Source organism: Manihot esculenta, chromosome 13 (genome assembly GCF_001659605.2).
Source record: "Manihot esculenta cultivar AM560-2 chromosome 13, M.esculenta_v8, whole genome shotgun sequence".
NCBI lineage: Eukaryota > Viridiplantae > Streptophyta > Magnoliopsida > Malpighiales > Euphorbiaceae > Manihot > Manihot esculenta.
In genome coordinates, this window is record NC_035173.2 from 16,697,158 (window position 1) to 16,841,336 (window position 144,179).

Consider the following 144,179-nt stretch of genomic DNA (forward strand, 5'->3'; position numbering starts at 1 on the left):
ACTTTTAAAAATAGTATTTTAGAAAAAAATTATACTTTCGGAAAAAATTTGATTATTTACTAGTTTTGAACTAATGTTCATAATAAATGAAAAAATTTTAATTTTAGACGGATTAAATATGAAGAGATTTAAGAATTTATTTTTAAAAATATAAGAATTGATTTACTAATTAAGCTAAAATTTAGAAATTAAAGTATAATTTATATAATATAAAATCATCACTTACCTTGAAAAGAATATAAGTGCATTTTAAGTATTTAAAGTATTTATCCCTTAAGTATTTAAAGTATTTATTTTTCCGCCGTGATTGATTAATGAAATTTGAATGAGATAGAATGTTTATTCTTCCTTCATTGATTGGTTAACATAACTACAGATGGAAATCCTTTTAATTTGAACGAAATTATTATATATAAAATTACGTGTTTAATTTTAAAAATATAAAAACTAATCTATTAATTAAATTAAAAATCAAGAAAAAATCATTAAGGAGTCTAAATTTAGGTGAGTTTAATTAGTTAGTTTTTATAATTTTTAAAATCAATTAAAATGTTTTTGTTATTTTAAAATATTATCATGTGGTCCTTTGTTAACAATCATTAATAAATTCTATTAGTTTTAAATGTAAAGTCATAAATATTATTCTTAATTGAGAAAATTAATTAGAGTTGAAGGAACTTTCAAATTGAACCAAAAATTAAATCGATTGAATCAAATAAGATTAAATCAATCGGACACTATATATATAATCTTAAATAAACCTAGCTCTAATTGTCGCCCAATATTCTCAGCCTTTTCATTCTTTAATTTTTCATGAATCTTCATCCATTAATCGTCTCCTTTTTCTTTTTCTATTGTCCTTCCACTAATTGTATCTAATATGGCTCTAATATGTCATTGTCACTGTCATCCTCTTCCTCTTCTTCTTTTTCTTATTCATTCTCTAAATGGAGAGAGAAAGTTAAAAGGTAAAAAAGAAAAAGAAAAAGCAAACTCTACACTACGAAGGGGAGCCAAATGCAATGGGCATAAGAATAGGGGAAAATAAAAGCGAATGATCACCTAGATGTGAATAAACTTACTTATGCAGAACTCAAGATCAAAGTATAATAAAAAATCTCATCACACAACTTGATAAAGAATGAAACTAAAATATCTTTCAGATGTTATTTTATCATACCTCTAACCAACCAATTAAAAATGAAGATTATAAAGTGAAGGTTGTTTTACCATACCCTTAACCAATCAATGTGATTAAAAACAAAAATTATAGAGCGAAAATTGCTCTACTATACCCTTAATCAACCAATGTGATTAAAAATAAACATAATCAAGCGATTTCAGCTTCGAGAGCGCTATAAAATTTTTTTGATAAGTTAACTAAGTATAAAAGAGATTTATATTAAAACACCACAAGATTAAATCTTGATAAGTTGCTAATTAATGGAAAAAAATCAAATATTATTCACAACATCATATTTATTTCTTGGCACCTTGAAGGTATTTTTATAGTTTTGAAACCCTAAGTATTGTGTAGGAAGGTATAATTACAATATAGGAATGATATCTAGTCAAATAGTTAAATTTAGATTATATTAAAATCATTTTTTTAAATTGTTTTGCAGAAATCTTCTTCCTAAATGAGTCACACGAATTTGACTTATAATTTAACCCAAATTAATTAAAATAAATCCCATAAAATACTAAAATACCAAAATAACAAAATTGATCTAAGTGCACTTCGGCCGTATATGCATTATACGATCTGAAAATTATATTGCACATTCACATATGTTGAAAAATGTGCCACTTATTTCCTTATTCTCTCACACTTTCCAAATATAGTTTTATTGTAAATATTGAATTAAAAAATGATAACTTAATTTGTAATGGTTTGAAATTTTTCATATTAAATCCGTATCATTCTCTCATTTTTCGAAAAAATTCGTCGTCGAATCTTTAACCATATTGACAAGAAAATAATCGACATATATGAAATACTCTTTAAATTTAATATGAAATTTTGTAAATAATGCGCTAAATTTTAATATCTCTTTTTTTTTAAATCAAACAACTTGATTTTTTCTTCACTTTTCATTTTTTCTTTTACTTTTTTTAGGATTTTTTATTATTTCAAAGCATAAAAAAAAATTTAAAACCTTAATCCGAAAAAAGAATTTTCTTAGACAAGAGAAAAATTGGATTCTACCGTGCTTTGAACGTGCAATATAGCTTAACGTACTTGAAAAACGTGATAGATATTTGTTTAGATAAACAATAAATTTATTTTTAAATAAATAAAAAATTAAAATTAATAAATAAATAAATAAAATTCTATTACACTGTATGAGTGTGGTAGAATTTCGGTAGAATGTGTGATGTCCCGTCAGCAGACTTCTCTACCGTACTTTAAAAATACACTAAAAATTGCTGGCCTCATTGACAATTTTAATAGCCGTCCTCTACCGTTAAAGCGGGTTAGAGGTATTTAATTTAATTATTTAATTATTTAATAATTTTATTATTTAAAATTTAATTTTTAAATAGATAATAATTTTATTTTTTAAATTAATTTTAATTTGTTAAGGGAAGCATAAATTATATATGAGAATATAATAATATTAAATTTTTAAATATTACAATTATAAGGATATAATTTTCTTATAATTTTTAATTCAATTATAGTTATAGGTTTGAGTTTAAAAATATTAAAAATATTAAAATTAAAGTTATACTTAAATTCTTTTGTTAATTTTTTATATGATTCAAATTGTTAAAACAATTTAAAAATTGTCCAAAATGAAAATTTTTATTTTTTAAACTTCACATATTAAAATAGCTTGTTGTAAACTTAGCCCATTGTTGGAAAAAATTATCATTAAATTAAGTAATATTTATAATATTTAAATTTAAATTTTTATAATATATTAAATTTATAATTACTATTAAAGGATCAATTTAATAGCATACAATTGTTACTTATAAAATAATAATTGGTAAAATTTAATTAAGATACAGATTTATGATTTTGTAAATATAGATACTATATAAACATATGATATTAAAATCACATTATACTATATTATTTATATTATAAAATAAAAAAATTAATAACATAATATTTATTTAGGAGACATTATATATGTGCATGCAATTGCTCATCAAGTCCTTTCGTCTCTAATTCTATTAAATTAGCTCCATCAATTCCTCAAATTTTAAATGTACCTTCATCTCTCATATTTCAATTGCACTATCAGTGTCTCAAGTCCTATGGATATCATATGTGGAGCTCATTTTATCTATATTTTGTGGACATTCTCAATTAATTTAGGTTTATATTGAATTCGATTGAGCCGGCGGATAATTTGAGATGACTTTTTTTTTTCGGATATGAACAAGAAACTTGAGGTCTATTTTCAAAATAATTTTTTTTCGTATGCCTCGTTTTGACATCGAATTTCCACGGACCGAATAAAAAATTTGCAGACTTTTCATTTTAAAAATACGAAATAAAATATTATTTTATTCATTAATTTTTTTATAAATAAAAATTAAGATGTGAACGATAATACAAGAATAGATAGAGAAGATTTATTAATTTTTAAATAAAATTTAAATGTTGTTACTGGAATAAATAATATTGTTTGATATTTTTTCATTTTGTATAGTTTTCGGTAAATATATTTTGTTATTTAGATAATTTTAATAAATTTTAATTTAATTATATGTTAAGTTATTTTTTCTTTTTATTTGATGGTTTTAAATTATAAAAGTTAAAATTATGATTTTTTATTACTCTTTTATATTAATTCATGTTAATGTGTGATGCATTTAGTTGTATTGACAGAAATATGTAATATAATATTTAATTTGATTGAAAACAAGAGAGTTAAAATTTATTTATTGATTTTTTTTTTATTTATTGATTTTGATACAATACATGTAATTATAGGTTTAGAGAGTCTAATCAAATCTATGGGGTAAAATTACACAAAAAAAGTCTAAAATGAAGATCAATAAAGATTTTTGTGAAGATTCAGATTTATCACGATTACTTGTTATATTTTATTATTTAAACACTTAATTTATTTTGATTTTGTTTGAACTTATATTTTGACCATATTTTATTTTTAAATTTTAGAGTGTTGAATTATATTTTAGGCTTATATTTTAATACTTATGAGTTTGATGTATTATTTTAGTGTGTGATTGAACTTGACTCTTATATGTGGTTCTGTCAGGCTTAAAAAGAGTATTTTAGATTTTATTTATTTTCTTCTTATTATATAAGAATAAAAAACATTTGTACGAGACAATTTTAAATTTAAATTTTCAGAATGAGAGTGATAAAATGCTTTTATCAATCATATTAAAAATTTTGATTAATTTATTAATTATTGTGGCATTTATCGAACTTTCAACAAAATTTTTTTATTATTGGTATTATTGGTACGGACTTGAAATTTGTGTCTTAGGATTCTACATAGTATAATATGACTTTAATTAATAGCGTATTTAATTAATTTTTTTAATTTAATTTTTTTTACTAAAAATTGAGTTGTTCTAATCTGTTCACGGGTCCACTGCTCGTTGAAACGAGTTTAAATATTAAAATTCTATTTTTTAACATATTTTTCTGACTGGATTCATTTTAATATCAAGTTTGCTCGTATCGAATTAAACCGGGTGGAACAACTCATTTTCTCCTCCAACCTCTGGATCTTTTACAAGTTTACTAAATTCCTTTTGATATTATATAATTTTTGAAGCATATATACATGTGGTGAGTTGTTAGGTATTTGAGATATTTATTTAAATAAAATTTAAAAATGAAGTAATTTTTTATTTAATTTTATAATTTTTTTTTATTAAATTGATTTTATTTTTATTTATATCTAAATTTAATTTTTTAAATATTCTATACAATATTCATACAAACCGTTATTTGAAAAAAATTATGATATTTGAGTTCAAAACATATAAATTAACATTAGTTTTACTTAATTCGAATTCAAATTTTATATTTCAATTTAATCTCATTGAATTTTTATAAGATTAACATTAATGATTAATTTCTACTTTTTTTATATTCAAATATAATTAACATATGAAAATATGTACATTTTAGTTTACATTATTATTAATATAAAATTAAAAATACTATTTTCTAAATTTTAACATATATTTTAGATAATAAATACTATGTAAACTAATAATTATTTATCTTCAAGTATTAAATTTGATGATCGCTGGTTTCTCCATCCCAGTCAAGGGCCAAGCCCGCGGTAAGGGCTCCTCATCCGAAAGTCCACACATCCTCTGCACCGATAGGTCAGGTTCTTTCGATCCACGATACCAGGCCCCCTTTTAATTTCTCAAGCAGGTCGGCCCAGCCTTCATTGCTTCTCGGGCCGACCCCCTTTGGGCCCAGCTTTGTTCCTATCTTCCGGCCCAGCTCGGAACCAGGAGGAAGATTCATCCACCTGTCTTGTGGGCCCATCTACACACGCACAGGGAGAATCAAAGGCCGTTACGCATGGAACAGAGATCTGATTCCCTCGTACGTCCGCATCAACGTAGCAGGGACAGGTGGACCAACGATATACGTTCTGTTAGCACGTCACTAGCAGACAAAAGGAAACATATAAAAGGAGAAATACTCTCCTCTATGTCTAAGCTTTTTTCCAGTTTCATAAAACCACTGTAAAACCCTATTTTCTGGATCTCAGATCATCAATTGGAGCCGTCTGTGGGAATCGAAGGAGATCTTTTCATTACCGGAGTTCCACTCTTAACAACACCCACTGAGATCCACGATGGCTAATCACAATGAAAGCAACCTTAACATCCCAAATGACCTGAGCTCTGCCCAAGAGGGGCAGCAGTTCTCCTTTTCTAACCCTACAACACTAAACAACCAAACACCCATTCCTCTTAATCCCTCGCCAAGCTTGGCAGGGAATGCTCCCTCCACTACCTTATCCAACCAGGACCTTCAAACCATGGCCCTCCAACTACAGAACACCGCCCACTGGTTGGGGCAGATAATGCAACAAAGGGGCCTCAGCACCCCGATGAGTACACTCCCAGTGGTAGAAAAACCCCAAACCAACGAGCCCCAACCTGCCCCTGACCGCCTTCAAACCAGCAGCCGTGATACCGGGGAAAGGGGGAGAAGAGCCGGGGAAGAGGAAGAACCGGAGGCCTGAGTCCATGGAAGGAGGGTGAGGGAGATGATAGAGAATGATGAGGCTGACAACTATTCTGTCGGGACAACTAGGTGGACGAGAAGTGAAGCAGAGGAGGAGGAATACCGCCTGGAGAAGAAACCTAGGCCGGAAAATGAGAATGTGAACCAAAAACTGCAGAAGTTAAGAGAGCAGCTCTTAGCCGAGCTGGGAAAGAAGGATCAGAGCCAAACCTCCCTGCCCACTTCTTCACCTTTCTCGAAGTGGGTGCAGCAGGAGACTGTCCCTAAGAAGTTTATGATGCCATTAATGGCGGCTTATGACGGAGCTGGTAACCCGAGGGAACATGTCATGAACTACAAGACCTTCATGGAGTTGCAAACTTTATCGGATGCCTTGATGTGCAAGGTATTCCCAACGACGCTCTCGGGGCCAGCGCGGGCATGGTTCAATAGCCTTGAGACCGAAAGCATTGGAAGTTTTGGAGATCTAGCCACTCGCTTCATCAGACGGTTCATTACCGGAGTGCCGGCGGATAGGAAGACGAGCTATCTAGAAACGGTAAGGCAGAGAAAGGACGAATCGCTTAGGGAGTATGTCGCTCGTTTCAATATGGAGGCCCTGCAGATTCCCGAGCTCGATGAGGGAAGGGCGGTGGAGGCCATACAAAAGGAGACGACCTCTGCCGAGTTCTTTGGTTCATTAAGCAGGAAGCCTCCAACCTCACTGGCCGAGCTAATGAAGAGGGCTGAGAAGTATATAAGGCAGGATGACGCCTTGGTGACAAGCCGATTCGCCAAGGGAGTGGCAGGTAAGGAGAAAGCCCCAGAGGAAAGGAGGCCGGAGAAGCACGAAAAGAAACATGGCAAAAGGCCTGAGCCCTACCGACAGCCCTGGGAGCGAAGGGACCAAAGACCTTTTCCTCCCCGGGTCTCAGAACAGAAACCACTCCCTTCATGGGTTCCGGAGAAGCCGACGCCACTTAATGCCTCTAGAGCCGAAGTGCTCATAGCTGTCCAAGACAAAGAATTCTTACAATGGCCCAAACCTCTGAAAGCGGAAGCCGACCAGCGAAATCCTGACAAATATTGTCAGTTCCATCGTACTCATGGCCACGACACCAATAACTATTTTCAGTTGATCGCAGAAATTGAGAGGTTGATAAAAAGAGGACACCTGAAGAACTTCGTGAAGAAACCAGAAGGACAGAGACCTCAGCCCAGTCCGGCAGTCCAAACGCCGAGAAGAACGGGAGCTAACCCTGTAAATGACGGGTCCAGTGGGACCATTAATATGATCGTAGGAGGCACTGGGGGCCGGATGAGTCGAAGGGGGAAAAAGAGGAGTAGAGAGGGAGAAAACAGCAACGCTGAGGTCATGCAGATCGTCGAACACTCTTCAACGACCATCACTTTCTCCTCGGAGGACGCTCAGGGTGTTCAGATGCCTCACGACGACGCCCTTGTCATTGATGCTATCATTCACAACTACCGGGTAAAGAAGATCTTAGTGGATGACGGAAGCAAGGTGAACCTACTGCCTTACCGAGTCTTCCAGCAGATGGGGATTCCTGAAGAGCAAATGATTCGGGACCAGGCCCCGATTAAAGGGATTGGAGGAACACCAGTGACGGTGGAAGGGAAAGTAAAGCTAGCCCTCACTTTGGGAGAGGCACCAAGGACTCGCACCCATTATGCGGTGTTCTTGGTGGCTAAACTCCCTCTAAGTTACAACGCGATCCTGGGAAGACCTGTGCTGTTTGACTTTGAGGCCGTCACCAGTATCAGATATCTGGCGGTGAAGTTCCCAACAGAAGCAGGGGTGGGAATAGTTCGGGGAAGCCAGGAAGAAGCAAGGGCAGTGTACCTAGCTACGGTAGCAGAGCCGAGCTCAGCAGAGGAAGGGCTGGATTCAGAAGTCTTAGAGGTCAGGGATGAGAAAACAGAGGCCAGGACAGAGCCGGTGGGGGAACTGGAGATTTTTCCCTTATCAGAAGCAGAAACAGATAAAGTCTTCAGTCTCAATGCTGGCCTCACCAAAGAGCAGAAAACTGAGGTCATGGCCTTGATTCGCAGTCACGCGTCAAGCTTCGCCTGGAAGCCTTCTGACATGCCCAGAATTGATCCCGAGGTGATGACCCATAAGCTGAATGTCCTCCCCGAAGCCAGACCGGTGAAGCAGAAGAAGAGGGTGGTAGGAAGGGAGAAGCAACAGGCTACCAGGGAGGAAGTGCAGAAGTTAGAAAAGGCAGGCTTTATTAGGGAAGTTATGTATCCACAGTGGTTAGCTAATCCTGTACTAGTCAAAAAGGCCAATGGCAAATATAGGATGTGCATAGATTTCACTGACCTAAATCAGGCTTGCCCTAAAGATTGTTATCCCCTCCCTGATATTAATAAAATGGTCGATTCTACGGCCGGTTTTGATTATATGTCGTCTTTGGATGCAATGTCGGGTTATCATCAAATCCCAATGGACAGGTCGGATGAAGAAAAGACCTCGTTCATAATAGAAGATGGGACTTATTGCTATAGAGCCATGCCTTTCGGATTGAAAAACGTCGGGGCAACTTACCAAAGACTGATGAGTAAAATCTTCAAGGATCAGATCGGCAGAAACGTAGAAGTTTATGTGGACGATATGGTGGTCAAGAGCCTAACTTTCCAACAGCACGTGACAGATTTGAAGGAGGTATTCAGAATATTAGATCAGTACAGAATGAAGCTGAATCCCGCGAAATGCGCCTTCTTCATCAGAGGAGGAAAATTCCTGGGATACATGGTGAGTGGGAAAGGCATCGAGTCCAACCCGGAGAAGGTAGAAGCCATATTGAATATGCCAGAACCGACCTGTGTGAGGGACGTCCAGAGACTGACCAGGAGAGTAGTGGCACTTAATCGATTCATGTCAAGGTCGGCAGAAAAGTGTTTACCATTCTTCAAGAAGTTGAGGAAAGTGCCAAACTTCGAATGGACTACTGTCGAGAAGCATTCAAAGAACTCAAAAATTATCTCAGCTCGCCTCACGTGCTTAGTAGTCCCGTAGAAGGTGAGGAACTTCTGATATACCTGGCAGCCTCCGAACAAGCAGTCAGCGCCGTATTGGTAAGGGTGGAAGAAGGAGAGTAGAAGCCTATTTTCTATGTCAGCAAGGTGCTTAAGGATGCTGAGGTCAGATATTTGAATATTGAGAAGATAGCATATGTTCTACTACTGGCAGTCCGAAAGTTCAGGGTTTATCTGGAAGGCCACCAAGGAGTAGTAATGACAGATCAACCTTTGAAGAAGATTCTGCATAGACCGGAGACCTCAGGCCAGATGCTAGCGTGGTCCATTGAGATTAGCCCCTACTGCCTAGAGTATCGACCTCGAACAGCTATAAAATCTCAGGCCCTTACCGACTTCATAGCAGAGTGCACGTTCAGTGAGAAATAGGGGGAATCATCTTCGGAAGTATCGGGGAAGGAAAGAAAGGAAGAACTCTTCCAAAAGTTCAGCTGGAAATTATATGTAGACGGGGCTTCAGGTGCAGGGGGTAGCGGTGCTGGAATAATGCTTAAGGGACCTGGAGAATTTAAGGTTTGCTACGCCCTACGCTTAAAATTTAAAGCCTTCAATAATATGGCGGAGTATGAAGCCCTAATAAACGGGATGCTGGTGGCAATGGAGGTAGGGGCGACCGATCTCGAAGTAAATAGCGACTCACAGCTGGTGATCAATCAGATAACTGGGGCATATCAAGCCAGAGATCCCGCCATGCAGAGCTACCTGGCAAAAGTAAAAGCAATAGAGGCTAAGCTCATAGATCGGGGAGTTACCATCAAATTTCAAAGAATACCACGGGAAGAAAATGAGGAAGCAGACCTGCTTAGTCAGTTGTCCAAAGAAGAATTAGAACAGCTCCCCGATGAAGTGTACATACAACACGTCCACGCGTCTGCTTTTAGTAAAACAAACACGGTGTTGCAGATGGAACAAAGCCCGACTTGGATGACCCCATACCTAGAATACCTGGAGAAGGGAAAGCTCCCTGAGGATAAAAACGAAGCCAGAAAGATAGCAGCTCGTGCTGCCAATTACCAAGCAGTAAGAGGGACCTTATACAGAAAAGGGAAATCCAGCCTGTGGCTCCGGTGTGTGAGCCCGGAAGAGGCTACAAAGGTGATGGAAGAAATACACAGGGGAATGTGCGTAGCTCACGAAGGGGCAGGGACATTAGCCAATAAAATATTCAGGCAAGGATACTATTGGCGCACCGTTAAAAGCGAAGCAGAAGAGTTTGTCCGAAGGTGAGATGTATGCCAGAGGTTTGCTAACGCCATCAATGTCCCGGCTACTCCTCAGTCCAGCATATCCAGTCCATGGCCGTTCTCACAATGGGGAATAGATATCCTGGGACCTTTTCCCAAAACCAATGTGGAATACTTCTCAAAATGGCCAGAGGCGGTGGCAGTCCCCACAATCACAGCCCGGCAGATGATAGACTTTGTGTGGGGTCGTATCATCTGCAGATTTGGCATACCAAGAGTGCTTATCTCAGACAATGGCAGACAGTTCGACTGCAATACCTTAAGGGCATTTACGGCAAACATGGGCATATGGCATAAGTTTTCTTCGGTGGCCCATCCTCAAACCAATGGCCAGACAGTGGTCACCAACCGAGCAATCCTCCAGGGGCTGAAAAAACGACTGGATGGGGCAAAGGCGAACTGGGCAGACGAGCTCAACAGCATCCTGTGGGCGCTCCGAACCACCCCTAGAGCATCCACTAAAGAAACGCCCTTTGCACTTGCTTACAGCACAGAGGCCGTAGTCCCAATCGAGTTACAGGTCCCCACACATCGAATCCAGTTCAGCAGCGAAAGCTCCAACGAAGATAAATTAAGAAGCAACCTGGATGCCCTGGAGGAAATCAGGGAAGAAGCACAAGTTTGAACTGCCGCCTATCAACAAAGGGCAGCCCGTTATTACAATCAAAGGGTCAGGGAAAGAAGCTTGAAGGTGGGAGATTTGGCCCTGAGAAACCTGGAGGTTACGGGAAAAAGAGCAGCAATGGGCAAGTTGGCACCGACCTGGGAGGGCCCATTCAAGATAACAAAAGTGGTCAGGCCAGGAGTATACCGAATTGAAGATATGCAGGGAAACCCTGAGCCCCATGCTTGGAATATCCAGCACTTGAAGAGGTATTTCCCTTAAAATATTTGTACAGAAAAATATTATACTCTGAAAAGTACAAGTGAATAAAATAACGCCATTCTTTACTCAATGATGTTATCTCTATTATGAGTGTCACTTCTCTTTTAAAAGGAAAGAACATAATATGAAAGACCCTGAGACACAAAGACCTCAGAGGTAGAAGACCGGGATCCCCTAGAACTCCCGAGAAAACAAAACAAAAACGGCCGGTGAGAATCTTAAAAGACCTCCTGGAGCATGAAGACCGGGATCCCCTAGCACTCCCGGGAAAACAAAGAAGACCGGGATCCCCTAGAACTCCCGGGAAAACAAAACAAAAACGGCCGGTGAGGATCTTAAAAGACCTCCATGAGCATGAAGACCGGGATCCCCTAGAACTCCCGGGAAAATAAATCAAAAACGGCCGGCGAGGATCTTAAAAGACCTCCCGGAGCATGAAGACCGGGATCCCCTAGAACTCCCGGGAAAACAAAGAAGGCCGGGATCCCCTAGAAATCCTGGGAAAACAAAACGAAAAGGGTCGGCGAAGGTCTTAAGAGCCTCCCGACGCAAAAATTCCCAATATCATGTGCAGAGACAACTCACAAAAATACAGCTCCGATCTCACGCGAAAGAGGAGTCCTAAGCTACCAAGGAAAAACCTGATTCCAACCTTTCGAAAGAGCTCGGGGCACAACAGCCAAGAACGCCACAGCCCCATGCCAACCTCAGAAAATGAGCTCAATACTACATCAACCTCGCGAATTGACCGCTGGCACTGAATTAGCTCAACTAGCCCGGAGAGAGGTCTAAACAGCAAAGAGCCCGGCAAATACTCAGGGGTACAAGAAGCGTTACAACAAAGAACCGAGCTCCCAGCTCGGATAGACTCGCAACATGCAACACTCAGGTAGAATGAAGCCAAGTATAGAGGAAATAACATAGAACCGAGCTCCCTCTATGAAAAAGGCCCATAAGTGCAAGAACATATAGGAGGATAAACGAGGGCAAAGGACTGTGCTCACAGCTCGAGTCAGTTTGACATGAATAAACATTTAGCAAAAATAACCCAAGAAGAAAGAAAACGACAAAGGCCGACCTCCCCGCCCCAGTGGAACACGCAGATTAAGTTGCACTGCCTAACGAGAGGTCACCTCGAGGAGGACCAGACAGCCGAGCTCACAACCAGAAAAGCAAAGCAAAATCGCCTAAAAGGAAGCCGTGCAAGTACAAATAAAGTACTGGGATTTACTCCCTCACTATTTATGTAATAAATACTGAGGAAGTAAAGGGGCAATCCGGGGAAAATCTAATGACACGAAATAGATAAAACCTCAGCTCCAGTCCCTGTCAAGATAGAACTAAAGGCAGAAAGACGAGTCCTGCTTATCATCGAGACATGTATATGATTTGATTTACTACTACTCAGCAAAAGTTGTGCGCCCGAGCTTACATTAATAAAGTAACGAGACAGAACTCACGAGACAGAACTCACGAGTGCAGCTAACCCAGCTCGGAAAGAGCTTGCGGATGAAAATGCCTGATGGGATTAGAAAAGTTTATAAGTCAGAGACTAAGTCCCTGGTTAAAATTTTCAGCCTTGATTAGCTGAAAGACAAGGAATGAAAAATGATGAAGTCAATTCCTTACAAAGTTTATTAAACACAGCGTAAGTCTTTCTTGTCAAAACTTTAACATTTAAACAAGTTAGACTGTTTAACAGAAAAAGTAGTCCAAGAAATTAAAATTTCATTAGAGAAAAAAGATATTACAACCTATTTATCTGATGAGGTCGAAGGAAAAATAGTCCTTAAGGGACTTACATTTCTAAGACTGCCATCGCCTACATTATCTTTATTTACATTTGCATCTGAAGGAGATTTGGCACCCTCCAATTCAGATCTCCCAACGCTAACAACAGGCGCATTCTCTAGCTCTGGGCCGAGGTCACCACCTTCAGGCTCGGGGTCATCTCCTTCAGTTCCGAGGTCCTCCATATCTTCCCCGTCCAGCTCGGATTCTTCCTCAGAAGACCCAGCTGCAGTGCGAGAGGTTCCCCTAGGCAAGGGGAAATCATCTTCCCCATATAGCACATTCTCGCCATCAGAATCCACTTCGGCAACTCGAAGTTCTACCAGAGGAGTATTGGGAGCATGTCTGGCTTCTCGTAAACCACGATTGTAGCCAGTGCGGAACATGCAGAAGGCTTTCTGCCAAATAGCAACCTTCATCTCTGCAGAGGCCTTATACTCCGCAAGTTGTGACTCACAGGCCTCAGCTATAACTGCCTTCAGCTCAGGGGAATCCTTGTAGTCTTGGAGATGAGCTTCACAGGCCTGCTCGATCTTTCTTTTTAGCTCATCTGACTCCTGATACTCCACCAGTCGCTTCTCGCACTCCAGCTGGATCTTGCCCTCAGCATGTCTGGCTACCTCGAGCAGGGCCGAACATTTACGTTCTAAAGTCTTGACTTCATGGCTAAGCTGTTGATTACGAAGTTTGGACTCTTCCGCCGATGAAGACAGATCTCTTATACGTTCATAATTTGTGCTCAGCTCCTGCTCAAGGACCTCCACCCGAGCTAGGGCCATCTCTTTTTGGACGTCCACCTTATCTAGGTGAACTTGAAGTCTTTCTGACTCAACCTTCAGAGCCTCATACTGGCGCTGGACCTCATCCTTCTGGCTTACAGCCTCATCCCTCTCACGAAGGACCCCCACCATGGAGGACAGCTGTTTCAAAACTCCCTCGCAGCGGACCTCAACGGCAGCTGCCCTCTCGTCTGATTCCTTTAAAATTTCTCGGGTGCGAGACAACTCATCTTCCAGGAATTTAGCATGTTCATGCGCCTCGGCTGTTCTCACATCAGCCCTTTTGAGAGCCTCCAAAGCTATATGTAACTCGAGTTGGAGAGACTCAGAGTGCTCTCGGGCAGCTGTGAGATTGCCTCTAGCGTCGTCGGTAGTAGACAAGTTCTCTTCTAGGCGCGCCTCCTCAATTCGGCGATTCACAGACTCCCGGAGAGAATGGTCGCGAGCATCTACCTCCATGAAGAGGCCCGTCACCTAGTACAAAAGAACAACCATCAAAAGAAAAAAAATAAAGAGAACTAAAAGAGAAACAGAAAGACAATTTACCATCAGAAGCATCTCCCTAATTATATGTAACGACCCGAAAATCGGACCGCTACCGGCGTTAGGATTCAGGTCGGCTTAAGGCCGCCGGAACCCGTAGCAAGCCTAACATGCATCATGTGAACCTATTTAATCCCATACATGATCAACAACATACATAAAAATTAAAACTTTTCTTTCATACATTCTCACATATACCAACCTCAACCTGTGCATGCACTGAACATAAACATAACCATAACCTTGACCCCTCTGTGGGATCTCATCAAAGCCCCCAATGGGTGGCATAACATGTGTTGAGTTGGTTTACATCTACATCATAAAACATCTAAGATCATGTATAAAAAAAAAGGGATAACAACATCCATAGGGTCAAGCACAACTTCTAATCCTCAATATCATAATACATAACATGACTATTCAAACTTTACATCATCTTACAATTTATCATGTCCACTTTCTATCTGTTACAAACATATGACTTTACTCTTCTTGACTTCTCTGTCTAGCCCGTACCTGCAATCCTGGGGGATTAGGGGAAAAGGGGTGAGCTACTAGAGCTCAGTCAGCAGAATAATGAAAAACAATATTTAAATTCTCATGCCATCATGTAATGCAACACATCACAACAAATCACATGTCGGATGGTATTGTCACCAATAGTCCTCTACATTCCAAAGTGCCGGGACGTAGAATGGGTACAACCGGTCTTTCTCTTATCATAACATATCATAACATTCTAATGTGCCAGGGACGTAGAATGGGTACAACCTGGACTTTCTCTTTCATAGTGCCAGGGACGTAGAATGGGTACAACCTGGACTTCCATACCATATCATGCCGTAACATCATCATACCATATGAGGACTAAAGGATCATCCAATAACCAATCCACATCAACATCATAAATGCAATGCAACATATTCGTGAATTCTAATGCAAACAACCTAATTCATCACATGGCATTCATGATGCATGAACATGCTAAAAAAACTTTATAATTTATTCGCTTTAAAACGTAAAGGTTTATTCTACTCACCTCTTGGCTAGCTCTGACAATGACTGAAGTAGCTGACTCACTACTGGGGTCCTCGGTTCCTCGGGTCCGAACCTACACAGGTGGACTCAAATGAGGGACCAAACAACTAGAACATAACTCTAAAAACATCCCCCAAAAACCCCTTAAAACACCTCAAAACAATCATGCAAAAACATGCAAAGGAAGGCTGAACAGGGCACTTTCGGCGGCAGGTTCGGCGGCCGAAAGTCCCTCCAGAGCCGAAAGTCAGGCAGGTTCGGCTGCCGAAACTTCCAGACAGAGGCGAAAGTCTCCTTTCGGGGGCAGGCTTCGGCAGCCGAAAGGCTTGCCTCCCCAGCCATGTTCGGCGGCCGAAAGTCCTTCAGCTGCCGAACCTGGTTTCTGTCAAAGGGCAGAAACTTGGCTCCTCTTGCCTCCAATGCCTCTCAAACCTTCTAAACATGCATAATCCTATTCTACAACACACATACTCAAGCATACAAACTCCTAGGGGCTTCAAACTATCTTAAACCCCATCTACAACACATCAAACATGCATTGGCAAGCCATATTGTTCAAAAACACAACATAAACTCATAACCCTAACTATAAGCTAAACATGCATTCTACCCCATAGATCTTCATAAAACTTACTTAAAACATGAAATGAGTTCAAGATCGGCCCTTACCTCTTGAAGATCGAGAGAGGGACGACCAAAACTTGGAGATGGGAGATTTTCAACTTCCTTGGGTCTCCAAGCTCAAAACTTGCTCAAAACTTGAAAATCTTCAAAATAAGGTGAAAACTAGTGAAAATTGTGAAAGATTTGAAGGAAAGGACTCAAGATTGGTGAGGGATGGCGGAGAGCTCACCTTGGCCGACAATGGAGAGAAAAGCTCGCCCGTTTTCGGCTAAGGGACCCTTATATAGTGGCTGGCCAGGCCACGTTCGGGGGCCGAACGTGCCTCCGCATGCATGCCATGTTCGGCGGCCGAACTTGAGGTTCGGCGGCGGAACCTGAGTTTTCCTCCAAGGTTGTTTTCATGCAAAAACTCATTTCCATCTTGCTTTAAACCATAAAACACATTAAAACATTTTATGAAAACATGGTTTTACCCTTCTAGAGGTCTCCGACATCCGAGATTCCACCGGACGGTAGGAATTCCGATACCGGAGTCTAGCCGGGTATTACATTATATCCCCGAGCTCCTCTCGAGATCGAGATCGGAACGACGCTTGTTCCCTAGTAGAACTGGCTAGAAGACCAGTGAGAGCAAGCAGGCGTTGATCTGAGGCCTCTGTAATTCCACCAAATATCCGTTCTCTAAGGATTTCGGCGACTACACTAGCCGGAGATTGATGGGTGATGTCTTCCGCGTTCAGAATGTCGTTGTCAGGAGCAGACAACAGAAATACAACGGGAATGTCTTTTTCTTTCCCAATAGGAGGGAGGGCTGGAGATGATCCTTTCGAAGCCCTGCGCTTCTTCCGAGCAGGAGCTGGGGCAAACGTTTCTGGAGAGGAGGGACGCTTATCCCCGGTCCTCGCTATGAAGCCCTCAGACCCAGATCCAATCCCCACTGGAGCAGGGGCATCTCTGGTAGGAGCCTCTGGGACACTGTCCTAAACAAGAATGACCTCCATTCCCATCCCAGGAGCCTCCTCTTCAATAATGGGGGACTCAAGTCTTCCCTTTGGCGCCCCCTCAAAAGGAAGAGCAGGATCCAACCTCGTCTGTTCAATATCCCCTGCCTGCTTCACAACAACTAGAGAAGTTTCCTGCGCATCCTCCGTAGAACCCTGATCAGACTTAGGCTCCTGAACAGGTTTCAGAGCAGAGGCCGACCTGCCACGGCCAGACGGCCGAGAGGACCTGGTACCACGGGAACTCGGCTTAGGAGCTTGAGAGGAAGCTCTGGCAAGAGGTCGGCTAGTCTTCCTAGAAGACACAATCTGAGCCACCTCTTCAGTGACCTCAGACACGCGACGCCTAGCCCGAAGGGCATCTAGGGCGGCGTTCATGCTTTCCTGAGACAGAACTAAGTTTTTTGGGGGCTTGACCTGGTCCATCTTAACGTCGAAAGCTGCCAAAAAACACAAAACCAGAAAAAATTAGTGTACTTTCTAATATTACTTACAAGGAAAAAGCAGAATTGTTAAACAAGGCACTATACCCGTGTCTCGGATATCCCTAAGGTTAGACACGAACATACACTTCTCGACGTCATACTTCTTGTCAACAGAAGTCAGTCGAAGATACCCCACCTGCTAAGTAAGGTTTAGTTGGGGCAGGTCGTTGCAACCCAGGGGGACATCCTCCCAGCCTAGCCTCACTCCCCACGATAAGTCGGTCTCTTTTCTCAGCTCTGCCACAAGGAAATTCTCTACCCATCCCTTTATTGAATCCTTGTAGCCCGTGAAAAGAGACAATCCACTACGGGGAGAAAAATAGTAAAAATTCTAAATCGATCTAACGAGGCGGAAGAAAGTGGCGAATAGACACGCCGTGGGTGTAAAACCCCAACTCAAGCAGATATATTCAAAACAACACATGAACAAAATGGAATTTGGGGACAACATCCGGAGGGTTATCCCAAAGTATTGGAAAACCTCGATGAAGAAAGGGGTAAAAGGGAAAGTCAAACCGAAATCCCTCTGCTTAAGGAAGAAGACTATGCAACGACCCTTTGGGGATCTATCAAACCAGGAGGGGAAGGGTTTGGAAGAACTATCCTTTCATTTTGGAGAGGAGCTCGAATAAGATAAAGCGGAGTGTCTAAATACACCCGAGAAATATACTTAGTTATGGAAGAAGGAGTAATGTGCGACTCGAGGTTAGCAACATCGGGAAGTTTAGAACCCTCCATGGAGGAATAAGAGAGCGTACCTGAAATGCAACGAGGTTGAAAAAGCAGAAGAAATCGAAGGAAAACAGAGAGCAGAAGAGAACAAGTTTCCTCAGAAAGCAGAGAGAATTCGCAATGAAAGGCAATAATGAAACGAAGAGTTACTCTGGACAGTTTTGTCTTGGAGCGGCGCGGTCATTATTACTCTCGAAGTTTACCCTCTCATCAGTCGGGCAATAACTGCCGAGAAGGTAAAGGGGCAATAATTGAGGACCGCTAGACTCCCCCACCCCTGTCAAGGGTCAGGCCCACGGCAATAGCCTATCACCCAAAAGCCCACACGCTATCTGCATAAAACAAACCCAACTCGTCCAGACCTTAAGACCGGGCTCCACCTGAATCTCTCACCCAGGACGGCTCGATAGATAAGATCTACCTCATCACCACTCATACGATAAATACTGAGGAGGCAAAAGGGCACGTCGTGGAAAGATCCAAGGACGCAAGCAGATGGAAGCATGATAAAGACCAGACCTGCTCATCACCTAAAAAGGTACATGATCTGACTTATCATTGTTAAGCAAAGGCTACGAGTCCGAAGGTTTAATGACGAAGTGATGATGACGTCGTGGAATCATACAAATCTGTGGGTCAAGACCTCAGCTCACTGGTTAAAAACAGAGCTCACGGGTACGGTTAGTTCAGCTCGGAAAGAGTAAACCAAAAGCTCAGTTGGCTAAATAAACTCTAGTTCCGATTGGCTAGAAGGCGAGAAGGAAAAAATGATACAGCGGATTCCTCAGGAAAAATTACGAAGTACGCAGTCTAAATACTTCACTCATGATAAGGAAAGAACAGCTTGAGTATGAACGAAAAACAAAAATTTCATTAAAAGAAAAATACATTACAGCATGTTACAAATACCTACATTACAGGATAAACAGCTATCCCTAAAGGATTTACATGCCCAGATACATCATCATCTATGTTTACATCACTGTCACCTACCCCACCATCTTAACTTTCGATTCAGAAAAATTCTCATAGTTCGGAAGATGAGCTTCACAGGCCGGCTGAGCTCTGTCTCGTTATTATAGGGGAACTGAACAAGTTTGTAATACCCGGCTAGACTCCGGCATCGGAATTCCAACCGTCCGGTGGAATCTCGGATGTCGGAAACCTCTAGAAGGGGGAAAACCAGGTTTTTATAAAATGTTTTCATGTTTTTAATGGTTTTAAGTATGAAATTAAATGAGTTTTTGCATGAAAAGACATAGGAGGAAAACCCAGGTTCGGCCGCCGAAAGTCAAGTTCGGCCGCCGAACATGCATGCGTTTTGGAGGCACGTTAGGCCCCCGAAAGCATGAGTTAGGGAAGTCCAGGTTCGGCCGCCGAAAGTCAAGTTCGGCCGCCGAACATTGCATGGATTCGGAGGCACATTCGGCCCCCGAACGTGGCCTGGCCAGCCACCTATAAAAAGGGGACTTAGCCGAAATGGGTGAGTTTTCTCCCATTTTCGGCCACAGCAAGCTCTCGACCTTCCCATTGCAACTCTTGTGCTCTTCCTCCAAATCTCTTCCATTTTTCTTGAGTTTTAAACTCACATTGCAAGTTTTGAGCATTTAAACCAAGTTTTGGAGCTTTGGAAACTCAGGAGCTCATTTTCGTGGATCTCCAAGTTTAGGTCGTCTCCCTCTCGATCTTCAAGAGGTAAGAGCCGATCTTAAGCTCCTTATGAGTTTTACATAAGTTTTATGCAAGATCTATGGGTAGAAATGCATGTTAGGTTATATGTTGAGTTATGGGTTAATATTGATGTTTTGATCAATGTGTGTTGATTGTGTGTGTTTGAAGTGTTGTAGTTGGGGTATATTATGTTTTGAGGCCCCTAGGAACTTGTATGCATGTGATGGTTGAAATATTTGCATGATTTGAAGTTTGGGAGGCGAAATGTGCATGAGGAACCGAGTTTCTGCCCTTCTGGCAGAAACCAGGTTCGGCCGCCGAAGGGACTTTCGGCCGCCGAACCCCCCTTTGTGGAGGCAGCATTCGGCTGCCGAAGTTGCCCCCGAAAAGAGACTTTCGTCTCTGTCTGGGACTTTCGGCCGCCGAAGGTGCCACCGAAAGTGCCTGACTTTCGGATCTGTCCAGGACTTTCGGCCGCCGAAGGTGCCGCCGAAAGTGCCCTGTTCAGCCATTTCATGCATATTTCTATGTGATGTTTTCCTGATGTTTTAGGGGATTTTTGGAGAGTTTATTAGAGTTATGTTTATGTTTGATTGGTCCCTCATTGGAGTCCACCTGTGTAGGTTCGGACCCGAGGAACCGAGGACCTCAGCAGTGAGACAGCTGCTTCGGAGTCTGTAGAGCTTCAGCCAGAGGTGAGTGGAATGAACCTTAAGTTTTTAAATAAATGTAATATAACTTTTTGGAGCATGTTCATGCATCATATATGCCATGTGATATTTTAGGTTGTTTGCATTAGTATTCACGAATATGTTGCATTGCATAATATGATGTGGATGCGGATTGGCTATTGGATGATCCTCTAGTCCTCCTATGGTATGATATGATGATGATACGGTATGGATTGCCAGTGAGGCCCATTCTACGCCCCTGGACTATGTTAAGAGAAAGACCAGTGAGGCCCATTCTACGCCCCTGGCATATTGGAATGTTATGTTATGTTATGTATGTAAGAGAAAGACCAGTGAGGCCCATTCTACGCCCCTGGCACGATTGGACTATGTTGAGGACTATAGGTGACAATACCATCCTTATGTGATATGTTTGTGATGTGTTGCATTTCATGGAAGCATGAAATATTTAATATATGTTTTCTCTATTCTGCTCACTGGGCTTTATAGCTCACCCCTCTCCCCTAACCCCAGATGTGCAGGTGCAGGGTAGATCAGGAGGTTAGCCAGAGTATGGAAGATATGTTTATGTAATAGTTAGATTGTGGACATGACAATTGTATTATGATGTAATGTAAAAGTGTTTTAAGTTATGTTATGTAATTTAAATATTGAGGATAGAGTTGTGCTTGACCAATACAGATTGTTAATCCCACTTGTATGTACATGGTCTTTATGATATGAGATATGAGGTTATGTTTCAGCCAAGCTTATGTATGATGAGATACCCCATTGGAGCATTGTGATGAGGGCTCCACTGGAGGTCTATGTTATGTTTATGCTTATGTACAGGTTGAGCTTGGTTGTTATATGAGAATGTTTACAGGTTTATGAGTATTGTTGATCATATTTGGGATTAAACAGGATTACAGGTTATGTCAGGCTTGCTACGGTTCCCGGCGGCCTTATGCCGATCTGGATCCTAGCGCCGGTAGCGGTCCGGATTTCCGGGCTGTTACAAAGTTGATCCCCATAAGTATTTCTCACTGTTCCATCATAGGCAGGCTTCCTGCCGCCCAAGTGTGATGCACGATACACTCGAGCAAGCCGAGGAAAACCGGCGAGGCATTCTGAAGAGCAATGGAACAAGTGAATGTTGCAAACCTACACACATACTATGTTGGACTAATTTTAGCAGATTACCCCTGCTTCCTGATTTAAATGAAGACCTTGATGAATTGTCCTTACTTATATACTTGTAAGATAAACTTTCAATACCACGAAGTACATGTTGGAAAACATCGCCAGAAGGCGGGGCAAGCTTCGCTCCCGCCGATCCGCAGTTCCCGATTGATCTCGAAATCTGAGAGGACCCGAGAGCTCGAACAGTTCGAGCAGCCAAGACCGACGTGCCACTGCTATACGGCCTTAAAAATTCTGAACCTCGAGAGCTCGGCATTGGAGCTCGGGTAAGAATAGGGGAAGGAGGCCATCCGGACGACCTGGAAGATATGATTTCGGCAACTTGTCGGGTAACCTCCCCCGCCGATCGCCCCACTAGGAAGACGTCCAAAGCAACGTTCAAGCTCCCCATGGGCAGCGTAAGAATCTTAGGGGGCTTAATCCGCTTCATCTTCATCCCAAAGGCTGCAAAAACCACAAAAGCAAGGTTAAAACAGACCCCATGAGAGACAGAGCAGATTCGAAAGAAATAAGGGAAGGGTAAACCGTACCTCTTTCGCATGATAAAGAAAACTAAACTTGCATGTTTTGGGAGATCGATCGAACCAGAGGAAGGAGGATCGGAAAGAGAGATCCTGTTGTCTCGATAATGAGCCCAAGGATGAGAAGGAGGTGTTATTAATATATAGCCAGAGGTTGAGGTTTCAATGTAGGACAGGGCGACATTATACTCTAGGCTAGCGGCATCAGAATCCTTAAAGACTATTCACAAGAGAGGAAAGAAAGTGTATCAGGAAGATAAAGGCAGGAAAGTGAAGATGGCAGTGTGCACAAAAAGCAGAGGAAAGCTAGAAATAGTAAAAAAGATGGAGAAGATTTAAAGCTGCAAGTGACAATAAGATGAAAGGGCATTATGGATCAAGCTAAATTCAAACAGGCGCGGTCATAATGATTCTTGGAGTTTACCCCCTCGACAGTTGGGGCAATAACTGTCGAGAAGGTAAAGGGGCAATTGATGACCGCTGGGTTTCTCCATCCCGGTCAAGGGCCAAGCCCGCGGTAAGGGCTCCTCATCCGAAAGCCCACACATCCTCTGCACTGATAGGTCAGGTCCTTTCGATCCACGATACCAGGCCCCCTTTTAATTTCTCAAGCAGGTCGGCCCAGCCTTCACTGCTCCTCGGGCCGACCCCCTTTGGGCCCAGCTTTGTTCCTATCTTTCGGCCCAGCTCGGAACCAGGAGGAAGATTCATCCACCTGTCTTGTGGGCCCATCTACACACGCACAGGGAGAATCAAAGGCCGTTACGCATGGAGCAGAGATCTGATTCCCTCGTACGTCCGTATCAACGTAGCAAGGACAGGTGGACCAACGATATACGTTCTGTTAGCACGTCACTAGCAGACAAAAGGAAACATATAAAATGAGAAATACTCTCCTCTATGTCTAAGCTTTTTTCCAGTTTCATAGAACCACTGTAAAACCCTATTTTCTGGATCTCAGATCATCAAAATTAATAATAATAATTTATTTCGAAAACAAAATTTAATTATTAATGTCAAATTTTATAATGTTAATTAAATTAAATTAAAATATTAAGATTCAATTGGGTTGAAGATAAAATTTGAGGATAAATTATTATTAAATCAGTCTTTTGTGTTAAAATATTTATACTTTTTATCTATATAAAAATAGGAAAAGGTGAATATTGACACTTATTAAAGTATTCCTACTATGTTTTGTTAATTATAAATTTATTGTTATTTAAAAAATTTTAATTTAATTATATTAATATTTTATTTAAATTCAAATTGATTGACCAAATTTCTTAACATTTAAATTATAATCGATTAAATTTTATCAAGAAGAATTTTTTTAAGAGTTAAATTTATTGTATTTAAATTTTATTTTAAGTTAAGTTATAATTTTTTTAAAAAATAATTATAGTCTGTTATTATTTAAAAATTTTTAATTTAATTATTTAATTATATTATTAGTCTATTTAAATTTAAATTATTGAAAATATTCTTCATTAAATTTTATTATAAAAGATTTTTTTATATTTAAATTCTATTTATTGAAATTTGATTGTAAATTAAATTATTTTTTTTAAAAAATAATAAATTAAATTAATAATAGGCGTGAATTGATTTTAAAAAAATTACTATTTTAAATTTATATTATTATTTTTAATTAATATAAAAAAATTTATTAATAGATCATGGTCTATCAAATTTAAAAAGAGTATTTTTATTTATTTAAAAAATTATAAGTTATAATAATAATAAAATTTATATTTTTAAATGAGAAAATGAAAATAGATCTGTCAAATTAAAAATGAAAATTTTTATTTTTTTTTAACTTCACATATTAGAATATTTAAGTTGATGCAAGCTTAATTTATTTTTAAAAAAAAAATATTAAACGTTATTAGTAAATTAATAATATCTATAATATTTAAAAATTAAAATTTTATAATATATTAAATTTATGATCGTTATTAAATAAATTATTATTTATTTAAAATATAATTGAATTTTTAAAATTTAATAATCAGTATATAAATTTATGTTATGGTAGATATATATACTATAAATATTTCAATAATATTAAAAAGCATCCTATCACATTTTTTATATTGTAGAATTAAATGAAAAAGGATAAGATTTCAATTTGGTTCTTATTTATTTTTGTATTCGAATAGGGTTGAAAGACTATAATGAGATAAATTGAGTTTAAATTAGATAAATTTTTTTATAATTATTTTTATTAGAAACTCACATGAATTCATTTACTTTATTTTTATTATTTTTTTATAAATTAATTTCTAAATAAAAATAATAAAGATATTAATTGAAATAAAAATAATAAGATTTAATATGATGAGTTATTTTCCTCTTACTTCATTCTACAATACATGATTTAGGATTAAAGACACAAAATGAAAAAAATGGCATTAGAGATCTAAAAGGAGTGCCTCACTGGAGACTCTCTCTAATATTCAAACTCATCAAATTATTGATAAAAGTTTTAATGATAAGAAATGTAAAGAAAATGATGGAAAAAATAAGAAAAAAAAAAAAACTTCCTTTGAAAGAAGAAAGGCCACTTTAAAAGGGAGAGAAACTTCATTATCAAGATTTGTAGATCTTGAAAAAATAAATTTTTTTATTTTATTAAATATTATTTATAAAAAATATTTAATATATTTTAAAATGAGACATATTTTTTAATTAAAATATTATTATAATTTTTCCGCAAACAATATAATATAAATATTTAAGATATATAAATCACTGCAATACTTTAAATTTGAGTTTCACCACCTTAATTACCTATCCAAAACAAGAATTGAAATTAAAATGGTATAATCTCATCTAAGATATAATGAATCGTAAATTCGATACCAAATCAATTTATCAAAGCAAGGCAAAATACAATCTCCTAGTTGTGCTTTGAGCAGTTAATTTAATATTAATTATTTTTAATCGGTTCATGTTCAGCATAATAGCTAATTAACATTTACATCAGTTCGATTTAGTCTACAATTCAGTTTTCCATTTTTTTTTTTAATTTGGTGGTTCTTCACTCCTATAATATATAATAAATTTAAGATATAAAAAGGTCAATTTTATTCAACTTTTGTGTAAAACTTATTATATTAATATATATTGATCAAATCTAAATAATTTTTTTTTCTTTTTTATAAAGGTTTTTTTAATATTTATTTCTTTTCACATTTATATTTTAACTTTAAATTTTTAAATAATAAAATTAATTATTTCATATTTATCTCAATTTTAATTTTTTATTTTAATCAATTTTGACTGAACTATTTATACAAAATATTTGTAGTACATGTGATGTGATGTACAATTATTTTTTAAAATATTTATTAAATAAAAAAATTTAAATATTTACATTAATTTATATTTATATAAAAATTTTAAATTTTAAAAAATAAAATTAATTTTTTTAATTTATCACATCAAGAGTATTAAATTGAATATAAAAATGTTAATAGTAAATTATAATATAGTTTTTAAAGTTTTATATTAATAAATATATAGTTGTTTAATTTAAATTTTATATTAAAAATATATTTATTTTATATTTATCATATATAATATTAAATAAATATTTATTACAAATAAAATTTTCACTACATAAAATATCATGTGTAAATATTATATATTAAAATATTTTATTGAAAACTTATATTAACTATATACATATTTTTAACATATGAAAAATTATAATTTATATTAATAATATAAAATAAAATAAAATATTACATATTTTAATATATAAAGTTATTCTTTTATAATTTTTATAAAAATTTAAATATGTTAATTTTATAAATTATTTGAAATATTTAATATTTTTATTTTACTCATATATATATAAAAAACATATATTAATTTATTTGTTAATATAATAAAAATTATATTTTATATTAATAATATTAAATAAAATAAAATATTATATATTTTATACTATAATTTTTATATTTTAAATTTTTATTAAACTATAATATATATATAAAAATAAAAAGAAATAAATAATGATATTAAAAAATATATTATTAAAATAAATATATATATTTTAAAGATTATTTTATTAAATAATTATTCTGTGTATACAAGTTTAAATGCACTGTAGTATACGGTGGTTATGTGTTTCGGTAGAATAAGAAAAAAAAATCTTTTCAAAATAAGTTTAAACTCATTCTATAAAATTTTATTTTTTTAAATTTTAAAATATCAACGGTAAATATTTAAAATTTTTTATTTAATAAATTTTTTAAAAAATAATTTAAGATTATAAATTTTTTATTAAAATTAATTAAATTAAATGATTAAAATTAAAATAAATATGAAATAATTAATTTTATTATCTAAATTTTAAGGTTGAGAATATAAACCTGATAAGTTGTAGATTTTGAATTTTTTTTTCATAAAGTAAAACAGCCCAGCGAGTTGAACTACTTAGAAAAATAAAAATCTGAGCTGATAAAATTTATCAGGTTCAACTCCAATTGGGACTCGAGTTTGTCAGCATCTTTAAAGATATTTCTGAAGATATTTCCGCCATGGAAAACCAGAAACAAACAGAGCGTCACATTTCAGTGTTCACCATGGCTACATTATCTCATAACACTCTTCTCATTCTCCTCATCCTCGTATCTGTAAACTCAACATTCAACACATACCCACGAGTCTCATCCATTCATGTAAGTCTTAATCTTCATCAATGCCTTTGCTTTTACATTGATGTTTTGCCCTTCTGGTTCATTTTTATTCTTTTCTGGTTTTGTGTGCTGCTCTATACTATAAATCTTTTCTGGATGTTCTGCTTTCTCGAGCCAAATCCTTAAATTCTGTTATTTTTCATGCTATTTCTTCCGTTCTGTTTATGAATATGTCAAACACATTTCATTTCGTTAGGGTTGCAGAACCTAACAAAGTAATTGAGAAGAAAAGAAGCGAAATTTAGAAGAAAAAGAAGAAGCTGAGGGAAAATTGGGAAAAATTGAGAGGAAAAGAGTAACTAATATCCAATCAAAGCCAACTAATATTCAATCAAAGGGGTTTAAAAAAAGGAAATAAACATAAACAAATAAAAGAACAGCGTTATAAGCAGAGAGATTCCTGAAGGAGAGAGGCTCAGACATCCAAGGAAGGATAAAAGCAGCACAAGCTCTCAAGCCCGGCGAAAGGCGAAAGCTCTTAGGCGGCCACTGCGAATGTTTTGAGAAACAAGCCTTAGTATCTATCATCATCGGCCTCACCCATTCAACCATTGAAAACAAAACTAAATCAATCATAAAACACCACAACAACTAAATCCACGGCCAGAGAGCTATGAAGGTGACCGTAATGTAGGCGATTGGAGTCAGATGTGTGAATTATATGGGGAGAGGTTGGGTTTAGGGTTGGGGAGTTTTTAGGGAGTTTATGGTGGGCGGTTGTGATTTCTTGAATGGAACAATCTGGATGGATTGCCATTTAGCCGCTGCGCAGAATTCGATTTAATGGAAAAAAATTGATTGAGTTAATTTAATTAAAAATTGTAATAAAGTGAGATGGAACTGTGCAAGTTTGAAATCTGTGGGTAATTTATAAAATTTAGGATGGAGGCATTCCCCGTAATATTGAAAAAATTTTTAATTTAATTGAGATCAATTTTTTACTTTTAAAAATTCAATTTAGTTTATTTTTTAAGTAATATGATTTGTATTACATTATCATACGTTCTATTTTAAATTATTAAAATTTAAATTAAAAAATATGATTACATTGAGTTTAAAATAATTGAAAAAATTCAAGGCAAAGTTTAAATTAAATTAAAATGATTAACAGAATTAATTTAACTTTATTCAGTTTTATTTTTTTATATTCAATTTAATTGAGTAAATAACTAAGTTTGACAAAAATTTTCTAATTAATTCTTATTTTTTAAATTACAATTAAAGTATTTATGTAATGTTTAAAATCAATTTCTTTAATTATTCTGTTACAAGATGTGAGTCAATTCTTTTAATCATAAATTTTTATATTATTTAGTTTTTGTATTTTAACTATATATATAAATATCATTTAGTCTCTGTAATTTTGATTATCTATACTAAGACTAAAATGAATTGATTAAAGTTTGATGTTATAGAAGAAGTAAATAGTTTGATTTAATAAAATCCAAAAAAGTGATAGTCAATTTATTAGTTTTCCCTATATAAAATTATATATATATAAGTGTTTAGGCAGCTAATAAATTTTTTTTCATAAAAGTACTAAAAAATTTAATTTTACAAAATATAGGTATATTTAATTGTGTGATTTTAAAAATTTTCTAACCTATGGTAATTCTCTCTTGAAGGTATTTCCGCCATAGAAAACCTGAAAAAAGACATGTCCTATTTTCACCCATGGCTACATTATCTCAAAGAACTTTTCATTCTTCTTCTTGTCTCTACAAAATCCACATTCTATATATTACCTACGCTATCTTGAGTCTTATCTATCCATTCTTGAAATATAATTCTCATCAGAATGCCTATGCTTTTGTATTGATATTTGCTTTTCGGATTTTCATTTTTGTGCTTTCCCTTTTTTTTTATTTTTAATATGGATTACCATGGGACTAGCAAATTAGTAACTTTCTGATATCATATACTTTATAAAATTTTTCTAGTTCTTATTAGGTTAAACATTGTGGCATTTTGGGTTTGTTTTTAGGGACTGATTCTCATTTGTGATTGAACAAACGAGCACTAATAATTTCATAGTTTGCTCTCTTCTTCTTTGATTTTAGCCTTATCTTGAGTAGAGGCTTGAGTTCTGTCCTTTTACTTGATTTATTTCTTTTTTTTTTCATTATTACTTTTAACTGTTTAGTAAATGGAGTTAATTTTTATTTTTCTTTTGTTTTACTTTATGTCAAACATATTTCATTTGTAAGCGACTCTTTATCATTGTTGAAATGTAGGAGGTCTTTAATAATTCATGATCCTGAAAGTGTTATTCTCCAACAGATTGCTCAGTCATATTTTAGGCTTTTCTTCATTTTCATGCCCACCATTCGTATGAATTATTAGAAAATAGGCGACTTTTGAAGTAATATATTGATAACTGTGAAACTAATATTTATATTCAATTTTTTTCCCACTTAATTTTCTTCTTGTTTTTGCAATTTATGTGCTTGCTATTGTGAATTTGTGATCAAAAGGAAATGGATTCCATTTTTCCCCAAATCCTGCAGTCCAGACCATCCAATATAGAGGTTTATAACCATTGCTGCTTGCTAATGCGCAATCACATCTTAACGTGGACTATTTTTTGCAGGTTGACTGTTGCATGCAAACTGACTTATTTATACATTGAACCCAGAAGCTGTAGGTGTGATTTTAGACACCAAGCAAAGAGCTCCACTGGTGGAACTGTTGACAAGTACAAACCTGATGCTCTTTTCATTGATAAACATGGCAGATGGCGAAGCTTTACTCGCAAAAAATTGTCAAGGAAACGTTGTAATGCAAAATATTGTGCATTGTGATGTGTCTTAATATGCATGAGCTTGTGCAGGTGCTTGCATAAAAATTGTAAAGAAGGTACCATAGTAAATATTTGAAGTCAACATATTTTTGCAGGTGGTTCATTGAGAGGAAAAGGATGGAAATACGGATCTGGATTTGTTGATGGAATCTTCCCAGTGCTGAGTCCCATTGCTCAGCAAATTCTCAATTTCATACAGAAGGAAGTGGATCCCAATATTGTTGGGGCTGCTCTTGATACCCTTCCTGCCACTCACGCCATGTGGGATGATCTCATTAATGTAGCTGTTCAACTTCGATTTAATAAGCAATGGGATCTAATTATATTGGTAAGGAATTCAATTGACTTTTCATTTTGATTTTATAACAGTTGATAGCAAGTAGATTAAGATATTAAGCTATCTTTTACACAGATTTTGGTACTACAGATGACTCTATGAAATTGTTTCTTGAGATTCATCATCATTAGAATGGCAATGGTTGTATTAAAAGATTGTATGAAGAGTTATAAAATGCTTACTCCTTTGAATATATGAAAATAAGTCATCAATGCTGCCCTGTTTACGGAATTTTGTTACTGGCTTACTGCATTTGGCTTAATTTGCATTTCAATATTCTTTTTAATTTAAAGACCATAATGTAATTTTTAATCTACAATTTCTATATGGTATAACTTTTCATCAGTGAATTTATTGGTCATTAGTTGTTCAATCATTCTGAACTACTTTTGCACAGATAATGCAGTTAAGTTGCAGAAAGGTGAAAGGCGATTAGAACTTCCTTTTTCTTTACCTTATTAACTTCAATTGGCATCTTGATCTTGCATTGATGCACCTTATATGGTTTTATGAATCGATCGTAATTTGGCTGTTATAATTCCAGTTTGAAGTTTAAACAAAACAGAATTTAGTAAAAGTGCATATAAAAAGTAATTTGACTTGGAACCAAATATTAAGTTCTTGTCGATATTTAAAATCTCAAACTTTATATGATAAATCACTGCCAATGTCAAAAGATCTGAATTTGTTTACTGTGTTTTATCATCTTATTTGATGCAAGTAAAATTATCAGGTCTTAAATAGATGTTGTTGAGTGTAACACTACACAAATCTCCAGATATGCCAATGGATATTGTATAGGAGCTCCTTCCAGTCAGATGTCATGATCTACAATTTACTTATAGATGCTTATGGACAAAAATCTCTACACAAGAATGCAGAATCCACATATTTTGAACTTCTTGAAGCTAGATGTGTTCCTACAGAAGATACTTATGCTCTTCTTCTGAAAACGTATTGCTTGTCTGGACTACTAGAAAAAGCTGAAGCTGTCTTTGCTGAGATGCGAAAGTATAGTCTACCTCCAAGTATGTTTTCGTATTCTTTCAGAAGTTATTTTTGTGCAGACTGATATTCTCCAGGACTACGTCGCATGTTTATCAACAATTACTATAATTTTATTCACATTTTCTTTTCAGAAAGTGAATTCTCTGGAAATTTTGAAAACAACTTGAGAATTTTTCTTCAGTTAACTTGTGATGCAGAATACTTAATTGCTGATGTTTAGCCTTGTAATTTGTGCTGGATGTCCTGTTATTTTTCATTTTTACTTGTGGCAGACATGGTAGTTTAATAGTTTGCTGGAATGATTCTTAGCACCTTAAAAAAACTACTATTTATATTTCTGCCTGACTAAAGGTCTTTGGAAGTGAAGTATTGAACTGGAGACATTCCTACACTCCCCTTCTCTCTCTCTCTCTCCCTCTCTCACGCACAAACATACACACATGCACATGTTGAAAGGAGCTGCTTAATTTTACAGTATATTATATTTCTATAAGCATTCTTTTGTTAGGTACTTCAGAATTTATAACATTTCTATCAGAGGCTTGCTTATCTACGCACTACCATCCTTCACATGTGTTGGCAAAGTTCCAAGTTTTGGTGAAGGAAAATATCAGCCAAGTTCAGAATTTATATATTTTTTGTTTTATCTGCATATTCAATTTGAATTTCTCTATTGAGTTTCCACTATTGATACAGTATTACAGTTCCATAGTCAGTTAGCTAATGTGATAAAGCAGATCTTTATTTTGCTTAGGTGCGATTGTATACAATGCTTATATTGATGGCCTAATGAAATGTGGAAATCCTCAAAGAGCAGTAGAGGTCTTTCAGCGAATGAAAAGAGATTGCTGCCAACCATCTACTGAAACTTATACATTAATGATCAATTTGCATGGAAAGGTAAATTCAATGGTCTAATTTGCCAACAGTATTGCAAATAGCCAGGGAAGAAATAGGTGTCATACTCGTGCTAGGACTGGATAAGGCTTTATCTTGAAATGAGGCTTAAGCCGTCCTAACATAGTATGATGGTGAAACTTGCATCAAAACCTCATAGCAGATGCATAAGTTCGTGGTCAGCATATATATGGATCAACATCATTGTCTTCTCTCTAAGATTCAACATTGAAACATCCCTTTTCTAAATGCAGGCAAGTCAATCTTACATGGCCTTAAGTTTGTTTAATGAAATGAGAAGTCAAAAGTGTAAGCCAAATATCTGCACATACACTGCTCTAGTGAATGCTTTTGCAAGGGAGGGACTTTGTGAGAAGGCTGAGGAAATATTTGAGCAGCTACAAGAAGATGGCCTTGAGCCTGATGTGTATGCTTATAATGCACTCATGGAAGCATACAGGTCAGTTTCGCAAATTGTTATGGCATCATAATTTTCTTTTAAGAAAAAAGAAAAAATATTGGAGATGTTTGTTTATAGTAGTAATTTGGAAAGAATAAAAAATAAAAATGGATAATTACTATCGTGCCGGTTTAGCCTAACTAATTAAAATACTTCTGTAGTTTTAGAATTACATTGAAATACCCTTATATTTTTTGTTGTCTAAACTAGAAAGGATATCCGTTTTTATCCATTTTACTATTAGCTTATTAGTCAAAGCAGAAAATTTTTTTGACATTGTGCCTTCGTAATTCGTCTTAACTAATTAAAATATCCTTTAGTTTTAGAATTATATTAGAATATCTTTATATTTTTATAAAAAAAGATATTCATTAGTTTCTATTCATTTTTATGATTAGTCTATTGAACAAAGCTGAATTTTTTTTGTATGTCTAAATTAACTTGGTATTAAATAAAACTCACCCTTCACTCTATTATTCACCAGTCTCATTAGTTAATTTGTGATGGTTCATGTTATTGGTTGTAAATCTTTATTTTTTAGAGGAGAATATAAAGAGAGATACGAGAGAATATGAGGAGGAAGAATATGGAAATGGGTCGAAAGGAGTGGATGGTGAACTTATTTGATGAGGAGGGCAATTTAGGTATTTTTTAGATTTGACTAATAAACGAACAATAAAAATGAATAAAAACTAATAACCGTTCCGTTTAGTTAACATGTATTTTAATGTAATTCTAAAACTATAGGGGAATTTTAATTATTTAAGATAAACGTAATAGTAAAAATAGATAAAAATTAATGGATGTCCTTTTTAGTTAACGGACTAAAAGTATAGGGTTATTTTAGTATAATTCTAAAATTATAGAGGTATTTTAATTAGTTAGGGTAAACTATAGGGGTACTATAGTAATTATTTTAAATAAAAAAATTAAGGTCTAATGATTAATGAAAGGGGATAAGTACAAAAAATAATATATTGTGGTTTAATGGTTTTTTAAGTAGGATCATATATTTTAATTTGTAACGAAAAAACTCTTATATGAAACTTTTTCTTTTTTCTTTTTTTTTATCGTTAATGATTACTCTTTCAATATAGTATGCCCGTACCAAATCTTTTTTTGTTTTCATGCTATTAGCAAGGTGAGTCTTTTTCTCTAATACTATTAAATAGTGATGATCTGAGATCCAATAGAATAGGGTTTTACAAGGGTTTTTGTATTAAAGAAAAAAGCTCTCCTATTCTGAGGAGGGGACTCCCCTTTTATCCATTTCGTCTTGCTTGCTGGTGACGTGTAAAGGTCTCTCCAGGATTGGGCCACGCGTCTCTGCCATACAGATTCGGGCGTACGAGGGTATCAGGCGCCTGCCCCATGCGTAACGGCCTCTGATTCTCCCTGTGCGTACGTTCGAACGGATCTGCCAGGCTGTCTGGTGAGTATCATTCTGGATACTGGGTCGGGCCGAGAATTGGGCCAGAGAGGAAAGGGTCTGTTTTGTGCGGACTGAGTCAATCTGGGTGAGGAGGCTTGGTCGAGCCCGGCCTTGGAAGTTGGATGAGCCGGACCTGCTTTGGGTGCCAAGTACGTGGGCCTTTACTTTGTGGGCTTTAGGTTGTGGACGAGGCCCTGGACCGGGATGAAGGAATCCAGCGGTCATCAATTGCCCCTTCACCTTCTCGGTAGTTATTGCTCTGACTGCCGAGGGGGTGAATATCGAGAACCATTATGACCGCGTCTGTTCGCGTACAGATGCCTTCATAACTCCCTTTCATCTTTTTGTCATTCCTCATCTCTTGAGTTCTATCTGCCTCTTTCCCTTTCTGGCCTTTCCTTACCTCTCCAATACTCTGCCCTTCTTTACTTTCTTGTCATTATTGCCTGGACGCGCTTCTTTTTCCTTTTCCATGAATATCTGTTAAAGATCCTGACATTGTGGTCTTAGATTCTAGAGTTACTTTGCGCGAAGACTTCAGATTTCGAGTATATATCAGTGTGGACTCTTCTTCACTTCTAGGCCCTTTGTTAGAGAAAATGAGTCTTTCCTTCCAGCGAGATTCTCCTGTTTTTTCCGCAAAGGATGTATTTGACGTTTTCTTCACACAGATTAAGGTGAGCCGGAGGCTTCATTGCTTTGCTGCCCCAGGGATTTGCTTTAACCTTGCTTTCTTTATCTTGACTTCTCTGTTTGGAACTTTTTGCAATACCTGAGATAAAGATGGATCAGTCCAAAACTCTTGAAAATCTGATATTACCTCGAGGGAGTCTGAATGTTGCTTCTGAGGTCCTTCTAGCAGGGCGGTTGGCGGGTGGAGTCATTCGGCAGGTCGTTGAAACTTTTACCCAGATCGTCTGGCTGGCCTCCCCCTTTGGTTGTTGTTCGGGCTCCAAAGAGGCTATGGGCTGCTGGGAGGTCTATTTTGACTTTATCTTCCTTCAAGAAGGAAATTTCCCCGATGTCCATGTTGTCCGCTTTTGATATAAATGGAAGTGGGGAAAATGATCAATTTATTACCCCCTCTGGTGTGAAGTACCCGTATTATGAAAGGCTGAGATCTGCTGCACTCAGTCAAGCTTTCGGCGATACCTTCTAATATATGCTCTGTGATCTTCTTGAGGCCGTAACTCGAAGACTTATGTTTTTCATGCGCGACATCCGGACAGCATATAATATCTGAGCTTGTTCGAATGTACCGCGCATCACATTTGGGCAACCGAATGTTTGTCCATAGGGGAATAGTGAGAAATGCTTATGGGAATCAACTTGTTCAGTTCCCCTATAATAACGACGCAGGGTTCGGCCGACCTGCTGAGCTCTTCTCCCGTATTCAAGAGTTCCTCTGTGTCGAAGACTAGGATAATGATAGGTGATAGTGATGTAAACGTAGACGATGTATCTGGTCATGTAAATCCTCTAAGGATAGCTTTTTGTTCTGTAATGTGGGTATTTATAACGCGCTGTAATGAAACTTTCGTTTTTTCGTTCATATCCGAACTGTTCTTTATTATGCATGAGATGACTTTTTTCTTCGTGGTTTTCTCTGATCCGACCTGGAATCTATTTAGCCAGTCTGAGTTTTTAGTTTGCTCTTTCCGAGCTGTACCGACCGACCTGCGAGCTTACTTTCGGTTTACTTTGTCCAAGCGAGACTAATCCGACCTCTGAGCTCTATCTGTGTTCAATGATCCGAGCTCTAAGTTTCCTTAACTTTCGATTTTACTTTTTTCGAGCTGAACTGACTGACCTATGAGCTTTGCTTTTAATCAAAAAGGTTGAGCTTCTGACCCATAACTTTGTAAGATTCCGAGGCGTCTTCATCGCGTCATTCTGGGCTCCTGGCCTTTGCTTAATGATGATCCGTCTTAGGGGATGGGCTGACCTTTATCATGCTTCCTCCTGTTTGTCTCCTTGGGCTTTTCTATGACTTATTCTTTTTCCTTGGTTTTTACTGCCTGAGCGGTGATGATGTGCATTTTGCACGTCAGGTCGTCCTGAGGGAGAGATTCGACTGGAGCTCGGTTTTAAGGCTTTGACAACTTGTTTGTCTTATGCGAATAGCGTGCGGGCCTTCAGCTGATGGGTCATTGTCGTGGGCCTGGCCCTTTGTAGAGGTGGAGAAGCCCAGCGGTCATCTCCTTGCCCCTTTACCTTCTCACCGGTTACTATCTAACCGTTGAGAGGGTAAACTTCGAGAGCAATTAATGATCGCGCCGCTCCAAGACAAAACTGCTCAGAATAACGTTTCATCTCATTATTGCCTTTCCTTTCGAATTCTCCCTGTCTTCTGAAGAAACTCGCTCTCTTCTGCTCTCTGTTTTCCTGCAACTTCTTCTGTTTCTTCCATCTTATTGTGCTTTCAGGTACGCTTCTTTGCTCTTCTATGGAGGGTCCAAAGCTCCCCGATGTCGTTAATATTAGGTCGCATATTACTCCTTCCAACATAACTAAGCACATTTCCCAGAGGCTCTTAGATACTCCTCTGTATCTTATTCGAGCGCCTTTTCAAAACGAGAGGATAGTCCTTCCTAACCCTCCTCCTCCTGGTTTGATTGATCCCCAAAGGGGTCGCTGTATAGTGTTCTTTCTCAAACAGAGGGATTTCGGTCTACCGTTTCCTTTTACCCCTTTCTTTATTGAGGTTTTTGATTACTTCGGGGTATCCCCTCGAATGTTATCCCCAAATTCGATTTTGTTTCTGTCCTGTTTTGAGTCTATCTGCCTGAGTTGGGGTTTTACCCCCACAGCGTGCCTGTTTGTCACTTTTTTCCGTCTGGTTAGGGCGGTTCAGAATTTTTATTACTTTTCCCCTCGTAGTGGATTGTCTCTTTTCACGGGCTACAAGGATTCCATAAAGGGATGGGTAGAGAATTTCCTTGTGGCGGAGCTGAAATTAGAGTCCGCCCGATCGTGGGAGGTGGATCTAAGTTGGGAGGAGGTCCATCCGGGTTGCAACGAGCTGCCCCAATTGAGTCTTATTGAGCAGGTGGGGTTGCTTCGACTGACTTCCGTTGAAAGGAAGTATGACGTCGAGAAGTGTATGTTCGTGTCCAACCTTAGGGATATCCAGGACACGGGTATATTGCTTTGTCTAGCGATTCTGTTTCTTCTTTGCTCATGATATCCGAAAGTATGCTGACTCTTTATAATTTTTTTTTTTTTGCAGCTTCTGAGGTTAAAATGGATGAACTCAAGCTCCCCAAGAACTTTGTCCTGTCTCGGGATAATATGCACGCAGTTTTCGACGCTTTTTCGGCTGGGCGTTCAGTGTCTGAGGCTGCTGCGGAGGTGGTTCAAGCTGTTTCCTCCAAAAAGGTTAACCGACCGCCTGCCAAGGCTTCTTCTCGAGTTTCTAAATCAAGCTCTCGCGACGCCAAATCACGTCGGCCATCTAGCCGTGGTGGATCGAGCTCAACTTTTAAGCCCGCTGAAGGGTCTAAATCTACTTCAGCTTCCTCAGAGGGCGTGAGGGGAGCCTCCCTAGCCATTGTGGAGCAGACCCAAGTTGTTGAACAAGTGGAGTCGGGTCTTGTCCATTCTCCTGAAGGGGTGTCAGGGGGAAAATCTAAGTCCCCCGTTACTGAAGACAAGGAGGCCTTTGGGACAGGGATGGAGATCATCCTCATAAAGGACCAAGTCCCAGATGTTCCTATCCAAAATGCCCCTGCCTCTGTGGGGACTGGGCCTTAGGATTCTGAAGGCATTCCACTAAAGATCGGGGATAAGCGCCCAGCCCCTTCTGGAGCATCTTCCCCATCTCCTGCTCGGAAGAAATCCAGGTCTGCCACAGGATCTTCTCCAGCTCTTCCTCCCATTGGGAAGGGGAAAGGTGTTCCTGCTACGCCTTTGATGTCTTCTTCTGACAACGTTCTAAACGCGTCAGACATTACCTCTGAGTCTCCAGCCGGTGCTGTTGCCGAACTTCTTAGAGAGCGAATGTTCAGCGGAATTACCGAGGCCTCTGATTCGCGTCTTCTTGCCCTGACTGGTCTCTTAGCCAGTTTTACCAAGGAACAAGCATCCTTTCGGTCTCGCTCTCGGGAGGAGCTCAGATCGACAATTAGGGAGATGCTTCTGATGGTAAATTACTTTTCCACTTCTCTTTTAATTTGCTTTATTTCTTCCTCTTGACGATTGTTATTCCGTGCTAGGTGACGGGCCTCTTTATGGAGGTGGATGCTCGTGATTACTCCTTTCGGGAGTCTGTAGACCGTCGGATTGAAGAGGCACGTCTGGATGAAAATTTGTCTGCAACTAGTGACGCTAGGGGTAACCTTGCAGCGGCTCGGGAGCATACCCAGTCCCTCCAGGTAGAGTTGCACTCTTCGCTGGAGGCCATTAAAAAGGCTGAGGAGAAGGCGGCTGAGACAGCAGAGCACACTAAGTCTTTAGAGGCAGAGCTGTCTCATACTCGCAAAGTTCTCAAGGAGTCTGATGAGAGAGCGGCTGCCGTGGAGGCTCGTTGTACAGAAGTTTTAAAGCAACTGTCCTCTATGACGGGGGCCCTTCGAGAGAGAGATGAGGCTGTGAGCCAGAAAACTGAGATCCAGCGTCAATATGAGGCCTTAAAGGCTGATTCTGAAGGACTGCACGTTCACCTGGAGGAGGTGAAAGCTCAGAAGGAAGGGGCCCTAGCTCGGGTGGAGGTCCTTGAGCAGGAGTTGAGTACGAACTCTGATCGTATCAGGGACCTGGCTTTGTCGGCTGAAGAGTTTAACCTTCGCCACCAACAGCTCAACCATGAAGTTAGGACCTTGGAACGTAAGTGTTCAGCCCTGCTCAAGGTAGTAAAACATGTTGAGGACAGGGCTCAGCTAGAGCGTGAGCAATGTATAGCGGAGTATGAGGGGTCTGATGCACTGAAGAGGAAGATCGATCAGGCCTGTGAGGTTCACCTTCAAGACTACAAAGATTCCTCTGAATTGAAGGCGTTTGTAGCTGAGGCTTGTGAAGCATATCTCGATGACTATAAAGCTTCCGCTGAGATGGGGTCGGTCATTTTTAAGAAAGCCTTCCGTATGTACGTAACTGGTTATAATCGTGGTTTAAGGGAAGCTAGACACGCTCCTGATATTCCTTTGGAAAAGCTTCGTAAGCCCGAAGTGGACTCGGATGGCGAGCCGGTGTTATATGGGGAAGATGATTTCCCTATGCCCAGAGGGGATTGTCGCGTCGCAGGCTGGCGGCCATCTGTGTCTTCTTCAGAAGAATCTGAGCCGGAAGGGGAGAACGAGGAAGTTCTTGGGTCAGAGGGAGATGACCCTAGTTCTGAGAAGGAGGACCCCCACCTAGGGTCAGAGATTGCCCCTGTTGTTAATGTTGAAAGGCCTGATCCAAAGGAGGTCGTGCTTCCTCTAGATGTAGTTGTAAATAAAGATAGTGTAGGCGAGGATGTTCTCACAGATGTGAGTCCTTTAAGGACTATTTTTCCTTCCACCTCGTCCGAAAATAAATTGTAACAGCTATTTTAATGAAACTTTGATTCCTTTTTCCTTGAACTATTCTTGTTCTTTATATTTATCTCTGCTCTTCATACTTGTAATATTTACACTACGTATTCTCATTCATAAGCTTTTTCCCCATTGAATCAGTCTTAAGTTGTGAGCTCAGTTCTTGGCTAATTATCTGAGAGATCAAATCTCATATCTTTTAATGGCGACTAGCATGTTTGTTTTTCTGTTTTTAGCCTGTTTTTCTAGGTTGTGACTTCGGATGTTTGTTCTAGACAAACTGATTTGGGCTTTGAGTATAGCCTTTTTACCTTCATTTATCTTCCTGCTGGTTTCTTCGTTTATGAGCTCGGCTTTTCGCTCGGCCTTTATACTTCGAGCGTTGGGGTTCAGGACTATCCGAACTGGGGGCTCGGCCTTTTCTTCTTACCCAGGCTTTAAGTATTAGCAGTCATTTCGAGGTCGGTGTTTTTTAGCTGTTATACCCCGAACCTTTTCAAGAGCTCGGAACCTCTTCGGGAGGTCGGAATCTGATTTTTGTGAGGTTGGAACAGTATTTTTATAAGTTGTCCCTTCATATGATATGAGAAATTTTCACTTCGGGAGGTTTTTTTTTTTTTTGGAGACCTTTACCGACCATTCTTGTTTTGTTTTTCCTGGAGTTCTTTGTAATTCCGGGACGACCTCGGGGCCTCGTCGGCTATTTTTGTTCCAGGAGATCTTAAGGGATCCTGGTTTTCTTCGTTCTGGGGTGACCTCGGGGCCCGCCGGTTGTTTTTGCGCCAGGAGATCTTACGGGATCCTGGTTATTTTTGTATTTCTGGGACGACCTCGGGGCCTCGCCGGTTACTTTTGTGCCAGGAGATCTTACGGGATCCTGGTTATTTTTGTTTCGGGGTGACCTTAGGCCCTGCCGGTTGCTTTTGTGCCAGGAGATCTTACGGGATCCTGGTTATTTTTGTATTTCCGGGACGACCTCGGGGCCTCGCCGGTTGCTTTTGCGCCAGGAGATCTTACGGGATCCTGGTTATTTTTGTTCCGGGGTGACCTCGGGGCCCCGCCGGTTGCTTTTGTGCCAGGAGATCTTACGGGATCCTGGTTATTTTTGTATTTCCGGGACGACCTCGGGGCCTCGCCGGTTGCTTTTGCGCCAGGAGATCTTACGGGATCCTGGTTATTTTTGTTCCGGGGTGACCTCGGGGCCCCGCCGGTTGCTTTTGTGCCAGGAGATCTTACGGGATCCTGGTTATTTTTGTACCTTCTTGAGGTTTTGCACAATATTCAGGCACATTGGCCTTACTGTCGCTTCGTCATCTCAGCTGGTTTTGTGTCTAACTGAGGTCTTGTTTTTCAAGGGGTCTCTCTGAGCCCTATTCGTTCTTTTTCACGGAGTATTATTCGCAAAGATAATCACATTGTATAAACAATTTTATTCACTCATGTGTGTCAAAATACAATGTTTTTCTTTACAAATATATTAAGGGAAATACCTCTTTAAGTGCTGGATGTTCCAAGCGTGGGACTCAGGGTTTCCTTGCATATCTTCGATCCGGTATACCCCTGGCTTGACCACTTTTGTCACCCTGAATGGACCCTCCCAGGTCGGTGCTAACTTGCCCGCGGCCGCTCTTTTCCCTGTAGCTTCTAGGTTTCTTAAGGCCAGGTCTCCCACTTTCAAGCTTCTCTCTCTAACCTTTTGGTTGTAATATCGTGCTGCCCGTTGTTGATAAGCAGCAGTTCAGATTTGGGCTTCTTCCCTAACTTCTTCAAGAGCATCTAGGTTGCTTCTTAACTTGTCTCCATTAGTATCTTCACTAACGAATTGGACTCGGTGAGTGGGAATCTGCAACTCAACTGGGACTACGGCCTCCGTGCCATAAGCCAGTGCAAAGGGTATTTCTTTAGTGGGTGCTCTGGGAGTGGTTCGGAGTGCCCACAGGATACTGTTGAGTTCTTCAGCCCAATTCTCCTTTGCGCCATCTAGCCGTTTCTTTAACCCTTGGAGGATAGCTCTGTTAGTGACTTCTGTTTGGCCGTTAGTTTGAGGATGGGCCACAGAGGAGAATTTGTGCCATATGCCCATGTTCGTCGTGAAGGCTCTGAAGGTACTGCAGTCAAATTGTCTGCCATTGTCTGAGATAAGCACTCTAGGCATGCCAAATCTACAGATGATATGCCCCCACACGAAATCTATCATCTTGCGAGCTGTGATTGTGGCTATCGCTTCTGCCTCCGGCCATTTTGAAAAGTATTCTACGGCCACCACTACGAATTTCCTCTGCCCCGTAGTTTTGGGGAACGGTCCCAGGATATCGATTCCCCATTGTGAGAAAGGCCATGGACTGGATATGCTTGCTTGAGGAGTGGCAGGAGTTCTGATGGCATTAGCAAATCTCCGACATACGTCGCACTTCCGGACAAACTCTTCTGCTTCTTTTTTAACAGTGGGCCAATAGTATCCTTGCCTGAATACTTTGTTGGCTAATGTTCCTGCTCCCTCGTGGGCTCCACATAGGCCTCTTTGTATCTCTTCCATTACCTTTGTAGCCTCTTCCGGGCTCACGCATCGGAGCCATGGACTGGATTTTCCTTTTCTGTATAAGGTCCCCCTTATTGCTTGGTAGTTAGCGGCACGAGCTGCTATCTTTCTGGCCCCATCTTTATCTTCGGGGAGCTCGCCCTTTTCCAGGTATCTCAGGTATGGGGTCATCCAAGTTGGGCTTTGTTCTACCTGCAATATCGTGTTAGTTTTATTAAAAGCAGGTGTATGGACCTGTTGTATGTACACTTCATCGGGAAGCTGTTCCAGTTCTTCTTTGGTTAATCGGCTGAGCAGATCTGCTTCCTCATTTTCCTCTCGGGGTATTCTTTGAAACCTGATGGTTACTCCTCGACCCATGAGCTCGGCTTCCAAAGTTTTTACTTTATCAAGGTAGTTCTGCATGATGGGGTCTCTAGCCTGATATACTCCCGTCACCTGGTTGATCACTAGCTGAGAGTCGCTATTTACCTCGAGGTCGGTTACCCCTACCTCCAAAGCTACCAACATTCCATTCACCAAGGCTTCATATTCTGCTACATTATTCGAGGCCTTGAACTCTAGACGTAGGGCGTAACACACCTTAAACTCCTCTGGCCCCTTAAGCATTATTCCGGCACCATTGCCCTCAGTGCTTGATGTTCTGTCTACATATAGCTTCCAGTTAAATTCTGAATGAGGCTCCCCTTCACACTGCTGTCTTGCTATCCCTGAGGATGATCCTCCCCACTCCTCGTTGAATGAGCATTCTGCTATGAAGTCAGCCAAAGCTTGAGATTTTATAGCTGTCCTGGGTCGATATTCTAGACAGTAAGGGCTGATCTCTACGGACCAAGCCAACATCCGACCTGAAGTTTCCGGCCTGTGTAGAATCTTCTTTAAGGGTTGGTCTGTCATCACAACTCCTTGGTGGCCCTCCAAGTAAACCTTGAATTTTCGAACTGCTAGCAGTAGGGCGTAAGCCATTTTTTCAATGTTTGAGTATCTGACCTCGGTATCTCTGAGTACCTTGCTGACGTAAAAGACAGGTTTCTGCTCCCCCTCTTCCACCCTCACTAACACTGCACTGACTGCTTGTTCTGAGGCCGCCAGGTATATCAGAAGTTCCTCTCCTTTTACAGGGCTGCTGAGTACATGGGGCGAGCTAAGATATTTCTTAAGCTCTGCGAAGGCTTTTTTGCAGTCTTCCGTCCACTCGAAGTTCGGTACTTTCCTCAACTTTTGGAAGAACGGCAAGCACTTTTCTGCCGATCTTGACATGAATCGGTTGAGCGCCACTACTCTCCCAGTTAGTCTCTGGACGTCCCTTACACAGGTCGGCTCTGGCATATTCAATATGGCTTCCACCTTCTCCGGATTAGGCTCGATGCCTTTTCCGCTTACCATGAATCCCAGGAATTTTTCTCCTCGAATAAAGAAAGCACACTTTGCTGGGTTCAACTTCATTTTGTACTGGTTTAATACCTCGAATACTTCCCTCAAGTCTGCCATGTGCTGCTGGAAGTTTGGGCTTTTGACCACCATATCATCTACATAAACTTCTACATTCCTGCCAATCTGATTTTTGAAGATTTTATTCATCAGTCTTTGGTACGTTGCCCCGGCATTCCTCAATCCGAATGGCATAGCTCTGTAGCAATAAGTCCCATCTTCAGTTATAAACGAGGTCTTTTCCTCATCCGACCTTTCCATTGGGATTTGATGATAACCAGACATAACATCCAAAGAAGACATATAATCAAAACCGGCCGTAGAGTCGACCATTTTATTAATGTCAGGAAGTGGATAACAATCCTTAGGGCAGGCCTTATTTAGGTCAGTAAAATCTATGCACATTCTATATTTGCCATTGGCTTTTTTGACTAATACAGGATTTGCTAACCACTGTGGGTACATAACTTCCCTAATAAAGCCTGCCTCCTCAAGTTTCTGCACCTCTTCCCTGGTGGCCTGCTGCTTCTTTCTTCCTACTACTCTCTTCTTCTGTTTTACTGGCTTGGCTTCGGGGAGTACATTTAGCTTATGTGTCATTACCGTGGGGTCAATTCCAGGCATGTCGGAGGGCTTCCAGGCGAAACTAGACGCATGACCTCGGATCAGGGCCATGACTTCAGCTTTTTGTTCTTTAGTGAGGCCGGCGTTGAGACTAAAGACCTTTTCTACCTCTGCTTCTGATAAAGGGAAGGTCTCCAGCTCCCCCATTGGTTCTGTCCTGGCCTCCGTCTTCTCATCCCGAACCTCTAGGACTTCCGAGTCAAGAGCCTCTCCAATGGAGCTTGGTTCTACTACTGTGGCCAAATATACTGCTCTTGCCTCTTCTTGGCTGCCCCGGACTATTCCCACCCCTTCTTCTGTTGGAAATTTGAGCGCCAAATACCTGATACTGGTGACGGCTTCGAAATTGAACAGCACAGGCCTCCCCAAGATCACATTATAGCTTAACGGAAGTTTGACCACTAAAAATACCTCGTGGTGAGTACGAGTTCTGGGTGCTTCACCCAAGGTGAGAGCCAGCTTCACCTTCCCTTCTACAACCACCGGTACTCCTCCGATCCCCTTGATTGGTGCTTGGTCTCGGACCAACTGTTCTTCCGGAATTCCCATCTGCTGAAAAACCCGGTATGGTAGCAAGTTGACTTTGCTCCCATCATCCACTAAGACCTTCTTTACCCGATAATTGTGAATGACGGCTTCAATGACGAGCGCGTCATCATGGGGCATCTGAATACCCTGAGCATCTTCTGAAGAGAAGGTGATTGTCATGGGAGAGTGGTCAACGATCTGCATGACCTCGGTGCTTCTGGTCTCTCCCTCCCGATTTCTCTTCTTCCCTCGGTGGCCCATCCGTCCTCCTGTTCCTCCTACAATCATATTGATGGTCCCACTGGATCCATCGTTTACTGGTCCCGCTCCTGTTCTCCTCGGTGCCTGAACCGCCGGGCCGGCCTGAGGCCTTTGTCCCTCTGATTTCTTTACAAAATTCTTTAGGTGCCCCCTCTTTATTAACCTCTCGATCTCTGCTATCAGCTGGAAGCAGTTGTTGGTATCGTGGCCATGCGTCCGATGATATTGACAGTATTTGTCAGGATTCCGATGATCTGCTTCCGACTTCATAGGTTTGGGCCACTGGAGAAAATCCTTATCCTGGACAGCCATGAGCACCTCGGCTCTGGACGCATTTAATGGAGTTGGCTTCTTAGGGACCCAAGGGGGAGGCAATCTTGATTCAGGGACCCGTGGAGGGGGAGGCCTTTGATCCCTTCGCTCCCAGGCCTGCTTGTACGGCTTGGGTCTCTTGCCGTGTTTCTTTTCATGTTTCTCCGGCCTCCTTTCTTCTGAGGCTTTTTCTTTTCCTGCCATCCTTTTGGCAAATCGGCTCGTTACTAAGGCGTCATCCTGCCTTATATACTTCTCCGCTCTCTGCATCAGCTCGGCCAGGGATGTGGGAGGCTTCCTGCTCAAGGAACCGAAGAACTCGGCAGAGGTCGTTCCCTTTTGCATTGCCTCTACCGCCCTTCCTTCATCAAGATCGGGAATCTGCAGGGCCTCCGTATTGAAGCGAGCGACATACTCTCTGAGTGATTCACCCTCTCTCTGCCTTACTGTCTCCAAGTAGCTCGTCTTCCTCTCCGCTGGCACTCCGGCTATGAATCGACTGATAAAGCGAATGGCTAGGTCTCCGAAACTCCTGATACTTCCGGCCTCAAGGCTGTTGAACCACGCCCGCGCTGGTCCCGAGAGCGTCGTTGGGAATACTTTACACATTAAGGCATCAGATAGAGTTTGCAACTCCATGAAGGTCTTATAGTTCATGACATGCTCCCTCGGGTTACCAGTTCCATCATAAGCCGCCATTGATGGCATCATAAACTTCTTAGGGACAGTCTCCTGTTGCACCCACTTTGAGAAAGGGGAAGAAGTAGGCAAAGAGGTTTGGCTTTGGTCTTTCTTACCTAGCTCGGCGAGGAGCTGTTCTCTCAGTTTCTTCAACTTTTGGTCCACCTTCTCGTCTTCTGGGCTGAGTTTTTTTCTCCAGGTGGTACTCCTCCTCCTCTGCTTCAGTTCCCGTCCACCCGGTTATTTCGGCGGAATAGTTATCCACCTCCTCATTTTCTATCATCTCCCTTGCCCTCCTCCCATGGATTCGGGCCTCCGGTCCTTCCTCTTCGCCGGCTCTTCTTCCTCTTTCTTCAATATCGCGACTGCTGGTTTGAAAACGGTCAGGTGCAGGTCGGGGGTCATTGGTCTGAGGTTCCTCTACAACCGGGAGTGTATTTGCTGGGGTGTTGAGGCCTCTCTGTTGCATTATCTGCCCCAACCAGTGGGCTGTATTCTGTAACTGGAGAGCCATGTTTTGAAGATCTTGGTTAGACAAGGTGACAGCGGGAGTGTTCCCTGCCAAACTTGGCGAGGGATTAAGAGGAACAGGTGTTTGGTTGTTTAATGTCGTAGGACTAGAAAAAGAGAATTGTTGCCCCTCTTGGGCAGAGCTTAGGTCATTTGGGACGTTAAGGTTACTTTCTTGGTGATTAGCCATCGTGGATCTCAGTGGGTTTCTTTAAGAGTGAAAACTCCGGTGATGAAAAGATCTCCGTCGTTTCCCACAGACGGCGCCAATTGATGATCTGAGATCCAATAGAATAGGGTTTTACAAGGGTTTTTGTATTAAAGAAAAAAGCTCTCCTATTCTGAGGAGGGGACTCCCCTTTTATCCATTTTGTCTTGCTTGCAGGTGACGTGTAAAGGTCTCTCCAGGATTGGGCCACGCGTCTCTGCCATACAGATTCGGGCGTACGAGGGTATCAGGCGCCTGCCCCATGCGTAACGGCCTCTGATTCTCCCTGTGCGTACGTTCGAACGGATCTGCCAGGCTGTCTGGTGAGTATCATTCTGGATACTGGGTCGGGCCGAGAATTGGGCCAGAGAGGAAAGGGCCTGTTTTGTGCGGACTGAGTCAATTTGGGTGAGGAGGCTTGGTCGAGCCCGACCTTGGAAGTTGGATGAGCCGGACCTACTTTGGGTGCCAAGTACGTGGGCCTTTACTTTGTGGGCTTTAGGTTGTGGACGAGGCCCTGGACCGGGATGAAAGAATCCAGTGGTCATCAAATAGTATTGATAAATTACACGTTAATCTTTAATATTTAGTGAAATTTACATATTAATCCCTATATTTTTAAATTTAGTCCTTATTTATTTTGACTAATAAAATAATTCTTTAAGTTAAACTTTATATTTTTAATTAAAATTAATCCCTATATTTTTTTAATTGGTCCTAAATATTATAATTATTAATAAGTCCTTATATCTATAAATTGGTCTCTCTATTTATTAAATTATTTTAATATTTTTATATGTCAAAAATAATATAATAAAAATTAAATAAAAATTTGTCATTCTCTTTTTGTTTAATTAAATAAAAATAAATAAATTACTAAAGAATGCAAAATTAGAGAGAAGAGAATTATTCGAGATTAAATTTGGATACAGCTAAGATTCTTGATTTAATTTTTAATTTATTATTTTATGGCCAAATATAAAATATTAAAATTTAATAAACATGAAAATTAGTTGTAAAAAATTAACTATTTATTTATAAATAATTATAATATTTAGAGACTAATTTGTAAAAATATATGGATAAATTATATAGCTAAAAGATTTTTATTAATAAAATAAAATTTTATTATTAAATTTAGAAATATATACTAAATTTTTAAGAATTAAAATATAATTTATTCTAATTAAAAATTATTTTTAATTAATTTTTAAATGTCACATCAATATTTATTACATAAAAACTTCCACTTTGCTAATGAAATAAAAATAGATGATTTTTTTTTTGTTACAGATTAAATCACAGGACATTATTTTAAAAAAATCTAATTTTTTATAATTATCTCTTAAAAAAAGCTAAACTTTTTTTTTAATCAAATTGCAATCTAACCCACTAATTTCAGATTTGGCTGTTTTAGGATATATATTGCAATTTTATTCAATTATCAATTTGATAATTTTAGCCAATTTTTATAAATAATAATAATAATAATATTGAGGAGGGGTTGATAATTTTAAACTTAATTTGGTTAACCAAATAAAACTAGAAGCTTATTTTTTGTCTATCAGATAAAATTATAACTAAATTTGCCCAAATCAACCTAAATTATTAAAATTGAATTGAAACAATTAGATTAAATTACAATTTCATGAAAATTTTTGAATTTTTTTGATTAGGCTAAAATTTAGTTTAGTATTACGGTTAAGTTGTTGTTTTGTTATTGTTATAAAAAAAAATATTTATAAGTTTTTTTTTTTCTGTATTAAATTATGCTTTCTCATAAAGAATTCAAGCTTTTGCTAGCTCAATCTTAATAAAGAAAATATGTAATGGTTATACACAAAGGGGCTTGCTCAAACTCAACTCAAGCTTGGGTGAAGTCAAGCCTGATCAGAGATAACAGTGTTAAGCTTCAAAATTTGAAAATTCAGTCTATTTGTTTTGCTTGTACCCCTCAGTTTCAGTTGTGTGGCTGATTTGCCTAAGTAGCGCATCCTTTTGTTCGAATAGTTGATTTTGGTGTCTTAGCGTTACTCTATTTTTTTTATATAGTTTTTAATTTTTTATTTTCTAAAAGATTGTAGTTTTCATTTTTTATGAAAAATAATAGAAAAAATAAGGAAAATGTGTTTACATACTAATAATAAAAAATCATTTTCAAATCAATATGATGGAAAAACTCATAATTTTCATAATTAATAATAAATTGTTAAAAAATTATTGAAAACTTAATTGTTTTACTTTTAAAATATTTTACTTTGTACTAATAATTTATTTTATAATAATATATTAAAATATTTTTAAATTAATTATTTAATTTTACTTATAAGAATATTATAATATTTTTTTGTCATAGAAGAGTCATTATTTTGTATTTAGAAAACAAATGTTTTATAATAAAGGAAAACAGTGAAAAACATTTTAAAGTTTTCCAAATTTTAATTAAAATATTAAAAAATTGAAAATATAGTTTTCCAGTTTTCCGATTTTCCGAGAAATTTTTTCCACAAAATTTCAGTACTGTATTGACTTTGATGGTGATATGCTTACACTGTAAATCAGTTTAACCAACTTCATTTCAGAACATTCCTGATGCAGGGCAAACCAATGAAAGATTTAAGGATTACCTAGAGAATTTAAGATTTCAAACTATTTTAGTCACTTTGTTTTCTGTTAGATTTAAATTTTCTTATTTGGTGGTTATATAAAGCAACCTAATCCTCTCTTGATATTAGGCTATCATTTCAATTGATCCAATGAAACAAGCTTTCTTGAAAATGGTTCTTTTTTTCATAATTTGCTTTATCTATACTAATTATCAAATGAAAAATGAATTGTATTTTACATCTGAGAGTCTCATGAAAGTTCATTTCCATCTTTTAGAAAAGATTATATTCTTCTGTTTTAATGGAAAAAGAAGAAAAAGCCACTGTGGCTTATTTTAAGAACTGGGTGAATGATCAATGAGCTTTACCTCAATGGTTGTGGAGTCATCTTTATAGCTATGAAGTCTCCAGTTTGAACCCTCCGTCGAAGCTAATTGTACAAAAAAGAAACAAGTGGTTAAGTGCTGAAATTGTATGTTTGTGTATTATTCAAGAATGGGCCGTTGTAAAGCATTCATGGGAAGTTAGTCCTTGATGTCTATGAATCATGAGTATCTTGTGTTCAACAGTCGTGCAGGTTTTCCATATGGGGCTGCTGAAATATTTTCACTCATGCAACACATGGGGTGTGAACCAGATAGAGCTTCATACAACATCATGGTAGATGCATATGGAAGAGCCGGCCTTTATGAGGGTAAAATTCTGGACAAAATAATTATGAATTAGTCAATTTTCCATTTCTATAACATCATTATGTTCTGCAACTTAATAACATCATTATACTAATTATGTAAATTGATTCCTTGTGGAATTCCACGTTTGACTTCAAACAACCAAAAAAAAAAACCTACTGACATCTGTTTGGAATCCAGAATTTCGCAAGAATTCAATTCAATTGATTTCTTTTCTAACAATTTTTTTTTTGGTTTGAAATGAAAGAATTCAATTCTTTTTAACTTAGAAAAAAAATTTCATTTTGAAAAAAGTTAAAATTTTGCATGATTTTCTAAATATTAATTATTTTCTTGCAAAATGAATGATGCCAAACGAGGGGTATGTGAACATTATTGATGTTGAACAACATTTGTGATGGCATATCTATGATTGCTGTTAGTTCTCATTTATCAGACTTGAATGAAAATAAATGCATCAGTTTTCCACTGCTTTATTGTGTACATTTATTTTTATCAAATCTTAGAAACATCCATCTTGAGACTGCCTAGAATAATGTGCACTATAAAAACGACATCAAGGACAGTTTGTCAAACCTTGTCCATGCTGATATTTGTTTTTCCTTGCATTCTTTTAATGCCTGTCAGATGCACAAGCTGTATTCGAAGAGATGAAACGACTAGGAATTACCCCGACAATGAAATCACATATGCTACTTTTGTCTGCCTACTCAAAAGCTAGAAATGTGGCTAAATGTGAAAACATTGTGAACGAATTGCATGAATCCGGGCTCGAACCAGACACTTTTGTCCTAAACAGTATGCTGAACTTGTATGGCCGATTAGGTCAATTTGAAAAGATGGAGGAAGTTTTAACTGCAATGGAAAAGGGACCTTATGTGACAGATGTAAGCACATACAACATTTTGATCAACATATATGGGCGGGCTGGATTTTTTGAGAAAATGGAAGATCTCTTTCAATCTCTTCCTGCAAAAAATTTGAAGCCAGATGTGGTGACTTGGACTTCAAGGTTAGGAGCATACTCCAGGAAGAAACTATACACAAAGTGCTTGCAAATTTTCGAAGAGATGATTGATTCTGGATGTTATCCAGATGGAAGAACTGCAAAAGTACTTCTCTCAGCATGTTCAAGTGAAGATCAAGTTGAGCAAGTTACTAATGTAATTAGAACAATGCATAAGAATATGGATGCTGTTCTGCCTATCTGATTTTCGCTTATCCATCCATGTTTTCAACAACTTGTAAACAGACAAAAATTAACATAGTTTGGTTAATATATTGAGCCTACATTTTGTTCCTTTAAAGGCATGTCAATAATATATCTTTTGTTTAATATGATCATTCTGTCAAAAAATAAAAAATTAAATAAATTTTTATAAAATCTTTATTTTTTAATCCAAATTTATCTCTAAATCGTCATTAAGACTTGATATACTAGAGAATATGAATCACTTTCTTAAATTCAGGTAATTGATGACTTTATTTGACTGTATTTGGGATATGATTTTAGCCAAAAATCAAAACTAGAATTAAACTTTTAATTCTCCTATTGTTAATAATTAGAGTTATTAAAATTTGGTTCAAAAAAATTTCCATACTTTTTAAGTCTTATTTTAATTTTATAATTTTCACTTTAATATTAGTTTCATTATTCAAACCTTGTTTTCTTATAAAATTACAATAATTATATGCATTTAAAATAGTAAACAATTTTAAATATATAAGATTAAAACAATAACAAAAATAATAACACTAATATTAACATAATAATAAAAATATATTATATATAATTCTTAGGAACAATATTCTATTATCTTACTAAGAGTGAATATCATCTTTTATATATATATTTATATATATTAAAATCATAAAAATTATATCTAAAAACATAAGTATAAAGTTTTTTTACTAAAAAATTAGAACCAAATAAAAATAGTATACATAATTTTGATTCTATATAGCAAAAAAAAAAAATAAAAATATATAACAAAGTAAAAAAAGCACATTATTTTTTTGCAAATATGTCTTTGTATGTTATCATTAACATTCAAATTAGTCCAGTCAATCGTTACTCATAGGTTTTTACTTTTCCAATCTCCAATTTTCCAGTTCAAAAAAAAAAAATAACCCAATTAATCGTTAATTTTATTTACAATTGCTTTTAAACTCATTGTTAAAAAACTTAATCATGCAAAGAAAAGAGAGCGAGATAGTTGGTGTCTATGGTAAATACTCTGATGCTCGATTAAATAAATAAAAAAATAGGACGAGGATAAACAATAGCTTAGAACATAAAAATAGTTATTTAAAAATTGCATACTTTTACTTTTGTAATTGTTTAGCTAAGGAAATAAAATTAAATATAATATTTTTTGAGAATTCACCGATGATGTGACGGCCTCTTAATAAGAGATATTATCAACTATCCTGCGATTATCAACATAATAGAGATATACTTCACAGTAAGAATATCTATTTAGGGAAGGCGAGTTTTGATAATAAATTGGGTGTTTCGATATCCGGATCTTCTTTTTTTCGAATCGAACTGCACTTTAAATTATTAGATTTTTACAACGTGGTTATATTTTGTGAGGACTAATTTATAACTTATTTTGAATGAGTATTATATAATATTAAATTAAAAAATATATTTCACAAAATTTAGTTTTAAAAATATAAAATAACAAAATAAATTTTTATAAACTACTTTTTTTTCTAAAAAAAATTCTCAACCATCATAATCAATCTCAAATCATATTATCCTCAAACAATAGTATTGGTTTAGAAGAAAAATCTGGTAATTCTGTCCATAAATGAAAATAGATGGAATATTTGAAAAAATATTAAAGACATATGGATATGAGTTGCTAAGTTTAGAATTAAGTGATTATGAACGATAGTAGTTGATATATGATGAGCGCAATCAATATGATATATATTAGTAAGATAACTCTCCCAATTGATATTATCTCCTATTCTTATTATGTATGTTTAATGATAAAAATTAAATTAAGAGACAAGCTCTGTTTATATGATAGGAAATTATTTTTCATGTTAAGAAGCCTTCTTATTCTCTTAGTTTTGTGTTAAAATGTGATATTTTCTAAATTTTTTTATTTAATACTCCAAATTTTAGAGATGTATAGAAAAGGCTTGATGGTCGACTTAAGTTTTTTCTAGATCAATTATCTACTAAAAATTTATGTTCTAAAAAAATATTCAATTTGAAATAAATTAAAAATGTAATTGAAAATTTAGAGTGCCTATTTTTATTTTTTTTTATCAAAATTAAAAATAATTTTTTGATTTTTATTACTCACTTTTTGAAAACTATTTTTAAAAAAAATATTATATAAAAATAAGTTTATACTTTGATACATAAAAGTAAATAATAAAATATTTTTTAAAAAATATGATATAAATGCTTTTGTAAATTATTGCATATAAAATAATAAATTGTTTTTACAAAGTATATTGTAATATAATAAAAATTATTATTTAGTTGCCGTAATTTAAGAAAACTAATTAAATAGTTCATTAATTTAAAATATATTAAAATATTATTGAAATTTTAAAAAATTTATTAATTATACTTTTTTTAATTTTAGTGGTTAAGTGTTATAAAAATTAAAAAAAATTTATTATTTAGCATCGATAATATATGAAAACTTATTAATTAATCATTTGATTTTGAAAAATATATTAAAATATTTTAAAGTTTTGAAAAGCATATTCATGCTTCATTAATTATAACTATTAAATATTATGAAAATATTTAAAATACTCTTAATAACTAATTAATAAATATTTTTATAAAATTAAAAGACTAATTAATGAATTTTATCTTATTACATAGATTAAATAATAAAATATTTAATGATTAAATTAAAAAGAAGACTAATGAATTTTTTTAATATATCAAATGCATTTTAATATATTTTTAAAAATCAATCAACCAACTAACTAATTAATTTTATTATATTAAATGGGCTAAATAATAATTTTTTTAGAAAAAATTAAAAATATTTTTAATAGATAAAGAATAATTAATAAATATTTTTATAAAATTAAAAGATTAATTTAAAATTTTTATCATATTAAATATTAAAATATTTAAAAATTAAAATTAATAAAAGATTTATTTAAAATTAAAAAATTAATTAATGAGTTTTTTATAATATAAAAAATAAATAGTAGATTTTTTTTATAATAATAAATAAAAATATATTTTATAAATTAATTGAATAAATATATATTTAGAAAATGAATTTGATAGGTGAAGATACGGTTTTGAAATTATTAATAATAATATGATAAAATAAAAAAAATTTAATGATGTGATAGGATTTATAACAAAAAAATCAATATTTATGATTTTTAATTTTTAATTTTTTAAATTTAAAAATATTTTCTAATAAATAATAAAAATCAAATACTAGCAACCGAGAAAGTTTTTAATTTATTAGATAAAAATTGAAAAACAGAAAATCACAAATGATCTTAACAAACACACTCTTAGTTTAAAAAACAAATCCACCAAAACAAAAACCGGCTTGAAATAAAAACGGGTTTACGGGTTCCACATGGATCCGGACCCATTGCCCATGGTTTCTTGAGCAGGGGGTTTATTCTAAATCTATCCCTTTTGCATAACAAAGTAAAAAAACACTGAGCAAATCTCTTTTTGTTCTTCTCAAAATCTAAACACAAACTCTCTAGGGTTCATCGGCATTTGATTAAAAAAAAGTTCATCTATAGATTCTCCCTGTTGAAGATGGTAAACCTTTAAATTACTTTCCTCTCATTCAGATCTACCCATTTTTTTCTATTCTTTTTTTGTTTTGATTTCGTCGGCTTTTTTTGTGGTTTGCTTCTTTTGGTTTTGTTTTCAATGGGAAATCAGGAGGGCAAAGCCAATTTAGAGTCGTCGATAGAGCAGTTGCAGAATGTCGAGAAGCAGATGAGACTAGCCGGTGACGTCGCCGGAACTAAGAAGGCCGTAACGGACATTCTTCAACTTTGCTTCGAAGCCAAAGACTGGAAGATGCTCAACGACCAGATAATCCTTCTCTCCAAGAAACGTGGTCAACTCAAGCAGGTACTCATACACTGCATAAGATTCGCTTTCAACACACTGTTTGTGTAGAGTTAGATTGAGACCTTATTATTGTTGTTGTTATTGTCTGTCTACATAGATTTCCCTGTTGCTAGTGATAATTAGGTTTGGAAATCATCTTTTGCAATAGCTGGGAAGGCCTTGCTAATTGTACATTATTTATGCTTAACAAAAGCCAAGATAATCTTATTTCATAAAAGAAAAAGCCAAGGTGATCTCAAAATTTGTATCTATACGATTTTGTGTATATTTTTATCTTTCTATCAACATTTTTTCAAAGGGTAGTAGTTAGCAGTGACTTTGTTAGTTCTGCTGCTTTTTGTGATTTATTTTGCTGTCGTTAGTTTGTTTGGCTTCTCTGTTAGCCATTTTTTCACAAATGTTGACATAAATTTGTGAAATGGCTGTGTTTATAACTTGATGAATAAACTGAATAGGTTTGCATGAATAGGAGGTGACTGTGAATGCCTACTGAATGGCTACTGATATAGTTGGGTTGAAATGATGTGTTGTTGTGCTTATTGATAGTTGTGCTATTGCAATTAGTAATAGTTTTTATTTGAGCTAAATTTGCATTTGCTGGACCTGGAAAAGTCTATGCAGTGAATCACTAATGATCTAAATTTGAATCATGTACAATGCTAAAATTTAGCAGGAGTCATAGGTTGAATAGTCATAGTTGCTGAATGACAGGTTACTGGGCAGTCTATATTAATTGGCTTATAACTGGACCTACAGAGGTCCAAATAATGTAATTCCAGAATCAAATGAATCTTGAGACATATAGCTAAAACTTTGATGAAGGAACCTCTGTCAAATTCTGTACCATTTGGAAGAGTTGTGTGTGGAAATGCGATAGTGGGTGCTGGAATTGTGTTCTGTGAGCAATTTGTATAGATGGAGTCATATCTGGTGTTTTAGGTGTCCAAATGATGTGCATCCAGGCTCAAAAGAAACTTAAAACCTAGAGCAGAAAATGTTGCAGAAGGCACCTTTGCCTAATTCTAATTGCAAGTGAGCTGAAAAGTGGTTCCAAATTATGGAGCATGTAAAACTTAGACTGAAATTGAAACTGAAAGTTGGATTAGGAATAGGTTGTGGAAAATAGGTCATAACTTTCATGAAGAAGCCTTGGCCTAATTTTGTCCATAAGATGCCCAAAACTGGGATCTAAAGGACAGAGAGCTGTCCTGTTTGAATTGTGCAGCAATTGTATGAAAAGCGCACTTAGTTGCTATTCATAAGAATCTCAATGTTTATGTAACTGTTTTGTGCTTTAAATTGATGAATACCATATCTACCTGAAGCATGATGGTTTGTGACTTAAAATGTTGGCTCCTACATTTGTCAGCTAGTAGTATTCTCATGCTTTAGAAGATATACCTATCCCTATGTAATCATGTGTGTGTAAATGGTTATATTATGATATTAAGTGGGCAGTCATCATGGAGCTGATCAAAATGTTATTGGAAATTTCTGTTTGATGTTCTTATGTTAGTTTTTTTCTTCATTGGCAATTCTGTTTTTCCCCCTCAGGCTGTAACTGCCATGGTCCAGCAAGCCATGCAGTACATTGATGAGACACCAGATCTCGACACTCGTATAGAGCTCATTAAGACACTTAACACTGTTTCTGCTGGGAAGGTAACTTTTTCTGAAACATTTAAATCCTTTTATATTTATTACCTAACATGTTGTTCATGTGTGCATTTGTATATTTATCACCAGCTATTTTAATGAGCTTCATCATGCTGTCAGATTTATGTTGAAATTGAGAGAGCTCGGTTGATAAAAAAACTGGCAAAGATTAAGGAAGAACAAGGGCTTATAGCTGAAGCGGCAGATTTGATGCAAGAAGTTGCAGTAGGTTCTGGGCTTCCATTTGTCGATATTTTTCATATAGCTTTCTGTTTCAATATCAGGGGAAGAATGCATCTATATATCACCTAGTGGTCTCTCTCTGTGTGTGTGCTCCTTTTTTTTCCCCTTTCCTTTATAAGACTTCTTAAATTTTTGACATGCAGGTGGAAACTTTTGGTGCAATGGCAAAAACAGAGAAAATTGCTTTCATTCTTGAACAAGTATGTAACCTTTGTCTCCAATATCATTATTTAGTACTTATTCACCAAGCCATAGAGCTGTTAATGAGCTGAGCCACTTGGAAGCAGCTTCAGCTTGCTTGGTACAAGCTTGACTTGACTTGACTCAAAGCTTTATTTATAAGCTTGTTTAGCAAACAAGCTTGAGCTCACTGATGCTCAACTTGTTAAGGTTCAAAAGCTGGCTTCATATATAGGCTTGTGAGTTAGCTCGTTGAATAGGCTTATGAGCTAATATGTTTAATAGGCTCGTAAGCTAGTTTAGTAAGTAGGTTTGTGAGTTGGCTTGTTTGCAAATTTACTTGTATTTACTGTTTCATTTTTATAACATTGTGAATATATTGTTTTGTTTATGATTATTCTTAAAATAATATATGAATAACTATTAATTAAAACTATGATATAATGAGACCTATATAAAATATGGGTATATGCAATTTAAATTTATTTTTTATGAAATAAGTTATCTTTCATAGGAAAAACAAAATTAAAATATTAAATTATATACATATATACACACACACACATATGTGTATATATGTTAATTTTCAATATATATAATTTGGATTATAACATTATATTTAAATCATAAATATAAAATAAAAACTTCATCTGGAAAGTGACACATGGGATTTTTATGTTTATTTTATGATTATAGTATAAGATAAAATTAGAAGGGTTATTTATTTTATTAAAACTAGTAAATTTTATAAGGCCAAATGCATAATTTTCCCATTTACTTTCCCACAAAAAAGTTATTTTATCCTTTTGACTTTATCTATGTTCTATTTGCCCCTTCAACTTTTAAATTTTGAGTAATTTAATCCCTGTAATCTGAGAACCGAGTGCATAAATCCCTTCAACTTTCAGTTGTGGAATAACTTGATTCCTGTGACATGGGAGCAGATGAATATCATGCTTCAATCGTAGTAGTTAAGTTATTCTGCAATTTGAAAGTTGAAGGGTAAATAGGATGAAGATAAAGTCGAAGAGGTAAGTGACTCTTTGTCAAAAGATGAGAGGGCAAATTGCATTCAGCAAAAATTATAATTATACATTAAAAAATTTTAATATAGTAATCAATTAGGGTTAAGTTTATTGTAGGCTAGTCGAGCTTGAGCTTATATTGTTTATGGTATAAACAAGTTTAAGATGAGTCAAGCTCGAGGTCAATAATTTTAGAATAACCAGGCTAAAGCTCTAATATCAAAGCTTGAGCGAGCTTGAGGTTCTAATCTAACTGAAGGCCTAGTTTGAGCTACGCAAATCTCAATTCGGCTCGTTTACACCCCTATAAGCACCATTCTAGTGCAACGGTAGAAGTGGTGGATACCAAGAGGCTAGTAGTTCCAGATTTAAATGCAAAGTTCCTCCATTTTAATGTGCTAAAGAATACAACTGTTGCTAAGTTTCCTGAGGATACAATTGTGATGTGTTAGGTAGTAATGGAATGATATATATTTTTCTTCTTTTATATTTATTAACTTTATTTCAAATGTGACCCTCATTTGTAATTAAAATAATTTCAAAATAATTATTCAATTCATCAATAGCAACATTGGATGGTTTTACAAGAAAATTCTTTGCTAACTCCCAACAGAGTGAAATCACAAGTCTGTTTTATTACATAACAAAACCATACTTAAGAAACACACCTAAACACTTTTGTAAAACACTTTTGTAAGTGCCCCTTTTCTTATTTATTTTATTTAGCATAATGCATTGATCCTGGGATTGTTGTCGAGTTGCAGCATAATGTTAATTCTGTTTCAGCTTGTGGTTAATTAACTTTTCAGGTTCGTCTATGCCTAGACCGCCAAGATTATGTTCGTGCACAAATTCTCTCAAGGAAGATTAGTCCAAGAGTATTTGATGCTGATACTTCCAAAGAGAAGAAGAAACCCAAGGAAGGTGATAATGTTGTTGAAGAGGCCCCTGCTGATATACCGTCACTCTTGGCATTAAAGAGAATCTACTATGAATTAATGATACGGTATCTTATTTTTCTGTGCGTGTGTATGCATTTTGCTTTATTTTTAGAGTCTTCCTTTACCATTATGTGGATGATTTATTTTATTGGCAAGTCTTTAACGTATGAAAAATGATGAAGATGGTGTGATAACTTATTCAACTGAGAGTTCCTTGATAATAGCTTTCTATCTTTTTTTTATCCATGAAAAATGATGTCCCTCTGTGCTTCTTCTTATTACCCTCTCGACTCAGAAAATTGATTTCAAGCACTAACGGATATTGCAGATGCATTGCTCTCATACCTTCACAATTATTTTTTGGTATGCTGGGACTGTGTTTTACTTGTTCCAGGGTTCATGTGTAGTCTGTCTTTTGGGAATGTGATTTGGTCTTGGGCTTGGACCTTGGAGTTATTTACTGACTTAAATGTAAATGGGTTAGGTGCTTTGAAGATGTGTTGGTTGTTGAATCCTGATGGTAAGATATAGAGCAAATTTATGACCTTTTATAGGTGAAGATGCATATATTTATGAAAGTGCATAAAAAAACACCACACCCAAATCACTGCCTTTTGATTAGTTCCCTAATATTGAACATTGGAATGCAGATTGACATGTATTCTTTTGACTCGACTAATTTCCATATGCTCATGCATATCAGTGGCCCCTGTGTTTCATATCTTGGGAAGTTGCCTTGTTTTCTAATTTATGTTTGAGCTGGAAGAATGGTGTCAGCAAATATTAGTTTCCAAGGTTGTAAATCTAAAAACAAGAAATGTCCAATAGATTCTCGGTGTTATTACATGTGGCTCTTAGATTGCATTTGTGGATTTCTATGATTTATGAATATGGTGTTCAGGTTTTCTGTCCACGTGTCATGATTTGACATGTTTTTCTTATAGATTCTCGGTGTTCAGTGTCATGATTGGAAATAGAGATATATTTTACGCTCTATTTCCACCCTCTCTGTAGGTATTATTCTCATAACAATGATTACCTTGAAATTTGCCGTTGCTACAAGGCCATATACGAAATCCCTTCAGTAAAGGAAGACCCAGCTCAGTGGATTCCGGTAAATGTTTATGTTTAATGCATTTTATACTATCAAGATTGTGCAGATTGTTCTACAGTTCTTTGATATTTTCGGTAACATGTAGGTCCTGAGAAAAATCTGTTGGTATTTGGTACTGTCACCACATGATCCAATGCAATCAAGCCTTTTGAATTCTACCTTGGAGGATAAACACCTTTCTGAAATTCCAAAATTTAAGTACGTGCTGCTTTAATGATTTACTGATTCACTTTGATAATCTATTTATAATTTACTGTTTCTAACATGTGCCTCTGTTTGGCGATCTGCCATAGGGTGCTCTTGAAACAATTGGTCACAATGGAGGTCATCCAATGGACATCTCTTTGGAATACATACAATGAAGAGTTTGACACTGAGAAGAACTTGCTTGGAGGCTCTTTGGGTGACAAAGCAGCAGAAGATTTGAAGCAAAGGATAATTGAACATGTAATTTCTTGCTTCCACACGAAAAATTTCCTACATACTAACACATGTTTTTATTTTCTTAAAAAATTGTTTCCTCCTGATATTTAATTTAGTTTGGGTTTCATTTGTAACATTTATAACATAGTTCTTGCATTTCAGAATATCCTTGTTGTTTCTAAGTACTACTCAAGGATTACCGTGAAGAGACTTGCAGAATTGTTGTGTCTCAGCATCCAGGTTCGATTATGCTATTCTTTGTACTTTCACATTTCTTTGGTAGCCCAGCATCTTGTTTACCCCTCTTTGTGGATTTATGTGCAATCTTCATGTGTGCATATTTGCTTATGCTACTCTTTGTCAAGTAGGTGCTTCTGTATAATAATATATGACCTTCAATATCAATAATTCTAATCAGAGATTTTAATTTGTTAAAGGCTTACTTTTTATCCCGTCCAAGTCCTATTTTCCTTCAAATTTGAATTCAGACTCTGATTTCTCCTTACTAAATGGAATAACTGGTAAATATGGCATAAGGCCTTGGCATTCAATGAATTTAAAGGAATCTTGGAGGCATTTTCCTAGAAATTTTGTCTGAATCCTCTAGATGTAAGCCTACAACTGACAGGGCATAAGCCTTACTTTCTGATTGGCAAACCTGAGCAATCTTCTAGTCTATTCATGTTCTTGATCTGGTCTGAAACCTTCTTTTTCTTTCAATTTGTATTTGTGGTCCATGGAACTACTGATATAATGTCTACCCATTTAAGCTTTTGCATAATTACTGTTTCGTACGACTTCGGATCAAATGTATTGCTAAATGTGTTGTGACTTCAAGATCAAATGTATTACTAAATGTACTGCTGTTCCTCGAGCAAATGTATTGCTAAATGTATTGTTGTCTTGTAACTTCAAGATAAAACATACTGTTGTGAATTTAAGCTTTTGCATAATTACCGTTTGCGATGATCTATTCCTTTTCATTGCTTGAGATATTTTGGTTTTGCTAGGTGATTTTACTTGCGTAATTTGCTAAATATATATCAAGGGGCTAAGCTATGTACTTCATACCATATTAAAATTAAATCTCCACTTAAGTCAATTTAATATCAAAAAAGAATGGAGATACTAGAGCACTTTGAAACCTGATGCTTCCAATTTCTTGTAACCCTTTTTTTGGGCAATAAAGGCCTCCTTCAGATTTCCAAGGACAAAGAAACTCCTTAAATATAAAAGAAACCTTTAATAAAAGTATTGCCCTATTTTGCAAGTATGGAATGGAGATCTGGACAGATCTTGAGGTCTTGATGTGAATCGAATGATCCCTTGGCATTAATGAACTTTGGTATTCTTCCTCTAAAAAGAGAGTTTGATATCAGTCTTAGTTCTCTGTTGAGTTTTAGAATAATTACATATTATGTATTGAAAAGTGTTATTGATTATATAAGAAAGTTCAGTAAGAAGTGCTCAGTTTCATTGAAAGAGTAGGAAAAGCTATAAATTGCATTATTGCATTATTGCATTAACTGAAGGTGAAATAAATAATATGCCCTATTTAACCACTGCCCTAAAAAAGGAGGAATGTGTTATAGGTTATAGGAATTAAATATGTTAATATATGATGTAATTAATATAGGATGTAAATATTGATAGATAGGTTAGTTGCATAATCTTAGGAATTGCATGATCATAGGTTTTTAGATACGGTTTTTCATGTATAAATATGTTGTAATCTCTATTGTAATAGATAACAAATATTACCTTTCTACATAATGGAAGAAAGAAGAAAAGGAAAAAAATTGCAAATACTAAAACCTTTTTAATTTTCCTTATCAAGTGATCCTCAAATTGTGAATGGCTGAAAATAATTAGGTTACTTATGGACTTACCTCCTTTGAAAAAGATAATTTGATTTTTCAAAACTTTCAATCAATAAATTCTTCATGGAAAACAAATTGGTGTTACTTATAACTCTCAATTTCTTCATAGGACCCTTTCCTGAAGGCCCATGTGTAATTGAAATTACGTACCAGATAGTAAGCCCTTGTTTGGAATGGTTAATTTTGAGGGAAGTCAAAAGAAATGAAGTTTTTTTTTTCTTTCTAAATTTTGTGTTTGGCACAACTAATAGTGTAAGAATTTAATTCTCTTGAATTCTTGTGAGAATTGATTTTGAATTAAAAGTAAATTTTATTAAAATTGTTAGAATTTTGCAAGAAATGATTTTACTTGAGGCTATTTACATCAAAATTATTTAATTAGTGCTTGAGTATTCTCTTTTTTTTTTCCTTTTCCTTTTATCCTTTGTTTTTTGTTTGTTTTAATTTTAAATTTATTTCTTATTTTTTAATTGATTACTGTTCTTTAAAAAATTAATTTAATTTAACATTGACTATTAATATTTAATGCATTTATAATTAATATTAAGAAATTTATTATTTTATTTTGTTAACTTGAAAAAAAATCTTAATTTATAATTTTTAATGTTAAAAAATTATGTAAAATTCAGATTTTTAAATATTATAAAAATATTAATAATGATTTTTTTCTTATGTATAAGAATAAATATTTATGTTTCATTTAAAAAAAATAAAAATTGATGAATAAATTAGATCAATTTGAATTTACTATTAATTTGTTTTATATAAAAGAGTTCAATTGAATTCTATTATATTTAAATTGATTCCAAACAAATAATTTCTTTTATGAACAGAAATGAATTGAATTCTATTAATAGAATATAATTCTTTTCTTGTAAGAAATGTATACCAAACAAAGGCTAAATGTCTTTATAGATAGACACAGTTTTTAAACAGTATAACTGAGAAGTTTTACTAGTGTCTCCTGAAAAGTCTCTTTTGTGGTAGCCATGTCTAGTTCTACCATTATCAACAAATTTATTTGCTTTTGTGAATGGGCTTGACCAGAGAAGGGTAGGGGCAGAAAGGGTCGTTGCCTTCTGCTGGATCATGTACTGAGTACTTGAAATACAACTCTTAAAGTTGAGTAGCTCTTAATAGATCTCTGAGTTGATAGGTTTGATTGAAAATAGGCATTTCAGTAAACATGTACATTATTGGCCAAGTATGCTTTCTTCTTTTTTTATTCATATATGTTTCTTTACACCTGAATCAAGAACTTATTCATCTGTAAATAAATTTGGTGTCCATTCATATAGGAAACTGAGAAACACCTTTCAGATATGGTTGTGTCCAAAGCATTGGTGGCAAAGATTGACAGGCCAATGGGGATAATCTGTTTCCAAGTAGCAAAAGATAGCAATGACATTCTTAACTCATGGTCAATGAACCTGGAGAAGCTGCTTGATCTTGTTGAGAAGAGTTGCCACCAAATACACAAAGAAACCATGGTACACAAAGCTGCTCTCAAAGTTTGAAAGGTTGAGTTTTTGCAATCTGTGTGCTGGTAAATCTCTCTCTATCCATGCTGTTCAATTCCAAAGAGAAATGATTGTGAAAAGTAGTGGCAATTTCTTCGCTGCTTTTACAGGTTGGCCCAGTTGGAGCTTTTGCCTTGTGGACAAGTGAAAAAAAATTTCCATTAAAATGTTTGTTGGCTAGGTTGATGAGAGGCATGCATTTGCCCACAAATTGTTTCTATTAGTGACGGAGATAGTGAACTCAGCATACGCTTCCTAGGACTGGAAAGTAAGATTGTTGTATACTTCTGGCACATATCGTACCACTGACTAATTGCAGGAACCAAATGGCTTTGTTTTATAGCAGTGGAAAGAAATTCTTGAGGAATTTTTTTAAGCTTTCCTTTCTGTTATGTGGTACTTTTGATCACTTATGCTGAAGCAACTGGGCGACCATTTTATGTTTATTGCTGATTGTTCGGTACGGCTGACTTTGCTGTTGTTATTTGATGGACATTAGTAGGCGTGTCCTCAAGCTACGTATTTACTAGTTCACAAAACTCTTGCTGTAGGTTGTATGAAAGAGGTTTTATTTTTATTTTTATATATATTTTTTCCAAGTGATGTAAGGTAAGATATCAAAAATTGATTGAAAAAGTAAGTGTTTGGAGGCTTTTGAAACCTTTAAAAATTTAATTTTCTTTAAAAATCTTGGCTTCTAAACAGGTCTATCACTTGAAAACTTGCAACAATTTCTTCCCAAAAGTGGTCTCTAAGGTTTAAAACTTTGCTGATTTTTGGTTTCATTCAGCATGACAATTATTATTATTTAAATAAATTTCTTTATTAAAATCTCTTGAGTTGCTATTTAAAAAAGCCATTTACTATTAGATTATTTCATTTGAATTGAGAATTATAATATGAAAATTGAACTTGAGCTACTGAAACGCTATCTGAGCTCAACCAAGATCGATTTGTGAAATTCAATTACTCGCTTGAAAGCCTATTGTAACGGTATGATTTTTACTCCGTGATGCTCTTATGATAAGTGGGTGTTAATTTACGCCTCATACCAATTAGAAGTGTGACAGTTTTGCCCCTATATGAAACAGATAGAGTTTTGCGTACTTCAAAATATTAGCAAACAGTTATACAAGACTTTAAATTTATGGTCTAAATAGACTATTCAATTCTGAAAATAAGCTAAATATGGCTTTTAAATTTTTTTAAAATAAAACAAATATATTCAAATGGAACATATTTGCCTTTCAAAATTTTAAATAGAACAAATAAGTTATTTAACTTTTAAATAAAACAGATTAGATTATAATTTGTTTTAGTTCAAATCCAGCATAGTTATGCATGAGAATTCTAGTATATGAGTTTTTCGTTATCTATCTGTTAGAGTGTAAACATAATTTGTCATAGTTATGCATGAGAATTCTAGTATATGAGTTTTTCGTTATCTATCTGTTAGAGTGTAAACATAATTTGTACATAATTATAGCAGATTACATAATCATAGGTTAATTGATTAATAGAAAATTATTAGAAGTTGTCTTAACAAAACCTTGTAATCTATATATATATAGACCCACTTACTTCAATGAAAAAATATACTGAAATTACTTAATTATTCATTATCTTATTACATGGTATCAGAGCTATTCTCGTAAAGATTTAATTTTTTCTCTCTCGTTGAGTTTTAAATTTTTGAAAATTTAGGGCTCCTATTCTTTTGTGTTACCCATCTAGAGTAATATTTATTTCTCACCGTCTACCTAGGGAAGACGCTGAAGTTGCCTTGTAGCCCCCTTATCAGATCTGTGGTTCGTTTGCCGTTTGAGTGTTGGGTGAAGGTTTTTTTTTTTTTTTTTTTATACTGTTCACTGGGTTAGGTTTTGTTCTCTTCCTTTAATTCGTTTAAAGGTAAAAGAGAGTATAGAGTTTTGGTTGAAATGATTTTTGATAGTAAGATCTATATTATTAAAATTATCCCAACGTTTTCAGTAGCGGCTGAGACAGATAAAACATGTCTTATTTCCTCTTTATATAAATAGGTCATTGATTCTGGTACCACGGATCACATGACAGATAATCCTCATATTTTTACTAGCTTTCGATTTCATAAAACACTTTCTCCTGTTATTATAGTTGATGGGTCAATCTATAATGTTGAGAGTTCTGAAACTGTTAAACCAGTACTTTTATTACACTAAATTTACCTAATCTTGTCTTTAATTTAATCTTTGTGAGTAAACTTATCAAACAACTAAATTATTGTGTTTCTTTTTTTCTTGATCATTGTCTCATTTAGGATCTTGTGACGAACCATATTATTAGTAAAGGATATGTATTTGGGAGTCTCTACATTTTGGATGCATGGGTACCTCAGTCTGTTACTTGCTCCAATGTCGTGTTTCCGTTTCAAGCACATTGTCGGTTGGGACACCTTTCTTTACTGGCTTTGAAGAAATTATGCCCTCAATTTCATGGGGTATCTTTACTGGAATGTGAGTCATGTCATTTTGCAAAATATCATCAGAACTCTTTAAGTCCTAGAGTCAATAAACAAGCTGAGTCTGCTTTTGAATTAGTTCATTCAGATGTTTGGGGCCCATGTCCGGTTGAATCTAAGACTGTATTCAAATATTTTATCACTTTTGTGGATGATTACTCTAGAATGAGTTGGATTTATTTTATGAAACATTGTTTAGAAGTATTTTCTCATTTTTCTACATTTTGTGCTGAAATCAAAACTCAATTTAATGTTTTTGTGAAAATTTTGCGGACTGACAATGCTAAAGAATATCTTTCTAATAGGCTACTGTGAGGAATCCAAAACTGATAGAAGTTCAACTACAGACTACTATGTATTTATTGTAGGAAACCTAGTGTCTTGAAAAAATAAGAAGCAAAATGTGGTATTCAGATTCAGTGTTGAGTGGCCATGGCTCAATCCACTTGTGAGATTATGTGGATAAGTCATTTGCTAAATAAAGTTGGTATGGATACTGCGTCACCCGCGAAACTTTGGTGTGATAATCAGATTGCTCTTCACATTACTTCCAATCCAGTATATCATGAACGAATTAAGCACATTGAAATTGATTATCATTTCATTCGTGAGAAGATTCAAGAAAAATTAATTTTCACCAGTTATGTGAAGAGAGCATAGCAACTGGGTGATATACTCACCAAAACTTTAAATGGATAGAATATCTTTCAAATAAATTGGACATGATAAATATTTATGATCTAACTTGAAGAAGAGAGTTAGAGTGTGAATATAATATGTAAATAATTATAGGAGATTACGTAATTATAGGCTAATTGATTGATAAATGATTATTAGGGGTTGTTTTGATTGATAGAGTATTATTAGGGATTGTTTTAATAAGATCTGTATATATACCCACTTACTTCAATGAAAAAATATATTGAAATTATCTAATTATTTTTTATCTTATTACACTATCTAATATATTAAATTTGTAACAGTATAATGAATATTTAGTGCCCTATATTAAATTAATAATTTATTTTTTATTGAGTGGTTTAGAAAGTTTATCCAAGGATTTATTGTTCTTCCACTTGTTTTAAATGGCATTCTCTATGGTCCCTAAATCTTCATCTCGGATTAAACTATTCATGTGGGGTATATTGCCAACTAAAGATCTGTTGTTGAAGAGAAAAGTGCAAGCGGTTCCATATTGTGTGGTATGTGGCGCTGTAGTGAAAAATATTTGATACACATCTTCACTCAGACTCCAATTGCAAAATTCTGCTCCTTTGGGTTTAATGGAATGATTTAGTACTTTATTGGAGTCTCAAGATGAAGCATTTGTACAGCTTTTTGCTATATTAGCATGGAAAATGTGGGAGCATGTACTGATCGACCTCTGAATATTATATCTTCTAGTGTTGGGTTTTGGTTGGAACTGGATCAGGATGTTGCTACTGTCAAGAATTCCAACTCCTCGGTGTATATTTAAGCTGAATACAGATGCAAGTACATCAGAGGGTGGTGGAGTTTCCTGTGGGTGTGCTGTAAGTGACCGTCATGGTGATATTATATTGGCAGCACGGAAACACGTTTCTTCCACGTGGGAACCAGTCCTTGCAGAGGTTCAAGCAATAAAATTTCAAATTTCTTTAGCTGTGCAATATGGATTTTGGCCCCTTTGCTTTAGGAGTCAAAATGCTTTTTTCCAATTAAAAGAAAAAGGACAAAAAAAAAATGGTATTGGTCAAAGCTTGGTGGGCTATCTCATAGCACAATTGTTCTTCTAATTTTCCAAAATTATTGTTATGTCACTTTACATGGTCAAACTCAAAAGGATGTGTAGACATTGAAAGTAGCAAATTGATGAAAATAAAGTTAATGTCAATCTGCCATCTTCCTCACAAGTTGGTACACAAGTTGTACCAGTTGATCTCTTGGAAGCAAAAGATAAGTACTTTCTTAATTTATTAATTAAAGAATATTAAAACTTAATTTAAAAATAAATTTGAATGTTCCAAGTCTAATGATATTAGAATAATAAAATAACTTTTTTATTTTTTTTTCTAAGATATTTTTCTAAAAGCCCTTGGATCTCAATGTCAAGCAGGCACCATATCATGGAGAAGGACTACAATGACTGCTACCTGACCATGATGGCCCGGAAGTATCTGCACCACCACTCTGATTGGTGGCCCTCCTCAAGTACCCCAGAGATGGAGGTGGAAAAAAATGAGGAAGGGAAGAAGATAGCAAAAATGTAGAAGAAGTAGAACCAACAAAAGTAGAAGATTGAGAATGAAGAGATGCTGTTGAAGATGGCAAAACCATTTTATCATATAGATTCATGGCTGGTCTTTGATAGCTACCAATTCCCAAAACCAGTTGAGAATGGTTCACTGACTCCCCTGAACCAGCAACTTGAGAGTTAACCATTGGTACTTGAGTAGATGTAGGAACGGACAAAAGGGTATTTGGAGAATCAGAATTCATCAAGTGGGCATTGGGGGTGGATGGTCGGAGCTTGACGTTTTCTGGGAAGTTTAATTTAGCCTTGCTGCCTCTGAATCTGAGTGCAGCTTCATCATAGGCTCTTGCTGCAGCCTCAGCAGTGTCAAAAGTCCCTAGCCAAACTCTCGAAGCCTTGAATGGATCTCTTATTTCAGCTGCCCATTTTCCCCATGGCCTTTGCCTCACTCCTCTGTATTTTCTCATCGGCTCCTCTTGGAAGGTGTTGTTGTGCTCATATATGGCAGTGAACATGGGTTCTGCAGGTGGGATTATGGTGGTGGCAGCTGCAGCAATTTTTGAATCCTTTGTGACTGTTAAAAATGGCAATTATAACAAAGAATTAGAGCCATTAAATTAATTGGCTTTTAGGTGCATAGGATTGGCAAAAATATATGCATTAAATTATTTAATTAAGCATTTAAAATTTAAGTGAAACATTTTCCATATAACCGAAGCAAACGAATTTTGAAAATCAATAATATATATAAAAAAAATATTTATGACTAGTTATCTTTTATGGCAATTACACTTCTGTTAACCTCAAATTAAACTTCTTGCATAATAATTAAAAAGCCAATTAAATTATTTAAATTATAATAAAGTACTCTTTAATTTCACTGAATCACTTTTGTTTTATCTCAATAATTCTTTCAAGAAAATTATAGAAAAAATAAATAACTAAAATAAAAAATAGTACTATAAAATATGTTTATTAAATTATAGTATATATTAGAGACAAATGGTAAAATTTAAAAAAAAGATAATGCTTTTTTATTTTTTTTTTCAAAATTATAAAATATTTCGAGAAGATAATTTTTAAAAAATTATGAATAAAAGTAGATGCGGAGAATAGCCAACGCATTATAATTCAACCCGTTAATGATATCACCCTTGAATTCAGTTTGGGACATCAACGGATGGTTAACCATTTCTGAATCAATCTCAAATTTGATTAATATAAATTATTTCAATCCATTTCAAATCTAATTATTATAATCCAAATACAATTTTATTTTATTTAATCCTATATATTTTAATTAATAATTTATATAAAAAATAATTTTTGTTAAAAAATTTAATATTTTTAAATAACGTTTAAATTTTAAGTTTTAAATAAAAATATATAAAATTTTTTATAAATATTATTATAATATATATATTTTATATTAAATTAATTATTTAAACGGTTCAAATAAATTTATAAATAAAATCTAAATTCAATTTAAATCCACAGCCATTAATTTTCAAATTTAAACTTATTTTAAATTTAATTATAACTATTAAATTTATTTTATTAAAATTTAATCGAATTAAATATTTAAAAATATCCTAATCATAGATTTAAGTATTTCCCTCTTAATTATTACCTATTTGATATACAGTTCTAGATGCATGTTAGAAAAAAAAAAAAAAAAAAGAAATAATAGAAATGCCAAGTAGAGAATTTTATTGATGATACCTCTTCCATGTGAAAATTCATCATCAACAAGTGGTCTAGAAAGCTTTGTAAAATCTTGACAACCATTGTCAGCTTCTCTTGGTCTCTTTGCTCCTCCGCCAGCACTCGAAGAACTTGAACAATTAGCTCCTTCATTACATAAAGAATACTCAGAAGAACTAGGCTTAGGAATCTTTCCAGTAACCACATGGATCAAAGCAGAAACCATAGCGGACATCTCTCTCTCCCTACACAACTCAGAAGCCATTGGATAGTCACCATTATAAAACTCCCATTCTTGTTCATCTCTCTTCTCTCTAACTTCCTCTCGTGGATTCGCCACCTTCACAAGGCTCTTACAAATGTGTTAGCTAGTTATTGCACTAAAAGAAAGCAAAGTTTAAACTTTTAAGAACCCATCAAGAATTATCGGAAGGAAGTGGTATATATTTGCAGTAAACGCCGCCTTGTTGGGAAGAAGAAAGGCGGTGGGAGGTTGGAGGTTGGAGTACCTTCGAGTTGAAGCAATTTGATGGTGTAAAGACAACAAAAAAGAAGATTCCAATGGAAAAAAGCAATTTAATGGCTGAGGTAATAATAAAAATACAAGTCAATGATGAAGAGAGGAGGAGAGGGGAGGAAGCAGCAAGGTGGCTTCTTCTTCCCTTCTTCATTCATTGAGTTTTGAGAAACCCGACAATGATAAACCGACCCAGTCACAATCCTCCTTTGCTTCTTGGCCCAACTTCTTTTATAATATATATAAAACACATACGTAATTAAATAATTTTAATTTTTTAGTCGAAAATAAAATATGAGAAAAATTAAAATTATTAAAAATTATTTTGTTTTTGAAGTGAGTTATAGAATTAATAGTTTATTTTCAAAATTTAAAGTGTAATCCATATATTTTGATTCTCTCAAATTATTTAATTCTTTTTAAATTTAATGAATTTAAAATGTAAAGATCAACTCATTGATATTTCAAAAATTGCAAGATGTGTTATTTTTAGTACAATTCACTAGTAAAAAATTAGTTTAATAAAAATTAGCTTATTAGAAATGAGATTTTCAGTTTAATTTTATTTTATTGTAATATATAATTAGATATATAAATTTATTATTATATAATATAGACTATGAGAAAAAATGAACAATATAAAAATATTTAGAAATAAATAGATAGTGAGTTAATTTTGATATATCTTATGATAACAAGTAATTTAATCAAAATAAAATTATTAATTTGGAAATGCAAAAAATAAAAAATCTATTTTTTTTTTATAGATTTGAAGTAATTGTCTAATTAAATTATATATATATATATATATATATATATATTTAATCACAATTTACAAGGTTCAAGTACATTATCAATGGAATAAGATGGAAAATCCATTAATTTGATAAAAAAAAACTCAAATTAAATTAGTCCAAAGAATAATAGAGTTATTTCAAAAGAACAAAAAAAAAAAGGAGAAGCTTAGTTATTTTGTATACGGATGTACTTAATAATTCTCTCACCACAAGCAACCTTGTTTATGATTATTATTTTATAATAAAAAATTACTAGAAGCTTACAGGGAAAGGTACACGGTCAACACGGGAAGAGTCAATAATAAGCGGTTACGGAGTACAGAAGGACATTTACGGATACGGATTTTTCTCTTTAAAATTTATAATTGAATTATATTAAAATTATATTTTGCAATATTGTAAATAATAATAATTTAAAAATATTTTTAGTGTTGATATGTAAATAATATTATAAAATATTAATTTAATATAAATTAAAATATAATTTTAAAATAAAAATAAGTGAATTTATAAATTTTTTATATATATATATTTTTTAAAAATATTAAATAATAGTTATTAATAAAACTAATTATTATTTAAAAATTAGCTCCATTCAATTAAATATTTATTTAAAAAATTAAGTATATATAAGATTTGAAAAATTAATATTACGTAGGACTTGAAAAATTAATATATATTATATGAAAGTTAAATATTAGTATTAATCATTTGAATAAAATAAAATAAATTCTTTAGTAAAACAAAATAATAAATTGTAATTACAAAATAATATTATTATTTTGCACAGTCCTATAATATTAATGCAACAGTGTGACAGATATTAAGGCAATTAGTAAAGTTATGCAACTCTATGTTGCAAGTAAAAAAAGCTATTTTCGATTAACATTTTTACTTTGATCCTTTTATTTTTTATTAGTACTACCCAACGTGTTCTTCACGTTTTATTAATCCTTTTATAATATAATATAAAATTATATTATAATAATATTTTAATGTTTATATTTTTGTTATAAAAATTATAATATTTATTTTAGAAAAAATTATTTTTTAGTCCCCGAGATTTAACATAATTAACACTTCTGTTCCTCTATTTTGGCGACTCAACACTTAAGTGCCTCACTTTCTTTTCTGTCCAAATTCGTAGTCTTTCCGTTCAAAATAGCCATTTGGGACACGTGAATTGATAAAATTGACCCTCATTAAAAGTCTCGCTATTTCAAAATCACGAAATTCAAACTCAATACCTCTTCACTGTAGATTTTTCTTCTTCTTCTTCTTCTTCTTCTTCTTCTTCTTCACCATAACTCCTACCCTTTCTGCAACTTCTTCTTCTTCTTCTTCACTATAACTCCTACCCTTTCTGCAACTCTCAAATAATGTTTCAGGGAGAAGAAAGATGGAAAAGAGAAAAAAAAAAAAAGAAAAATCAACAATGTCAAAAGGAAATAGAGAAAATATGAGGGAAAACAAAGATGAAAAAGAGAAAAAAAAAAAGAAAAATCAACAATGTCAACAAGAAATAGAGAAAAATATAAGGGAGAAAAAGATGAAAAAGAGAAAAAAAAAAAGAAAAATCAACAATTTCAAAAGGAAATAGAGAAAATATGAGAGAGAAGAAAGATGAAAAAAAGAGAGAGAGAAAAAAAAGAGGAGAGTTAACAATAGATAAAAGGAAATAGAGAAGATACGAAAGAGAAGAAAGATAGGGATTTCACATTGAGAGAATAATATTTTTGGAAAAAATTATCACCTCTCACCTTTAACTCTTTGACCAAACGGCTTAAATGGACGGAAGGACTACGAATTTGGACGGAAGAGAAAGTGAGGGACTTAAGTGTTGAGTCGCTAAAATAGAGAGATATAAATGTTAATTACGTTAAATCTCAGGGACTAAAAAGTAATTTTTCCTTTATTTTATAATAAATATTAAAATTATAATATTATATATTAAAAATTTAAATATATAATTAACTCAATCAATCTCTAATTCACTATTTATCAATTATGATCAGTAATAAACTCATTATTATGGAATCAGATGCAAAATTCAGCCGCTCCCCTTATAAAAGACGTCATGCATCATATTTTGGATTGAAAATCTACTCAACGTGCTAGTACTTTGCATAAAAATACCACTGCTACTTTATATCAAGATAGAAACTTGTTTTATTTCTTCAATCTTACTTGTGATCCCGAAATTATTTTTCTCCAAATTCGTACGTCATCTTCAAGATTGGACAATTTCAGTTGGTTTTGTCAAGTTAATTGGGCTTTATTTCAAGCTCAAGATTTTATTAGTTACTGTTTTGTTGTATTTCTGATTTCTCGGAAGGTAATGATACGCCCGTAATTGTTAAAACTTTAGCTCTCTGTCACTATTTGCTCTTATGACGAAATTTTTATCTTTTAATGGCTGCATTCTTATGGATTGATTGTAAGTGGTTCAAGCTTCAGTCTCCACATTTAGACATTTCTGAATTGGGTTTGATTTTGAATAATTGTAAATATTTGTTACACTCTATGAATTGATATTTCTGTTAGATGGATTCGTCATCATGCTTACTCTAGTTGCTCATAATTTGACTAGAAAATTTATTATATATGATCGTCTTTCTATTTGGGATGATATATCTCTTTATTTGGTGAAATTTTATTAATACAAGCAGTAATTTTGCTTTAAAAAAATATAAATTAAAATAAAAAATATTTTAAATATAATATAAAATTATATTATAAAAAATCTTCAATATTTATGTTTTATTATAAAATCATAATATGTATTTTATAATTTAATTTTACAATAAAATATTAAAATTATAATATTATAATATTATATATAAAAATTTTAATTATATAATTAATTCAATTAACTTTTAATTTATTATTTGTACATATATAAATCTATTTATAACGATGAAATTCATAAAAATATAAATTAAAATAGGGAAAATAATCATATTTTCACTACAATTTTTTAAAAAAATTTAACTAATAAGAATATAATATTATAATTAATTTATGAGATATATATATATATATATAAATATTTTTCTTAATGGTGATGATATATAACCCTTTTCTTGTTTCTTTAAATTTTTTCGATGGTGAGACTACTTTTTCGAATCCATTTTGTTTGAAAGTATTATGGCACAAGCCTCAAACCTATGGTACAAGCCTCAAACCTACACGCACAAGTAGATAAGGAATCCAAAGATTTGAAAAACCCACCTCCTATGGCACCCCAAACTTAGAGAATCTGAAACACCAATGATCGAAGGATTTAGATGAGAATCTGACAAACGCCACAACGAATAGTTGATAAGTTAGCCAAGATTCATGGTGCAATTGATGAAAGCAAATCCTCACTCTCACTCAAAGCAATACACGCCAAAGGCATAAAAAGCATTCTGAAATTTTGATTAAAAGCTGCCTCTTACAATTATTTCTTATCCTTATATAGTAAGGAGAAAAACAAATAAAACCCTAAGACACTCTTCTTGGGCCTGACTTAAACACATAAAGCCCAAGCCCAATCACACACTAAAATAACACATAAGTATTAAAACATAAGTCCAAAACATGGCTCAACACTCTAAAATTTAAAAGATAAAATATGGCCAGAATACAAGCCCAAACAAAGCTAAAATAAAATAAGTGTTCAAATAATAAAACATAGCAAGCCCATCATAACAAAGCTGAATCTTCACAAAAACCTTACTTGATCTTCACTTTAGGCTTCCCTTTGTGTAGTTTTAGCTCATAGGTTTGATTAGGCTCCCTAAGCCTATGATTGCAAGTGTTGCACTAAATCTGTCCCATATGAGTTGAAGCACTCCCCAAATATATATGGATCATATGAATATAATTTTGAACTCCTTTTAGCTCCATTTAAATGACATAAGTTTGCTCCACACCATTGTTAGAAATTTACCCTATTGGATCCGTATCATTATCTCTTTCTTTAGAAAAGATTCGTCCTCGAATCTTGCTAATATTTATGTCAAAAAAGGAAGCTTTAGGAACCCATGTATCTTTAAAGACCTCCTTTTGAATATGTGGAAATATGATAAAACTTTCGTCATGGATGTTTTCATCAATAACCTGCACATCAAGAACAAATGAACTAGGCATAAAAATATTAGTCATAGAAAGATCCTGTGGATGTGACCCATTCTCCTCTACAACTTCCAAAACAGACTCATTCGCCTCCTCCACCTCATCAATCATGTGCTCCCCATGTCCCTCATCATTCACAACCTCTTCTATAAGTTCATTGATGGAATTCTCAACAACAACTACATTAGATTCATGCATTACAACTTCCTCTTCAATTTCAATCTCTATGGAAGTTGAGATTGGAACTTTAGCCTCTTCTTTCTCATTTTCTTTCTCCACCTTCCCTCCTTGAACTAGCCTTGATTCTTTTCCAGCCTCTTTACCCTCAAACTCACTCTTTTCTCTCATCTTTTCTGCAGAATTCAAGCTCTCACTCCCCTTTGTGGCCAAGGCCAAAGCCTCCCTCTCCCTCTCCAGCATCTTTATTTGATCAACATATACCTCTTGAGGTGATAAAGGAGCGAGTATAACCTTCTGTCCTTCATGAGTGAAGGAGTACTTGTTATTGAACCCATCATGTTGCACCTTTCTATCATGTTGCCACGGTCTATCCAACAACATATGGCTTGCCTGCATAGGTACCACATCACATAAGATCTCATCCTTGTACCTACCAATAGAAAATGGTATAACCGCCTGGCGTGTAACCCTAACATCTCCACAATCATTCAACCATTGCAATCTATATGGCTTAGGGTGTTCAATAGAAGCCAAGCCCAATTTCTCCACCATATACACACTAGCCACATTTGTGCAACTACCTCCATCAATAATGTAACGACCCGAAAATCAGACCGCTACCGGCGCTAGGGTCCGGGTCGGCTTAAGGCCGCCAAGACCCGTAGCAAGCCTGACATACATCCTGGAAACCTGTTTAATCCCATACATGATCAACAATATACATAAAAATTTAAAACTTTTCCTTCCATCATCCAACTCAACCTGAACATACACTGCACATGGTCATAATCATAATCACGATCCCTCTGTGGGATCTCATCAATGCCCCAAAGGGCGATACAACATGAGATGAGTTGGCTTTTATGAACATTATAAAACATTTTTGATCATGTAATAAAAGGGATACCTCATACACAATGTCAAACACAATATCTATTCCTCAATATCATTACATGACTGAAACTGTACTTTTACATAACATTGATACATTTATCATGTCCACACTATCTATTACATATACCAGACTTCATTACTCTTGTAAACCTCCTGGTCTACCCTGTACCTGCAAACCTGGGGAAAATGGGAGAGGGATGAGCTACTAGAGCCCAGTGAGCAGAATAATAAAAACATTTAAATCATATGGGTCATGGAATGCATCACATCACATCTAATCACATCAAGGATGAACTTGTCACCAATAGCCCTCTACATGGTCCAACTGTGCCAGAACGTAGAATGGGTCCTGGTCTTTCCCTTACATATCATAACATAACAGTGTCCAACTGTGCCAGAACGTAGAATGGGTCCTGGTCTTTCTCTTACATAGTGCCAGCGAACGTAGAATGGGTCCCACTGGTCTTACTTTCCGTACCGTACATATCACATCGTCATATCATAGATCGAGGGCTATGGATCATCCAACATTCATCCACATCAACATAAAAATATGCAATGCAACATATTCGTGAATTCTAATGCAAGCAACCTAATTCATCACATGGCATTCATGATGCGTGAAACATGCTAAATTTCATTCTTTGCTTTAAAACATAATAAGTTATTCCACTCACCTCTGGATAGCTCTGACCAGACACTGGGGCAATAGACTCACTGCTGGGGTCCTCGGTTCCTCGGGTCCGAACCTACACAGGTGGACTCAAATGAGGGACCAAACATACGTGAACATAACTCTAAACTATTCCCCAAAAACCCCTTAAAACATCATGGAATAATCATAGAAAAACATGCAAGAAATGGCTGAACAGGGCACTTTCGGCGGCAGGTTCGGCGGCCGAAAGTCCCTCCAGAGCCGAAAGTCAGGCAGGTTCGGCGGCACCTTCGGCGGCCGAAAGTCCCAGACAGAGACGAAAGTCTCCTTTCGGGGGCAACTTCGGCAGCCGAAAGGCCTGCCTCCCCAGCCATGTTCGGCGGCCGAAAGTTCTTTCGGCTGCCGAACCTGGTTTCTGCCAAAGGGCAGAAACTTGGCTCCCTTATGCATTTGTGCCTCCAAAACTAACCAATCATGCATAAGCCTATTCTACAACATTCCCAAGCATTCACAAGCAAACATACAAGCTCCTAGGGGCATCAAACCATCAAAAACCCCAACTACAACACACAAGCAACTCACATTGCTCAAAACACATATAAAACCCATAAACCTAACTATGAGCTAAACATGCATTCTACTCCATAGATCTAGCATAAAACTTGCTTAAAACATAAAATGAGCTTAAGATCGGCTCTTACCTCTTGTAGATCGAGGGAGAGACGTCCTAAACTCGGAGGTGGGAGGTTTTGAGTTCTTGAACCTCAAAGCTCCAAAACTTTGCTCAAAGCTTGAAAATCTTCAAAACCAAGTAAAAACTCATGAAAATCGAGTAAGATGGGAAGGAAAGAACTCAAGATCGGTGAGGGGCGGCGGAGAGCTCACCTTGGCCGGAAATGGGGAAAAAGCTCGCCCGTTTTCGGCTAAAGGACCCTTTTATAGTGGCTGGCCAGGCCACGTTCGGGGGCCAAACGTGCCTCCGCATGCATGCCATGTTCGGCGGCCGAACTTGAGGTTCGGCGGCCGAACCTGGACTTCCCTCACTTGTGCTTTCGGGGGCCTAAAGGCGCTCCCGAAGGCATGCATGTTCGGCGGCCGAACTTGAGGTTCGGCGGCCGAACCTGAGTTTTCCTTCAAGGTTGTTTTCATGCAAAAACTCATTTCCATTTTACTTAAAACCATGAAATACCTTAAAACATTTTATGAAAACATGATTCTACCCTACTAGAGGCTTCCGACATCCGAGATTCCACCGGACGGTAGGAATTCCGATACCGGAGTCTAGCCGGGTATTACATTCTCCCCTCCTTAAGAACATTCGTCCCCGAATGTTCCTCAACTAACACATAGCATGGCATGAAACATAACATACATACATAACACATAGAGATCTAACCTTAAAAGAGATGAGGGTACTGCTAGAGCATAGACTCCCGTGTCTCCCAAGTGCATTCCTCCAAATTGTGGTGGTTCCACAGGACTTTCACCATCGGGATTTCCTTGTTCCTTAACTTTTTGATCTGGGTGTCTATGATCCGTACTGGTTGTTCAACATAGGTGAGATCCTCTTGGACCTCCACATCAGGCTCACTAAGAACCTTGCTCGGATCTGACACAAACTTCCTCAACATTGAAACATGGAAAACCGAATGGATTCTTTCCATTGAAGCAGGTAAATCCAGCTTGTACGACACATTCCCAATCTTTTGCAAGATTTCGAAGGGTCCGATGTATCGTGGGGCTAGTTTACCTTTCCTCCCGAAGCGAACCACTCCCTTCATTGGAGACACCTTGAGCAATACCAGATCCCCCTCCTGAAACTCTAACTGCCTTCTGCGGATGTCTGCATAACTCTTCTGTCTGCTTGCAGCAGTCTTGATTCTCTCTCTGATTATGGGTACCACCCTGCTGGTGATCTCTACTAGTTCAGGCCCTGCCAAGGCCTTTTCTCCAACTTCCTCCCAGCAAACAGGTGATCTGCACTTCCTCCCATATAAAGCTTCATATGGAGCCATCCCGATGCTAGCATGATGGCTGTTATTGTAGGAAAACTCCACCAAAGGTAGATGCTGCCTCCAAGAACCGCCAAAGTCCAGCACACACATCCTGAGCATATCCTCTATGGTCTGGATGGTCCTTTCTGATTGTCCGTCCGTCTGGAGGTGGAAGGCAGTGCTGAAATCCAACCTAGTACCCATGGCATTCTGCAGACTCCGCCAAAACCTGGAGGTGAACTGGGGCCCTCTATCCGACACTATCGAAACAGGAATCCCATGCAGCCTGACGATCTCATCGACATACACCTGCGCCAACTTGTCCACAGAATAGCCACTCCTGACAGGAATGAAGTGAGCAGATTTGGTAAGTCTATCTACAATCACCCATATGGAGTCCAATCTGTTGGACGTCGCCGGTAACCCCACTACGAAGTCCATAGCTATATTTTCCCATTTCCATTCTGGAATAGGTAGCGGGTTAAGCATTCCAGCCGGCTTCTGATGTTCCAGCTTCACCCTCTGACACACTTCGCAGGCTGACACAAACTGTGCCACTTCTTTCTTCATAGCTGGCCACCAATAAACCTTCTTTAGATCTTGATACATCTTGGTGGCTCCGGGGTGAATGCTGTATCTTGCATTATGAGCCTCTCTCATAATGTCTCCTTTTAGCCCTATGTCATCTGGTACACATAGTCTGCTCCCATAGCGGAGGATCCCCTTACTGTCGAATCTGAACTCACTGTCATTGCCTGACTGAACAGTCTTGGCAATCTTCACTAACTCCGGGTCCTCATGCTGTTTCTGAGCCGCCTGCTCCAGAAACACGGGTGCCACTCGCATCTGGGCCACCAAGGCACCTGTACCAGACAACTCCATCTGTAGACCTTCCTCAATAAGCTTGTAGAACTCCTTCACCACTGGCCTCCTTTCTGCCGATATGTGGGATAAACTGCCGAGTGATTTCCGGCTTAAGGCATCTGCCACAACATTCGCCTTACCCGGATGGTACTGAATCTTGCAATCATAGTCACTTAGCAGCTCCACCCATCTCCTCTGTCTCAAATTCAAATCTCTTTGACTCAGGATGTACTGCAGGCTTTTATGATCTGTGAAGATCTCACATTTAACCCCATAGAGGTAGTGCCTCCACATCTTGAGTGCAAAGATTACTGCTGCCATCTCAAGGTCATGTGTGGGGTAATTCAACTCATGCTTCTTCAGCTGCCTAGAAGCATAAGCGATCACCCTCTCATTCTGCATTAGTACACAACCCAGTCCCACACGGGACGCATCACAAAAGACTGTAAAGTCTTCATCACTAGATGGCAGAGCTAAAACTGGTGCTGAAGTCAACCTCTTCTTAAGCTCTTCAAAACTCTCTTCGCACTGGTCGGTCCACAGAAACTTCTGATTCTTCCTGGTTAGTCTGGTCAGAGGAGTTGCAATCTTTGAGAAGTTCTGAACGAACCTCCTGTAGTAACCTGCCAAACCCAAGAAACTCCTGATCTCCGTCACTGAAGTGGGTCTAGGCCAGTTAGCCACAGTTTCTGTCTTCTTGGGGTCTACCTCTATTCCATTCTCTGACACTACATGCCCCAAGAACGAAATGCTCCTCAGCCAGAACTCACATTTAGAGAACTTGGCATACAAGCCATGTTCCCTCAAGGTCTGCAAAACCAACCTCAGATGATGGGCATGCTCCTCTGCGTCCCTAGAATACACTAAGATATCGTCTATGAAGACAATAACGAAGTGATCTAGGTATTGGCTAAATACTCTGTTCATGAGATCCATGAATGCTGCAGGGGCGTTGGTTAACCCGAACGGCATTACAAGGAACTCAAAATGCCCATATCTGGTCCTGAAAGCTGTCTTTGGCACGTCTTCATCCCTTATCCTTAGCTGATGGTACCTCGATCTTAGATCTATTTTGGAGAAACAACCCGCTCCTGCTAGCTGGTCAAATAGATCATCGATCCTTGGCAGAGGGTACCTATTTTTGGTAGTGACTTTGTTCAACTGCCTGTAGTCGATACAAAGTCTGAGGGACCCATCCTTCTTTCTCACGAACAAGACCGGAGCACCCCATGGTGAGGTACTCTGTCGGATGAAGCCCTTCTCTACCAGCTCTTGCAACTGCTCTTTCAATTCCTTCAACTCGGCTGGGGCCATCCTGTAGGGAGGGATAGAGATCGGTCTAGCTCCAGGCACCAACTCTATTTCGAACTCTATCTCCCTAACAGGTGGTAAACCTGGAAGCTCGTCTGGAAAGACATCCTGAAACTCTCTGACAACTGGCACCGAGGCTGGCTCCCTGACCTGACTGTCTAACACTCTCACATGAGCTAAGTACCCCTGACATCCCTTCCTAAGCAACCTACGAGCCTGAAGAGCTGATATCAGACCTCTAGGTGTACCCCTTTTGTCTCCTCTGAAGACAACCTCTGACCCATCCTGATCTCTGAACCTGACTACCTTGTCCCTGCAGTCCAAGGTAGCACCATGGGTAGATAGCCAATCCATCCCTAGAATGACGTCAAAGTCTGTCAAATCTAGAACCACAAGGTCGGCGGAGAGGCATCTTCCCTCAACAAAAACTGGACTGTACTGGCAGACTGACTCTGCCACTGACGGGTCACACTTGGGTCCACTGACCCATAGGGGACACTCTAACCCAGAGACTATCAGACCCAACCTCTCAACGGCTCTCGGAGCAATAAATGAATGAGATGCACCCGGGTCCATTAATGCATACACATCAGAACACCCAATGACGAGATTACCTGACACCACGGTGTTGGATGTGTTAGCCTCCTGCTGAGTCATGGTGAAGATCCTGGCTGGAGCTGATGGACCTTCACCTCGGGAACCAGAAGAAGAGGCTGCCCCTCTCCCTCTACCTCTGCCACTGCCCTGAGTTGTGGCTGGAGCTGCTGGCTGTGCCACACTACCAGAAGCTGTCTGCTGGGGCTGGCCCATAAAAGGCGCTCTAGGACACTCCCGAGCTATGTGTCCCTCCTGTCCGCATCTGAAACATGCATTAGTCCCAGCTCGACACACTCCCCTGTGCGGTCTTCCACATCTTTGACATTCTGTACCATCTGAGCCTGAGCTCGAGCCACCGCCAAATCCCAGACCGGATTTCAACTTGTTCCAAAACTTATTCTTCTTCGGCTTCTTGGTGGTGTTATCCCACCTCTTCTTACTTGAGCTCTGAGAAGAGAGACCTGGCCCTCCTCTGCCTGGGGCCTTAACCCCTGAAGACTGGGTCACTGACTGCTTCACTGACCCCTCAACTATAGTACTTGCCTCCATCCTTCGAGCCATATCCACCACAGTGTGGAAACTTTCCCTCTCAACTGACTGAATCAACGAGGAGTACCTAGAATGCAGCTTCATAACATACCTCTTGGCTTTCTTCGTATATGTATCTAGAGCTTGCCCTGAAAAAGGCAATAGCTCTAAGAATTTATCCGTGAACTCCTCCACACTCATGTGCTCTGTCTGCCTCAGCTGTTCAAACTCAATCATCTCCAATTCTCTGGAACTGTCTGGAAAAGCCCATCCAGCGAACTCATTCGCAAATTCCTCCCATGTCATACCGTCTAGTCTCGGGTCCACATAACACTTGAACCATTCCCGTGCCTTCTTGCACTTTAAAGTGAACCCTGCCATCTGAATGGCCCTGCTATCACTCGCCCCTAGCTCATCAGTTATTGTCTTTACTACTCTCAGATACTCAAAGGGGTCATCCCCTGACTTGTATTTGGGAGCATCCAGTTTAAGGTAATCTGTCATCTTTACCTTGCTCCCATCGGCTGAGCTAGGTCTGGGAGGTTGAGTAACTGGGGCTGCTGGTTCTGTAGGTGGTGGAGGTGGGGGTGCAGCATTCCCCGAGGTGGGGTTTGCCGGGTTTGGATAGAAGGGTGAGGGTGGATAAGCTGGGTACTGTGTGTAAGGTGGATAGAAAGGTGGATAAGGCATGTAGGTAGGGTAGGGGTTAAAGCTGGAGTAATCCGATGTGCCTCCCATCGGATACCCTGAACCCTGTGGAAAGGGTGGATAATGGGGTGGAAAACCATACCCCGAGGCCTGAACGCCTCCCTGAGACTCCCCTGTCCCTTCTTCCTCCATGCTCACATCCAGGTTCCCATCCCTCCTCTGATCCTCTTCTGTAACCTCCCTCACATCTGAAGAACTTCCTCCTCTATCTGTCCCCCTTCTGCTAGCATCAAAAGACCTTCTAGGGTCCCTTGACACTCTCTCTCTGTTCGCTCTACAAGACATTGCCCTAGGCAATGTAGGAGGACGGGCACTCGTGCCCTCATCCTCAGGTGGCACTCCAGTCAATCTTGCCGATCGACGGGTTCCTCTCATCTTGTTTTCTGAAAAACAGTACACATCATACAAACATTAGTATCATATGGTTCATGTGGGCACACATGAACCCTCATCACATATACATCATTCATATCATAGCATCAATGCACATGTATATAATCATGGCATTTCACATCATTAAACAAGACAGGACTCCACATCCTATCCTAGTGGACATGATCTTCCTATTGTGCTTGACCTTCTAGAACATCTATGAGCCCGACACTCTAGGTCCGATCCTATGAACCTAGGGCTCTGATACCATTCTGTAACGACCCGAAAATCGGACCGCTACCGGCGCTAGGGTCCGGGTCGGCTTAAGGCCGCCAAGACCCGTAGCAAGCCTGACATACATCCTGGAAACCTGTTTAATCCCATACATGATCAACAATATACATAAAAATTTAAAACTTTTCCTTCCATCATCCAACTCAACCTGAACATACACTGCACATGGTCATAATCATAATCACGATCCCTCTGTGGGATCTCATCAATGCCCCAAAGGGCGATACAACATGAGATGAGTTGGCTTTTATGAACATTATAAAACATTTTTGATCATGTAATAAAAGGGATACCTCATACACAATGTCAAACACAATATCTATTCCTCAATATCATTACATGACTGAAACTGTACTTTTACATAACATTGATACATTTATCATGTCCACACTATCTATTACATATACCAGACTTCATTACTCTTGTAAACCTCCTGGTCTACCCTGTACCTGCAAACCTGGGGAAAATGGGAGAGGGATGAGCTACTAGAGCCCAGTGAGCAGAATAATAAAAACATTTAAATCATATGGGTCATGGAATGCATCACATCACAGCTAATCACATCAAGGATGAACTTGTCACCAATAGCCCTCTACATGGTCCAACTGTGCCAGAACGTAGAATGGGTCCTGGTCTTTCCCTTACATATCATAACATAACAGTGTCCAACTGTGCCAGAACGTAGAATGGGTCCTGGTCTTTCTCTTACATAGTGCCAGCGAACGTAGAATGGGTCCCACTGGTCTTACTTTCCGTACCGTACATATCACATTGTCATATCATAGATCGAGGGCTATGGATCATCCAACATTCATCCACATCAACATAAAAATATGCAATGCAACATATTCGTGAATTCTAATGCAAGCAACCTAATTCATCACATGGCATTCATGATGCGTGAAACATGCTAAATTTCATTCTTTGCTTTAAAACATAATAAGTTATTCCACTCACCTCTGGATAGCTCTGACCAGACACTGGGGCAACAGACTCACTGCTGGGGTCCTCGGTTCCTCGGGTCCGAACCTACACAGGTGGACTCAAATGAGGGACCAAACATACGTGAACATAACTCTAAACTATTCCCCAAAAACCCCTTAAAACATCATGGAATAATCATAGAAAAACATGCAAGAAATGGCTGAACAGGGCACTTTCGGCGGCAGGTTCGGCGGCCGAAAGTCCCTCTAGAGCCGAAAGTCAGGCAGGTTCGGCGGCACCTTCGGCGGCCGAAACTCCCAGACAGAGGCGAAACTCATGCATGTTCGGCGGCACCTTCGGCGGCTGAAAGTCCCAGACAGAGACGAAAGTCTCCTTTCGGGGGCAACTTCGGCAGCCGAAAGGCCTGCCTCCCCAGCCATGTTCGGCGGCCGAAAGTTCCTTCGGCTGCCAAACCTGGTTTCTGCCAAAGGGTAGAAACTTGGCTCCCTTATGCATTTGTGCCTGCAAAACTAACCAATCATGCATAAGCCTATTCTACAACATTCCCAAGCATTCACAAGCAAACATACAAGCTCCTAGGGGCATCAAACCATCAAAAACCCCAACTACAACACACAAGCAACTCACATTGCTCAAAACACATATAAAACCCATAAACCTAACTATGAGCTAAACATGCATTCTACTCCATAGATCTAGCATAAAACTTGCTTAAAACATAAAATGAGCTTAAGATCGGCTCTTACCTCTTGTAGATCGAGGGAGAGACGTCCTAAACTCGGAGGTGGGAGGTTTTGAGTTCTTGAACCTCAAAGCTCCAAAACTTTGCTCAAAGCTTGAAAATCTTTAAAACCAAGTAAAAACTCATGAAAATCGAGTAAGATGGGAAGGAAAGAACTCAAGATCGGTGAGGGGCGGCGGAGAGCTCACCTTGGCCGAAAATGGGGAAAAAGCTCGCCCGTTTTCGGCTAAGGGACCCTTTTATAGTGGCTGGCCAGGCCATGTTCGGGGGCCGAACGTGCCTCCGCATGCTTGCCATGTTCGGCGGTCGAACTTGAGGTTCGGCGGCCGAACCTGGACTTCCCTCACTTGTGCTTTCGGGGGCCTAAAGGCGCTCCCGAAGGCATGCATGTTCGGCGGCCGAACTTGAGGTTCGGCGGCCGAACATGAGTTTTCCTTCAAGGTTGTTTTCATGCAAAAACTCATTTCCATTTTACTTAAAACCATGAAATACCTTAAAACATTTTATGAAAACATGATTCTACCCTACTAGAGGCTTCCGACATCCGAGATTCCACCGGACGGTAGGAATTCCGATACCGGAGTCTAGCCGGGTATTACAAATAATGAGAGTACACACTTTTCCATTAACCAAACACCTAGTGTGAAATATGTTTTCCTGTTGTTCTAGGCTTTCTTTCTTAACCTGCATATTCAGAGCACGCCTAGCAACAAGCATCTCACAATGTGCAGCAAGCAACACATTATTAACCAACACATCCGAATCATCACAGTCATTATTGCAAATTAAGAGTTCTTTGAGGTATTCTTGTAGAAGTGGAAGCTTGTGAGACATTCAAACTCTCCATAGTTTTAGTTAACCTCTCAAGAGTCTTATTGAGCCTTTGTAACTCACCACTGACTGACTTTTTAAAGAGCTTATAATCGTTACCCATATTCGATTCACTTCCATCAGTACGATCCACCACATTCTTGTCTTTACTCATCCTACTTTAAATCAACAAAGAACAAAAAGAACTAGCAAATATTGTGTTAAAAAAGAAAGTACTCAAGTGTTTGCACTCTTACCATTCTTTTGCTGATTCTTCAATTGCACTTCAGAAACTAAGGTCAACCAACTAACCACAAGGTGCGTTTAATGAAACAAAGAAGAAAACCTAAAGAAAGAAGGAAGCGCGCAAAAACTAGAAAGAAGACACTGACAATTTGGAAAGTAACACATGAACTAGGTTTTGTGCTACTTGAAAAATATTATCTAGAGTATAGACACAAGCAAACAATACTCCAGCAATGTAAAGGAAGCAAAAGCAAGCTTAAACAAAAAAAAGAAACTTAGAAATAAAATAAAAACGTACCTGGACAAAAAAATTTGCATTTAATTCACTTCAACGCAAATTAAATATGGATCTACTTTAATCTATCCAAAAAGGAAAGTATCAAAACCCCACAAATAGAATCAGAAAAGAAAAATATAAATTTCACTCAGATCAGAAACATGGACGAAAATTCTGGTGTTAAAAGAAGGATTTGACATCAAATCAATTTAGATGCAATTGCCCTAAATGTGCACTTTAGGAAATAGGCAGAATTTCTTTTATCTCCTAATCTGGATTCGACCCAATTCAAAATTCAAAATTCAAATTGATTCCCATAAATTACTGCAATTAATTGAGATAGGTAAGGCAATATAGATGAAAAAGGAAGCATATCACAATTTCGGCCAGATCAAGGTAAATAAGGCAAATGCGATTTTTTTTTTTGGATTTCAAATTTTTTTTTATGATTAATAATCAAGAAAGTGCAGCCATGGACACACAAGCTTTCACTGAAAACAACAAGGAAGAAAATGAAAACTCAAAAACCCTAGATCCTAAGATAAATCAGAATTTACCTCACTTTGGCTCTGATACCAACTGACGCAGAATCCTATGGCACAAGCCTTAAACCCACACGCACAAGTAGATAAGGAATCCAAAGATTTGATAAACCCACTTCCTATGGCACCCCAAAGTTAGAGAAGCTGAAACACCAATGATCGAAGGATTTAGATGAGAATCTGACAAACGCCACAACGAATAGTTGATAAGTTAGCCAAGATTCCTGGTGCAATTGATGAAAGCAAATCCTCACTCTCACTCAAAGCAATACACGCCAAAGGCATGAAAAGAATTCTGAAATTTTGATTAAAAGCTGCCTCTTACAATTATTTTTTATCCGTATATAGTAAGGAGAAAAACAAATAAAACCCTAAGACACTCTTCTTGGGCCTGACTTAAACACATAAGGCCCAAGCCCAATCACACACTAAAATAACACATAAGTATTAAAACATAAGCCCAAAACATGGCCCAACACTCTAAAACTTAAAATATAAAATATGGCCAGAATACAAGCCCAAACAAAGCTAAAATAAAATAAGTGTTCAAATAATAAAACATAGCAAGCCCATCACAACAAAGCTGAATCTTCACAAAAACCTTACTTGATCTTCATTTTAGGCTTCCCTTTGTGTAGTTTTAGCCCATAGGTTTGATTAGGCTCCCTAAGCCTATGATTGCAAGTGTTGCACCAAATCTGTCCCATATGAGTTGAAGCATGCCCCAAATATATATGGATCATATGAATATGATTTTGAACTCCTTTTAGCTCCATTTGAATGACATAAGTTTGCTCCACACCATTGTTAGAAATTTGCCCTATTGGATCCGTATCACAATGGCTATTTTTCAATTGTTGATGTACTTTTCAGTGTCCAACAATGTCTTAAACGATCAGATTTATCTTTAGACTATAAATGGTTCACCTCTACTTCATTTTGCACTAAATGAAAGTCTTGAGAAACTCTAAATCTTTGAGACCATATTTATTATTTTGCTTTTGTTCCAAGTTCTCTTAAAAATACATTTATTGTGCTCCATTGACAAACCTACTCTCTCATTGTAATACCTGGCTAAATTCTAGTGTAGGAATTCTAATTTTCCGAAGGAATATTCATTAGAATATGAAATCTCAAAACTAGAAACTTTAGAATAATAAAATGAATTTGTATAAAATGTATTTTAAGTATTTTAAGATGTGTTAAAAAAAGTATTGTTTGGCTGTCGAACATTTCAGACTTGGCTGCTGAACGTTGGCTGGTAGACTCACCTATAAAAAGGGTCTCAGTTCAAAAGGGAGAAAGGTTTTTCTCTATTTCGAGTAGAGGTGAGTCTACTGCCCTTTTCCTTCACAAATTCATATTTTCACCAGTTTTCTCATAGATTTTTTACCTTCATTTTGAAGAATCAGGGTTGAGTTTCGAGTTTTAGCTTTTGGGACCCTTCGAAGCTCATCCCTTTCTCTTCTTTGAATTTCCTCTTACTGTGGTTGTGTTTTCTTTAAAGAAATAAGTTGAAACTCTTACTTCCTCTTCAGTTTGGAATCCTAAAGAGATTTGAAAGCTGTTTTAAAATGTTTTCATTGAGTACAAAGTTTGGGGTTTAACTAGGGAGGTCATCAGTGTTTTATGTTATAGTTTGGATGTAATAGCATAGTTATGGAAATGTAATGTATTGTGGATTAGAATTGTGTCTTACCCGAATTTTCTTTTTTAATCTCTTATTTATGATTTTATTGTGTAAATGTTTCAAGTAAGCTATGTTTGGACTAAATGAGGCATGTAATGAAGACTATACTGGAGCATTTAGTGAGAGCTCTAGTATGAGTTTGTATTTTCAATAATGTATGTATGCACATGTCGCATTTTAGTTCATGAGGTGGAAATATTTTTATATGTTTTTAAGATCATGGTTGGGATTATATTAGATTGTAATAGGATGTACAATAGACTTGTTACAAGTTCCGGTAACTATTCGATTTCTGAGTCATTACACTCATCCTTTTAAATTTGATTTGTATTCAATGAAATGAGTGAAAAAGCAACATTAATTGCTACTTGTGTGGGTTGCTCAAGTACCTAGAGAACGTTGGAGAGATACTTGTAAAGGATTGCAAGTACCTAGTGAAGTTTTGTGGATGTAAAAGACTTGTCTCTTACCAATTGAAAAGAGAAGATAATGGATGTGAAGACTCAAAGAGGATCTTTGAGAGAGCTAAAGTAGGCTAGTTAGAGGCGAATCACTACAAAATCTTGTATCCAACCTCTCTAAATCACACTCTCTTTACTTTATTGCATTATATTGAGCTTGCAATATTGTTTGAGATATATTGAGACTTATATGCTTGGTTGAATTGAATACTTTGAGTTATCTTATATTGTGTTGGTATGCTTTAAATTGCTCCTATTGTGCTAAATTGAGCATATTTGTAGATCTTTATTGATTAAATATTTTAGTTGGTACATTTATTACACATAAATACTCTTAATTAAACTAAGCTATAATTGTTTAAACATTTTAAGTAAGGGCAGAAAAATTGAAAAGTCAAACTTACTTTAATATATATTGGGACAACAACGCTCTATTTGATAATTGTAATATAATTTTTTTTTAAATATACTTAATAACTTTCTTTTACAAGAAGTATTATTATTATTGTTATTATTATTATTATTATAGAAAAGAGGGGAAACACTGAAATTTACATAAATATCCATGATATTTTTATATTATTATAATGAAAAACTAATTTATGGAGTTAAATTATATATGAACTTGATTTGTTAAATTAATAATTTTAATTAGTTTATTTAAGAAAATAAAAATTAATATTCTAATAGAATAAAATTAACATTCATACAAAAATTTTATATAAATATAAATTATTTGATTTGCATGGTTGAAAAATTTATGGAGTTGAAATCATATATGAATTTAATTTATTGAATTAATAATTTTAATTAGTTAAAATTAATTTTAGTTTACTTAAATTATTACGTAGTTATTGAATTGAAATTCTATAAGAACTAGATTTAATAAAATAATAATTTTGATTAGTCGAAACTAATTTGTATTTTAATTAAATTTTATAGAATTGAAATATATAAATTTGATTTAGTAACTTTAATTGGTTAAACTAATTTTATTTATTATTATTTCCGTAATATATATATATATATATATATATATATATATATATATTAATTTCAATTCTATTTTCAAACAATTATTTGCACTTTAAATTAATTTTATTTTTGATAAAAACATTTTTTATATTTAAAAAGATTAGTTATTTATAATATTTATCTTTATTATTATACTAAAATTCTATCATCTCTTCTATATATATATATATTATTGTCAATATAATACAACTATTCACAATTGAGATCATAATCATATTATAACAGTATTAGAACACTTTCTTATCGAATTTTAATTTCTCAGAATTTTCAACTTTTAAAATTAGATTTTTTTTCTCAATATTTTATTAGAGATTTTTAAATATTGGAAATTTTCAGCTTTTTAATCAACATCTCAGTATTGATAGGGCTTTAAATCACTAAGAAACTTTTTAATTGGATTTTCTGAAAATTTTCAGTTGTTTTAATGATTTTATGAAATAATTAATTTTTAATATATTATTATTTTTTAATTGTCTTCCCTTAATGCAATGAATATATTATGACTGAAATTTCATAAATAAATTTAATTAGTTACTTTAGATTTTTATTTTTATTTATTTAAAATGGAATTGGAAATTATGGAAAAAAAATATAAGATATCTCAGATTTATTCAGATTTATTAGGTTAAATCGGTGAGTGCTTACTTTATATTTTTATTAAATTTATTCTATATTTTAATTTTAATATATATGTAATTTGAATTTTTGATAATTTAAAGTTTAATGATTAAAGATTAAATGAGTCGTGCATATATGTTATAAAATTAAATCAGTATAAAATTATAATAATGTTATTTATTTAAAAAAATGTATTATTATTATTTTAAATTTTTGATAAAATAATATTAATATGTAATATTATATAATATTATAAAATAATATATATAAAAATAAAAAATATAATAACGTGCATTACATATTAATAAAAAATTAATTAAAAAAAAAAAACCTAAAACCACGGATAAAAGAACAGACGAATTATTATTATTAGTTATTACTACTACATCTAAATCTAAACAGAAGAGATGCAGACTGTCTCATTTCAAACTGCAAAGGTCCAACCCATTGACTCATCATGAGACATTAAAGATGATGACTCCAGAACCGACAATGTAAAAACTCAGCGCCAAACTCAACAACCGCGCTTTAAATTCCATAATCAACTTTTTATTAATTAGTCTTTAATAATAATAATAATTATTATTTAAACACATGTAACATTCTTGGATTTAGTCTAAGCTTTGACTTAACTTTTTGACTGAGAAAAGTATGTATCATAAGAAATTTGCATCTATCACTGCCTAATTAATTATGAAAAAAAATAAAAATTTTCCTGCATAATTATGAGTTTGGTGTATATAATTCCATTAAAGGTTTAACGACTTCAACCTATTTCAAAGTATTTAATGTTTTGGTATTGATCTAAAATGAAAAAGCCCAAAATAAAACCTCTTTATTATTTGTCAATTATGCTGACACTTTTAATTTTTTTCAATTTTAATTTAATTCGTAAATATTTAATTTATGAGACAGAAAAAAATATTTTTTTATTATTAGAGGAGCTTTGTTTTGAATTGTTGGAGCAACCATGATGAAGAAAATATGGATTATTAGTTAATTCAATGGATCAATTATTCTGAGTGGATGGTTGAAGTACATATGTATGGTGATAGGAAACAAAGAAAAACTAACTTAAAACCAAAGAGGAAAAAACTAAAGAGCCAACTTTCCTGCCTAAGGAAGTACAACTGTTATTACTAGTTTTGGCAAAGAAGCAACTTGTCCTAAAAAAGCCTAGCTTTCAAGTCAATGCTATAAGCGGCGTGCTATCTCACCATAAAGTAAACCCAATACCCTAAAAAAGCAAATAAAGGAAAACCACTGAACAAAAAGTTTCGTCAGAGAAGCTTTAAATTTCTATGGTTTCATTAGGGGCTGAAAGTTAGTACTGAAACCTAACCACTGCTGAAATTTGGAATTCGCAATCATATCTAACGCTGCGTTTCCTTCAAATGCCACACCATTGACCGCCAATTTTGCGTAAATTATCAACCATAGTAGCGAAACTAGTCGTCCATCCATGCATGTGTTGAATGGATTTGACTTTTTTTTTTAAAAAAAAATTCATAAATGCTTTTGACATTGTCACTCAAAAAAAAATTGAGACTTTAAAATATAAAAAAACTAATTCACTGAAATTATAATACATGAAAATACAGATTTGAAAAGAAAGTACTATGATTTTTTTTTAAAAAAATTAAATTATTACTAAGAAATTATCTTAAGTTCAAATAATGGTGTATTATAGCGGTTGTAAAATTCTTAGTTTAATACTATTAAAATAATAGTTTGGCAGCCGTTTAAAAATATTATAAAAGAAAATTTAATTTTTTCAATACATATAAAAAATTATTTTATATTTAATAAAATCATAATTTTAGTAATTTTTTTTATTCGCTAAGAAAAAATAATTAAACCGTTTATTTTATATTTAGCAGCCGAGACTGATGTAGTAGATCACAAACTGTGACTACAATTAAAATATATAAAACAACAATTCACCACCGCTTTCTTAAATATATTTTTCAGCAGTGTAGAATACATTTTAAATTTTAAATTAAAAAAATTTATTTAAAAAAAAACTCAAACATGATACATAGTATAAGATAATAAGGTAGATCAAGTAGTATCGAATAAAGTATTTCAAGGCCCATCACAATATCAATGGCAAAGATGCAAGGGTTGGTTCAAGAACATATTGATCAAATTTACAAGGATCAATTGAAGCAAGGATGGATCAACAATCATCGTTATTGAAGACACACCATGACTAAATCAACTCATAGCTTGGTGTCTGATATTTTGAGTATTTTGGAGATTTTGTTGTCTGCTATGTAATTTAAAAGAATATTAGTGCCTTCCATTAAATTGTCCAAATGTTTCATATTTTCAATATTTTGAAAATTTTGTTGTCTGCTATATAATTTAAAACAATATTAGTGCCTTCCATTAAACTGATGGACATTGTATTGTATGTGTGATTTTCATATTAGGAAGTAGTAAACTTACTTTCTTTATTTTACTTTTTCTTATTTTTATTTTTAAGTTGTCACTAATTTCAACTTATAAAAGTGTAAGAAAAATATTTTTTTTTCATTGGCTATTATTTTTTATGGCGGAGCCAACTTTTGAAATATTAAAATAGGTATTGGAGTAGTACTATTTTGGGTTGGAAAAATATGTCTTCTTCCGCCGTCCTTAAGATGCACGAATTATAAAGATTTATAACCCATCTTCTTCGTCATTTGAATAAAATATGACTTCATTTTTAGAAGGGCATTTACAATTTAATCTCTAAATTTTGCTATTATTTATAAATTAATTCCTATATTTTTAAAAACTCATTAAAGTGTCCTTATATATTCATTTCGTTGAATAATTCCATCCTTCTATCAATTAGAGTTCCATTTTCCATCACATTATCAATAAAAAAGAAAGAGAAAACTTTAAAAATCCAATTTTGCTCTCATCGCTTCCAATTAAATCATATTCTTGTTCTACTATATCGCTCCACACTAGAGGCATCCTTCTTATTCTTTTTCTCTTTCCTTCCCTTAAGGCATCCTTCTTATTCTTCTTCTCTTTCCTTCCCTTAACTGCAACCACATATTCTCTACTAAAATATCCATCTTCTTATTCCTCTTCTCCTTTTTCTTCTTATTCCTCTTCTCCTTTTTCTTCTTCTAAACATAGATTCATCCCCAGTAATTTTGTTCAACAACTCCCACTTGAACTCCTCTCTCTTCCACTCTGTCACATGTGAAATGAGACCCTTAGCTCCTCATCTAAAGCAACCAATCCTCCTCGATTCCTCTTCTTATTATTCTTCTTCTTTCAATATTTTTATACTTATCTTTATCACTCACATAATGTAACAACAATTAAAAGAAAAAAAGAAATTGATAAAAAACAAGCAGCTATAGAAATTTGAACAAAGTCTTCATCATCAAGTTTGGATTATTTGGGTATTTATGATGTCGTTCCCAACCCATACCCCAAACAATGTGATGTTGTAATCCAGCAATAGATTATCAATAAACTAACAAATTTTCAACTAAAAAAAATGAATCACGAAATTTGATAATCAAAATCCAACAAAACTCAATAAGAAAAATACAATAAAACTCAAAATATAATACAATAAATGAACTTGCAATGAGATGAAAAAAGCCACATCAAATTTGAGAATGAAAATAAACCAAAGAAGAAATAATATAAAAGGGACAAATCATATCTTAATGAGGAAGGCATAGAAGAAAAAGAAATCAAAATAGTCAGTGATGGTGAGAATTTTGCATTCTTCACACTCGACTATACAATATTGATCTAGAGAAATCGTTGTTGGTACGATGCATGAAGGAGATTATCTAGGCTCTAGCTTCATTCCGGAACTATGGCATTCATCGATACTCTAGAAATATAGGAAGAAAAGTATTTTTTATTTTCTTGCTCTCTGTGTAATAGGATATAAGGATTATATAGTACAAGATATGATCAATTATGCCTATGATTATGCTATCAATTATCGCCTAGAATCATGCTAGGATTATGCTAACTATGGTAATGTTAATCACTGATTAATTACAATTATGGCATAATATTCTTTCCAACACTCCCCCTCAAGTTGGTTCATGTGGATCCAACATGCCCAACTTGCCCAAAACTTCATGGAATATTCATCCAGTAACTGCTTTAGTTAGGATGTCTGCCACTGATCTTCCAATCAAACAAACGGTAATGATATCAAACCATTATCCAACTTTTTCTTGATGAAATGTCGTTCTATTTCAACATGTTTTATTCGATTATGTTGAACAGGATTTTCAAAAATGCTGATTATTGCCTTGTTGTCACAATGAAATTCAGCTGCGTCCCCTGATGGAAATCCAAGCTCAAACATTAACTTTTTGATCCATAGTAGCTCTGCAAATCCTTTTGCTATTCCCCTAAATTATGCTTCAGCACTCAACAGTGCCACCACCTTTTGCTTCTTACTTTTCAATGTCACCAAGTTATCTCCAACGAAGGTAAAATATCCTGAAGCGGATCGTTTGTCGGCACGGTCTCCTATCCAATCAGCATCTCCATTGATACTGAGATGACTATTCTTGTTGAAAAACATGCCCATCCCAGCTATTCCTTTCAGATATCAAAGGATCCTCAATGTTGCCTCCATATAGTCTTGTTTTGGATCGTGTATGAACTGACTTACTAAACTCATAGCATATGCCACGTCTGGTCTGGTGTGTGATAAGTAAATAAGCTTTCCTACCAGTCTCTGGTACCTCCCCTTATCTGCTGGTCCTTCTTCTGAATCTTTGCTCAACTCATGATTGACCATTACTGGAGTATCAATCGGCTTACAGTCTATCATTCCTATTTCGACTAACAGATCAAGGATGTATTTTCTCTGTGATATGAGGATTCCCTAGTCTGACCTTAGAACTTCAATCCCAAAAAAGTATTTTAACCCCCCAAGTCTTTCATCTCAAATTCTTAGAATAAGTTGTCCTTCAGCCGTTTGATCTTGTCCACATCGTCTCCTGTTATATCATATCGTCCACGTATATAATCAAACACGTGATTTTTCTTTCTCATCTTTTCAAGAACAGGGTGTGATCGGAGTTATTCTGCTAATATCCATATTTCTTCATTGCTTGGGTAAATCTCCCAAACCATGCTCTGGGAGACTGTTTCAACCCATACAAGGCTCGCCTTAATCGACACACTTCTCCCCGTCTATATTTACTCGTGAACCCTGGTGGAGTATCCATGTAAACTTCTTCTTTTAGGTCACCATGCAGGAAAGCATTTTTCACATCAAATTGGTGAAGTGACTAGTCTAGGTTTGCAGCAATAGAGAATAGGACCCGTATTGTATCAATTTTTGCTACTGGAGAGAACATTTCGGAGTAGTTGACTCCATAGGTCTGAGTGTATCCTTTTGCTACCAGTCGGGCTTTATATCTATCTACCATTCCATCCGGCTTATACTTTACAGTAAACACCCATTTGCATCCCACTGGTCATTTTCCCTTGGGTAGCCAGCATTTCTCCCAAGTTTTATTTTTCTCCAAGGCATCCATCTCGATCTCCATTGCTTCATTCCATCTCTTGTTCTTCTGGGCCTCTGTGGCATCCTTTGGTATCCATTCTAAGCAAATATTTTTCTGTAGTGTGATAAACTGAGGTGATAGATTCTCTTCTCTAGTAATATTTGCCATAAGATACTTAGATCTGGCTGCCTTGAATTCTAGATCATACCTCCTGGGTGGAACTCCTCTGTTACTCCGAGGGGGTAGTACATAGTGGCCTATTTTAGGAGACTCAAGGGAGATGGGTTCAGTGGTAAAGTTATTAGAGGAAGGAGAGAGTTTATATTCATATACCTTAGTGGCGTATTCCTTAGGATATTCTACGATGGCAAGCTCTGGTTGTGGCATTGAGATTGAGGACTGTACTAGATGATCAGTGTCTCCAAGTTCTGGCATAGACTCAGGAAGGGAAAGTGGATGGATAGTCTCTGACTCCCCCTGAGGATTTTCTGACTCTCTCTGAGGATAGCTAAGCCAACTTGGAAGTGGTGGTGGTTTTGCTGTAGTCTCCCCCTCACTGCCAATTGGCAACGAGAAAAAATACTCGTCTTCAAGAAAAGTGCAGCCCATAGTGGTGAAGAGTCGTTTAGAGATTGGGTCAAAACACCAATAGCCCTTTTTATGGACATCATAACCGAGAAACACACACTTAAGAGCACATGGATTAAGTTTAGTGCGATGTGATTTAGAAATGTGAACATAGACTGTGCAGCCAAAAATTTTGGGTAAAAGGTTTAGATAGGAAGGGATGGTGTGATGAGAAGACAAGGTATGCAATGGAGATTGGAAATTAAAGACCCGAGATGGGAGTCTATTGAAGAGGTAAATAGAAATAACAACTGTTTCAGACCAAAACTTAGAAGGAACCTGGGCTTCAAATAATAAGGCTCAGGTGGTTTCAAGGACGTGCCGATTTTTTCTTTTGGCGACCCATTTTGCTGTGGGGTATACGGACAAGTAGTTTGGTGAATGATCTCATTGTCTCGAAAAAAGATTTGAAGATGATTGTTGACAAATTCCCCCCCATTGTTAAACTGGAGGACTTGAATGGTGTTGTGAAATTGGATTTTAATAATGCGAAAAAAGTCGCAAAATTTTTCAGCCACTTCATATTTATGTTTCAACAAGTAGATCCAAGTAATACGATTACAATCATCAATAAAAGTAACAAAGTATCTATAATCATGAGAAACAGTTTCCTGGGCAGACCCCCATACATCAGAGTGTATTATTGAGAATGGAGTATCAGATTTATTTGCGAAAATATGATAAGTACTCTTATGACTTTTATTAAGCACACATGAAGAACAAATAGGGATATCAATGGATTTAAATTCAGGAAACAAAGTACGAAGATATTCACTTGAGGGATGGCCAAAGCGCTGGTGCCAGAGCCACAACTGTCGGGTTGAAGACCCTTGAGCTAAGTGAGCCGATCCAGTGCTCGAGACCTCCTCCACATGGTACAGTCCATCTTTCTCAGAACTACGGCCCAGTACCGTGTCCATATGAATATCCTGCAAAACACAAAAATGAGGATACATGAGCACTTTGCAATTTAACTACTTGGTGATTTGACTGTCAGAGAGTAATTTGCAAGATAAGGAGGATACATAGAGGCAGTTGGAGACATTTAAAGTGGGGTTATAGAAATGATACCACCACCGATGACTGGGAATGAGCCACCGGTAGTGTTTAGAATATTGGATTTGGTGGGTGGAGTTCGAAAAATAATATCTAAAGGATCATTGGTCATAGTGTATGTGGCTCATGAATCAAATCTCCAACCACTAGTACTATGCATATTATTAACATGGCCAACACAATTATTTAAAGTGGTAGGGATTGAAAGGTCATTCGACCTTTCCAACCCTAAAATACCTCCTTTACTATCAGTTGAGGCATTTGTGCCTCCTTCTCTTTCGGTTCCACATAGCGCCGCTGTAACCCTTGAACTATGTCAGTCGCCCGAGCTTGCTTCAATTTGCCCGATCTAGCCGCTGCCACAAGTGGCCATTTGGTTACCGCTGGCGGCAGCCACTGCTATGTTTACCATGCCCTGTCCCCTTCTATTTTTCTTACGGGCCTTATTCTCCTCCCACCACTCCGGGTACCCTATGATTTTGAAACATCTGTCCCGTGTGTGCCGAGATCTACTGCAATGGGTGCATTTTAAGCTCGATTTGTCATCCCGGAGTGATGACTTGTCTGTGTCTGACCGATTTTTCACCAATAATCCGACACCCACAAGGTAGTGGCCAACTGTCGCTAGTGATGGGGAAGGAAGATGGATAGCACTACACATCTTTTCACCACGGAGTCGAGAGTAGGCATCATCCAAGGACGGTAATGGCTCTTCATTGAGAATTTCTCAACGGACTGGGTCGAGTTTTGACTGTATCCCGACCAAAAAAAGGTAAAGACGTTCCTCCTGAATTTCCTAGTTCTGGATAATGATATTAGTGTCCCCCTTCTATTCCGGTTGGTTGTCTTTCATCAATCTCGGCCCAGATGGCCTGGAGATCATTGTATAGATCCTCCAGCGTGCTTCCTTACTGTGTTAACATGTATGCCTTAGACTGTAACTCATAAATAATCAGTTTGTTACTGCCTGCATTAAACATGATTTTAAGGGCATCCCAAAGCCCTTTGCTTGTCTTATGTTGCAATAGATTTGGATGGAGCTTTTGCTCTACTGTCTGGATCATCCATTCTCAGATGATGCTATCATTGGCTTGCCATAGGTGAATGGCCGAGTCTGTTTTTGCTGGAGGAGGGGGGATCCCAATCAAGTGGTTTAATTTTCCCCTCCCTATAATAAACATCTCTATTGTCTTTGCCCAGACAACATAATTGGAGTCATTCAACTTCACATCGGACTGCGGCTGTGCTGAATCAAGAGTAATTTGATTTGCTGGTTTCTAAATTGCATTTTGGCTATTCTGAATTAACAGAAAGAGTTTGTGTGATAGGTCTGCTATTGAATCAGTTACTGCTTGGGATTGATCAGCTGGGCTCTAGTTAGAAGAATCGGTCATTGCTGTTTCTCGGTTAGAGAAGGTTGGGAAAGGTATTCTAACAAATGATGATTGCAGGAAAAATCGGCTAAACTTTTAGATTGAAACCTGCTCTGATACCGTCTAGAAATATAGGAAGAAAAGTATTTTCCATTTTCTTGTTCTCTGTGTAATAAGATACAAGGATTATGTAGTACAATATATGATCAATTATGCCTATGATTATGCTATCAATTACTGCCTAGAATCATGCTAGGATTATGCTAACTATGGTAATGTTAATCACTGATTAATTACATTTATGGCATAATATTCTTTCCAACAGATACCTCTTCCATGGGTGTGATTTTCTTCACTCTTTATTCCACCATCTACTTTGTTTTTTCCTGATGTGTTGGTTGAAATTTGAGAATTTGAGAGTTCTCAAAAGAAAGAGGAAGAATTGAGTTAGGGATTCTCAATAATGGAAAGTTGATTTTCCAGTGATTATAGGCATCTAAGGGCACATTAGTCTTTTTCTAATAATCTAACAACAAATGGGTTTGAAAATTGCCAAAAGGATCTCATTATTGACGGATTTAAAATGTAGAGACATTTTAATAAGTTTTTTAAAACGCAGAGGCTGACTTGTTAATAATGGCAATACTTAGAGACTAAATAGTAAATCTCCCTTTTTAGAAATATGACTTCGTTGGGAGCTTTTCTTTTCAATCATTCTTGAAGAACTTAAATCACTCTTAACAAATCTGATCAATTTGTTGAGTTTTAGTTATATTCTTGGTTTCCACTATAAATTAGTGAAGGGTTCAGAATCTAATTTCTCTTCACTTATTTTTCACTTTGGTTTGCACTTTATTCAAGTGTTGGGTCAAGGAAAACTAGTGTTCACAACCTGATTTTGAGGTTTCCTTGGAGATTCATCAACAAGAGGCGAAGGGTTCCTTGACTTTCCTTGTGAGTTCATACCATCTTAATATTAAAGCTTTGGCTCTCAAAATAAGGTTCATTATCTTTGTTTCATTTTTTTTAACCTTGTTTCTACGTTTTCCTTGTTGGTTTCCTCTTCCTTTTATTTTGAGTTTAAGTTGTTGTTCAAGATAGGTCTTTCCTTTAAAACCCATAACATTTTCATCTTTATTGCTTGGGTGATTTTCTGATTTCACAAGTGTCTTTTTGTTTTTCTTTTCTTACTTCCTAGTTATATTTATTGTGCACTTTTTCTACTTAGCTATCTTTCAAACTTGTGTTTTGCCTCTTTAAAGTCTTGTTTTTTTTATGTGTTTATAGTTGTTTGTTGTTGCACCCTTGTTGTGAAGATTTCTCCTTTTGTGAACTTTCAACCTTTGTAGTGCTTAAAAAAAGGAAAAAAAAAAGAGAGAGAGAGAAGAGATAGAAAAGAGGACTTAAAAAAAAAAAGAATAAAAAAATGTGTAAGAAAAGTTTGGTTAAATATGCACTCCTATTTTGCAACATGGACATTTCCTTTGACATAATCTTTTGAATTTTGTGAGTCCTATCAAACCAACCTAGAGATGCACCAAACTTCATGGAGATCTAATACATCAAATTAGACTTGCATATCAAATTTGGTGCATAAATTCGTCCATTTGCTTATTGATTTGAATTTGCCATTCAATTGCGACCAATTTTAGTAGACATGTCAAAACTATCCAGAACTTCACCAAAGTTTATGGGGGACCTAAATATATCAAATTAGACTTACATATCAAATTTGGTGCATAATTTCATCCATTTTCTTGGTGAACTGATTTTACCATCCAATTGCAGCCAATTTTGCAAGACATGTCAAAACCACCTAGAATTTTACCAAAATTTACAAAGGATCTGAATATATTAATTTAGACTCAAATATCAAATTTGGTGCAGGAATTCAACCATTTTCTTAGTGAACTAAATTTACCAACCATTTGTGTTCAATTTTGCTCTGATATGGAATTGTGTGCTTTTGATGGTCTAAACTAATGTTTCTCTTTTTTTTAATGTTAATACAATGTTTCTAAGTCAGTTTTACAATATCATTTCATTTGGTCAACATTTACTCAAATTTGGAGTCTTCCATTTTATTGCTTCTTGTGTCACATAAAGATTTTCTTGTATACTTGTTTTGTTCTTGTCTTTTCACTGAATATAGACTAAAACTTACTTGTTAGTTACTTTGTTGAGGGTTGGCTTGGTTCTCAAGAACTAAAGAGGTAAAAAGCTAGAGTGTGTGAGGCATAAGAGTGCAAAAGCCAATTTTGAGTGAAACATGTGAGGGAGTGTAAGAATTTTATCTCTAACCATTTTCTTGCAGGTTCAAATTATGTTTCAAGGAAGGAACAATGAGAATGATGAGAGGGAAAGCAACAATCATTTCTATAATCAAGCTATTGGGCAATAGTTTGAGAGAATGGATGTGATATTAAATGAATTTAGAGATAGGTTTGAAAGTTTTGAAACTAGTATAATTAAATTGAGAATAAATAGGAATGGAGGTAGAAGATTGAATGGGGTTGAACCTAAAAGGACGCCTACACCACCCTTAGATGATGATTAGAAAGATAACAATGATAATGAACTGGAGTTTGAGAGTGATCGTGCGCCACTATTGCTAATGATGAATTTAGGCCAGGATGGGTTAGAGGAGGAAGAGGTGGTAGAGGTGAGAGGAGACCTATAATGAGGGATCCAAAAGGGAGAGAGATAATAGATGAGAATGTGAGGAGCATTAAAATGAAAATCCCTCCTTTCCAAAGGAAGGACAATGCTGATGTGTACTTGGAGTGGAAAAGGAGGATTGAGGTGATGAGTAAGAGTAGAAAAATTTGGTACAATACCCGGCTAGAGTCCGGCATCAGAATTCTACTTTCCGGTAAATCCAGGATGTCGGAATCCTCTAGAAGGGTAAGAATTATATTTTTCTATAGAGTTTTGGTATGTTTTAATGTTTTAAGTGTAAAAGAAAATGAGTTTTGAAAGAAAAGAACCAAGGAAGAAATGCCAGGTTCGGCCGCCGAACATGCATGAGTTTGGAATCACGTTAGGCCGCCGAAGGTGGTCTGGCCAGCCACCTATAAAAGGCCCTAGGTCGGTGAATGGATAAGTTTTCTTCCATTTTCATGGACAGAGGTGAGACCATGATCTTTCTTGGGTGATCTTCATGTTTTCTTCAAATCTTTCAAAGTTTTGATAAGTTTTCATGATTGTTTGAAGGTTTTGAGCTAAAAACCAAAGTTTTGAAGCTTGGAGACTTTGAGAGAGAGTTGCTCCATATCTCCACATTAGGATCACCTAGCCTCTAGATCTTCAAGAGGTAAGTGTAGATCCTTAACTTCTTTTCTTGTTTTATGAAGGTTTTATGGAGTTTTTATGGGTAGAGATGCATGTTTAGGTTAAGTTGAGTTTTTGGTTGATTTGTGGTCAAAGCATGTTTATGTATTGAGTTGTGATGTTTGTTGGGGTTTTAAGGTAGTTTTGGACCCCTTTGTGCATATATTTGAGAATATGTGTGTTGTGGAGTTGTGGTTTGCTTGTTTGAGTGAAGTGGGGTGATTTTTTGCATGAAGTAGAGCAGGGTTCTGCCTTACGGGATAACCTAGTTTCGGCCGTCGAAAGAAGGTTCGGCCGCCGAACATGCTAAGGAGGTGGTTTCGGTTGCCTAAGCTCGCCCCCGAAGGTTGGGGACTTTCGTCTCTGGAGAGGACTTTCGTCTCTGGAGAGGACTTTCGGCAGCCGAAGTGCCGCCGAAAGTGCTTGAGTTTCGGCTCTGGAAGGGACTTTCGGCCGCCGAACCTACCGCCGAAAGTGCCCTGTCCAGCCTTCTTTTGCATGTTTTCTTTGATTGTTTTAGGATGTTTTAGGGGGGGTTTTGGGAGGCTTATAGAGTTGTTCTTGAGTTAGTTTGGTCCCTCATTTGAGTCCACCTGTGTAGGAACGGACCAAAGGAACCAAAGAGATCAGCAGTGAGCACTGCTTCAGAGTCAGTTCAGAGTCAGCCAAGAGGTGAGTGGAACTAAACTTAATCTTTTTACTTGAGAAATCAAATGCTTTTAGCATGTTTCATGCATCATGATAATGCAATAGGTTGATTGCATTAGAATTCACGAATATGTTGCATTGCATTTTATGTTATTGATGTGGATGAAGAGTGAAGGATCCATTAGTCTCTGAGAAAGACCAGGTGTCCATTCTACGCCCTGGCACGAGCTATGAGAAAGACCAGGTGCCCATTCTACGCCCTGGCACGAGGTATGAGGAAGACTAGGTGCCCATTCTATGCCCTGGCACAAGTTAGGATGTCGAAACTATTGGTGACACATTCATCCTTGCTGTGAATTGTCTGTGACATGATGCATTTCATTTGAGCATGTTTGTTAACATGTTTTACTGTTCTACTCACTGGGCTAGTATAGCTCACCCCTCTCCCTTAACCCCAGTCTTGCAGGATCAGAGTACAGGGGGAGTCTGAAGAGTACATGAAGAGTAAAGAGTGTTGTAATAGCATAGTGTGGACATGTATTATTTGTAAAGAGATGTTTTAGCATTGTATAGAGTTCAGTAGTGTGCTTGACCCATTTGTATAATAAATCCCTTTTTGTATACATGGTTGGTTTATGTATGTAACGACTCGAAAATCAGACCGCTACCGGCGCTAGGATCCAGATCGGCTTAAGGCCGCCGGGACCCGTAGCAAGCCAAACATTCATCCAGTGAACCTGTTTAATCCCATACATGATCAACAACATACATAAAAATTTTGAACTTTTATTTCCATTCAATCACCAAACTCAACTTGTGCATGCACTATTCATGAACATAAACATTAACCCCACTGTAATACCCGGCTCGAGTCCGGCATCGGACTTCTACTTTCCGGTGGAATCTCGGATGTCGGAATCCGCTAGAAGGGTACGCTTTATATTTTTGTAAAGGATTTTAGTATGTTTTCATGTTTTAAGTCCAAAAGGAAATGAGTTTTGAAAGAAAAGAGCCAAGGGAGAAATGCAAGATTCGGCCGCCGAAGGTGAAGTTCGGCCGCCGAACATGCATGAGTTTTGGTTTCACGTTTGGCCGCCGAAGGTGGTCTGGCCAGCCACCTATAAAAGGCCCTAGGTCGGTGAAATGGATAAGGTTCTTTCATTTGCACAGACCTAGGTGAGATCATGAGCTTCCTTGGGTGATTTGTGTATTTGTTGTAACTCTTGCAAAGTTTTGATGAGTTTTTATGATTATTTGAAGGTTTTGAGCTTTAAACTAAAGTTTTGAAGTTGGGAGGCTTTGGGAGTGTTTTGCTCCATATCTCCACGTTGGGATCGTTTATCTCCTTATTTGTGTGAGGTAAGTGAAGATCCTGAACTTCTTTCCATGGTTTATGAAGGTTTTATGAAGTTTTTGGGTAGAGATGCATGTTTAGGGTAAGTTGAGGTTTTGGTTGATTTTTGGTCAAAGCATGTATTTGTGTTGTGTTGTGTTGTTTGTTGGGGTTTTCAGATAGTTTTGGACCCCTCTGTGCCTATACTTGAGTATATGCCGATTGTGGAATGTTGGTTGCATGTTTGGGTGAATTTTTGCATGAAGCAGAACAAGTTTCTGCCTAACTGGAAAATCCAGTTTCGGCCGCCGAAGGAAGGTTCGGCCGCCGAACAGGCTAAGGAGGTGGTTTCGGCTGCCTAAGCTTGCCCCCGAAGGTTTGGACTTTCGGCTCTGGAGTGGGGTTTCGGCCGCCGAAGGTGCCGCCGAAGGTTAGAGACTTTCATCTTTGGAGTGCCTTTCAGCCCCCGAACCTTGCCCCCGAAAGGGTTCGGCTGCCGAAAGTAAAGTTCGGCCACCGAAGGTGCTTGAGTTTCGTCTCTGGAAGGGACTTTCGACTGCCGAACCTGCCGCCGAAAGTGCCCTGTCCAGCCTTCTTTTGTATGTTTTATGTGATTGTTCTAGGATGGTTTAAGGGGTTTTTGGGGAGTTTTATAGCATTGTTCTTGAGTTCGTTTGGTCCCTCAGTTGAGTCCACCTGTGTAGGAACGGACCAAAGGAACCGTAGAGAGCAGCAGTGAGCACTGTTTCAGAGTATTTCGAGTTAGTACAGAGGCAGCCAGAGGTGAGTAGAACTAAACTTAATCTTTTATTTCACGAAATCATATGCCTAAAGCATGTTCATGCATCATGATGAGATGTAATAGGTTGATTGCACTAGTATCACGACTATGACGCATTGCATAATATGTTGAGGATGTGGATGGACCAAGGCGACCCCAATAGCCCTAGAGATGTTGTAAGACCTGGCTGGGCCAGGCATACTGCTGTTGTAAGACCTGGCCGGGCCAGACATACTGCTATTGTAAGACCTGGCTGGGCCAGGCATACTGATGTTATAAGACCTGGCCGGGCTAGGCATACTGACACTGGAGGGAGTTTTGGTGGTCATGTCCATCCGTGATGTGAAATGTTTGTGCTGTGACGCATTTCATGAGAGCATATAATGAATGAACTGTTTTCAGTGTTTCTACTCACTGGACTTTATAGCTCACCCCTCTCCCCTAACCTAGTTGTAACGACCCGAAAATCGGACCGCTACCGGCACTAGAATCCAGATCGGCTTAAGGCCGCCGGGACCCGTAGCAAGCCTGACATATAACCTGTAACCTGTATAATCCCATACATGATCAACAACATACATAAAATTTAAAACTTTTCTTTCCATTCATACACCAAACTCAACCTGTGCATGCACTGTATATAACATAAACCATAAACATTGATCCCTCTGTGGGATCTCATCAGTGCCCCCAATGGTGACATAACATATGTTGAGTTGGTTTACATAGACATCATATAAAAATCTCTAAGATCATGTATTAAAAGGGATACAACAATCTATGGTCAAGCACACCTCTAACATCCATAAACATCATCTCATTACATATCTAAACTGTACTTTTACATTACATCAATCATTTATCATGTCCACACTAGCTATTACATAACTAAGACTTCATTACTCTATCCGGACTCCTGCTCTATCCTGTACCTGCAAGCCTGGGGGTAAAGGGAGAGGGGTGAGCTAAAAGCCCAGTGAGTAGAACTATAAAACATATTAACACTATGCTCTATGAAATGCATCATAACACAGACAATTCACATAAGGGTTGGGTGAACTTGTCACCAATTAGTCCAAGCTAACTCTGTGCCAGGCCGTAGCATGGGGTCCTGGTCTTCCTGTCATAGCATACATTACTTACCATTGCCCCAGGGCCTCCTCTGGGCTCCTGGTCTTCGAGTCCCATAACCGTGCCAGGCCGTAGAATGGGGTCCTGGTCTTTCCTTACTCTGTGCCAGGCCGTAGAATGGGGTCCTGGTCTTCCTGTCATGGACTAATTGGGTCATCCAATATTCACCCACATCAACAACAATCGATGCAATGCGGCATATTCGTGAAAACTAATGCAATCATCCTATTGCATAATCATGATGCATGAAACATGATAAAACATTTAATTTCTCAATTTAAAAGATTTAGTTTAGTTCCACTCACCTCTGGCTGACTCTGACAACACCGAAGCAGCTGAACTCACTGCTGGGGTCCTCGGTTCCTCGGGTCCGAACCTACACAGGTGGACTCAAATGAGGGACCAAACATACCTGAACATAACTATAAACTACTCCCCAAAAACCCCCTAAAACATCGTGAAACAACCATAGAAAAACATGCAAAGGAGGCCTGGACAGGGCACTTTCGGCGGCAGGTTCGGCGGCCGAAAGTCCCTCCAGAGCCGAAAGTTAGGCAGGTTCGGCGACACCTTCGGCGGCCGAAACTCCCAGACAGAGACGAAACTCATGCATGTTCGGCGGCACTTTCGACGGCCGAAACTGCCAGACAGAGACGAAAGTCTCCTTTCGGGGGCAGGCTTTGGCAGCCGAAAGGCTTGCCTCCCCAGCCATGTTCGGCGGCCGAAAGTCCTTCGGCTGCCGAACCTGGTTTCTGCCAAAGGGCAGAAACTTGGCTCCTTTTGCACATTTCGCCTCCAAACCTTCCAAACATGCATCAAACCTATTCTACAACACCCATACACAAGCATACATGTTCCTAGGGGCCTCAAACCATCATAAACCCCATCTACAACACATCAAGCATCCACATTGTTCATGAACATATTTATACCCATAAACATAACCATAACCTAAACATGCATTCTACCCCATAAATCTACTTAAAACTTACTTAAAACATGCAATGAGCTTAAGATCGGCTCTTACCTCTTGAAGATCGAGAGAGAGACGACCTAAAACTCGGAGGTGGGAGAGATTGGGTTCTTGAACCTCCAAGCTCCAAAACTTTGCTCAAAAGCTCAAAATCTTCAAAACAAAGTTAAAACTAATGAAAATCTTGAAAGATCTAGAGGAAGAACATCAAAGATTGGTGAGGAACAGCGGAGAGCTCACCTTGGCCGACAATGGGGAGAAAAGCTCGCCCATTTTCGGCTAAGGGACCCTTTTATAGTGGCTGGCCAGGCCACGTTCAGGGGCCGAACGTGCCTCCGCAAGCAAGCCATGTTCGGCGGCCGAACTTGAGGTTCGGCGGCCGAACCTGGACTTCCTCACTTATGCCTTCAGGGGCCTAAGGCACACCCGAAATACCTGCATGTTCGGCGGCAGAACTTGGGGTTCGGCGGCCAAACTTGAGTTTTCCACCAATGCTATTTTCATGCAAAAACTCATTTCCTTCCATGCTTAAAGCATAAAACACATTAAAACATTTTATGAAAACATGGTTTTACCCTTCTAGAGGTCTCCGACACCCGAGATTCCACCGGACGGTAGGAATTCCGATACCGGAGTCTAGCCGGGTATTACACTAGTTTTGCAGGTTCAGTGTACAGGGGAAGTTTAGCAGGGTACAGGAAGAGAAAGAGTAAGAGATATGTAATAGCATAGTGTGGACATGTAATGATGTAAGGAGATGTAATGGATTTGTATAGAGTTTGTATCTAGTATTGTGCTTGACCCATATGTAATGTAAATCCCTTTTTGTATACATTGTCTCTTATGTATATGGCTAGTTGATGAGTATGGATGACCAGGTTTGACATATGCTGTGTGGACTCAGCTAGAGCTTTGATGAGTGATCTGGCAAGGGGAGTCTGTGTAATGAGTTAGTACATGCACAGATTGAACCATGGTATGAGATAGCAGGAGGTTTTCAGTTTTACAGGGTATGTTGATCATGTAGGGGTTTTTACAGGTACACAGAGAGTATAGCAGGCTTGCTACGGGTCCCGGCGACCTTAAGTCGATTTGGATCCTAGCGCCGGTAGCGGTCCAATTTCGGGTCGTTACAGATTGGTATCAGAGCAGTAGGTTCATATGGTCGGACCTAGATAGAGAGTGTCAGGCTCATAGAGGTTATAGGAGGTCAAGCACAATAGAAAGCATGTCCACTAGGATAGGATGTTGAGTCCTGTCTAATTTCTGAGGTGTAATGCCATGAGCTCTGCATGTGCATTGTTGTTATGTGATGTTTCTTTGCTTATGTGTGCTGTTATGTTGTTTTCCAAAAAGTTAAGATGAGAGGAACTCGTCGATCTGCACGATTGACTGGAGTCCCACTAGTGAATGAGGGCTCAGATGCTCATCCTCCTGCGTTACCAAGGGCAAGGTCTCAGAGATCAAGCGGGGAGGGTACGTCAAGGGACCCTAAAAGGTCTTTTGATGAGAGCAGAAGAAGAGCAGATAGAGGAGGGAGCTCGGAGGACGTGAGGGAGGCTATGGATGTGGATCAGTCAAGAGAGGAAAGCATGGGTATGGGCAGGTCTGAAGAGGGTATGGGAGAGTCTCAGGGAGGCGCTCAGGCCTCGGGGTTCGGTTATCCACCCTTTCCACCGGGCCCAGGGTATCCGATGGGGGGTACGTCAGATTACTCTAGTTTTACCCCATATCCTACCTACATGCCTTATATGCCTTATCCTCCTTTTTACCCACCATATCCCATGTATCCACCCACACCTTTCCATTCCAGTGCAGCATACCCAGAGCCAAGTTCAGCACCTTCTGCTCCACCACCAGAACCAGAACCAGTAGCCCCAGTTGTCCAAGCACCTCAGCCTAGCTCATCTGGGGGAAGTAGGGTTAAGATGACAGAGTACCTAAAGTTGGATGCTCCCAAGTACAACACGGGAGATGACCCTTTTGAGTACCTCAGGTTGGTTAAGATGATAACCGACGAGTTAGGAGCTGATGACAGCAGAGCCATTGAGATGGCAGGGTTCACACTGAGATGTAAGAAAGCTCAAGAGTGGTACAAGAATTATGTGAACCTCAGGTTGGACAGTATGTCATGGGGAGAGTTCGCCAATGAGTTTGCAGGGTGGGCTTTTCCTGACAGTTCCAGGGAGCTGAAAGTGATAGAATTTGAACAGTTGAGACAGACTGAAGAAATGAGTGTAGAGGAATACACAGATAAGTTCCTGGATCTGTTACAGTATGTGGGTCGGGCTTATGACACTGACCAAAAGAAGGCAAGGAGATATACCATGAGACTTCATCCCAGGTATTCCTCCTTGATTCTTCCAGCAGAGAAAGAGAGTTTCCACTCTATAATGGATGCCGCCAGGAATATGGAGGCGAGTGCCATTATTCAAGGAACAGTGAAACAGCAAGTGGCACAGTCTTCGGGTTCTAAGACCCCCAGTGCAGCACTTCTGGCAGCAAGAAAGGAGAAAAGTTTAAAGCGAGGAAGGGTAAGTTCTGGAACAAGATCAAGTCTAGTCTAGGAATGGGTAGTGGCTCAAGCTCTGGCACAGGCAGTACAGTGTGCATGAGATGTGGAAGGCCGCACAAAGGAGTTTTTCGTATGGGATCTACAGCCTGCTTTAAGTGTGGACAGGAAGGACAGTTTGCTCGGGAATGTCCTCAGTTGACCTTTATGGCACCATCCCAGCAGATGAGCTCAGGCAGTGTGGCACAGCTAGCAGCTCCAGCCATGCCTCAGAGCAGTGGCAGAGGTAGAGGGAGAGGGTCAGCCTCTTCTTCAGCGGCAGGTTCCCGAGGTGAAGGTCCGGTAGCCCCAGCACGGATCTTCACTGTGATTCAAGAGGAGGCAAACACGTCGAACACAGTGGTGTCAGGTAATCTCATAATTGGGTGTTCTGATGTGTATGCTTTGATGGACCCCGGTGCTTCTCACTCTTTTATTGCTTCGAGAGCCGTGGAGAGATTGGGTCTGATGATCTCAGAGTTAGAGTGTCCTCTTTGGGTCAGTGGACCCAAATGTGACCCATCAGTGGCAGTGTCATTCTGTCGCTTCAGTCCAGTGTTCATCGAGGGTAGATGCCTTCCAGTTGACCTAGTGGTTCTAGATTTGAAGGATTTTGATGTCATTCTAGGGATGTATTGGCTATCTACATATGGAGCTACCTTGGACTGCAGAGACAAAGTAGTTAGTCTCAGAGACCAGGATGGGTCAGCATGTGTCTTCAGAGGAGACAGAAGGGGTACTCCGAGAGGTTTGATCTCAGCCCTTCAAGCTCGTCGTTTGCTTAGGAAGGGTTGACAGGGGTTTCTAGCTCAGGTGAGAGAGCTAGATAGACAGGTTAGGGAACCAGCCTCAGTTCCTGTAGTCCGAGAGTTTCTAGACGTTTTCCCAGACGAGCTTCCAAGACTACCACCTGAAAGGGAGATAGAGTTTGCAATAGAATTGCTGCTTGGTACAAGACCTATCTCTATTCCTCCCTTCAGGATGGCGCCAGCAGAGTTAAAAGAGTTGAAAAAGCAACTGCAGGACTTGGTAGAGAAAGGTTTCATCCGCCCTAGTACCTCACCTTGGGGTGCTCCAGTGCTTTTTGTGAGAAAGAAGGATGGATCCCTCAGACTTTGTATCGACTATCGACAGTTGAACAAGGTCACTACCAAGAATAAGTATCCCCTGCCTAGGATCGATGATCTATTCGACCAGCTAGCTGGAGCAGGTTGTTTTTCTAAAATAGATCTGAGGTCCGGGTATCATCAGTTGAGAGTCAGAGAAGCAGATGTGCCAAAGACAGCTTTCAAGACCAGATATGGGCATTATGAGTTCTTAGTAATGCCGTTCGGGTTGACTAATGCGCCTGCAGCATTCATGGATCTCATGAACAGAGTTTTTAGCGAGTATCTGGATCACTTTGTGATTGTCTTTATCGATGACATCTTAGTGTACTCCAGAGATGCAGAGGAGCATGCCCAGCATCTGAGGACAGTTCTGCAGACTCTGAGAGAGCATGGTTTATATGCCAAGTTCTCTAAGAGTGAGTTTTGGTTAAGGAGCATTTCCTTCTTGGGGCATGTTGTATCAGCAGAAGGTATTGAGGTAGACCCCAAGAAGATAGAAGCTGTAGCTAACTGGCCTAAACCCACCTCAGTGACAGAGATTAAAAGCTTTCTGGGTTTGGCAGGTTACTACAGGAGGTTCGTTCAGAACTTCTCAAAGATAGCTTCTCCTATGACCAAACTGACTCAGAAGAATCAGAGGTTCGTGTGGTCGGACCAATGTGAAGAGAGCTTTGAGGAGCTAAAGAGAAGATTAACATCAGCACCGGTGTTAGCTCTGCCTGTTAGTAATGAGGACTTCACAGTGTTCTGTGATGCGTCCAGAGTGGGATTGGATTGTGTTCTGATGCAAAATGACAGGGTGATTGCTTATGCTTCGAGACAGTTGAAGAAGCACGAGTTGAATTACTCTACCCATGACCTAGAGATGGCAGCAATTATTTTTGCACTCAAGATGTGGAGGCATTACCTTTATGGGGTTAAATGCGAGATCTTCATAGATCATAAGAGTTTACAGTACATCTTGAGTCAGAAAGAGCTGAATTTGAGGCAGAAAAGATGGGTGGAACTGCTCAGTGACTATGATTGCAAGATTCAGTATCATCCGAGTAAGGCGAATGTTGTGGTAGACGCCCTAAGCCGAAAATCACTTGGCAGTTTGTCCCATATAGCAGCAGAGCGAAGACCAGTGGTGATGGAGTTTTATAAGCTCATCGACGAAGGGCTACAGCTCGAGTTGTCTGGTACGAGTGCATTGATAGCACAGATGAGAGTGACACCCGTGTTTCTGGAGCAGGTGGCTCAGAAACAGCATGAGGACCCTGAGTTAGTGAGAATTGCCAGGACTGTTTAGTCAGGCAACAGTACAGAGTTTAGATTTGACAGTAAAGGGATCCTCCGCTATGGGAATCGACTATGTGTACCAGATGACATTAGCCTGAAATTAGACATTATGAGGGAAGCTCATAATGCAAGGTACAGTGTTCACCCTAGAGCCACCAAGATGTATCAGAATCTGAAAAGGGTGTATTGGTGGCCAGCTATGAAGAAAGAAGTGGCACAGTTTGTGTCCGCCTGTGAAGTTTGCCAGAGGGTGAAACTGGAACATCAGAAGCCGGCTGGAATGCTTAACCCACTGCTGATTCCAGAATGGAAATGGGAGAATATAGCTATGGATTTTGTAGTGGGCTTACCGGCAGCGTCTAATAGGATAGACTCCATATGGGTGATTGTGGACAGACTGACGAAATCTGCTCACTTCATCCCTATTAGGTGCAACTACTCTGTGGATAAGTTAGCACAGGTTTATTTGGAGGAGATCGTAAGGTTGCATGGAGTCCCAGTGTCTATAGTTTCAGACAGAGGAACTCAGTTCACCTCTAGATTTTGGCGGAGTCTGCAGAGTGCTATGGGTACAAGGTTGGATTTTAGCACTGCTTTCCACCCACAGACTAATGGACAGTTAGAGAGGACCATCCAGACCATAGAAGTTATGCTCAGAATATGTGTGTTAGACTTTGGCGGTTCTTGGAGGCAGCATCTACCTTTGGTGGAGTTTGCTTACAATAACAGTCATCATGCTAGCATCGGGATGGCCCCTTATGAAGCTTTGTATGGGCGGAAGTGCAGATCACCTGTTTGCTGGGAAGAAGTAGGAGAGGCGGCTCTTGCAGGGCCGGAGTTAGTTGAGATCACCAGCAGAGTGGTGCCCATGATCAGAGAGAGGATCAAGACTGCTCAGAGCAGACAGAAAAGCTATGCAGATATCCGCAGAAAGCAGATAGAGTTTCAGGAAGGTGATATGGTATTGTAAAGGTGTCTCCAATGAAAGGAGTGGTTCGGTTTGGGAAGAAAGGTAAGCTAGCCCCATGGTACATTGGACCTTTTGAGATCTTGCAGAAGATCGGGAATGTGTCGTACAAGCTGGATTTACCTGCTTCTATGGCGAGAATTCACCCGGTTTTCCATGTTTCTATGCTCCAGAAGTTTGTGTCAGATCCGAGTAAGGTTCTTAGTGAGCCTGAGGTGGAGATCCTTGGAGATCTCACCTATATAGAGCAGCCAGTGCGGATCCTTGACACACGGATCAGACAGCTAAGGAACAAGGAAATTCCAATGGTGAAAGTCCTTTGGAACCACCACAATCTAGAAGAGTGCACCTGGGAGACACGGGAGTCTATGCTCCAGCAATATCCATATCTGTTTTAAGGTTAGTTTCCTCCTTTTATGTGTTTCATTGTTTGTGGAACATTCGGGGACGAATGTTCTTAAGGGGGGGAGAATGTAATACCAGGCTCGAGTCCGGCATCAGACTTTTACTTTCCGGTGGAATCTCGGATGTCAGAATCCGCTAGAAGGGTACGCTTTATGTTTTTGTAAAGGATTTTAGTATGTTTTCATGTTTTAAGTCTAAAAGGAAATGAGTTTTGAAAGAAAAGAGCCAAGGGAGAAATGCAAGGTTCGGCCGCCGAACATGCATGAGTTTTGGTTTCACGTTTGGCCGCCGAAGGTGGTCTGGCCAGCCACCTATAAAAGGCCCTAGGTCGGTGAAATGGATAAGGTTCTTCCATTTGCATAGACCTATGTGAGATCATGAGCTTCCTTGGGTGATTTGTGTATTTGTTGTAACTCTTGCAAAGTTTTGATGAGTTTTTATGATTGTTTGAAGGTTTTGAGCTTTAAACCAAAGTTTTGAAGTTGGGAGGCTTTGGGAGTGTTTTGCTCCATATCTCCACGTTGGGATCGTTTATCTCCTTATTTGTGTGAGGTAAGTGAAGATCCTGAACTTCTTTCCATGGTTTATGAAGGTTTTATGAAGTTTTTGGATAGAGATGCATGTTTAGGGTAAGTTGAGGTTTTGGTTGATTTTTGGTCAAAGCATGTATTTGTGTTGTGTTGTGTTGTTTGTTGGGGTTTTCAGGTAGTTTTGGACCCCTTTGTGCCTATACTTGAGTATATGCCGGTTGTGGAATGTTGGTTGCATGTTTGAGTGAAGTTTGGGTGAATTTTTGCATGAAGCAGAACAAGTTTCTGCCTAACTGGAAAATCCAGTTTCAGCCGCCGAAGGAAGGTTCGGCCGCCGAACGTGCTAAGGAGGTGGTTTCGGCTGCCTAAGCTTGCCCCCGAAGGTTTGGACTTTCGGCTCTGGAGCGGGGTTTCGGCAGCCGAAGGTTAGAGACTTTCGTCTCTGGAGTGCCTTTCAGCCCCCGAACCTTGCCCCCGAAAGGGTTCGGCTGCCGAAAGTAAAGTTCGGCCGCCTAAGGTGCTTGAGTTTCGTCTCTGGAAGGGACTTTCGGCCGCCGAACCTGCCGCCGAAAGTGCCCTGTCCAACCTTCTTTTGTATGTTTTATGTGATTGTTGTAGGATGGTTTAAAGGGGTTTTGGGGAGTTTTATAGCGTTGTTCTTGAGTTCGTTTGGTCCCTCAGTTGAGTCCACCTGTCTAGGAACGAACTAGAGGAACCGTAGAGAGCAGCAGTGAGCACTGTTTCAGAGTATTCCGAGTTAGTACAGAGGCAGCCAGAGGTGAGTAGAACTAAACTTAATCTTTTATTTCACGAAATCATATGCCTAAAGCATGTTCATGCATCATGATGAGATGTAATAGGTTGATTGCACTAGTATCACGACTATGACGCATTGCATAATATGTTGAGGATGTGGATGGACCAAGGCGATCCCAATAGCCCTAGAGATGTTGTAAGACCTGGCTAGGCCAGGCATACTGCTGTTGTAAGACCTGGCTGGGCCAGGCATACTACTATTGTAAGACCTGGCTGGGCCAGGCATACTGATGTTGTAAGACATGGCCGGGCCAGGCATACTAACACTGGAGGGAGTTTTGGTGGTCATGTCCATCCGTGATGTGAAATGTTTGTACTGTGACGCATTTCATGAGAGCATGTAATGAATGAACTGTTTTCAGTGTTTCTACTCACTGGGCTTTATAGCTCACCCCTCTCCCCTAACCTAGTTTTGCAGGTTCAGTGTACAGGGGAAGTTTAGCAGGGTACAGGAAGAGAAAGAGTAAGAGATATGTAATAGCATAGTGTGGACATGTAATGATGTAAGGAGATGTAATGGATTTGTATAGAGTTTGTATCTAGTATTGTGCTTGACCCATATGTAATGTAAATCCCTTTTTGTAAACATGGTCTCTTATGTATATGGCTAGTTGATGAGTATGGATGACCAGGTTTGACATATGCTGTGTGGACTCAGCTAGAGCTTTGATGAGTGCTCTGGCAAGGGGAGTCTGTGTAATGAGTTAGTACATGCACAGGTTGAACCATGGTATGAGATAGCAGGAGGTTTTCAGTTTTACAGGGTATGTTGATCATGTATGGGGTTTTACAGGTACACAGAGAGTATAGCAGGCTTGCTACGGGTCCCGGCGACCTTAAGTCGATCTGGATCCTAGCGCCGGTAGCGGTCCGATTTAGGGTCGTTACACCCACCTTGGAGTCCTCATCAAAGTTCCAATGGGGTGACATAACATAAATTAAGTTTGGTTTACAATAATTATCATTAAACATTAAGATCATGTACTAGAAAGGGATTAACATAATATTATGGTCAAGCACAACTCTAAACTTTCATAAGCATCATTACATAACATTTCTATATCATACTTTTACATTACATCATATCCATGTCCATCTCTAGCTATTACATAATACACAACTCTACTCCTGCCGACCTCCTGGTCTATCCTGTACCTGCAAACTTGGGGGTTAAGGGAGAGGGGTGAGCTATAAAGCCCAGTGAGCAGAATAATAAAACATATTATTTAAAACATATGATAACATGGAATGCATTACAGCACAAACAAATCACATCAAGGACGAACTTGTCACCATTTAACCCTTCATACAGTCTAATCATGCCAGGGGCGTAGTGCAGGCACGCTTGGACTTCCATAGCATAACATACATATCCAATAGTGCCGGGGGCGTAGTGCAGGCCACACCCGGACTTTCTCTTACATTATGCCAGGGGCATAGAGCAGGCACGCCTGGACTTCCATATCATATCATCATATCATAACATGTGAGGGCTAATGGATCATTCAACATTCATCCACATCAACAACATAATATGTAATGCAACATATTCGTGGATTCTAATGCAAACACCCTAGTATATCTCATGGCATTCATGATGCGTGAATCATGCTAAAACTTACATTATTTGCTTTAAAATGTAGAGAGTTATTCCACTCACCTCTGGCTGAAGCTCTAATAGACTCAGAAGCAGCTGAACTCACTGCTGGGGTCCTCGATTCCTCGGGTCCGAACCTACACAGGTGGACTCAAATGAGGGACCTAACATACATAAACATGACTCTAAAATACTCCCCAAAAATCCCATAAAACACCTTAAAACAATCACATAAATTATGCAAAGGAGGGCTGAACAGGGCACTTTCGGCGGCCGAAAGGCCCTCCAGAGCCGAAAGTCATGCACCTTCGGCGGCACTTTCGGCGGTCGAAGGTTCCCTCCAGAGACGAAACTCATGCATGTTCGGCGGCACCTTCGGCGGCCGAAACTCCCTTCCAGAGCCGAAAGTCCACTTTCGGGGGCAGGGTTCGGCAGCCGATACATGCTACCAAAGGCAGGTTCGGCTGCCGAACCTGAGTTCTTCCCAAAAGGGCAGAAACTCAGCTCAACATGCATAAACGCCTTCCAACTCATTCAATCATGCATTTTCCTATTCTACAACATGCATACTCAAGTATCCAAGCTTCTAGGGGCTTCAAACTATCCTAAACCCCATCTACAACACATCAAACATGCATATCCAACATACATTGCTCAATAACTCAACATAAACCCTTGAACTCAAAAATAACCTAACATGCATTTCTACCCCATGAATCAACTTAAAACTTGCTTAAACATACAATGAGCTCAAGATCGACCCTTACCTCTTGAAGATCGAGAGAGAGTGTGACCTAACTTGGAGATTTGGGGAAAATGGGTTCCTGAGGTCTCCAAGCTTCACAACTTCGATCTAAGCTCGAAATCTTCAAAACCAAGTTAAAACTCATAAGAAATCATGAAAGATTTGAAGGAAGAAGCTCAAAATCAACAAGGGATGGTGGAGAGCTCACCTTGGCCGAAAATGGGGAGAAAAGCTCGCCCATTCGGACATGGGGACCCCTTTATAGGTGGCTGGCCAGGCCACTTTCGGGGGCCTAACGTGCCTCCGCATGCATGCCATGTTCGGCGGCCGAACTTAAGGTTCGGCAGCCGAACCTGGACTTCCCTCACTTGTGCCTTCGGGGGCCTAAAGCGCTCTCGAAACGCATGCATGTTCGGCGGCCGAACTTGAGTCTTCCTTTCAAGACAATTTTCATTCAAAACTTAATTTCCTTTTTACTTAAAATCATAAAATAGATTAAAACCATTTATAAAAACATGCTCTTACCCTTCTAGAGGTTTCCGACATCCGAGATTCCACCGGACGGTAGGAATTCTGATACCGGAGTCTAGCCGGGTATTAGATTCTTCCCCCCTTAAGAACATTCGTCCCCGAATGTTCACCAAACAAACACATGGCATAGCATAAAACATAAACATTCATACAAAAGCACATAAAAACTCACCTTATAAGAGATGAGGATATTACCGGAGCATAGACTCCCGTGTCTCCCAGGTACACTCTTCGATGTTGTGGTGATTCCAAAGGACTTTCACCATCGGGATTTCCTTATTCCTTAGCTTTCTGATCTGGGTGTCTAGGATCCGTATTGGCTGTTCAACATAGGTGAGATCCTCTTGGATCTCCACATCAGGCTCACTAAGAACCTTGCTCGGATCTGACACGAATTTCCTTAACATGGAAACATGGAAAACCGGATGGATTCTCTCCATTGAAGCAGGCAAGTCCAGCTTGTACGATACATTCCCAATCTTTTGCAAGACTTCAAAGGGTCCGATGTACCGTGGAGCTAGCTTACCTTTCTTCCCAAACCGAATCACCCCTTTCATTGGAGACACCTTGAGCAATACCAAATCCCCCTCCTGAAACTCTACTTGCCTTCTGCGGATGTCTGCATAACTCTTCTGCCTGCTTGCAGCAGTCTTGATCCTTTCTCTGATTATGGGCACCACTCTGCTGGTGATCTCTACTAGCTCAGGCCCTGCCAAGGCCTTTTCTCCCACTTCTTCCCAACAGACAGGCGACCTGCACTTCCTTCCATACAGAGCTTCATATGGGGCCATCCCGATGCTAGCATGATGGCTGTTATTGTAGGCAAACTCCACCAAAGGTAGATGCTGCCTCCAAGAACCGCCAAAATCCAGCACACACATTCTGAGCATATCCTCTATTGTTTGGATGGTCCTCTCTGATTGTCCGTCTGTCTGTGGATGGAAAGCAGTGCTAAAATCCAACCTGGTACCCATAGCATTCTGCAGACTCTGCCAAAACCTGGAGGTGAACTGGGGCCCTCTATCCGACACTATTGAAACAGGGACCTCATGCAGCCTGACGATCTCATCAACATATACCTGCGCCAACTTGTCCACAGAATAGCCACTCCTGACAGGGATGAAGTGAGCAGATTTGGTCAGTCTATCCATAATCACCCATATGGAGTCCAATCTGTTGAACGTTGCCGGTAACCCCACCACGAAGTCCATAGCTATATTCTCCCATTTCCACTCTGGAATAGGTAGTGGGTTAAGCATTCCAGCCGGCTTCTGATGTTCCAGCTTCACCCTCTGACATATTTCACAGGCTGACACAAACTGTGCCACTTCTCTCTTCATAGCTGGCCACCAATACACTCTCTTCAGATCTTGATACATTTTGGTGGCTCCAGGGTCAACACTGTATCTGGCATTATGAGCCTCCCTCATAATGTCTCCCTTTAGACCCACGTCATCTGGTACACACAATCTATTCCCATAGCGGAGGATCCCTTTACTGTCAAATCTGAACTCTTCGTTCTTGCCTGACTGAACAGTCCTGGCAATCTTCACTAACTCTGAGTCCTCGTGCTGTTTCTGAGCCACCTGCTCCAGAAACATGGGTGCCACTCTCATCTGGGCTATCAAAGCACCTGTACCAGACAACTCCAACTGTAGACCTTCATTAATGAGCTCGAAGAACTCCCTCACTACTGGCCTCCTCTCTGCTGAAATATGGGACAAACTGCCAAGTGATTTCCGGCTTAAGGCGTCTGCCACAACATTCGCCTTACCCGGATGATACTGGATCTTGCAATCATAGTCACTGAGCAGTTCTACCCATCTTCTCTGCCTCATATTCAGTTCTCTCTGACTCAAGATGTACTGCAGGCTCTTATGATCTGTGAAGATTTCACATTTAACCCCATAAAGGTAGTGCCTCCACATCTTGAGTGCAAAGATTACTGCTGCCATCTCTAGGTCATGTGTAGGGTAATTCAACTCGTGCTTCTTCAGCTGCCTAGAAGCATAAGCAATCACCCTTTCATTCTGCATTAGCACACAACCCTGTAATACCCGGCTAGACTCCGGTATCGGAATTCCTACCGTCCGGTGGAATCTTGGATGTCGGAAGTCTCTAGTAGGGTAGAAACATGTTTTCGTAAAACGTTTTAAGGTATTTCATGGTTTTAAGTATGAAAATTTAATGAGTTTTTGCATGAAAAATCTTTGGAGGAAAACCCAGGTTCGGCCGCCGAAAGTCAGGTTCGGCCGCCGAACATGCATGCGTTTTGGAGGCACGTTGGGCCCCCGAAAGCATGAGTGAGGGAAGTCCAGGTTCGGCCGCCGAAAGTCAAGTTCGGCCGCCGAACATGGCATGCATGCGGAGGCACTTTCGGCCCCCGAACGTGGCCTGGCCAGCCACCTATAAAAGGGTCCCTTAGGTCCGCACGGGCGAGCTTTTTCTCCCCCGTTGACGGCCAAGGTGAGTCTCCGCCACCCCTCCCTCGATCTTGAGTGTTTTCCTTAGATCTTCCATGATTTTCACGGGTTTTAACTTCTGTTTTGAAGATCTGTGAGTAAAGAGCAAGTTTTGGGTACTTGGAGGTTCAAAGAGCTCAATCTCTCCATCTCCAAGCTAGGATCGCCTTTCCTCTCGTTTCTTCAAGAGGTAAGCTCGGATCCACCCTTGTTATGTGTTTTAAACAAGCATTAAGTTGTTTTATGGGTAGAGATGCATGTTTAGGCTTGTTGATGAGTTTGTGGGTTTTGAAGTTTTGATGCAATGTATGTTGATTTTTGTGTGTTTGAAGTGTTGTAGTTGGGGTATATGCTAGTTTGAAACCCCTAGGTGTAATGTATGATATGTATGCATGTTTTAGAACTAGTTTATGCATGATTTGAGGTTTTGGGAGGCAAGAGGTTCATTTGAACCAAGTTTCTGCCCATTTGGGAGAAACCAGGTTCGGCAGCCGAAGGAACTTTCGGCCGCCGAACCCCCTTGTGGAGGCAGCATTCGGCTGCCGAAGCTTGCCCCCGAAAGGAGACTTTCGTCTCTGTCTGGGAGTTTCGGCCGCCGAAGGTGCCGCCGAACCTGCCTGACTTTCGGCTCTGGAGGGACTTTCGGCCGCCGAACCTGCCGCCGAAAGTGCCCTGTTCAGCCATTTCTTGCATGTTTTTATGTAGTTGTTCTATGATGTTTTAGGGGGTTTTTGGGGAGTATATTAGAGTTATATTTATGTATGTTTGGTCCCTCATTGGAGTCCACCTGTGTAGGTTCGGACCCGAGGAACCGAGGACCCCAGCAGTGAGTCAGTCACTTCAGCGTCAGTAGAGCTTCTGCCAGAGGTGAGTAGAATAAACCTTATGTTTTAAAGCAAATGAATTATACAATTGAGCATGTTCATGCATCATGAATGCCATGTGATTAAATAGGTTGTTTGCATTAGAATCCACGAATATGTTGCATTGCATTTATGATGTTGATGTGGATTGGTTATTGGATGACCCTTTAGTCCTCATATGATATGATGATGTTACGGCATGAGATAGTATGGAAGTCCAGGTTGTACCCATTCTACGTCCCTGGCACGATGTAAGAGAAAGTCCAGGTTGTACCCATTCTACGTCCATGGCACATTGGTATGTATGATATGTTATGTTAAGAGAAAGACCGGTTGTACCCATTCTACGTCCCGGCACTTTGGAATGTAGAGGACTATTGGTGACAATACCATCCGAGATGTGACTAGTTGTGATGTGTTGCATTACATAATGGCATGAGATTTTAAATATTGTTTTCTATTATTCTGCTCACTGGGCTCTTGTAGCTCATCCCTTTTCCCTAATCCCCCAGGATTGCAGGTACGGGCTAGACAGAGAAGTCAAGAAGAGTAAAGTCTTATGTTTGTAATAGATAGATAGTGGACATGATAAATTGTAAGATGATGTATAACTGAATAGTTATGTTATGTGTAATGATATTGAGGTTTAGAATTGTGCTTGACCATAGTTCATTGTAATCCCTTGTTGATGCATGATCTTAGATATTTGATGATATAGATGTTAGCCAACTCAACACATGTATATCGCCCATTGGGGCATTGATGAGATCCCACAGAGGGGTCAAGTTTATGATTATGACTATGTTTAGTGCATGCACAGGTTGAGTTTGGTGTATGAGGAATGAATGAAAAAGGAAAGTTTTAATTTTTATGTATGATTGTTGATCATGTATGGGATTAAACAGGTTTACAGGTTGCAGGTCAGGCTTGCTACGGGTCCCGGCGGCCTTAAGTCGACCCAGATCCTAGCGCCGGTAGCGGTCCGATTTTCGGGTCGTTACAACCCAGTCCCACACGGGATGCATCACAAAACACTGAGAAGTCTTCATTACTAACTGGCAGAGCTAACACTGGTGCTGAAGTCAACCTCTTCTTGAGCTCCTCAAAGCTTTCTTCACACTGGTCGGTCCACACAAACCTCTGGTTCTTCTTAGTCAGTCTGGTCATAGGAGCTGCAATCTTAGAGAAGTCCTGAACGAACCTCCTGTAGTAACCTGCCAAACCCAAAAAACTCTTGATCTCTGTCACCGTAGTGGGTCTAGGCCAGTTAGCTACAGCTTTCACTTTCTTGGGGTCTACCTCGATTCCATTTTCTGATACCACATGCCCTAAGAAAGAAATGCTCCTCAGCCAGAACTCACATTTGGAGAACTTGGCATACAAGCCATGTTCCCTCAAGGTCTGCAGAACTAAGAACCCGAACGGCATCACAAGGAACTCATAGTGCCCATATCTGGTCCGGAATGCTATCTTCGGTACATCCTCTTCTCTTATCCTCAGCTGATGGTACCCCGATCTCAGATCTATCTTGGAGAAACAACCTGCTCCGGCTAGCTGGTCAAATAGATCGTCGATCCTTGGCAACGGGTACTTATTCTTGGTAGTGACCTTGTTCAACTGCCTGTAGTCGATACAAAGTCTAAGGGATCCATCCTTCTTTTTCACGAATAGCACTGGAGCACCCCAAGGTGAGGTACTCGGTCGGATGAAACCCCTATCTACCAGCTCTTGCAACTGCTCTTTAAGCTCCTTCAATTCTGCTAGTGCCATCCTGTAGGGAGGGATAGAGATCGATCTAGTTCCAGGCATCAATTCAATTTCAAACTCTATCTCCCTAGTAGGTGGTAAACCTGGCAGCTCGTCTGGGAAAACATCTAAGAACTCTCTGACCACTGGCACTGAGGCGGGCTCTCTGACATGACTATCCAGCTCTCTCACATGAGCTAGAAAACCCTGACAACCCCTCCTGAGTAGCCTACGAGCCTGAAGGGCTGATATCAAACCTCTAGGTGTACTCCCTCTGTCTCCTCTGAAGACAACTTCTGACCCATCCTGACATCTGAACTTGACTACCTTGTCTTTGCAATCCAAGGTAGCACCATGGGTAGATAGCCAATCCATCCCTAGAATGACGTCAAAATCTGTCAAATCTAGAACCACAAGGTCGGCGGACAGGCATCTTCCCTCCACAAAAACTGGACTACACTGGCAGACTGACTCTGCCACTGACGGGTCACACTTGGGTCCACTGACCCATAGGGGACACTCTAACCCAGAGACCATCAATCCCAACCTCTCGACGGCCCTCAGAGCAATGAAAGAATGAGATGCACCAGGGTCCACTAATGCATACACATCAGAACAACCAATGATGAGATTACCTGACACCACGGTGTTGGATGTGTTTGCCTCCTGCTGAGTCATGGTGAAGATCCGTGCTGGAGCTGACGGGCCCTCACCCCTGAAACCCGCTGAAGAAGAGGCTGCCCCTCTTCCTCTGCCTCTGCCACTAGCCTGAGTCGCGGCTGGAGCTGCTGGCTGAGCCACACTACCAGAAGCTGTCTGCTGAGACTGTGCCATAAAAGCTGCTTTAGGACACTCCTTTGCCATGTGTCCCTCCTGCCCACATCTGAAGCAGGCTGTCGTCCCAACCAGACATACTCCCTTGTGCGGCTTCCCACACTTCATACATGCTGCATTATCTGCACCCGAGCTCGAGCCACTTCCTAATCCCAGACCTGACTTGATCTTATTCCAGAACTTGTTCTTCTTTGACTTCCTGGGGCCTCTGTCCCACTTCTTACTGCCTGAACTCAGAGAAGAAGGTCTAACCTTCCCCCACCTGGGGTCTTAGAACCAGAAGGCTGTGCCACTGACTGTTTAACCCTTCCCTCGATTATTGCACTAGCCTCCATCCTCCAAGCCATATCCACTATGGCATGGAAACTCTCCCTCTCTGCTAACTGAATCAAGGAGGAATACCTGGAATGGAGCTTCATGATATACCTCCTTGACTTTTTCTGATCCGTATCCAGATTTTGCCCGGTAAACGGCAACAGCTCCAAAAACCTGTCTGTGAACTCATCCACACTTATCTCATCCGTCTGCCTCAGTTGCTCGAACTCAATCATCTTCAATTCTCTTGAACTGTCAGGGAAAGCCCATCCTACAAACTCATTTGCAAACTCCTCCCATGATAGGCTGTCCAACCTCGGGTTCACATAATTCTTAAACCACTCTCGGGCCTTTTTGCATTTTAGTGTGAACCCAACCATCTGAATGGCTTTACTGTCATCAGCTCCTATCTCATCTGTAATTGTCTTGACTCTCTCAAGGTACACAAACGGGTCATCACCGGTTTCAAACTGGGGAGCACCCAGCTTCATGTAATCGGTCATCTTGACCTTGCTCCCACTAGATGAGCTAGGTTTAGGCATTTGGGTTTCTGGGACAGTAGGTGCTGCTGGTGGTGGAGGAGGTGCAACATCCCCTGGGGTAGGGTTTGCTGTACCTGGGTAGAAAGATGGGGGTGGGTACATAGGGTACTGTGGGTATGGTGGGTAGAAAGGTGGGTATGGCATCTGAGAGTGATAAGGGTTAAAACTGGGGTAATCCGATGTACCTCCCATCGAATACCCGGAATTATGTGAAAAGGGTGGGTAGTAAGGTGGCTGAAAAAACCCCGAGGCCTGAGTGCCTCCTTGGGACTCTCCCATTCCCTCTTCCGACATACTTACTCCGAGACTGCCATCCCTCCTCTGATCCACATCCATCTGATCCCCCACATCTTCTGACATATCCCCTTGCACTGTTCCCCTCACTGATCTGCTTCTACCCAGATCCAAAGACCTTCTAGGGTCTCTTACTGCTCTATCTCTGCTGGACCTACTTGACATTGCCCTAGGCAATGTAGGAGGACGGGCATCAGTGCCCTCGTCCTGGGGTGGTACTCCAGTCAATCGTGCTGATCGACGAGTTCCTCTCATCCTGTTTTCTGAAAAACAGCACCCATCACATAAACATTAGCATCAAATGGTTCATGTGCAAACACATGAACCCGCATCACATACATCACATACATAGCATATCATTAATGCACATGCATAAAATCATGGCATTTCACATTATCATTCAAGACAGGACTCTTCATCCTATCCTAGTGGACATGGTTTTCCTATTGTGCTTGACCTTCTAGAACATCTATGAGCCCGACACTCTAGGTCCGACCATATGAACCTAGGGCTCTGATACCAATCTGTAACGACCCGAAAATCAGACCGCTACCGGCGCTAGGATCCAGATCGGCTTAAGGCTGCCGGGACCCGTAGCAAGCCAAACATTCATCCAGTGAACCTATTTAATCCCATACATGATCAACAACATACATAAAAATTTTGAACTTTTCTTTCCATTCAATCACCAAACTCAACCTGTGCATGCACTATTCATGAACATAAATATTAACCCCACCTTGGAGTCCTCATCAAAGCTCCAATGGGGTGACATAACATAAATTAAGTTTGGTTTACAATAATTATCATTAAACATTAAGATCATGTACTAGAAAGGGATTAACATAATACTATGGTCAAGCACAACTCTAAACTTTCATAAGCATCATTACATAACATTTCTATATCATACTTTTACATTACATCATATCCATGTCCACCTCTAGCTATTACATAATACATAACTCTACTCCTGCTGACCTCCTGTTCTACCCTGTACCTGCAAACCTAGGGGTTAAGGGAGAGGGGTGAGCTATAAAGCCCAGTGAGCAGAATAATAAAACATAGTATTTAAAACATAAGATAACATGGAATGCATCACAGCACAAACAAATCACATCAAGGAAAAACTTGTCACCATTTAACCCTCCATACAGTCTAATCATGCCAGGGGCATAGTGCAGGCACGTCTGGACTTCCATAGCATAACATACATATCCAATAGTGCCGGGGGCATAGTGCAGGCCACACCCGGACTTTCTCTTACATTGTGCCAAGGGCGTAGAGCAGGCACGCCTGGACTTCCATATCATATCATCATATCATAACATGTGAGGGCTAATGGATCATTCAACATTCATCCACATCAACAACATAATATGCAATGCAACATATTCGTGGATTCTAATGCAAGCACCCTAGTATATCTCATGGCATTCATGATGCATGAATCATGCTAAAACTTACATTATTTGCTTTAAAATGCAGAGAGTTATTCCACTCACCTCTGGCTGAAGCTCTAACAGACTCAGAAGCAGCTGAACTCACTGCTGGGGTCCTCGGTTCCTCGGGTCTGAACCTACACAGGTGGACTCAAATGAGGGACCTAACATACATAAACATGACTCTAAAATACTCCCCAAAAACCCCATAAAACACCTTAAAACAATCACATAAATCATGCAAAGGAGGGCTGAACAGGGCACTTTCGGCGGCAGGTTCGGCGGCCGAAAGGCCCTCCAGAGCCGAAAGTCATGCACCTTCGGCGGCACTTTCGGCGGCCGAAGGTTCCCTCTAGAGACGAAACTCATGCATGTTCGGCGGCACCTTCGGCGGCCGAAACTCCCTTCCAGAGCCGAAAGTCCACTTTCGGGGGCAGGGTTCGGCAGCCGATACATGCTACCAAAGGCAGGTTCGGCGGCCGAAAGAGCCTTCGGCTGCCAAACCTGAGTTCTTCCCAAAAGGGCAGAAACTCAGCTCAACATGCATAAACGCCTTCCAACTCATTCAATCATGCATTTTCTTATTCTACAACATGCATACTCAAGTATCCAAGCTTCTAGGGGCTTCAAACTATCCTAAACCCCATCTACAACACATCAAACATGCATATCTAACATACATTGCTCAATAACTCAACATAAACCCTTGAACTCAAAAATAACCTAACATGCATTTCTACCCCATGAATCAACTTAAAACTTGCTTAAACATACAATGAGCTCAAGATCGACCCTTACCTCTTGAAGATCGAGAGAGAGTGTGACCTAACTTGGAGATTTGGGGAAAATGGGTTCCTGAGGTCTCCAAGCTTCACAACTTCGATCTAAGCTCGAAATCTTCAAAACCAAGTTAAAACTCATAAGAAATCATGAAAGATTTAAAGGAAGAAGCTCAAAATCAACAAGGGACGGCGGAGAGCTCACCTTGGCCGAAAATGGGGAGAAAAGCTCGCCCATTCGGACATGGGGACCCCTTTATAGGTGGCTGGCTAGGCCACTTTCAGGGGCCTAACGTGCCTCCGTATGCATGCCATGTTCGGCGGCCGAACCTGGACTTCCCTCACTTGTGCCTTCGGGGGCATAAAGCGCTCTCGAAGCACATGCATGTTCGGCGGCCGAACCTGAGTCTTCCTTTCAAGACAATTTTCGTTCAAAACTTAATTTCCTTTTTACTTAAAATCATAAAATACATTAAAACCAGTTATAAAAACATGCTCTTACCCTTCTAAAGGTTTCCGACATCCGAGATTCCACCGGATGGTAGGAATTCCGATACCGGAGTCTAGCCGGGTATTACAATGTAAATGTATTTTCTTGATGAGAACGAGAACCAGGCTTAACATAGTATGAGTTTTAACCCGTCTAGAGCAATGATGAGGGCTCTAGTAAGGGGTTCTGTAGTACAGAGATAGTGCATGCACAGGTTGAGCCTTGGTTCAGAGCAAAGTTTTATGTTTTTACAAAAAATATTTGATCATGTATGGGATTTTACAAGTACACAGAGAGTATAGCAGGCTTGCTACGAGTCCCGACGACCTTAAGTCGATCTGGATCCTAGCACCGGTACATTTGGAGAGACCTATTAATTAGTACATGGGATTAGATGAAGGAAATGATGAGGAGGAGATTTGTGCCTAACCATTACTATAGATAGTTGCATCAAAGATTGCAAATGCTTGTGCAAGGCATTAAGAGTGTGGAGGTGTACTTTAAGGAGATGGAGATAGCTATTATTAGGGCTAATGTGGAAGAGGATCGTGTGGCTACCATGGCTAGATTCCTAAGGGGAATGAACCTTGACATTGCTAATGTGGTGGAATTGCAACACTACCTTTGTAATACCTGGCTAAATTTCGGTGTCGGAATTTCCACTTTCCGATGAAATCTCCATCGAAATCCGAAATCTCAAAACTTGAATTTTTAGAAGGGTAAAATATGATTTTCATAAAATGAATTTGAAATTTTTGGAATTGTGTTAAAAAAAAAAAAGAGTTTTAGAGGAATCTTAAGGTTTGACCGCTGAACCTTCAAGTTCGGCCGCCGAAGGTAGTTTCTCCAGTCACTTATAAGAAGCCTTCAGCCCAAAAATGTGAGAAATATTTCTCCATTTTTGGGCAGAGGTGAGTCTATGCACCCTCCTTGATGTTTTTGCTGAAATTTCTTCACATCCCTCAAAGAATTCATGAGTTTGTACTGTTATTTTGAAGATTGAGTTTTGTTTCGAAATCCTAGCTCTTGGGACCCTCGGAGCTCATCTCTCCACCCCCTAAACCCTCCCCTTACCCTCGGAGCTCATCTCTCCGTCTCCTAAACCCTCCCCTTGCTTGTTGTCACCTTCGTGTTCTTCAAGAGGTAAGTTTGATCCTTGCTTTTCTTCTGTTTTCTGAAAGTTTCAGCAAGCTTTATAGGTGTTTAAGGAGATTGTTGATGCATGCAAGTTAGTTATTTTTAAGTTGAAAGGTTTGAGCTAGTTTTGATGAGGGATTATTTTCCCTTGAGATTTTGATGATGCATGTTGAGATGAGAACAGTTTTTGGAGGTCCCTTATGCGTGTTAAATGTGTATGGTAGTCTTTAGGCTATTACATGTGTGTTTAGAGGCATTTTGGTGGTTGCATGTTTAGGGCAGAATCGGATTTTTCCTTGCTAGAGAACCCAGGTTCGGCCGCCGAACCTGCCCTCGAAGCTTTTGATCTTTCGATCTGTGAGGGACTTTAGGCCACTGAACTTGCCTCGAAGGTTTTGACCTTCAGATCTGTGAGGGACCTTCGGCCGCCGAACCTGCTGCCGAAAGTCCCCTGCCCTGCCTTTTCCAGCTCGTTTCCTACGTGTATTCTTATGTTTTCTTAGGAGTTTCTTAGGGGGTTATTTTAAGTATTATAAAAGATATGTTTGGTCCATCATTTAAGTCTATCAGTGTAGGATCGGACTTGGGAGACTGTAGAGACTGGCAGTAAGATAACTGCTTCAATACTAGGCGTGCTTCAGCCAGAGGTGTGTAGAACTGAACTGATCTATTATTTTAAAGAAATCAAAATTTTTAAGCATGCTCATGTATCACGAATGTCATGTATATGTAATTATGTTGTTTTGCATAATTTATTGTTATTGTGGATAGATGTTGGATGACCCACTAACCCTCGAGTATGTTACGATATGTTATGACGGATATGGAAAGACCAGGGTTGCCCATTCTACGCTCCTGGCACTATGGACATATTATGTTATGTTTAAGAGAAAGTCCTGAGGAGCATCCGTCGTGGGCCAGACACTTCTAGAATCTGTAAAGGGTTACTGGTGACAAGTCTATCTCGATGTGAATTGTTTGTGTTGTAACGCATTCATATGAGCATATGTTTTATTGAACTGTTTTTTTTATATATTCTGCTCACTAGGCTCTTGTAGCTTATCCCTTTCCCCTAACCCCAGGTTTGCAGGATCAGAGTTAGCTCGGGAAGTCGGCTGAGTTGCTGGTATAATATGTTCTAATAATATAGCTATGGACATGTATTAAATTGTGGATTAGAATTGTGTTTTGCCCTAGTGTTTCCTTATAATCCCGACCTATGATCCTTATATATAAAAAGTTTTAAGTATAAGCTTATGTTTGAATTGAGCTTGAGGCATGTTATGTTGACCATACTGCAGCATTTGATGAGGGCTCTAGTGTGAGTTTTATGTTTTCAGTTATGATGCATGCACAGGTCGAGCCTTGGTTCATGTAATGATTATATTTTATTATTCGTGTGATCATGTATGGAACTATATCAGATGTAATAGGATGTATAATAGACTTGCTACGAGCTCCAGCGACCTTAAGTCGATCTGAACCCTAGCGATGGTAGCGGTCCGATTCCCGGGTCGTTACAAAGTGGTATCAGAGTCCTAGGTTCATATGGTCGGACCTAGAGTGTTGGGCTCATAGATGTTATAGAAAGCAAGCACAATTAGGAAAAATCATGTCCACTAGGATAGAATGTAGAGTCATGTCTTAATGTATGTATGATGATGTGTAATGCCATGACTGTATGCATGTGCATTGATGATATGTTATGTATGATGTGGGTTCATGTGTATCCACATGAACCATATGATGCTAATGCCTATGTGTTAAATGTTATTTTTCAGAAGACAGGATGCGAGGCTCACGTCGATCTGCACAATTGACTGGAGTGCCACCTGAAAATGAGGGTATAGATGCCCTTCCCCCTATTGCTCTGTCAAGAGCGCAATTGAGTAGAACTAATAGGGATGAAACATCAAGGGACCCTATAAGGTCTTTTGATGTAAATAGAAGGAGAACAGATTCGGGTAGGATGTCTACAGATGTCAGGGAAATAGTAGGTGATGATCAGAGGAGAGATGGAAGTTTGGGTAGGAGCTTTAAAGGAGAGGGTGTGGGAGAGTCTGAAGGAGGAACAGGAGGCACTCAGGCCTCAGGACCTGCCTATCCACCTCAGTATTAACCCTACCTACAGGGACCCGGATATCCGATGGGAGGTACATCAGATTACTCTAGCTACCACTCGTACCCCTCATACATATGTGCCTTATCCTCCCTACTACCTGCCTTATCCACCTTACCCTATGTTTTCACCTCCACCCTATTACCACAATCCGGAAAACCCTAACCCAAGGAGTGCTGCACCACCTCCTCCTCCCCTAGTAGAACCAGTAATTCCTAAAATCCAACCACCCAAACCTAATCCATCAGCAAGGAACAAGGTCAAAATGACAAATTACCTGAAGTTGGATGCTCCTAAGTATAAAGAGGGTGATGACCCATTTGAGTACATTGAAGCAGTGAAAATGACAGCTGATCAGTTAGGGGCCATCGACAGCAGAGCCATTCAGATGAAGTGGTTCACTCTGAAATGCAAAAAGGCAAAGGAATGGTTTAAGAATTATGTGAACCCGAAGCTGGATGGCTTATCTTGGGAGCAGTTTGCAAATGAGTTTGCAGGGTGGGCCTTTCCAGACAGTTCAAGAGAGTTGAAGGTAATAGAGTTTGAACAGTTAAGGCATACTGAAGAAATGAGTGTAGATGAGTACACAAACAAGTTTCTGGAGTTGCTTCAGTATGTGGGTCAGGATTATGACACTGACCAGAAGAAGGCTAGGAAGTATACCATGAGACTCTACTCTAGGTATTCCTCCCTGATCTTAGTAGCAAAGAGAGATAGTTTCCACACTATAGTGGATGCAGCTAAAAAGATGGAGGCTAGTGCCATCATATAGGGAACAGTAAAGCAGCAGGTGACACAGTCATCAGGTTCCAAAACCTCGAGTACAGGAAGTTTTGATATCTCTTCTTTGAGTGCAACTGCCACAGGAAGTAAAAACTGGAGTAGATCTACTAAGAAGACTAAGAAGACTAAGAAGAATAAGTTTTGGAACAGGTTGAAGTCTGGTCTGGGAATGGGTAGTGGTTCAAGCTCTGGTTCGGATAACTCTGGATGTGTGAGGTGTGGTAAGCCGCACAAAGGGCTTTATCGGTTTGGGAATACAGCTTGTTACAAATGTGAACAAGGGGGACACATGGCACATGAGTGCCCCAATGCAGCTAGGATGGCACAATCCCAACAGACGACTTCTGGCAGCGTGGCTCAACTAGCAGCTTTAGCCACATCACGGGGCAGAGGACGAGGTAGAAGGAGAGGGACAACCTCTTCTTCAGCAGGTTCCTAAGGGAAAGGTCCTTCAGCCCCAACACGGATCTTCACCATGAAGCAGCAGGAAGCCAACACATCAAACATAGTGGTATCAGGTAAACTCACTATTGGGTGTTCTAATGTGTATGCTCTTATGGACCCTGATGCCTCTCATTCTTTTGTTTCTCCGAGAGCCATAGATAGTTTAGGTTTGATAGCTTCTAGGCTAGAGTGTCATCTTTGGATCAATGGGCTCAAGTGTGATCTATCTGTGGTAGAGTCAGTCTGTCGATTCAGTACAATTATAGTTGAGGATAGGTGCCTTCTAGCCGACTTTATGGTTCTAGATTTGACTGATTTTGACGTCATTCTAGGGATGGATGGGCTCTCTACTCATGGTACTTGTAATACCCGGCTAGACTCCGGTATCGAAATTCCTACCGTTCGGTGGAATCTCGGATGTCGAAAACCTCTAGAAGGGTAAAATCATGTTTTTATAAAATGTTTTAATGTATTTTATGATTTTAAGTAAGAAGGAAATTAAGTTTTGAATGAAAAAGACCAAGGAGGCATTTCCAGGTTCGGCCGCCGAACGTGGGATAGTTAGGGGGGCAAGTTAGGCTTATGAAAGTGGCTCAGGTTCGGCCGCCGAACTTGCATGAGTTTTGGAGGCACTTTGGGCTGCCGAAGGTGGTCTGGCCAACCCCTATTTAAGGGCTCCATGGCCGAAACGGGCAAGTTTTCTCTCCCTTTTTGGCTAACGGTGAGTCCATGCTCTCCCATGGTTGATTTTTGATGTTTTTCTCCAATCTTTCGAGTTTTAACAAGTTTTATCTTGGTTTGAAGATATTTGAGCAAAAAGAGCAAGTTTTGGAGCTTGGAGACCCAAAGAGTGAGATTTCTCCCATCTCCGAGTTAGATCGCCTCTCCTCTCGATCTCCAAGAGGTAAGAGTAGATCCTTAGCTCATTTTATGTTTTAAACAAGTTTTATAAAGGTTTATGGGGTAAAAATGCATGTTTAGGTTATTTTGAGTTTATGGGTTTATGTTGAGTTTTTGAGCAATGTGGGTTGTTATGTATGTTTGATGTGTTGTAGTTGGGGTTTAGGATAGTTTGAAGCCCCTAGGAGCTTATGTATGTGTGTATGCATGTTGTGGAAGTGTTGTGTTTGAATTGAATGGTTTGGGAGGCAAATGTGCATGATTGGAGACTGAGTTCTGCCTTTGGAAGAACTCAGGTTCGGCAGCCGAAAGGACTTTCGGCCGCTGAACCTGCCTGTGGAGGCAAGCCTTTGGCTGCCGAACCCTGCCCCCGAAAGTGGACTTTCGGCTCTGGAAGGGAGTTTCGGCCGCCGAAGGTGCCGCCGAACATGCATGAGTTTCGTCTCTGGAAGGAACCTTCGGCCGTCGAAAGTGCTGTCGAAGGTGCATGACTTTCGGCTCTGGAGGGACTTTCAGCCGCTGAACCTGCTGCCGAAAGTGCCCCATTCAGCCTTCCTTTTCATGATTTCTATTATTGTTTTAAGGTGTTTTAGGGGGTTTTTGGGGAGTATTTTAGAGTCATGTTCTTGTGTGTTTGGTCCCTCATTTGAGTCCACCTGTGTAGGTTCGGACCCGAGGAACCGAGGACCCCAGCAGTGAGATAGCTGCTTCAGAGTCTTGTCTGAGCTAGCCTGAGGTGAGTAGAATGACTCTTTATGTTTCAAAGCAAATAATGAAAGTTTTAGCATGATTCACGCATCATGAATACTATGAGATATATTAGGTTGTTTGCATTAGAATTCATGAATATGTTGCATTGCATATTATGTTGTTGATGTGGATGAACATTGAATGATCCATTAGTCCTCGTATGATATGGTATGATGATGATGATGATGATATGGTATGGAAGTCCAGGAAGACCCATTCTACGTCCCTGGCAGATTGGAATGTTATGATATGTTATGTAAGAGGAAGTCCAAGAAGACCCATTCTACGTCCCTGGCACTATTGGATATGTAGAGGACTATTGGTGACAAGTTCATCCTTAATGTGATTTGTTTGTGATGTGATGCATTTCATGAAAGCATGAACTTTAAATATAATGTTTTATTATTCTCCTCACTAGGCTCTAGTAGCTCACCTTCTTTCCCTTAATCCCCCAGGTTTACAGGTACGGGATAAAGCAGGAAGTCAAGAGTAAAGTTATGTTCTATGTAATAGTTAGCTGTGGACATGAGAATGATGTAATGTATAGTACAGCTATGTAATGTAATGATGTGTATTGAGGTTTAGAATTGTGCTTGACCCAAGTATGTTGTTAATCCCTTTTTGGTTACATGATCTTTTAATGAAATGTTTTATGATGTTATGTAAACCAAACTTAAAATATAATATGTTACCCCATTGGAGTATTTGATAAGGACTCCAGTATGGGGTTTGATGGTTATGCTTATGAGTTGTGCATGCACAGGTTGAGTTTGGTAAATGAATGAGAAAGTTCAAAAATTTTATGTATATGTTGATCATGTATGGGATTAAACAGGTGTACAGGTTGTATGTTAGGCTTGCTATGGGTCCCGGCGGCCTTAAGCCGATCTGGATCCTAGCGCTGGTAGCGGTCCGAATTTTCGGGTCGTTACAGTACTACCTTGAACTGCAGAGACAATGTAGTTAGGTTTAGAGAACAAGATGGATCAGAAGTCGTCTTTCGAGGAGATAAGTCAGGTATATCTAGAAGTTTAATATCTGCCCTGCAGGCTCATAGGTTGCTTAGGAGGGGTTGTTAGGGGTTTCTTGCTCATGTTAGAGAGTTTAATGGTCAGGTTAGGGAATCAGCTTCATTGCCCGTGGTTAGAGAATTTCTCGATATTTTTCCAGACGAGCTAACAGGTTTACCACCTGTTAGAGAAATAGAGTTTGAAATTAAAGTGATGTCAGGAACCAGACCCATCTCTATTCCTCCCTACAGGATGGCACCTGCCGAGTTGAAAGAGTTAAAGGAATAGTTGTAAGAATTGGTAGATAAGGGTTTCATTCGACCTAGTACCTCACCTTGGGGTGCTCCTATATTGTTTGTGAAAAAGAAGGATGTATCTCTAAGACTTTGTATTGGCTACAAGCAGTTGAATAAAGCCAATACCAAGAATAAGTATCTGTTACCCAGGATTGATAATCTGTTTGACCAGCTAGCAGGAGCCGGTTATTTCTCCAAGATAAATTTGAGATCTGGATACCATTAGTTGAGAATCAGAGAAGAAGATGTGCCTAAGATAGCTTTCAGGACCAGATATGGGCATTATGAGTTTCTAATGATGCCGTTCGGGCTGACCAATGCCCCTGTAACATTCATGGATCTCATGAAAAGAGTTTTCAGACAGTTTCTGGATCACTTTGTTATTGTTTTCATTGACGATATCTTGGCGTATTCCAAAAATACAGAGGAGCATGCCCATCATCTGAGGAGAGTGTTATAAACCTTGAGAGAACATGGTTTGTATGCCAAGTTCTCCAAATGTGAGTTATGGTTGAGGAGTTTCTTTTTCTTGGGGCATGTAGTGTCAAAAAATGGAATCGAGGTGGACCCTAAGAAAGTAGAAGTGGTAGCTAACTGGTCCAAACCCACTACAGTGACAGAAATCAAAAGTTTTTTGGGTTTGGCAAGTTACTATAGGAGATTCATTTAGGATTTCTCCAAAATAGCTGCTCCTATGACCAGGTTGACCCAGAAGAATCAGAAGTTTGTCTGGTTAGATCAGTGTGAGGAAAGTTTCCAAGAGTTAAAGAGAAGATTGACGTCAGCACCAGTGTTAGCTCTGCCTATAAGTAATGAGGATTCCATAGTGTTTTGTGATGCGTCCCGAGTAGGACTTGTTAGTGTATTTGCCCTAGGCCATTATTTTGGACCTTTTTGTATGTCGGTTTGGTTATTAAGAAAAGAGGTTTTACTATCATTATTATTTGTTTGCATATTACATAATAATGATTAACATCCCTGGTTACTTATTATTATGTTGATAATAATAAAATATAACTAGTATAGTTATTGATTGATAATCATGAGATGATTATGTATATGTTGATATAATTCAATAATCATAGATACTTGTTAGAGAACAAAGTATTGGATGGACCCGTACTGAGATCACTACATAGGTTATTATCATAAGTGGATCTCAAAGTAGTTATGTCTTAATCCTTTGACTTGAGATTGTCATAGTTTTCAACATAAGGACTGTTATGTTTTGACATAACCAAACATTGTCTTTAATCGAACAATCATAAAGGTTATGATTGAGCATAATAGAAATTATATAGAGGATATTGAACAATCAAGATAGAATTTGTCCCTCTCTTTGAGAGAAATATCTTCTGGGCCCCTTGATAAGTGAGACTGAGAAATGCATGGCCGTGCTCAAATGAATTGATAGTGTGATCAATATCATTTGAATTTATCAGTCTACTTAGAGATCGAGAAATCATAAGTTTGAACATTATAAGTTTGACATTGACCATGACTTATGTTCAAACTAGATATCGTGTGAAAAAGGGATTAATACATGTTCTATTTATTAGGCTTTATCGGACTATCGATCCTCATATTAGTTGGATAGTCATAATGTCTTGCTAGAGGCCGCTTATGATTTATGGGCCTTGTGGGACTGGGCCTATTGCCAATTAATGTGAGCCTATTGGGTCACACACAAGAACGTTGTTGATGTGCTATATTAATGGGCTAAAAGCCCATTAGTATAATTAATAATAATAAAGTGTTATTATTATTAATATTAATTATTTATTATTATAAGATAATAATATTTAAAAGGATCTGCAGTCTATCTGTAACTGTTACAGATAAAGAACTCTATCACATAAGATATTTGAGTATCTGCGAGATTGTGGTAGTTGGTTATGAACACAACTCTATCACATAAGATATTTGAGTATCTGTGAGATCATGATAGTGGTTTCTGAACACAACTCTTTTACGAAAAGAGTTGTGGGAAAACAAAAGACTGAAACATATAAAAACTCCTTCTACGAATTCTGGAGTGAACGTTTGTTTTAGAAAATTCAGTCTAACAGTTGCAAATTGTGGAGCACATAATCTATCCATCCTTTGAGAGAGCTAGCACTCTAAAAGGATAAGAGACGTTCGTGTGGATACCATAGCGGGTGTTCATTGAAAAAGCAGCACCTTGAGTCCGGGATTGTATCTTCTCGTCGATACTAACAGGTTAGTAGTTTATCCTTCCTTTCGAATTAAACGAAGCACACGGATCCCGGGAAGGAAATTAGAGATTTTAATTTTTCTGCTGCGTGTTTGGGTTGCAGTAAATCTCTGAATTTCCTAACAGGACTAGGTTGCGTGTTGATGCAGAATAAGAGGGTAATTGCTTATGCTTCTAGACAGTTGAAGAAGCACGAGTTAAATTATCCTACACATGATCTAAAGATGGCAGCTGTGATCTTTGCACTCAAGATGTGGAGGCATTACCTGTATAGGGTGAAATGTGAGATCTTTACAGATCATAAGAGTTTAGAAAATACATCTTGAGTTAGAGAGAGTTAAACTTGAGGCAGAGGAGATGGGTAGAACTGCTTAGCGATTACGATTGCAAAATCCAGTATCATTCAGGTAAAGCAAATGTGGTGGCAAATGCTCTTAGTCAGAAATCACTTGGCAGTTTATCCCACATTTCAGTGGAAAGAAGACCAGTGGTAAAAAAGTTTTACAAGCTTGTTAACGAAGGTTTGTAGCTAGAGTTGTTTGGTACAGATGCATTAGTAGCACAAATGAAGGTGACACTCGTGTTTCTGGAACAAGTGGTACAAAAACAGCACAAGAATTTCGAGTTGGTAAAAATAGCAGGAGCAGTTCATAAAGGAAAGAATGGTAATTTTAGGTTTGACAACAGAGGAATTCTCTATTATGAGAACAAATTGTGTGTACCAGATGATATAGACTTGAAAGGAGACATTATAAGAGAGGCTCATAATACCAGGTACAATATTCACCCTGGAGCCACCAAGATGTATCAGGATCTGAAAAAAGTGTATTGATGGCCATCTATGAAGAGGAAAGTGGCTCAGTTTGTGTCCACTTGCGAAGTGTGTCAGAGGGTAAACTTGGAACATCAGAAGCTAGCTAGAATGCTCAACTCGCTACCGATTTCAAAGTGAAAATGGGAACACATGGCAATGGATTTTGTAGTGGAGTTATCAGCAACGTTCAATAGATATGACTCTATATGGATGGTAGTGGACAGATTTACCAAATCTGCTCACTTTATTCCTATTAGAAGTGATTATTCTGTGAACAAGTTGGCGCAGATCTATGTGAAAGAAATCATCAGGCTGCATGGGACTTCAGTATTCATAGTTTCAAATAGGAAACTCTAGTTTACCTTCAAGTTTTGGCATGTCTGCAAAATACTATGGGTACAAGACTAGACTTTAGCACCGGTTTCCACCCACAGACCGATGGGCAGTCGGAAAGGACCATCCAAACTGTAGAGGACATGCTAAGGATGTGTGTGTTAGACTTTGGTGGTTCTTGGAAGCAACATCTACCATTAGTAGAGTTTGCCTAAAATAACAGTTATTATACTAACATTGGAATGGCTCCTTATGAAGTTTTATATGAGAGGAAGTGTATGTCACATGTCTACTGGGAAGAAGTAGGAGAAAGAATTCTGAAATATTTGATTAAAAGCCGCCTCTTACAATTGTTTCTTATCCTTATATAGTAAGGAGAAAAACAAATAAAACCCTAAGACACTCTTCTTGGACCTGATTTAAACACATAAGGCCCAAGCCCAATCACACACTAAAATAACATATAAGTATTAAAACATAAGCCCAAAACATGGCCCAACACTCTAAAACTTAAAAGATAAAGTATGGCCAGAATACAAGCCCAAACAAAACTAAAATAAAACAAGTGTTAAATAATAAAAATATAGCAAGCCCATCATAACAAAGCTGAATCTTCACAAAAGCCTTACTTGATCTTCACTTTAGGCTTCACTTTAGGCTTCCCTTTGTGTAGTTTTAGTCCATAGGTTTGATTAGGCTCCCTAAGCCTATGATTGCAAGTGTTGCACCAAATCTGTCCCATATGAGTTGAAGCACGCCCCAAATATATATGGATCATATGAATATGATTTTGAACTCCTTTTAGATCCATTTCAATGACATAAGTTTGCTCCACACCATTGTTAGAAATTTGCCCTATTGGATCCGTATCAAGTAGAGTTTGCCTACAATAACAGTTATTATACTAACATTGGAATGGCTCCTTATGAAGTTTTATATGAGAGGAAGTGTATGTCACATGTCTACTGGGAAGAAGTAGGAGAAAGGGCTTTAGCAGGGTCAAAATTAGTAGAGATTACTAGCAGAGTGGTGTCCATCATCAAGAAAAGAATCAGAACAGTTGTGAGTAGGCATAAGAGCTATGCAGACATCTGCAGAAAACAAATTATCTTTCAGGGGGGAGATCTGGTATTGTTTATACTTTCACACCATTAACAAAGTGAAGTTTTTACTCTAACACCATTAGATATTATTGATAAATTACAATTTACTCTTTCATATTTAATGAAAACTATATTTTAGTTTTTATATTTTAAATTTTAGTCTATTAAATTTTTTATTGATAAAATAATTTCTTAATTTTTAAATTTTAATATTTTTAATTAAAATTAATCTCTGTATTTTTATAGATTGATCTCTAAATACTGTAATTATTAATAAATCTTTATATTTATAAATTAATTTCTGTATTTATTAAATTTTAATAGTTTACATGTGAAAAATAATAAAATAAAAAATAAGATAAAAAATTTAATATTTTCTTTTTGTCCTAATTAATAAAAAAACTCATTGAAAAGGGAAAATTAGACTAAAAATAACTTTTTAGACTTAAATTTAGAGACATATTGTGCTAAAATTCTTGACTTAGTTTTTATTTTATTAATTTATTTTAAGATATTAAATTTAATAAATATATGAGACTAATTTGAAAAAAAATATAAGTATATATTTATAAATAATTATAATGTTTAGAGATCAATTTATAAGAATATAGAAATGAATTATAATTAAATAGATTATTTTATTATAAAATAAAATTTTATAATTAAATTTATAAATATATAAATTAAATTATATATTTTATAAAATTTTAAGAATTAAAATATAATTTATCCTAATTAAAAAATATATTTAATTAATTTTTATGTTTCACACCATCATTGTTAAATAAAAAATTTCATTTTATTAACACTTTATTGACAGGATAAAATCATATTACTCCTTTTGTCATAAGTTTATATAAAATGTCCTACCTGAAAAAGATACAGGATATTTTTTTATAATTAGCTTTACTATTATTAAATTGAAAAGCCACCATACTTAACAAAAGGTATAAAGAGTTATTTATTAGTAAATAAATAAATAATAATAATAATAACAATAATAATAATAATAATAATAATATAAGAAAAAAATAGACAAATAGAAAAAATCTAATATATCACTCTTAGAGAAGAGGACAATTTTATTACATTTATATAGATTATTTATTTTATTAAATAAAATATATTGACTCTCATTTAGTATGTGTGATTCACACGCTTGCTTCTGAATTCTTGGTTTATTTGGCTAAAAATGTTGATCTGGACCTCTACAGAAAGTTCAATGGTTCATTTGTAATTTTCTACATTATCAATGTATCTTATGGAAATAATATGATCCGATGATGGAAGTATGAACTTGGAGGTGTCTGTCATTATCCTTTTGTTTTAATTCTTAATGTGTTTTCAGTATTCTCATTATTTATAAAAATTAGAATTTATATTGATATTCTGAAATTTAGAAAATAGAGTTTACGGTGCAATTATAAATTTAGATGAATTGAAAGGTGTTCCTTTCTTTTTATTTCTTTTCATTTGTCTGCTAGTGGCGCCTAATGGCCTCTCTACTGTAATATTATATATCCTTATCGCTTAGGTCTGTATATACGGATGCGTCAGAGTCGTTCTCTATACCAGACGGCCATTTAATTCTCCCGGCGCGCATACAGAGAGGGCTGCAAAATAACTGGATTTGCTGTCCTTTCTCATGTCACATCACTGAGCTGAACTTCTTTCTACTAGACCTAAGCTCGCGGACAATCAGGTCTACCCCATGTATCTGAGTCAGGGCAGAAGAGACTGAACCGATTGACCAAAGAAGGTTTCATGAGTTTTGGACCAGCGTTGTCCTCTTAGATCCGATCTTGTCCGGAGTGGTGAGATACGGCGGTCATCATAATTTAATTACCTATCACTACATTAATTAGGTAAATTAGAAAATCTCTTAGTAATTAAATTCTAAATATCTAATTTAATAATTTTAACAGTAATTTAATTTCTAAATGCTGTGTTTGTATATCTCTTTATAAAAAAGTTTAATTTAAATTTAAGCCTAATCGCAAAACAAGATGTATGAATTAAATATTAGTGGGAAGGTTCGAAATGATGCAATTTTTAATGAGAAAATTATTAATGTAAAGCGCATCATCTTTAGTGGCGGACTGAATTGAAGGCTGCACAGATTCTTCTTCTTTGATGTTCTTCCTGGATCATGATGTTTATAAACTTTACACACATGTTGCTATCTCTTCGATAATGTTGCAGAATCGATGGCATTGCTTTATGGTCTTCAATTGGCATATGTATCAGGTTTTCTAACATGCTCTCCTACTAGGATCTGAGACTACTTGAGTAAAGGAATTACCTCTTTCAGTTGTTCATGTCGCTGAACTTGATATACTATCAATTGAGATTTCTATTTAATAATAATGATCAATTGCTCTTTATGCCTACTGACGGCATCCACCCTAATTTTTTAATTTAATAAATAAAAATATGCTTAAAAGTACTTTTAACTTGATATATAACTAATTTAATTAAAAACATATTTATTAATTTTTTTTATTTGATTACAAAAGATTCAGTTGAAGTATACAAGCGAAAACTTCAGGATTAACTTTTAAAATGTAGACAAGACATTAGACAATTAGCACGTAAGTCTGGTCATCAATTAAATTTGGCTTCTGTTTCTGAATGCATCTTAACTACTAATAACAATAATTAGGAACACAGCCTAGAAAAAGATACTTCTCTCTCAACCCCATGAATCAATAAATCCTTTTCTTGCTTTAAACGATAATGGAAATACATTCAAATCAAATCCAACAAACATAGCTTTAAAATAAAGAATCAGAAGATGTCTCATTCAACTCATTGGAATATTAGGGTGGAAAAAAAAAACTCATCGGAATATAAAATATTCAGACAATTTTCCTTCCATTAAATATAAATCTCTATCAGCATAAATATTCTTTCCCATCCCCTTTTCCATAGAATAAAGAAAACAAAGAAAAAACAAAAATTTGTTGGGAAGGAAAAGAACTCAACAACAGGATGCAAAAATATCATAACCAATGAGCCGATATTAAATATACAATTTGCATAATGACCAAAACAACAAGGAGCAGAATTTGTCATCTAACTTCTCTAGTTTGAGGGATCAAAACTGGGCAAGTAAAATATTTTCTACTGCCTATGTAAGTGTCAACCTTTGAATTGCAACTCCATTTTGAGCATCTGAAATTCGTTCCCATCTTCCTAGCCGAGGCTCCTGTTGCATAACAAGCAATTTCAAATATCAGAAGTTTGTGTAATACCTTAAAACTAATCATTCTTTTGCTCCAATACAATGTTAACTTGAGGACTACAATAACTGGGAAGTGAGGAACAGCAGATCACGCAAGCCCACACATCATTATGCAAATATATAACTGCCTTTCTTCTTCTTGTGTGTTGTAATTAGTTAGTTATATCCATTCTCAAAAAAAAAAAAATTCTTAAATTAGTTGTATGCCTTTAGGACCAAGATTATGACTCAGAGTTGATAAGTTCGGGAAAAGAGCTCCTAAAGCTCCTTTATAGCTGA

The 144,179-nt window shown here is 38.0% G+C and overlaps 5 protein-coding genes and 1 non-coding gene across 6 annotated transcripts in view; 3 read left to right on the forward strand and 3 right to left on the reverse strand.

Annotated features, from left to right (window-relative positions):
- The first annotated feature begins 6,233 nt into the window (after positions 1 to 6,233).
- LOC110629209 lies at positions 6,234 to 9,486 on the forward strand. The gene is made up of 3 exons (XM_043949341.1): positions 6,234 to 6,350; positions 6,957 to 7,968; positions 9,383 to 9,486. The coding sequence occupies exons 1-3, from the start codon at positions 6,234 to 6,236 to the stop codon at positions 9,484 to 9,486; spliced, it is 1,233 nt and encodes a 410-aa protein (XP_043805276.1).
- Positions 9,487 to 26,929: 17,443 nt separating this feature from the next.
- On the forward strand, positions 26,930 to 51,297 carry LOC110630116 (pentatricopeptide repeat-containing protein At2g35130). Its single transcript, XM_021777437.2, has 8 exons — positions 26,930 to 27,133; positions 29,742 to 29,926; positions 30,047 to 30,279; positions 31,067 to 31,316; positions 32,051 to 32,196; positions 32,448 to 32,653; positions 49,868 to 49,992; positions 50,618 to 51,297. Coding segments are annotated over exons 1-8 (1,731 nt in total). The 5' UTR covers positions 26,930 to 27,131; the 3' UTR covers positions 51,202 to 51,297.
- On the reverse strand, positions 27,563 to 27,688 carry LOC122721660. The gene has a single exon (XR_006348364.1). It is a non-coding gene; the product is annotated as a small nucleolar RNA SNORD14 (small nucleolar RNA).
- Positions 51,298 to 54,884: 3,587 nt separating the features above from the next.
- LOC110630117 (26S proteasome non-ATPase regulatory subunit 12 homolog A) lies at positions 54,885 to 64,672 on the forward strand. Its single transcript, XM_021777440.2, has 11 exons — positions 54,885 to 55,091; positions 56,646 to 56,753; positions 56,868 to 56,972; positions 57,134 to 57,190; positions 59,005 to 59,201; positions 60,151 to 60,250; positions 60,336 to 60,448; positions 60,544 to 60,697; positions 60,836 to 60,913; positions 63,852 to 64,099; positions 64,184 to 64,672. The coding sequence occupies exons 1-10, from the start codon at positions 54,885 to 54,887 to the stop codon at positions 64,068 to 64,070; spliced, it is 1,338 nt and encodes a 445-aa protein (XP_021633132.1). The 3' UTR covers positions 64,071 to 64,099; positions 64,184 to 64,672.
- Positions 64,673 to 68,590: 3,918 nt separating this feature from the next.
- On the reverse strand, positions 68,591 to 99,145 carry LOC110630118. Its single transcript, XM_021777441.2, has 5 exons — positions 99,122 to 99,145; positions 98,108 to 98,757; positions 97,535 to 97,757; positions 70,526 to 70,859; positions 68,591 to 69,377 (listed from the first exon to the last, which is right to left on the reverse strand). Exons 1-5 carry the CDS (start codon positions 99,143 to 99,145, stop codon positions 68,674 to 68,676), a joined length of 1,935 nt encoding a protein of 644 aa, XP_021633133.2. The 3' UTR covers positions 68,591 to 68,673.
- A 44,359-nt stretch (positions 99,146 to 143,504) lies between these two features.
- The window catches only part of LOC110630145 (U3 snoRNP-associated protein-like EMB2271), an 8,186-nt gene continuing 7,511 nt past the window's right edge, over positions 143,505 to 144,179 (reverse strand). Inside the window, exon 7 of the mRNA XM_043949741.1 lies at positions 143,505 to 143,864. Within this exon, the coding sequence (XP_043805676.1) occupies positions 143,787 to 143,864 (78 nt within the window). The 3' untranslated portion in view covers positions 143,505 to 143,786. The remainder of the gene's footprint in view (positions 143,865 to 144,179) is intronic.

Excerpts from the sequence above, each read along its gene's own strand:
- LOC110629209 (XM_043949341.1), top strand. The coding sequence starts at position 6,234 with ATGATAGAGAATGATGAGGCTGACAACTATTCTGTCGGGACAACTAGG. Across the intron at positions 6,351-6,956 it reads CTAGGCCGGAAAATGAGAAT|GATGACGCCTTGGTGACAAG; the intron begins GTGAACCAAAAA and ends TATATAAGGCAG. Across the intron at positions 7,969-9,382 it reads TGACTTTGAGGCCGTCACCA|ATAGCATATGTTCTACTACT; the intron begins GTATCAGATATC and ends AATATTGAGAAG.
- LOC110630116 (XM_021777437.2), top strand. Across the intron at positions 29,927-30,046 it reads AAAATTGTCAAGGAAACGTT|GTGGTTCATTGAGAGGAAAA; the intron begins GTAATGCAAAAT and ends ATATTTTTGCAG. Across the intron at positions 30,280-31,066 it reads AATGGGATCTAATTATATTG|ATATGCCAATGGATATTGTA; the intron begins GTAAGGAATTCA and ends ACAAATCTCCAG.
- LOC110630117 (XM_021777440.2), top strand. The coding sequence starts at position 54,885 with ATGGGAAATCAGGAGGGCAAAGCCAATTTAGAGTCGTCGATAGAGCAG. Across the intron at positions 60,251-60,335 it reads ACCCAGCTCAGTGGATTCCG|GTCCTGAGAAAAATCTGTTG; the intron begins GTAAATGTTTAT and ends GGTAACATGTAG. Across the intron at positions 60,449-60,543 it reads TCTGAAATTCCAAAATTTAA|GGTGCTCTTGAAACAATTGG; the intron begins GTACGTGCTGCT and ends GATCTGCCATAG.
- LOC110630118 (XM_021777441.2), bottom strand. The coding sequence starts at position 99,145 with ATGCCTCAACTGATAGTAAAGGAG. Across the intron at positions 98,758-99,121 it reads CTCAACTGATAGTAAAGGAG|GATATTCATATGGACACGGT; the intron begins GTATTTTAGGGT and ends TGTGTTTTGCAG. Across the intron at positions 97,758-98,107 it reads CCTTATTATTTGAAGCCCAG|TGAGGGGGAGACTACAGCAA; the intron begins GTTCCTTCTAAG and ends GCCAATTGGCAG.